At 39.6% G+C, this 126065-nt stretch overlaps 9 protein-coding genes across 15 annotated transcripts in view; 1 reads left to right on the forward strand and 8 right to left on the reverse strand.

Annotated features, from left to right (window-relative positions):
* The window catches only part of rev3l (REV3 like, DNA directed polymerase zeta catalytic subunit), a 24831-nt gene extending 22182 nt beyond the window's left edge, over positions 1-2649 (reverse strand). For both annotated transcript variants that reach the window (XM_063001762.1, XM_063001761.1), the window contains exons 1-4: positions 2475-2649; positions 339-528; positions 169-243; positions 1-61 (exon numbers count right to left, since the gene is read on the reverse strand). The exon at positions 1-61 is cut by the window's left edge and continues 97 nt beyond it. In XM_063001762.1, coding sequence (XP_062857832.1) covers positions 1-61; positions 169-243; positions 339-528; positions 2475-2613 — 465 coding nt within the window. In that variant the 5' untranslated portion in view covers positions 2614-2649. The remainder of the gene's footprint in view (positions 62-168; positions 244-338; positions 529-2474) is intronic.
* A 2241-nt stretch (positions 2650-4890) lies between these two features.
* traf3ip2a (TRAF3 interacting protein 2a) lies at positions 4891-9350 on the reverse strand. The gene is made up of 9 exons (XM_063001043.1): positions 9289-9350; positions 8753-9052; positions 8255-8363; positions 7681-7841; positions 6931-7019; positions 6743-6811; positions 6462-6566; positions 6272-6346; positions 4891-5918 (listed from the first exon to the last, which is right to left on the reverse strand). Exons 1-9 carry the CDS (start codon positions 9302-9304, stop codon positions 5772-5774), a joined length of 1071 nt encoding a protein of 356 aa, XP_062857113.1. The 5' UTR covers positions 9305-9350; the 3' UTR covers positions 4891-5771.
* Positions 9351-16912: 7562 nt separating this feature from the next.
* Positions 16913-35233, reverse strand: fynb (FYN proto-oncogene, Src family tyrosine kinase b). Of its 2 annotated transcripts, XM_063001764.1 has the most exons (13): positions 35126-35233; positions 28768-29017; positions 28166-28262; positions 26930-27028; positions 25601-25704; positions 25360-25509; positions 24083-24238; positions 22447-22626; positions 22159-22235; positions 21292-21445; positions 20976-21107; positions 17850-17893; positions 16913-16998 (listed from the first exon to the last, which is right to left on the reverse strand). In XM_063001764.1, the coding sequence occupies exons 2-13, from the start codon at positions 29009-29011 to the stop codon at positions 16993-16995; spliced, it is 1443 nt and encodes a 480-aa protein (XP_062857834.1). In that variant the 5' UTR covers positions 29012-29017; positions 35126-35233; the 3' UTR covers positions 16913-16992. The 2 variants fall into 2 exon arrangements, with proteins under 2 accessions (XP_062857834.1, XP_062857833.1); XM_063001763.1 differs by lacking the exons at positions 16913-16998; positions 17850-17893 and adding an exon at positions 19576-20532.
* Positions 35234-38808: 3575 nt separating this feature from the next.
* Positions 38809-40984, forward strand: si:ch211-57i17.5 (usherin). Its single transcript, XM_063001907.1, has 4 exons — positions 38809-38976; positions 39355-39426; positions 39626-39832; positions 40677-40984. Exons 1-4 carry the CDS (start codon positions 38809-38811, stop codon positions 40758-40760), a joined length of 531 nt encoding a protein of 176 aa, XP_062857977.1. The 3' UTR covers positions 40761-40984.
* A 554-nt stretch (positions 40985-41538) lies between these two features.
* On the reverse strand, positions 41539-50957 carry fez2b (fasciculation and elongation protein zeta 2b). 3 transcript variants are annotated; one of them, XR_010013694.1, is made up of 9 exons: positions 50560-50957; positions 48859-48967; positions 47368-47484; positions 47137-47275; positions 46697-46950; positions 45912-45987; positions 45164-45229; positions 44778-44861; positions 41539-43420 (listed from the first exon to the last, which is right to left on the reverse strand). XR_010013694.1 is itself a non-coding variant. In XM_063001767.1 (8 exons), exons 1-8 carry the CDS (start codon positions 50874-50876, stop codon positions 44845-44847), a joined length of 1092 nt encoding a protein of 363 aa, XP_062857837.1. In that variant the 5' UTR covers positions 50877-50957; the 3' UTR covers positions 41539-44844. The 3 variants fall into 3 exon arrangements, 2 of the variants coding, with proteins under 2 accessions (XP_062857837.1, XP_062857835.1); XM_063001767.1 differs by having other exon boundaries at positions 41539-44861; positions 47368-47481; XM_063001765.1 differs by having other exon boundaries at positions 41539-44861.
* Positions 50958-52487: 1530 nt separating this feature from the next.
* Positions 52488-71367, reverse strand: wdr26b (WD repeat domain 26b). 3 transcript variants are annotated; one of them, XM_063001769.1, is made up of 15 exons: positions 70878-71246; positions 66849-66948; positions 66071-66127; positions 65316-65452; positions 64067-64164; positions 61251-61407; positions 61015-61153; positions 60775-60915; positions 59744-59863; positions 59473-59618; positions 58369-58447; positions 58139-58268; positions 57080-57274; positions 56356-56424; positions 52488-55341 (listed from the first exon to the last, which is right to left on the reverse strand). In XM_063001769.1, the coding sequence occupies exons 1-14, from the start codon at positions 71147-71149 to the stop codon at positions 56399-56401; spliced, it is 1797 nt and encodes a 598-aa protein (XP_062857839.1). In that variant the 5' UTR covers positions 71150-71246; the 3' UTR covers positions 52488-55341; positions 56356-56398. The 3 variants fall into 3 exon arrangements, with proteins under 3 accessions (XP_062857839.1, XP_062857838.1, XP_062857840.1); XM_063001768.1 differs by having other exon boundaries at positions 52488-55344; XM_063001770.1 differs by lacking the exon at positions 52488-55341 and having other exon boundaries at positions 55636-56424; positions 70878-71367.
* A 1767-nt stretch (positions 71368-73134) lies between these two features.
* On the reverse strand, positions 73135-86881 carry LOC134319793 (adenylate cyclase type 3-like). The gene is made up of 20 exons (XM_063001044.1): positions 86474-86881; positions 85157-85306; positions 83102-83235; positions 82881-82992; positions 82337-82464; positions 81759-81917; positions 81505-81673; positions 80357-80473; positions 80035-80135; positions 79577-79738; positions 78571-78658; positions 78198-78314; positions 77827-78092; positions 77610-77691; positions 77265-77423; positions 76541-76687; positions 76254-76370; positions 75125-75251; positions 74849-74973; positions 73135-73576 (listed from the first exon to the last, which is right to left on the reverse strand). The coding sequence occupies exons 1-20, from the start codon at positions 86864-86866 to the stop codon at positions 73391-73393; spliced, it is 3039 nt and encodes a 1012-aa protein (XP_062857114.1). The 5' UTR covers positions 86867-86881; the 3' UTR covers positions 73135-73390.
* A 5255-nt stretch (positions 86882-92136) lies between these two features.
* On the reverse strand, positions 92137-101131 carry batf (basic leucine zipper transcription factor, ATF-like). Its single transcript, XM_063001045.1, has 3 exons — positions 101066-101131; positions 96980-97084; positions 92137-92589 (listed from the first exon to the last, which is right to left on the reverse strand). The coding sequence occupies exons 1-3, from the start codon at positions 101129-101131 to the stop codon at positions 92377-92379; spliced, it is 384 nt and encodes a 127-aa protein (XP_062857115.1). The 3' UTR covers positions 92137-92376.
* A 10248-nt stretch (positions 101132-111379) lies between these two features.
* Positions 111380-117870, reverse strand: jdp2b (Jun dimerization protein 2b). Its single transcript, XM_063001046.1, has 4 exons — positions 117830-117870; positions 115179-115333; positions 113821-113925; positions 111380-113448 (listed from the first exon to the last, which is right to left on the reverse strand). Exons 2-4 carry the CDS (start codon positions 115329-115331, stop codon positions 113263-113265), a joined length of 444 nt encoding a protein of 147 aa, XP_062857116.1. The 5' UTR covers positions 115332-115333; positions 117830-117870; the 3' UTR covers positions 111380-113262.
* Between the last annotated feature and the right edge of the window lie 8195 nt (positions 117871-126065).

Consider the following 126065-nt stretch of genomic DNA (forward strand, 5'->3'; position numbering starts at 1 on the left):
AGCTTCATGAGGCTGGAAACACTTATTCATCACAGCTCCACCCTGCAGCAGCTCACACACCCTACACACACACACACAGAATTCTAAATCATGTAGCTTTTTTATTATTTAGCTCTGTAGACATGAGGGCTCGGGTGGGACGGTGGTCCATGAACAACACACACAAACCTTTTAACCATCTGAGGGTTGTAGAGGTAAATCTTCATAAAGGCTTTTTCCTGAGCATGGAACCCGTAGAAAGGCCTGGAGACACAGAGGTACAGTATCACTGACAGCATTGTGTGTGTGTGTGTGGTGTGTGTGTGAGTGTATGTGTGTATGTGGGTGTGTGTACGTACATGCCAGAGACAAGGGTGACCTTGAAGATGTGCTGTGCATTTGAGGACGGGTTGCCCATGCTGACGTTGATGGCGCGGTCGATGCTGAAGGCTACCTGGCGCAGGTATCGCTCTGGCTGCTGCCCAAATCCGTCATAGGGCACATAGATGTAGGGAAACACGCCATGCAGGTGCAGACACGTCTTCTGACCTGCAGATGGACACACGTGCCCATGTAGTCAGTCATTAGTGACAGAACCTTCCTCCCCACGTGTGGCACCTTAATCCTTTTAAACTGGACCTTAATCCCTTTGACTTGGACCTTCCTCCCTGCAGTTAGCCCCCCACCTGTACCTTCTTTCCTACAAGCTCCAAACTGAGCGATGAGGAAGCTATAAAGAACAAACTGATACACAATATCAACAAAAGTATGTGGACAGTCAACACTTCAACATTTATCCACTTTCATTGAGCCACAGGAGCTTTACTGAGGCTGGCCACTGCTGACAAAAGCAATTTTTTTTGTAGTTAACAGAGTGCACAAAAGTATTGTCAGGCTAAAACAATACAGGTCCTTCCTCAAACTGTTACAACAAAGTTAAACTCTGACACTGTTCTGGCATTAGGATTTCCCTTCACTGGATCCCAATCCAAATTTATGAGCCATGATACTTAGTTGCCCCTTTTGGGTGTGACTGCAACAGTTTCCACTATTTTAGAAAAGCATTCCACAATTTTTTTAAATTTTGACTGTGGGGATTTGCACCCAATAAGTCAAGAGCATTTGTGAGGTCAGGCACTGATGTTGGTTGAGAAGCTCTGGCTCGTAATCAATGTCCCAATTTATCCAAAAATTGTTCGCTGAGGTTGAGGTCAGGGCACTGTGCATGCCACTGGAGTTCCTCCACATCAAACCCCACCAAACCCCACCAGGTCTTTATGGGACTCACTTTGTGCACAGGGGCACAGTCATGCTGGAACAATAAAAACTCTTTCCCATGCTGTTACCACAAAGTTCAAAGCATATAATTTCTTTTATTTATATAATTACTTTTATACAACTGTTGAAATAAGTGTCCACATACTTTTCTTTGCATAATTACTGGTGTAGTTCAAAGCAGGTTATGGATCAGTGAAGAAAAAAATGACAAAGCCACAGGAAACATTGAGTTTAAACAGCCAGGTCTAATCTACACAATCAGTGTGTGTGTGCAGGGCAACAAGGGGACACGACACAGACCAACTTCCGTTTTTAAAAGTGAATTCCAAAACATGCAGAAACACAGAGATACACAAGCGTGATGACTGGAGTCATAATCAGACCGGTGGTTAACCAGTTTGGCTAAAATCTCCCAGTATGTGCAAAAATGAACCCTAATGGAATCATTGGAGACAGTGGTAGCCTAGTGGGTAGAGCTTTGGGCTATCAACCGAAAGATTGGCGGTTCAAATCCAAGCTCTGCTATGCAGCCACTGTTGGGCCCTTGACCAAGGCCCTTAACCCTCTCTGCTCCAGGGGCGCCGTACGATGGCTGACCCTGCGCTCTGACCCCAGCTTCCAAACAAGCTGGGATATGCGAAGAAAGAATTTCATTGTACTGCACACGTGTATATGTATGTATGATAAATAAAGTATATCTTCTATCTTCTTCTATAATGGATGTGTAGTGCAGGACCTACACAGTGCACTAAGATAAAGAAGCATAAAATTGTGACAGTGCATTAAATATGACTGAAGATGGAAACCAGAAAACAAAAACGATAAATGGATTTTTATTACAATAAAAAAATCGACATGAGTGTGTCATGACGTTTCTTTTTAATCAAATCATTTCTTTTATGGAGATTCCTTGAATGCAGAACAAAGAGTTAGGAGGCTGTGACACCTATTTGAATGACACTGTACAATTCTACAACACCAAAATAATCACTAGTTTGCTGTCTGTTTTAGTCTGACAGAACAATCTTAATATACACTCACTAATGATTCTTAAATAAATCAGTGATGGATCATGTGTTACAAAGAAACCTGAAGATTCAGTCACAGAACAAACGTAGCTGCAGAAACATCACAATTCCAAAACAAGCCATGTCATCTGTGTGTGTGCGCATGTCCATGCATTGTGCAGAGAAGTGTACAAAGAAACAGGTACATACCTGCAGGCGTGGCTCCAAAAATCCTGACCACAGGCACTTTCTGCACCTCTGTCTCCCTGAAATGGGAGTAGCACACATCCAGGAGCTGCAGAGGCCTGGTCATGTAGTAATCAGCACTCACAATGCGTACTGAGAACATGCTGCACGGTGTCTAATTCCACTTATATGAATCAGATCTTCCTATGGAACCTGGTGCAGATGGTGGATTTGTGCAGCAGTGCAGGAGATCTGATCCACATCAGACTGCATGACTGTGATTATTAATAACCAACTGCTTTTAATGCTGGATTTAATCCAGAACTGCAGCAGCGGCACGTAAACATGCAATGCAAAGCCCAAACAGATCAGAATATCACATAATACTACAAGAAATTAGATTTAAGGACACAAATGTGAACATAAATATCAGCATCCACCCATAATGCTGCTCATTACTTAACAGATTAAGTAACAGTGAACAGCTTTCTCTAAAACCTCTTATTAAACCAAATGAGAAACCCTTCTTTGACTCAAACCTGAACAAAAGACAAATAAAAACATGCAGTGTGTGTTTTTAATCTTGGTTCAGTGTCGAATCAGCTCAAATCCATCAGATTTTCTCCTGTCTCTGTACTTGTGTTGTCCGATCACTGCACTATGTTTAATCAACGCCATTACAGTTCCCACCCCAATAATCCCGCCTCCTCATAACTGATTGGCTCGCACTACGCACAGACTATGCTCTGATTGGCTGGTGAGATATGGCTGCGTTCAAAATCACACTCCATTCCCTAAACGCGATTCCCTACACACTACAAAACAGTCCAATCTACTGCAGCGCATTGTATTAGTCACGTGATACGCTATATTAATATTTCAGGCATGATTTTATGTAATTACAGTAATGTGTACTAAATAACAAGGAGAGCGTGGTTTCGGACACGACCCGCTGAGCCTCTATCCTGCCTGCCTGTATTGTTAGGCACAAGCTAACGAGTCTTACTGATTCGAATCTGAATCGACACAATACGTTCCAAACGATTCATCCAAAGAAACGGCTCATCATTAGATAGATAGATGATAGATAGATAGATAGATAGACAGACAGACAGACAGACATACAGACAGACAGACAGACAGACAGATAGATAGATAGATAGACAGACAGACAGACAGACAGACAGATAGACAGATAGATAGATAGATAGATAGACAGACAGACAGACAGACAGACAGACAGACAGACAGACAGACAGACAGACAGACAGACAGACAGATAGATAGATAGATAGATAGATAGATAGATAGATAGATAGATAGATAGATAGATAGATAGAGTTTTACATATATTGAATAACCACAGAGCAGTTATTAATGAGGGGGATGAATTGAGTGTAAGTAAACAAATGGAATGAAATTATATAAACAAATGGAATCATTTATTTATATTTATTTATTAAATGAACATCATTAGACACAACACATCATAACAAACTCTTGCATATCGCAGCAACTATGATAATTAAGTATTTTATTTCATCATTCCTCTTCATTTGAATGTATGTGGGCGGCACGGTGGCTAAGTGGGTAGCACTGTCGCCTCACAGCAAGAAGGTCCTGGGTTCGATCCCCAGGCGGGGCGGTCCGAGTCCTTTCTGTGTGGAGTTTGCATGTTCTCCCCGTGTCTGCGTTGGTTTCCTGCGGGTGCTCCGGTTTTCTCCCACAGTCCAAAGACATGCAGTGAGGTGAATTGGAGACACTAAATTGTCCAATTGTTCGATATAACCTTGTGAACTGGTGAATCTTGTGTAATGAGTAACTACCGTTTCTGTCGTGGATGTAACCAAAGTGTAAAACATTTTATTATATATTTATATTACATATTAAAATCCTAATAAACAAACAAACAAAATTTGAATGTATGTACTATTTTTTACAGATGGATTACTGATCGTTAACAGTAATTTACACATTTAACATACGACATTTACAAAAACTAAATTGAGGTACTAAACTCACAGTAAAATTACATTTTCGCCTTTTAATGCTTCTGTAATTTGAACATATTAACAAATTAATTGTTTTTTTTTTTTCTCACAAAAGTGAATCAGACATATACAGTAAATGCATATACAGTAGATATCCACTTCGGTTGCTGGGCGGCTCTACGTCCTCATGTTCATCCAATCAGATTGAATCAGGGGGTGCAGTATGTATGGAGTGCAGTATGCGATATCACACGGGGTGCAAGATTTTAAGACAACGCTACTGTGGACATCCGTTTGTCCTTATGCAGTATCTAATATTAAATTTTAACAATGAGTAAATATTGTAAATAGTTTATTAAGCAAATCAGTAAAAGGCGCCAATTTTACAACTTTTAACAAGAGTTTGAAGTTAAAAGTTTACATACACTTGTAAAGACGTGTATTTAATGGCGATCTTGGGGTTTAATGTAAGTTAATGTAACTTAATGACTGGAACACAAATATTCTTGTTGTTAGTCGTTGTTTGTTACGGTTAATTACAGCTTGTGACTTCTAGGCTCATATAAATAGGGCTACATTGATTTCACACACAAGTACATAAAACAGTGGTTTCTAGCCAATGTCAAAAAGTTGGTTGTTAATTTACATTATAAATACATATTACAACTCTTCATCATCTGTTATAGAAGGTCATGTAGACCGGGTTAAGTAGAGGAAAGCACCCACTCCGCTTCTCAGGGTTATTTTATAGTTGAGAGGAAATGAGGTGTGTATCCTGTATGGAGGTTTTTTTCTTAATGTTTATTGTGTAAAGGGTCTTATCAGCAGAGATCACCGCCGAGGTTAACTGCCGTTAATCATTCACAGACACAACGTAAAGAAGTGGTTTCATTTAAATCACTATGATTTACACACTTTAACATCGACCTCCACACACACTTCCTCACTCAGTAGAACCACAGCATGTGTCATGACATTGCAAACTAGTATACTTTATACTTTACACCCAGTAATTAAATACAGCACAGGTGGGGGTGTAAAACATTATGGGTATTAGGGTTTAAACCGTGTCCTTGGATGTGTAGGTAAAATCAGTAGTAAATCACTGCTAAAACATCATGTCCAATAGTGAGGTATATTTTCATTTCAGTTTGACTATGCAGTGGGTCCACTAACTTATGATGGCCAATCTAACTGCTCTTTGCTGGTATACTGCAGTGTGTGTATATTGTGAATGTGTATAAACTGTACTGTGTGTGTGTATAGAATATGTATAGCGTGAGTACAGAGTATGTGTAGCATGGGTATATACAGTGTAGTATAGAATGTGTTAAATGGGTCTGATGCTGAGAGTGAGGTCTTGCACCACTGGTGGGGGAATGTATCTCTCCTCTCTCAGTAAACGAAGCAGTAGATCCCGAGCATCATTAGGCCACCGAAACACCCGGGTACTCAGTAACCACATCGGTACATGATTCTACAAACACACACAGACACAGTTTGTCACTTATGAAACAATCATACTGCAACCTAATTAAACTGCATTACACATGTAGGATAATTTCAGGTAAAGTGGAACTATTTACTGAAATAGATGTGAGTTCCACTTTACCCAATTGACCAGAAGTGCCTGAATATATCATGTATCATATCTTCTCTGCATATTTATGAACTTTCACGTTACAGGGTCAACGAAGGTCACCTAGTTTTGATACACCCTGGATTCTGGCATGGTCAATTGTTGCTGGCTGTGTGCTGGCTAACAGTCTATACCAGATATGTAAGTCTCTGGACAGTAATTCGTTAGTAGATTGGTGTGCTCATGCTCACCTGGCTGGCGTTGGGGAAGAGCACAGGGACAATTCTAAAATTCAAACAGCGCTGCTGGATGAATTCGTTCTGCAACTAAAAAGAAATTATCAGAAAAATGCTTTATTATACACCTACCATACAAAAATACATATGATGTTAGAATGATAGCCATGTTAGCATACTTTAACATTTAAACTCAACAGTTTACCTGTGAGTAAATATATTTGGTGTGCAATCCATGTTGGTCCATTCCATTACCCTCCACATCTAGTTTATACCTCGGGCTGATGACCACAATAATCAGAACTGATTTCTGGAAAATACGTAGATAAATAAAGTTGTATATTATGAAGGTAAACATTCAGGTGTTAAATACCACATGGTGTTTTGACAGCATATTTGGTCTTAATGTTTAAAACTTAAATGTGTTTATATATTAATATATGAATTTTGAACCACAGTATAATTTGAGGTCTGTTGGATCATTACGTTTTTCAGATAGCTGTCCATCCACTTGTTCACGTCCATCTGCTGCACAGCGCTGTCGAAAATATCAAGCTACACCAAACACATAAACACACAATTAGTGCTCAGAGATCTGATTTCTATCAACTTTTTAATACAATCAATAATTGAAACAATTATAAATGATAATAAAACAATATTGAAAGACTCACCACAGGCCTGAAGCCATGATTTAGCAGAAATCTCACAAACTTGAAGATCCATTTCTCTGTATCCACAGAATAGGTGATAAACACTGTTCCTGAAAAAAAAATCCCCACAATTCTTATTTATAAGCATGTCATTTGTATGATTACACTTGTGTGGCTATAGTTTGGAGAAGGTTCTTTCCTGTTCCAGCATGACTATGTGTCCATAAATACCAGGTTTAATTATTTTAGTGTAGAGAAACCTGGGTGACCTGTACAGTAAACACATTTGGGATGAATTGGAACAGTGATTGTGAGGCAGGACTTCTCGTCATAGTGTCTCAGTTCAAGGATGTGATCTGCATACTTACTTTAGATGAGCAAAAACTATTCACCCCCTTTCTGATTGGTTGTGGTAACACACACTTAAACAATAAATTATTTCAATTATTAAGCAAAGTGTGAGATTACACAAAGAGAACCTGAGTTAAAAAAACAAACAAACTCATTTTGGGATGAGACCAATGTGTAAAACTTAGTGACCCCTTTAGAAACTTCAATCAAACAGTTAATCACCAAATTTTGTACCCTAAATCAATAAAATCATGTTTTATAAAATGTGTTTTTACTCAAGTTACCTTTACGTAATATGTTGTTTAATCATCTAAAATGATTTAGTGTGACAAATATGCAGAAACAGAATCAGACAGAAGCACGGTGTCCACATTTTCAAATATTTTAAAGATAAATGCAGCAACACAATAAAAAACTCACGACATTCATCAGGGAGAGTGATGGTTCGCTTCAGCTCCTGAAACTGAGTTTGGCCTGTTCTGACTGGCTGAGAGGGGAAGACCGACGCCTCCGTCATTACATCTCTAACAGGGGCTGTGTCCTGGGGCGTCATCATGGGAACTGCAGGGTTTCTGTGAGGCCTAGACAGAACAGTACAGAGTTTTGTGTGTGCAAGTATACAACAGTAAACCGGGTGTGAAAACTTAATTTCAGGTTCTTCTGTACTTTTCATCCATCCGTTTTATTGGAACCAAACATTATTTTATTTATTATTTTTTAAATGCATTTTCTCCTCATTTTCCTCCCAATTTAGCACACTCAATTTTGTCTTCCGCTGCTGAGAGATACCAGATTGCATCTGAGGAGAGCACGTCACTGTACAAACCTCTTCCGACACGTGTACAGCCCTCCTCTTCTCGCCCCTACATTCTGTACAGGCGTCTCTTCCGCCAATCAGGGTCCTTACACAGCGCATGAAGACCCACCCACCCACACATAGTCCGGCCCCCACCCTGCAGATGATGAAAGTGTGTGTGTGTGTGTGTGTGTTTACCTGGCTTGGGGGTATCTCTGGTACTCAGGTGTGTGTGGTGTGTGTATATTTTGGTGAACAGGTGGAGGCATCCATGGGCATCCAAAACGCTGATTCCTCATGTAATGAGCTGCACACACACACACATTTAAAATAGAATTATTGTATATTTTCTATACTATATTAAAAAAGCATTTAATGGTATTAAAAACTTTACATTAACCCCGTCCACACAGACACACCCCTGGATGCATGTCATGGTATTCCCGAGTGCATTTTAGCTAAGGTCTCTCAAAATGTATGCTCAAGTTATACTGAACACGCCCACCTGTGTCTGCTGAGCGCTTGGTCAGACCGGTAGCACAGCTGAGATTAGAACTGGAGAGCTAGAGCATTCTGCAGTGGTGGACTAGTGTTTTAAGACTCCTGCGCCACTTGAGCGTTTTTATATATTCATTCCAATATATCACACTATATTAAAATGTGCAGAACATTTTCTTGAAATCTGGACTTGCGTACCAAGTTGTGCTGGTTCAGGAGGAATATTCTGGCACAGGTCCTCCCCCACATCTGATCGGAGAGGAAGTGGCGGGTCCAGACTTTCCTCGATATCCTCTTCATCCTCTCTGGGGGAGCTCAATAAGGGTTCGTCATGTTTAGAAAACGAAGTCGAGAAATTCCCACACGGCTGATTCGGTGTTGTGATGTTATTAACATGTGTTGAGCACTTCTCACATGCCGGCCAGGCCAAGTCCAGAGATGATGAGGTCATTGATTCGTCCATCTCTACCGGAATGCTGAGATGAGGACAGGATGCTTCTAAAGAGAGACGGGGAGAATGAATTTAAATTGATGATTTCATTGGTAAACATATGTATGTTTATTGCTTATTTAAAAATGCTAATGAATTATGCTATGACAGGAGCTGAGGTGCAAAAGCATTCAAATATTGAGATCAAGACGTGATGAACCAATTCTTTTTAATAAATCAGTTTAGTTGTGATTAGTTGGTTATAAATATTTGGGAGTAAAGTTCCAAGGTGATATTTTGTTACCTGGAAATGAAGCCATGATGTGGGTGTCCTCAGATTATTTCTTCTTTTCCGCTGATCATAAAAATATAGTAACAATAATAATAATAATAATAATAAATAATCATGCATTCATTGTCTGTTTTATCATTGCTGTATCCTGGTAAGGGTCGAAGTGCGTCTTATTTTGTTGGGAAAAAGGCAGAAAACACTCCGGACAGATTGCCAGTCGGACACAGGACACACACACACAGGACACACACACACACACACAGGACAGGACACACACACAGGACACACACACACACACACAGGACACACACACACACACACACACACACACACACACAGTGTCTGTGAGGCGACAGCACTTCCCACTGTGTCAATAATAAATATAATAATCCTAATAATAATAATAACAGTATTTTTTTTTTTTTTTTTTTTTTTTTTTTTACAAATAATAACAATAATAATAAAATGTAACTTACATAATAAATTGACTACTAAGTGATATGATAATAATGATAAAATTAATTTTATTTAATTATTATGGAAAAAGTGGTAGTTACAAAATAATAATGAAATAGCAAAAGCTCCATCAGCAGGTTTATATTAACTTTTTAACCTGATGTTGTTATTTACTTCTCACTGGAGATCTGAGACACCTGAGATCTTCCAGCTCACCGAAGGAACATTCATGTGTAAAACACTGTGTATTTCAGACAGTATTGGCCAGGTTCTTTTCTTTTTCTCCCAAATACAATTTCAATAAGTGAAGGTGAGAAACCATTTCTTTAGCAAAACAGTTGATTATAACGTGGTAAGAACTTTATGTGATTACTGTCACCACTGTGAGAACATTTCAGTAATGTTACTGTGTTTACACCCCTGTCCTCCTCAACTTAACATTAACCAAAACACCACAGTAACACAGTGGTATGGTTGTTAAATTCATGGTTTAAAACTACAGTAATTAATGTGACATGTAAATAAAAATCATGAACCTTAATCAGGTAACTCGCGCTCTTACCTGTTTCAGGTGTGTCGGTGCTTCCTGGTTTCACTTTTAACAGGAAGAAACTGTTATATGCAAATTAGGGACTTTCCTCCCCTTTTCTCCACATTACATAAAGCAAAGTGTGTGTGTGTGTGTGTGTGTGTGTGTGTGTGTGTGTGTGTGTCTGTGTCTGTGTGCGTCTGTACACAGGATTTTAAAGGAGTCGATTATTTTGTTTATTTCATTGGAAGTCAACTCTAAATGTAGGAGTCGATTCCACCCAGTCGAAATGATTCGGCTCTGACTCTTCATAAAGTGAGAGAGATGTGTTTGACATGACAAACTGCATATTACACCAGTACTTAATGTTACTCCTGGTATACTCCAGGTATTAGCATGTAGTATAGTACTCAGCATGTGACATTTACCTTTAGTACAAACATATGCTGTATGATGACAGGTGAGTTACCAAGTTTAGACGTTTGATGGCAAGGATTGAACCCAAGTCTTTGGAAACCATGTTGCTATACAGCATTCATTCTACCAGCTGTGTAATCAAGCCCTCAAACCGGCTTACAGGTTGGGCAAAACCCATGGAGATCATAACCAGGATGAAGCATTTAGTAAAAATGAATGATTGAACATTATGTGTAACAGTAATGGTTGTTTTGATAGTAAAAAATGAACAAAAAGGCCTGTATTTCAGTAACCATGTGGGCAGTAAAAATATTGTTCATGTATCTGTTTATGAAGTTGGCACAATAAGCCAATATTATTACGAGTTTTTGTGAACCCTGGGGTCACACTAGTGATCGGCAAGGTGACAGCCGATCCTTCAATGTCTTTGCAATGCTGATTTGAAATGTCTTAATTTTATATAAATGAGGTATGACATGGTTTAGCTGTGTGAAAAAAGCTGTGTGACAGGCTCCAGTAAATCAAATATACCAGTAGTATGGCAACAGAGTCCAACAACATTTACGCACAGTTTCAGTCTCTTAATGAGGTTTTAAATAATTTGATGAATTCAGATTGATTATAAAACAATAGCAATCCAGTGGTGTGTAAATATTACCCAGTAAACTGTTTACTTTTCAGTAAATACAGTATAATACAGTATGCTTTATAAATAATAATAATGGCTGAATGACTAATATGTATGGAAAACAAGATGACGAATATTAAGATATAGTTTCATGTCTGATTGTTTTATTGGTGTATCGTTAATATTTGTTAATTTAGACTTATGTAATATGTATTATGTTCTTCATTAATGATACAGTCTTGTTACATGGTGGTTGAAAATCCTAAGAGGAAACAAACATAAATATGCAATTTTGCTTTTAATGCACAATTTGAATGCACAGTTTTTATGTATTTGTTAAATTTAAATTTAATGTTTGGCACCGCCAAAAAAGAACACAATTCAGTTAATACGTTTTTCCCTGCTGATGATGGGGATTAAAACTTATACAGTATAAAATATAACAGAAGAATTAACTTCTGAAACTTCATTCATTTTTAGTAACCATATCATGATGAGCACCCTGCTGATTAAACAGCCTGTGCCAGCAGGTTGGTTTTAGCTGGTCACAAGTCTCAGACTAGTTAGACAGGTCTTTGATAGCTTTGATGGCTGCATTCTTCTGGTCATATTATGCAGCTATTTAGAAAAGCACATTGTTGTTTCAGAACTTGTTTGGACCCTGAAATGTGATGAAAATGTCAAGAGTCTCTGCTGACGGCCACTGCTGGACTATCAAAGCGTCTCAGTTTGGTGAGAACGATGGAGACTGGGTCTCGTCCTGTCGCTTCACTCCGCTCTGCTACAGAAAAGACCTTCATGGTGGTTTGGTTGAAGAAGGAACCGAGTTCGCTGGCTCTGGCCCGACACGCAAAGATGTTGACGATCTCCTGGCGGAACCTGCGACTCACCAGGCAGTAGAGCAGGAAGTTGGTGGTGGAGTTCAGGTTGTGCAGCATGTTTGCGATGTCACTAATTATGTTGATGGTGATGGAGTAATCATCACGGTTAAACTCTTTATGGTTGTGAGTAGTTCTTAGGATGCAGTAGGTAATAAAACGTGGCAAACCAAAAACCACAAACGCTACAGAGACGGTTCCGAGCAGCAGGAGGGTCCTGCTGGCAGAACCGCGGGTCCGAGAGGCACGGATGGTTCGGAGTTCCTCTTTAGTAAAGAGGCGGCTGGAGCAGAGCAGGTGGTATGCTATCAGAGAGTTAAAGACGATGATGAGCAGAATGGGGATGCCACAGGACAGGAAGGACGTGACCCAAACCACCACAGTGGAGTAGAGAGCATCTCGATAAAGACAACGAGGAACGACAACAGTCTGACCATACTGAGTCTGATTCACCTGGAACATACAGGAGGAAAGCTAAGCTAATTATAATAGCAACAACAACAAAAATTAATAATAATAATAATAATAATAATAAAGTAATAATAAATAATAAAACTAAAGTAACAATAATGATATAATAATATTAATAAAACATTGATAACAACAATAAAATAAACAAATTATGAACAGTATTTCCAATAATAAATAACAGTAGAAATAAATAAAAATTATAAAAAATAAATAATAAAACAAATATATACACAATAATAATAAATAAAAAAAAGACATAAAATAATTAAAACAAAAACCATAATAATAATAATAATAATAATAATAGAAGTGCTAAATAAAATAATAGAACCTTCTTTAAAGCTTATAAAATGTATTTAGATCAAAACAGAAATTCTGGTGAATAGCTGACAGCGACAGATCAGTTCTGAAGGGTTTTGTACCTGAAGCTCGGTGAGTTCAGAGGTGTGAATAAAGGCTAAAAAATAAAGTGTAGTTACTGTGTGTACCTGGACCACAACGTTAATCCATCCTAGTGGAACAGACACCAGGTGTGATAACACAAGGATGCTGGTGCAGGTGAGCAGGGCGTGTCCGCCATGTAGGTGGCGCTGTCTTACCGCTGTAACTCTAAACACCAGGTAGCGCTCAACAGTGAAGGCCACGACCAGCCAGGCTGAAGCATAGAACGTAGCGTACTGTAGAACATTTATAATCCCGCACCATGGGCGAGAGTGCCAGAACGGCTGCGGCTGCAGGAACACCAGGCACAGGTCGAGCAGGATCACCCATACCAGGTAATAGATGTCAACCAGTGCCAGGGTGCTCAGGTACACGCGTGCCGTAAATGACATGCCACATCCACGCCAACACAGCATGTAGAACGTAAACAGGTTCACTGGGAATCAAGAAGCAAGAATAAAAGCTCAACATGCAGAAAAAATGAGTTTATGTTTACAGTGAGACCAATACTGAGGGCTTTACAACTGCACTGATGAATTTAGAACCATCATACTGAACATTTTACTACAGTGATGAATCTAGAACCATCACACTGAACATTTTACTACAGTGATGAATCTAGAACTATCACACTGAATATTTTACTAGTGATGAATCTAGAACCATCACACTGAACATTTTACTACAGTGATGATTCTAGAACTATCACACTGAATATTTTACTACAGTGATGAATCTAGAACCATCACACTGAACATTTTACTACAGTGATGAATCTAGAACTATCACACTGAATATTTTACTACAGTGATGAATCTAGAAACATCACACTGAACATTTTACTACAGTGATGATTCTAGAACCATCACACTGAACATTTTACTACAGTGATGAATCTAGAACCATCACACTGAACATTTTACTACAGTGATGAATCTAGAACCATCACACTGAACATTTTACTACAGTGATGATTCTAGAACCATCACACTGAACATTTTACTACAGTGATGAATCTAGAACCATCACACTGAACATTTTACTACAGTGATGATTCTAGAACCATCACACTGAACATTTTACTACAGTGATGAATCTAGAACCATCACACTGAACCTTTTACTACAGTGATGAATCTAGAACCATCACACTGAACATTTTACTACAGTGATGAATCTAGAACCATCACACTGAACATTTTACTACAGTGATGAATCTAGAACCATCACACTGAACATTTTACTACAGTGATGAATCTAGAACCATCACACTGAACATTTTACTACAGTGATGAATCTAGAACCATCACACTGAACATTTTACTACAGTGATGATTCTAGAACCATCACACTGAACATTTTACTACAGTGATGAATCTAGAACCATCACACTGAACATTTTACTACAGTGATGAATCTAGAACCATCACACTGAACATTTTACTACAGTGATGAATCTAGAACCATCACACTGAACATTTTACTACAGTGATGAATCTAGAACCATCACACTGAATATTTTACTACAGTGATGAATCTAGAACAATATTTTACTACAGTGATGAATCTAGAACCATCACACTGAACATTTTACTACAGTGATGAATCTAGAACCATCACACTGAACATTTTACTACAGTGATGAATCTAGAACCCTCACACTGAACATTTTACTACAGTGATTAATCTAGAACCATCACACTGAACATTTTACTACAGTGATGATTCTAGAACCATCACACTGAACATTTTACTACAGTGATGAATCTAGAACCATCACACTGAACATTTTACTACAGTGATGAATCTAGAACCATCACACTGAACATTTTACTACAGTGATGATTCTAGAACCATCACACTGAACATTTTACTACAGTGATGAATCTAGAACCATCACACTGAACATTTTACTAGTGATGATTCTAGAACCATCACACTGAACATTTTACTACAGTGATGAATCTAGAACTATCACACTGAATATTTTACTAGTGATGAATCTAGAACCATCACACTGAACATTTTACTACAGTGATGATTCTAGAACTATCACACTGAATATTTTACTACAGTGATGAATCTAGAACCATCACACTGAACATTTTACTACAGTGATGAATCTAGAACTATCACACTGAATATTTTACTACAGTGATGAATCTAGAACCATCACACTGAATATTTTACTACAGTGATGAATCTAGAACCATCACACTGAACATTTTACTACAGTGATGATTCTAGAACCATCACACTGAACATTTTACTACAGTGATGAATCTAGAACCATCACACTGAACATTTTACTACAGTGATGAATTTAGAACCATCACACTGAACATTTTACTACAGTGATGATTCTAGAACCATCACACTAAACATTTTACTACAGTGATGAATCTAGAACCATCACACTGAACATTTTACTACAGTGATGATTCTAGAACCATCACACTGAACATTTTACTACAGTGATGAATCTAGAACCATCACACTGAACCTTTTACTACAGTGATGAATCTAGAACCATCACACTGAACATTTTACTACAGTGATGAATCTAGAACCATCACACTGAACATTTTACTACAGTGATGAATCTAGAACCATCACACTGAACATTTTACTACAGTGATGAATCTAGAACCATCACACTGAACATTTTACTACAGTGATGAATCTAGAACCATCACACTGAACATTTTACTACAGTGATGATTCTAGAACCATCACACTGAACATTTTACTACAGTGATGAATCTAGAACCATCACACTGAACATTTTACTACAGTGATGAATCTAGAACCATCACACTGAACATTTTACTACAGTGATGAATCTAGAACCATCACACTGAACATTTTACTACAGTGATGAATCTAGAACCATCACACTGAATATTTTACTACAGTGATGAATCTAGAACAATATTTTACTACAGTGATGAATCTAGAACCATCACACTGAACATTTTACTACAGTGATGAATCTAGAACCATCACACTGAACATTTTACTACAGTGATGAATCTAGAACCCTCACACTGAACATTTTACTACAGTGATGAATCTAGAACCATCACACTGAACATTTTACTACAGTGATGATTCTAGAACCATCACACTGAACATTTTACTACAGTGATGAATCTAGAACCATCACACTGAACATTTTACTACAGTGATGAATCTAGAACCATCACACTGAACATTTTACTACAGTGATGATTCTAGAACCATCACACTGAACATTTTACTACAGTGATGAATCTAGAACCATCACACTGAACATTTTACTAGTGATGATTCTAGAACCATCACACTGAACATTTTACTACAGTGATGAATCTAGAACCATCACACTGAACATTTTACTAGTGATGAATCTAGAACCATCACACTGAACATTTTACTACAGTGATGAATCTAGAACCATCACACTGAACATTTTATTACAGTGATGAATCTAGAACCATCACACTGAACATTTTACTACAGTGATGAATCTAGAACCATCACACTGAACATTTTACTACAGTGATGAATCTAGAACCATCACACTGAACATTTTACTACAGTGATGAATCTAGAACCATCACACTGAATCACACATCATTACTACAGTGATGAATCTGGATTATAGGTGTGTATGTATATTTCTAGAATTATAGAACATCATTCACTTAGTTATTTACTCACTCACTCACACAATCCCTCACTCACTCACTCACTCTTCCATGTTTGTGCAGTGTGTGAAGCTGAAAGATTTCTGATTCTCATTAAGTGAAATGTTGTTTAGTGACTTACACACCTGGAATACCCACAATGCACAGCAGCGGGTAGTATACCTTCTGAATGGCAATGAAAACACTTGGCCCATCCATTTCACCAACACTAATGCTGTAATAAAGTCATTACACACACACACACACACACACACTTTATTACTTCACTATTGTCATAACCTGGAACTGTAAAATGGGCCAAAAATAAAATCTCATTTACAAAGATTTTATTTATTTGGTCTTCTTATGTCATTCAGAATCTAGATTTCACACTGAAACACATATATACTTACAAATATAATTATAAATAAATATATTACGTTTCTATGTTTTAGATCAGCATTAAAATATCAGGTCAGAAGCAGACTGTCATCATGTGGAGATCATGTCATCATTTTGTGACAATTTAAAAAGTTTTTTCAACTGTTCCTTTCCTGTGACTGAATGATTGGAACTCTCGTCTTACAGCAGCATAAATAATATATAAATAAATAAACCGTGTTGGTTCAGTCTAATACGTGAGCCCACCACTGCGCAGAGAAACTACTGTAAGAATCCACCGCTGGCTGGTATAAAGAAACTGGTGCTAGTCTGTAGCTCTCCTCAGCCAGTGTGGGGATGGAATTGTAATTGGAAATGATTCAATTAAAATAATGAGGAGAAAATGCTAAAAAATGCAAAAAAGAGAACCTACCAAAAAACCTGCATATGTAACTACAACTTTTAATCTGTGCTGGAGTGATAGAAACACAAAACAAAACACAAAGTGCACAAACATATATATGTGTACGTATGTATCTATGTATATATACATATAAACATATGTATGTATATGTATATATACAGTATATATATATATATATATACACATTTGAGGAAAAAGTATCATTAACACTATCTATCTATCTACACATTTATGTATATACAGAAATTTAAAAATACAAGCATTTTGTTAGACGTACTCACCACTCTGATAGATGTTCCAGAGTGACTGCAGAGGTAGCACTCACCTGTAGCACACACACACACACACACACACACACACACACACACACACACTCACACAGCTGAAGCAGATGGACAGGGATTGGGCACATAAACACACAGTCGATTAGCAGAATGAAGGGAAATGTTCTAGCTTATTGATTTGTGTAAATGTCCTTCATGTATTGATTTACTAAAAATCAACAAGAAAAGCTGCAATACTGTCTGTACTACACAATCACATGTAAAACTTGGTACACCCCTGGTCAAATGTCAAGTTTTGTTGATTGTCCGAGTAGAAATAAGTGAAGAGTGGAGGTTATCCATCCTCCCAGTGTGCCTGATTCAGCTCATGGACAGCTTGTTTAGTAGCACACCAGCATCTAGATTAACATTTTAATTTCCAGCTAATTGTGATTGAAGACGGACCCAACAGTGAAAACTAGACAATGCTTGAAATGGAATTAGCTACATTTTGATCAATAGTCCAGTACCTTAATCACTGAGCAACCAATGCTAATAAAACTTTGAAGGCAGCTGGACATGAGTCCAGATACCTTGGTAAATAACACACTTTTGTTGGTCTCTGGTGCAGTGGAAACTTCATGTTTCACTATCTGGCAGTCAGAAAAGCCTGAATAGTGCCAATTTTAGTAAAGCGTGGATGTTCTTGTGCATTAGACTTCTGTGCCACATCAGCACCCCTTCAATATCACAGCAAAGCTGGAAAGCCAATCACAATCCTCTCTTTATACAATATATGAATAAAACAATACAAACTGTATTAACATTGTATATATATATATATATATATATATATATATACACACACATTATATAAATTGTATATAAATATACAAAAATACCAGCATGTGGTACAGAATGACATGTTTATCATGTATGTATGGGTGTAGATACTCTGTACTCTGCTTTTGGATATGTAGAGTAAGTGAAGCACAAAGGGGTTACTGAAGAATTTTGGGGCTCCCAGATCTCCTATAGAGATCAAGGCACTGCCCCACCTCTACCAGGTTCCAGGGGTCTGCATAATCTTCATCAAGTCTGGAATCATACCAACTGTTTTCATTTTACTGCACCTCTACAGTGAAGAAGGTCTGGCTTAAAACCAGGTCTGGTTTGGATGAGAAATTTACTACAGCGCCCCCTTTTATGTTCCTCCAAAACTTCACATCCAAAAAATTCACTCTCCGTAATGATGAGCTACATTATGACTGGAAGGGTGAGAGACGTTCGAAGCTGGTTCCACCTGAGAGAGAAAGTTCCTCACCACTGCTCAAACGTACACACTGAAGATTCACTGTCTACAACTATATACACTTCATAGCCAAAAGTATGTGAACACCATTCAGTTTGTTTGACATCTGATTTTAAGATTTTGGAGTGTATCTGTGGGAAAGTGTGCTCAATTGTGATCTCAGGCACTGATATTCAGACATCCAGAATGTTCTGTAGGGTTGAAGTCAGAGCTCTCTACAGGCCACTGTAGAAAGTTTGGTCCACACCAAACTCATCAAACCAAGCCAATAATTTATACCCCTGTTAGCAATAGGTGTGGCTGAAACACCAGAACCGAATCATTTGAAATATTCAGTGTGTGTCCACATACTGTTGGTCAGGAGATCTTTTTGTTTTAGTAACACTGTGGTGTCCAGTTTGGGCTCAATAGTAGTTTAATACTTTTGACTGATATAAAAATGCATTACAAAATATATTAACATGTTAGCATTAAGCTCTGTATAAAAGAGTACAATACATTAATGAAACACTCATTGGTCCTGATTTCTTTGGCTTGTTTGCTCATAAATAATACAAAATAAAAAACCTTTTTTTAAGTGATGGCTTTACAGAACATTTTCTGCTTTTACACAATAACCATAAAAATAAAACAAAACTAACTTTCTGGAGCAAAAAAAAATTAAGCATTCATCCATCAATTGTAATTCTTGCATTACCCACAATTCCCTGCACCAATGCCCATTCAGTTCTATATCAAATCTCTATCAGATCTGTTTGATCAGATCAAGTTCTACAGTCATTTAATCTTCTCTTGTTTCTCTGATAGAAGGAAATGTGGATTAGACAAACATTAATACCCCATTAATAACCCATAATTCCTCACATCTGCCCTCATTTTATCAAATCAATGAGGCCATTCCATCTCTGTTTAAATCATGATTTGTAAAAAATAAATGTTTTAAAGTCATTTTAAAAGTTCATAAAGGTCTAAAATAACCTCCAAAAAGGAGGCGCTAGAGAGTGCACAGATAATCCAACTCCACCTTGATCTAATGAGACGGAATCGTCACCTTGCAACCCTCAGTTTCAAGTACCCACAGTTTCCCTCCACTAAACTCCTCCACGATGAAGCCTAAAACAGTTCATGTGTTCCTCTATCTGTGACCCATCGTCCAGGCTGGAGGGAGCTGTAGAGCAGATCACAGGTTATCTCCAGGTTGGTACTGCGGCTCTGTGGCAGTGAAGTAATCCTCGAGGAAGGCCTGCAGGTACTCAAACGTGGGACGTTCCTCAGGGTTCTGCTTCCAGCAGTGCTGCATGAGGTCGTGCATGGAGACGGGACAGTCCTGAGGACACTGCATACGGTACCCACGTTCCACCTGCTCCAAAACTTCTCTGTTATTCATTCCTGTACATAAACATTATATTATATTCTTATTTATTCTGACACGTCATGCTTAACATCCGTGCTGGCCACAAAGAACCACAGACTAGCACACACCCTTTCTGACCAACGTTCTATTAACTGCCAGCGTATAGAGGATCACGCTATACTCCAGGAATTCCTCCACCACTTGTGCTGGTGCCATGACCAGACAGTAGGAGTCACTGTTTCAGCAGCAGAGAGAGACTCTCTACCCAACCTTCCCTCGCTCTTCAATGTCAAAAGTCTTAGCAGTGGATTTTTATGGACTTTCATTTGTGCACATTGGCCCTTCCCCAAGTAGTTCCAAAAAGTTGGAAGCACAACCGGCTAAACTAGCCTAAAATATCTATTTTTTTACATTTCAAATGATGGAATTTTGCCAGGGGTATACAAACTTCTATTAGACTGTAGTTTTCTGTACTCACCTGGATATGGAACTCGTCCTTTGGTCACCAGTTCTGTGAGAAGAATTCCATAGGACCAGACGTCGGATTTAATGGTGAATTTACCGTACAGAGCCGCTTCGGGAGCCGTCCATTTAATAGGGAATTTCGCTCCTACAAAACAGAGAGAGAAATCAGAAAGAGCTTCCACCTCATACTGGTATACTCCATTACTCTGCGTTCTGATTGGCTGAGAGCAGTTAATTAAGTGAGTTTCTACTGAATTCTACAACTTCTGACTGACAGAACTAGCCAGACACACCAAACCAGCCAAATTCTAACATCCCTCTCCACCGACCTTGCCGTGCGTTGTACTCGTTATCCTCGATCAGTCGTGCGAGACCAAAGTCGGCGATCTTGCACACCAGATTCTCTCCAACCAGAATGTTAGCTGAGCGCAGATCTCTGTGGATGTAGTTCATCTTCTCGATATACGCCATACCCGCTGCTACCTACATACGTACACGCACACGCCACAATTAAAAAAAAATTATATAAGCAATGAAATTAAATGAATTAAAGTACAGGTTACACTGAAACTACCATATTAAAAATCTATTTTATACAATAACAGGGCAGGGCAGGGTGGGTGGCCACTGAGGTGGCAGGTCTAGCCCCGAACCTGCAAGAATTAAAAATGAACCTAATATGCAGGAGGGTTAACCAAAGTAAAACAATACTTTGACTGAACAGCACAAACAAAAAGGGGTCAACTGCCAAAATATCAAAAACAAGCAAAGTAAAAAATGAAAGACACAAAAATTCACAGACCTGACAGAGAACAAGGTCAGAACAAGGAACGGGCAGAACTGGGTGTCACAACATGGCAAGTTGCTAAGTTCTTGGAAACAAAGGGGAAAAAATCAGCCAGGTACGGGAATGCATATGTGACACCCCACCACACCAAATGGCGCTTGGAAAGAGCCATCATGCCACCTTTGAGGTAAGGTTTTGTCGGTGCCGAGACGTCGGCTGAGATAAAGAGTGCCGGCATCTGTACCAGTGGAAAACTGGACTGAATCAAAACCAGCGTTATGGTTTCAAGAGAAAGTAGCTTGCCAACAATTAGTGGGGAAAAACAGATGTGCGTCTTCATGCACCCTCTACTGGCTATACATGGCAATGCAGAAGGGGATAATTCTGTAACCAACCCTGGTAACCATACCTGAGCTGCCATGTCCACGAGGTTGGGCAGTTTTAGAGTGCGACCTTCACTGTCCTTCAGGAAATCCAACAAACTTCCTGTAAATATTCAACACAATCAAACAATTAAACAGGTTAATAAACGTTAAAGTCCTGCATTACTGCGGCACTCGCAGCACAGTCAGCACCCACTGCCACGCCCTCTGTGCTCCTAAACAATCACTAACAGATCAATGTTATTTTGCACTCAGTTCAACTAAAATGTTATGCTTAACATGACCACATGTAAACCACAGCGATGCCCCCTGACCTTTGCTCATGTACTCAGTGACGATATAGATGGGTTCCTCAGAGACGACAGCGTAAAGCTGCACCAGTTTATCATGGTGCAGATTCTTCATGATCTGAGCTTCCTCTAAAAACGATTCAGGTGCCATGGTGCCAGACTTCAGGGTCTTCACTGCCACTTTAGTATTCCCTTTCCACGTTCCTGATACACACATAGATTCGGAGATGATCACGTGGGTTTCAGTGTCCACACACACATCACACACCAAACATTTGAAAAAAAATATTCAGAACTGAAGAGCTGCCAGATCAGATCTGATTACTTTTGAACTGCCTTATGTTTACTGCGTTTCCATTCAGCTTTGTTTGCATAAACATTAAAGATCAAATGAGATACTACGTTTCTACCAGTCCAGGTTATGATATAAATAAATTAAGAAAGTGTAAAATAAATTAAGTGGCCATTGCAATCTCAACATCTAATAATCAGGATTATTATCGTCCACATAGGCCATCTCAGCATTCAATTATCAGGATTACAAGTTGGTCCAGGACCATCTCAACTTCTAATAACCAGAAATAAAGTGTTCTAGGATCATGTCACTATCTAATGATCAGGATTAATATAATCTAGGCCCATCTCAATAACAAATTACCAGGAATAAAGAGGTCCAGGACTATCTCAACAACTAATAACAGGGGCTAAACTGGTCTATATCTGTCACAATAACATTCATGAAAAAATACAGTTAACTGGATCAGGGTTAAAGCTATAAAATCATCTTTTATAGAAACAATCTTGTAAAAGCAGAGGGACAATGAGCTCAAAGTGAAAGTAAAGAGAACATAAACCACTGCTGTAAGTGGTCTGGTGCAGACTGGTGATTAACACTGGTAAAAGTGGTCTGGGACCGTTCCAGTCTCTGGAATAAATGACGACATGGTAAGGGGTGTATGTGGGTTGGTGTGTTGGAGTTATTTTAAGAAGTTTGTTCCTCTTAAACATATTACAGAAAAGTAGTAACTACAAGCAGCAAATCTTTTTTCTTGTTAACATCTGGATGAAAGCACAAGTTGCAGAGCCAGATGTGTGTGTGTGTGTGTTTAAACCCACAATTAAACATCTCATCCCACTGCAGTCTGGACTCCAACACACTCTGTAATCTGATCTTTAAAACGGCTAAGATCCAAACATGTCAACTCTGCTAATTCAGAGAAGAATAAAAGTCCTGTAGAAGTTTATGCTCATGTTACCAATCAAGATTTATCTGGGTGCAGAAGAAAGAAAAAATCCCATCTCATATCCAGACTTCAGAAGCTTCACCTAAACCCACCTGATTAATGAATTAGTCCAGAAGATTCACATGCTTGTAAATGGAATTATTTTACTTCCTTAATTCTATAATTCTACACAAATATAACTGCATCATTAGACCTTATATGTTCCTATACTTATACATAAAAAATCCCATTATTATACCTGATATATTCCTATAATTTAATTGAAATCAGTATTAAATTAAATTAAATTGTAATTAAATTTAAAACTGTAAATATTACAGTTTCAAAATGAGAATTTTGTGTGGTAGTTTTGCATGAGCATGTTCTCCCATAACACCAAAACATTTAACATGTATTATTTATTATTTTGAACTTACCGCACCAGACTTCAGCGAAACATCCTGCCCCGAGCTTGAGGTGCAACTGCAGCGAATCTCGGGAGATTTCCCAGGAATCGTGGGCAAGACCCACCGTGTCTGGTGTGCAGTTCACACACACACTGGTTAACTGACAGCACAGACCATCCGCATGCACTACAGGGGGTGAGACAGGGGTGAGGGGAGGTGAGAGGGGGGTAAATGATCTCCACTGAGGGAAACGTGCAGCCAGAGAGACGGGATATTTACACCCAGATTAGACGAGTTTGTCCCTATACTGTTCAAAACACCATTTAATTAATACACTTAATATAATCCCACAATTCTACCTGATATAATCACACAATTCTATATTTTATAATCCCACAATTCTACCTGATATAATCCCACAATTCTATATTTTATAATCCCACAATTCTACCTGATATAATCCCACAATTCTATATTTTATAATCCCACAATTCAACCTGATATAATCCCACAATTATACACTTAATATAATCCCAAAATTATACCTGATATAATCTCACAATTCTACCTGATATAATCCCACAATACTACATTTTATAATCCCACAATTCAACTTGATATAATCCCACAATTCTACCTGATATAATCCCACAATTCTACCTGATATACTCTCACAATTCTACCTGATATACTCTCACAATTCTACCTGATATAATCCCACAATTATACATGATATAATCCCACAATTCTACTTGATATAGTCCCACAATTCTACCTGATATAATCCCACAATTCTACACGATATAATCCTACAATTATACCTGATATAATCCCACAATTCTACCTGATATAATCCCACAGTTCTACCTGATATAGTCCCACAATTCTACCTGATATAATCTCACAATTCTACTTGATATAATCCCACAATTCTACCTGATATAATCCCACAGTTCTACCTGATATAGTCCCACAATTCTACCTGATATAATCCCACAATTCTACACGATATAATCCTACAATTCTACCTGATATAATCTCACAATTCTACTTGATATAATCCCACAATTCTACCTGATATAATCCCACAATTCTACCTGATATAATCTCACAATTCTACTTGATATAATCCCACAATTCTACTTGATATAATCCCACAATTCTACCTGATATAATCCCACAATTCTACCTGATATAGTCCCACAATTCTACCTGATATAATCCCACAATTCTACACGATATAATCCTACAATTATACCTGATATAATCCCACAATTCAATCCTGTAACTTCAGGAGTTTTCCATACCTGAGTAATGCTGGATGAGTTCCTGCAGAAATTCAAACTGGGTACGGGTGGTGATGTAATAACCTCCACTGTCCAGTTTACGAATCTTATAATGTTTCACATGGTCACCTTTTTCTTCGTCCCAGTCTCGAATAGATATGGAGTACGCACCTGCACCCAAACATGCACACACACACTTACCAATTTATCTGACCCCTACAATTCTATTATGGTTACCAGTGGGGTGGTGATGTACCCGGACCTTTGGTGGTTTCACTCTCACGGATGAGGTAGCTTCCACGCTGGTTTCCTGAAGAAAGCAACATCCTCTCTGCTTCCTTCCTTCCCAGTTTACCAAAATACCACCTGCACACAGCAGAGGAGGACACTCCTCTAGTTAGCCGGGGAGTAACAGAATCTTAATCTGATTGGTTGATTGATACTTGATTGACTGAATACTAACTGACTGGCTGATAAAGACTGAATTGAATCATCAACACTTTATCATTTAATTAATATTGGACTGGATGATAAATATCATGTATATTAACTTTTTGGTAGGGCAGTTGTAGCCTAGTGGTTAAGGTACTGGACTAGTAATCGAAAGGTCGCTGGTTTAAGCCTCACTACTCAACTGCCTAGACAAAAAACTGTCACTGTACTGTAAGTTGCTTTGGATAATAGTGTCTGCTAAATGCCAAAAATGTAAATATCCAGTAGACTCTGAAAGTATTTATAGTGTTGTGGATCTGAATTTAAACTAAATGGATATTACCACTATTTTTATGTGACAAGGAAACATCAAAAACTGAAATCTCTTATTTACAAAAGCATTCAGACTTTTTATTCAACACTCTGTAGCAGTAGTAGTTACAGCTACAAGTGTTCTTGGTTGTGTCTAAATGAGATGCTGCCACCACCATGTTTCACTGTGCGGATGCTACAGAGATCTCTTACATGCATTTTACTCAACACTTGCTTCCATCCTGCCACTGTTTTATTAAGCCTGGTCTATGGAGTGTTGCAGAGATGGTTGTCTGTCAGAAAGGTGCTTCCATCTCTGCACAGAGTTTGTTTATTGTTTATAATAACAATAAATGGTTACCTCCCCAACCTAGGGGTTTTCTTGCCCGGATAGCCACTCTTGGAAGGTTCAAGGTTGTGCCAAGCGTCTTTCATGCTCAAAGTCTCAGGTATTGTTTTATGTACTTGTTTTGTTCCACAGTTTGATGGAGGAGATACACAGAAGTTCTTCGGATGGTTTGTTTGTTTTTTGACGGTGCAGTGTAAATTGGAGGGGGCTTACAGACCATGTACAGTCCTTACACAGACATGTCTCAAGGATCATTAAAACAAACAGGATGCTTCTTAACATACTTTGGTGCACCACAGCAAAGGGTCTGAATCCTGTTAGCACACCAATCATCAGCATGCTGACAAAACATGCTAATAAATGGTCCAAATCTATGATAGTAGGTCATATCTTAACAATGACCTCATATATAACCTCCACCCTGTCGCTATGGCAATAACATCAACACAGCTGGATTGTCCACACACACACACACACACACACACACACTGTACTTACTCCTCGGCCCGAATGGAGTCGACGGGAGCGACGTAATTACTGGGAATGTACCCAGATCCTCCTGTAGTGAGAGAACGAGCTTCCCACCAGTCACCCTCACTGAGACAGACACAATCACAGACAGAATTTAAACCAATACAATACACACCATATGGCCAAACATATGTGGACACATGACAGCGAGATAGTTGGATAATAATACAGATTCCTCCCAGCTTGTGTCTAGAACAGCTTTCACTCCTCTGTAAATGCACAAGAGTTTGGAGATCGGAAAAAATCATAATGTTGATGTTGGATAAGAACCCGGGGGGTTGAGGTCAGGTCGTTGTGCAGGCCAACCACCGCCAGTTCTGGGGTTTGAGTCTCAGTGGTGCAGACACATTAGGGTGTGTCTAAAGGAGGGTTTCTCCTCACTGCTTTTTTATTTTTGAATTAATGTGTTTCAGTCACAACAATTGCTAACAGGATGTAACGATACACTCTACCCACAATGAGATGCAATTCACAATACTGGGTTCACGATACGATTTTTTCCCCGATTTTTTAAACTGAAATTGAAGACAAATGACGACAATTATGATAATTATAAGTTTCCTTTTATTATTTCTCTAAAAAAAATAAAATAAAAGACTGTATTTGTGTTTATCTTTTATTTATCTAAATAATGAATGCCCTTTTATTTCTGAGGTAGGTACAAACTATGCAAAACAATTGAAAAACCTTGAATCTGGCAACCAGGCGTATCGCGCCAGTGATGTCAACCAGGCGAGGTGTATAGCGCCAGCACCCTCTGCTGTTTAAAGTGAATATCGATTCATTTTACATGTCAAATTGATTTGAATCGTGGAGTTTTTGAATCGGTTATTAACTGTCTTGTGGTGCATTGTTACATCCCATAACAGGTGTGATAACTCAATAATAAATAAAAAGTATATACTTCAAATTTTGTAGCAACAGTTCTGGGAAAGCCCCTTCCTGTTTAAATAAACTCCAGTGGCCTGCACAGAGCCCTGACCTCAGTCCCACTAACAACTGCAATGGAATGAAATGGAACATCAATTGAGGCTTTCTTGGCCAACATCAGTGACCAGCCATACTAATGCTCTTTTGACAAATTCCCACAGACATACTTCAAAGTCTTGTGAGTAGCCTTCACCAAAGAGTGGCTTGTTCTAGCTGAAAAGATCACATGGCGGTATGAATGCGACAAAAATCCCATTACACATTGTTACTCACGTGTTGTTGATGATCTGGAACCTGTCGCCTTTACTGAAAGTCAGATCATCTTCAGTCCGAGCGCTATAATCATACAGAGCCACGAACAAAGTCACACCTGATACACAGAGACAGAGAGTTTGGTTTGAGGAGGAAAGATGAATGGATGGTCACACACACACACAGGTGAACTTTGTGGGTATACAATTACTAAAAGTAGCCCATCTGTTGCTCTGTACACTCTGTCCGCCCATGTATCTTATTTATCAATTTGAAGGACACCCACTGACCAGATGATGTGGATCCTTCTAAGCAGTACTTGTTTTGGTATGTATGAGTATAGCAGGTACAGCAGCGTTGTTGGGATTTTTTAATTATTTAGAGACACAATGTGTGTTCATCATTCTCTAGTCTGTTATCAGTGGACACTTTCTGATCATAGGACGTTGGTGGGGTGGCTTAGTATTTGCAGTGACACTAAGGTGTTTAATAATCTTAACACTGTACCTACTACCTACTGTAAAGCATAGTAGTGGAAGTATTACGCTGTTCTGCTGACAGTAGTACTGAATTGAATTGGGTTGTGTGTGTACCAGAGTGTGTGTGCACATGAGTGTGCATACCTGTTGTAGCTGGTGTGAGTACATTTCCAGTGTGTATCTGTGAGTGTGTGTTGACTCCTCCGAACACACTGATCGATGGCGTTCCCACGGTGTGGAAGTTGTTGTAGTTTGGTATGCTGGTCACTTCAAAGTTGGAAGTGTGCTGAGGGGTGGAGTCATACTGGTAACCACCTCCATGGTACCCAGCAAGGTCACGACCTCTTGCTAGGTCCGACTCCTCATCCGTAGACTGCGCACAGCCCATCCTGCACTGTAATGCACAGAGATAGTTCTGAATACCTACCCAGTTATCACTGACATTTCTCTGTCCTACTCACACAACCAACAAACGCCAACAACGGCATGTTACGGTGATCTGCACATATCAGCTCTGAACTGTGGAAGATGTTTGTCAGGTAGCGGAGACCTCCTTTCAATAATAAAACTGATTATTAACAGCAAAAATAAAAAAATAAAAACATGCAAATATTTAAACAAACGATGAAATCAAATGAATTATAAGACTGAGAGAGCAGCATGTAAAAAACACAGAGACAGGACGACTCGTTTACATTCCATGTGTGTGTGAGTGTGTTCTAGATTCAAGACACTGTGGTTAACCTGCTGCTCCTTTTTTGCTAAAAGCAAAAGCGTATGTATGTGGGAAAGGACGGTGACAACTAGTGACACACACACACACACACTGGTGGAAAGTGTGACGGTGCAGAGGTGCTGCATGCAGATGAACATCCACACACAGGTTGAGATGCTAAAACTCTACTGACTCTTCTTTTAAGTCTCTCCTGAAGACTTAAACTTAATTATTATTACTGAGCCAGGATTTATACACACTGAGAATTAAAGTGTTGAGAAACTTGTAAATCATTTAAAGCCAAAATCTTTCGTAAGTTCCTCCAGACAATCATTTCATTAGACATGAAGCCTGGCTGGGTGGGAACAGTCTCATTAGGGCCAGAGCAGGATCATTTTTATAAGCTAGACTCTGCCTCTCGAGGACAGTAATATTACAGTGGTATAGTTACACTATACACCGATCAGGCATAACATTAAAACCACCTCCTTGTTTCTACACTCACTGTCCATTTTATCATTATTTGGGAACACTGTGGACGGAGTCACACTTGGTATCAGCGTGTTAATCGACACAGTCGCGGCTGGCCTCACTAAACCTCCTCCTCATTAACTACTAACGCCTGGTAGTAATGTGCACGCGCACACACACACGTGCACACACACTCCTTTGAAGTGCCTCACGCTGCAGATGTCTGCCACGTTGCTGAAACCCTGAGCGAGAACTTTTAGCAGCAAGCAGAAGAGACAGAGAGTGAAAGAGAAAGAAAAACAAGAATTAAATATTAATAGTGATTCTGCATTCACAGGAAGTTCTGATGCTGGTTGGTTGTTGGAACGTTTGTGTGAAGATTACTTTTTCTTTGGAAACTCCAGTCTGAAACCTCATAATAAACAAAATAGCCAAAAGTATGTAGACACCTAATAATGAGATTGGCCTATCCACAAAATTCTGGAGTGCGCCTGTGGAATTTTGCTCCTGGGTCAGGCACCAATGCTGAAAATCTTGCAACTGACATTCCAATTTATAGACTTTGCGTTGAGCTACGCTAACCCAAAAACCCCCACACTTCATCACACCACAGATGCACGCATCGGTGCAGAATTATGTATCATAAGAAAAGGTGTTGCAGGAGATCATGCTGATGATTTTCGGTTCTGTGAAGGTGGAGCTTGATCTGCAGGATGTGGTTTAGTTTAAAGCATTCAGAGAGATTACATACGTCTGTGTAGTGTGTATGTGTGTGTATTAAGCAGACTCAGCACTGCAGGAGTGTGTCGATCTAAAGATAGTGACACACTTTGCTTGCACACTAAGCTTCTGAAGATCGACAGTCAGAATTCAAGACAACAAAAATGTATAATCATGATATAAGAAATGAAATATCATGGTAACAGTATGTATCTGAATGATTATTTCTGCAGTAGTGGTAGAAGTGATTGGTGAGCTGGTGTGGCGTTAACAACAGTACCTGTGTTTCAGGGGTTTGAGTCTCGTGTCAGGAAAAGACGTTGCCGTGATGGCAGCATGTGTCTCTCTAAAATCTTCAATGTCAGTGGTACCTTTACACATATGCAAGTCACCAATGCGGTGGGAACTGATGCAGTAGATGGTGAAAGACTAAATGCATTGAAAAATGTTCTTTTTGATTGGCAGTTCTCCCTGTGGTCATCCACGCCCCATCATTACTTGTAAACACTGATCCTTTGGTGGATCTTCCTTTTATACACAATCATGATTCCCTCACCTGTTACAAATTCACCTGCTTATTGTGGAATGCCGATGAAGGATGGTGGTCATGTGAGCAGAATGCTTTGTACATGTAAGAACTCTGGATGCTGAATTTTGACATTAAAAAGAGAGTTTTGGTAATCCACGCAGAAAAAAATGAAAGCAGTTACGAGAATTTTGGCATCATCAACTCTGAGCAGAGGGCGGAGGAGTGTAAGATTGCGTAAGTAATAAAAGGCAGTCTCAGTCAGGAATGAAGCCGGAGAACAAGTAACTTTTGCAGGTTTTTTTTACTACAAATACAAAATAACGTCTTTACATCTGGGCATCACTAGATGGATTCCATTCTTTGGAAGAGCTCAATTTTCATTGTAAAGGTCTGGCCTAGAGCTGATTGTGGAACAGACCAAAACGTCTAATGTACAAACTTCAAATGAAGCAAAGAAAAGTCTATCCAACCATCAGGCTCCTAAAATAGAACCTGGAGAACATACTACCTGTCTTCATCAAACATCAACCAATTTTAAGACCAGTCTAAATACTGGAGATAAAAACAAACAATGTAAAACAAGAATTGTTTTCTGAAAAATACATGAGATCAGGAACAAATTTCAACCTCAAGTTGATGTGTTAAGTGATGTGCATCTTTAAAGGATAAATGATGCACACGTGCCTGTTCTGGATATCCAGTTTCAATGCCTGCATGCACATTGTAGGTCCTTTTGATGATGGACAAATTTATCATAAGCACTGTGGCTCATCCCTCCTCGTTCCACTGTCGGTGGGTACTCACCACGACTGCCTGTGACACCCCTTGCTGTTTGACAGATACTTCAACCCAGTCCTTTGTCCATAACAGTTTGGACCTTATCAAAGTCCCTCTGGTTTTTATGTTGATCAGACCAAGAAACTACCATCAGCCCAACATCTAACAGATCCTCACCCTCACATGGACATTTTAGGATGGGAAAGGGGTTTGGTGCTAATGTTTTTCTTATCTGTGTATAAGTTATCAAGGTATAGAAATTCAGACCAGAATTACATTCTGCTATAACCAAACTTCACTCCCCATACACTGCACTACTTTATACATGTATGTAAACAGCCTTCAGGCAGGTTGCAACCTCGCTGCTGGAAAGCTTTAATTATAGACTCTATCAGAGCTGGAAAATACATCACCATTACACTTCCTGTTCACGCCAACACACTTCCTTTATTACTGGTAAACGAGTTGCTGCTCGGTGCACCAAATGCCCTTTATTAAGGTTACTGTGTACCAGCTAGACCTATCTGCCACTTTATTAGTAACACATTTACACCTGCTTATATTCATTCATGTAGCAGCAGCACAAAGAATAAAATCAGGAGCTTCAGTTCACGCTGATGGATTTGCTGATCTGGTTGTGGGTACCTGACTTGGAGGCTGTTCTAGTAAAAAGGGGTGGAATTAACTCTCACATTAATGCTCATTGTTTTATAATAGGATTTCCAACAAGTTTATAGTCACTTGTCCACATGCTTTTGACGGCATAGAGTATGATTTGGAATGCCGATTTGTACTGGCAAGTGATCTAACACATCAACTTCAAGAACTGACTGTTCACTTGCTGTTTAATACCCACCCCATTACTGGTAATCAATTCCCTTCACCTGTCAGATTATAAACCAGACTAAATAGAGATACTTTAAAAAAAGAGTCTAACATGTCTGTAATCCAGACATCAAGGAATGAACTATTAACAGGAAACCTAGAAGCCTGCCATGCAGCTTCCTGTCAGCAAGTAGAAACACCTAAGAGCTTCATTTTTGTAGAAGGCAATTTAAATTACATTATTATACACACATTTTCCTCTTTTTGCCCAGACTGACCCCAAAACTAATCAGAGTGAGAGCAAATAAGGACCAGATTACTTCTGCTTTTATTATGTCTTTTTTTTCAGTGCAAATATTAACTTCAGACGTTGTGATGATTCCACACACAGCAAGTAGCAATTGTGGTGAAGGTGAAAGGCTTAATAATTCTGTCCTGACACTTGAAGAAATGAGGCCACAGACTTTGACAGACTGAGACGTTCTAGCATGTGGTTACGTGACGTGGCATCAGAGAGACATAAGAAAGTAATTATATAATGTCTAAATAATAAACACACACACACAACCTACTAAGCAGATTAATTTTTTTTAAATGGGACAGTAGACAGATGTAATAAATACAGAAAATGGTGATTTGTACTTTTACTCAGGTATGGCTTTAAGGTACTTGATCCACCACTGGTGATTTGTAAACTGGTTCTTAATTCAAAACAGCAGCTACATTAATTTTTATAATAAAAGCATTCCAAAAATGCTGTGACGGGTTAATTAAAACCAGGAAAACTGTGAAATGTAAAGTATGATGTTGCCATGATTTAATTTAAATGAAGCATTAGCGAAAGACTCAGATGTTTACGAGCAAGGATGTGTTGAGGTTCACCATGTGACTAAAAACTGTGTGACTGAATAGGTTGAGAACAACAGTTCACCATGCACAATTGCAAAAAAGGAATGTTACAATCTACAGTTCATAAAATTATTGAAAGGTTTTGCTGCTAAAATGTGAGGCTGAAAACCAGTACTTTATTTTTATATAGCGCTTTTTAAGAACCCGAAGACGCTACAATTTTTAGTGCACAAAGCATCACAGACTGCAAGTACAGTCAGCAAATACATACAAATAGACAATAAGGAGAAGACCTGATGGAGGGGCAGTCTAGGCTTAAGGCACGTTATATGCAAGTGTTAAGAGGTACGTTTTAAGAACCCCTAAGAATAATACTGAATCCATGTAACCTTTGATCACTCAGACAGTACTGCATTAGACCTCCTACTGTAATGAATGGAACCACACAAGATCTGGAATCCATCAGAAAACCCTGATCATTAAACACAGTTCATCACTGCATCTACAAAGAAAAGCTCAGACTAGAGTACATCAGACTCCACTTTATCAACAACATGCAGACCTGTCATGGTATGAGGGGGTAGTCCAAATATCAGGTTTAATCTGTGACATTTTCTTTAATGCTGAGGGGTACAAAAACATTTTAAAGAAACTAATGCTTCCATCTAGACGTCTTTTTCAGGGACGTCCCCGCTCATTTCAGTAAGACAATGCCAAGCCACCTTCTGCACGTATTACAACAGCATGGCTTTTTAGTAGGAGAGTACAACTGACAGTAGTGCAGACCTGTCTTAAACTAAAAATGTGAGGAGCATCATGAAACACAACATACAAGAACAACGATTCTGGATTGTTGAGCAGCTGAAGTGTTTTATTAAGTACAAATAAACAACACCTAGAGTTCTCAGTTCCCAAATCATCACAGAACGCTGTTCAAGGGAAAAGAGGTGTGACACAGTGGTAAACATGACCCTGTCCTAACTTTTTTGTAAACTACTGTAGCCATTAATTCATTTGTTTGTTTGTTTATTAGGAATTTAACGTCATGTTTTACACTTTGGTTACATTCATGACAGGAACGGTAGTTACTCATTACACGAGGTTCATCAGGTCACAAGGTTATATTGAACACAGTCTTGGACAATTTAGTCTCCAATTCACCTCACTTGCACGTCTTTGGACTGTGGGAGGAAACCGGAGCTCCCGGAGGAAACCCACACGGACACAGGGAGAACATGCAAACTCTACACAGAAAGGACCCAGACCGCCCCCACCTGGGGATCGAACTCAGGACCTTCTTGCTGTGAGGCAACAATGCTACCCAATTGAGGTTTTCTGTAACGTTTTATTATAAAATTATTTTTAATTTTTATGTTTAAAAGAACCCTAAAGAGTTTTTTGGAATTTCAGAAGTAAAATTTAGCAATGAGCTTTATGGGTTCAACTATTTATCCAACCATTTCAGATCTAATATGAGATTAGACATCAGCTCTCTGGCTCCAGCTGCACTGTTCAAATCCAGATGTGTTCACATACACACACACACTGTTTATCCATATTTAAACATTAAGACACACAAGCCTTACTATGTCATAATGCATTTTGTTTATTCTCACCTTTTACAGCGCTGCTATGTTCCTCATTCTCCTGCTGCATTCACTTATTCACTCATTCACCCAGTTTAACTCACAACCGCTCACTTATACACCAGCAGCACTGTGAGCTCTCTCTCCTCTCTCTCTCTCTGTATGTATGGGTTTGGTGGGACAGATGCTGTCCAATCACAACGCACATACACCTAATTGACTGTTCTTGGAACCAATAGGAAAGGCGTGTTCACTGAGAGGCGGGGCTTAAACGGAGCATCAATTGAACAGTGTGTAAACGTAAACTCACAGTATTCCGTACAGCGTGTTCACATATTTCTCTAATTTCATTGATTTGACGAGATATCTGCAGAACTGATGGTCTGGATCACATAAGTAATGTCTCACCTGTATTATAATTCCACAACCTCTTCAATTCTGACCCGCAAAATAAAAAAGGAAAGCCTGTAGTGGCTGTCTCGTTGTACGGAACACTGATAAAGACAACTGTAATCCGTACAGCAGCGGGTTTGTCGCGTCTGCCCCCTGCTGGTGTTCTGCCAGTACTACAGATTCTCATTCACCCCATACTGAGAAAACATGACTGATTAGAACAAGTTTTGCACTTTAATAAATAATAAATTGATAAATAATACATAAATAAATAAACCTCCAAAGGAAATGCTTTCATTTTAATTTACACTAGGTCTCAAATCATATTTGAGACCCATATGATAAGGTCTGCCACATCACCCCACCGCTGCGTTCTCTTCACTGGCTTCCTGTAGCTGCACACATTCAGTTTAAAACACTGATGCTCGCCTACAAAGCCAAAAATGGAGCAGCCCCAAGCTACCTTCGTGGTCTAATCAAACCCCGCTCTGTACCACGCAACCTCCGAGCCACTAGTCTCGCTCGACTTGATCCTCCACCCAGGACTAGAGGAAGACAAGCATCAAGGCTCTTCTCTGTACTGGCACCCAAGTGGTGGAACGAACTTCCCTTGTCTGTCCGAACATCTGAGTCTCTTGCTGTCTTTAAAAAATGATTAAAAACCCACCTTTTTACTAAGCACTTAAGCTGACTTACTCACTAACACTCTTACTAACATTCATTTCTTTAAAAAAAAAAAAAAAACTTTGGTTCTTACAGGTTTTAGCAGATTTGTGTTCTTGGACTGTTGTTTACTTAGTACTGTTGTTAACTAGAGTAATGAAATGTTTGCTCTGTAAGTCGCTTTGGATAAGAGCGTCTGCTAAATGCCGAAAATGTAAATGTAAATCACAAACAAGGCTTATCAGAATATCCAGATTATACAGTATATGTCAGACACTATATAAAATAGAACAGAATTTTTTATTTTAAAACCATGGGCAAAAATTCCAGAAAAGGCTTTCCTCAAGATTTTGGAGTGTATCTGTGAGAATTTGTGCCTATTTTGTACAAAGAGCATTTTTGTGGTCAGACACTCATGATGGACAAGAAGACCTGGCTTACAATTAACATTCCATTTCATCCCAAAGGCTGCACCATGTCTTTACGGTCCCTGCTTATTCTGGAACAGGAGTAGGCCTTCCCTAGTCTGTTGTCGCAAAGTTGGAAAATTTGTGTGTGTGTGTGTGATTGCTGGGTAGTTTATAATATGATGAGGTGGATGTACTCACCTGACAGGTAAACTGATATCCTTACCACCTCAGGTTACCACAGTGCCGTCTCTCTCTCTCTCTCTCTCTCTCTCTCTCTCTCTCTCTCTCTTTCTCTCACACACACACACACACACACACACACACACACATTTTTTTTACATACACTCGTCCATGTAACGATTAACTAGTTATTTTCAGTACCTCTTGAATCCTTTTATTCATACTCTAGAATGAATGATGCAATAACAGGAAGCTGTTGATCCGCCTCACTGTCTCTCATGCCGAACACTCACTGGGGGCTCTGGGTGCGCTGTTTACCTGTCAAACCACGGAAAATTCAAGCGGTAAGTATGACCTCCTTCACCTCTCACTTTAATTCCTTCAATAATTTCCTTCATTTATTTCTCTGTCTTGGCCACATCACTCCTCTAAATACAGTATATGGCCAAAAGTATGTGGACATCATTTTTAATATTTGCAATTAGTTGTTTCTGCACATCAATTGCTAACAGGTGTCCAAATGATATAAGGTAAATTATATGCTTTTTACATTGTGGCAAAAGGAATTCCTTTTTTTTCTTTTACCTTGATTAAGCCCCTGAGCACTAAGCAAGATCTTTTGCGCTTCACAATTACTATTTTAATAGTTATTTTCATTTTCATCATTGCAGCAGTGGTGGGCTGGTGTAAAAGGCTGCTGCTCCACCTGAACACCCTTAATACAATTACAATCATTTTTATTAGAAACAGAACAATGTGTGTTTTTAAGTTTATTTAGAAGATTGGACACATAGAAAGTCTAGCTTTAATCCAATCAAATAATTTTAACTGTATTTATGTTTAACTGAAGAGAATGTTTGTGTGTTAGTGCATTGAATCTGAAGAAACTGGACCCGCCATGACCCTGACCAGGATAAAGCAATGGTAAAAAAAAAAATAAAATAAATGAATCAATAAATAAAAAATGTAAAGCATTTTATAGAGTACTGAAGTCTCCAGTCACAGTGCATAAAGCTACAGTAGCAGGTTTTTGGTTGGATGTGAAGGGGATTAGGTTGAGAAGTCTTCACCTTCGTGGATGGACGTGGTGTCCATCAGAATCGATGGTGTGTGAACTCTGCACGAATGCTTCAGACTCAACGGGGTTGATAATTAAATATTTAAAATGTGTAATGAGTGTAATGAGAGAATGTCCAGTGACGCTGCTCTGTAGAGGTTGTGTGGATGTAGAACAACATGCAGCTATACAATAACAATCTATCTACTCTATATAACCAAAAGTATGTGGACACCTGACCGAGCTTGTTGGACGTCCTATTCCAAAACCATGAGCATTAATATGGTGTGTTGTTCTCTCCGCCATACCCCTTCTTGCATATATAACAGCCTCAACTCTTTTGTCAAGGCTTTATTTTATGCCATATACCTGTTAGTAGTGGGTATGGCTGGAACACCTGAACCTGATCATTAGAAAGAGCTTCCACATACCTTTGGCCATATAGTGTAGCTTTGTATAGTGTCGTGTGGACCTGGGTTCTGTGAAGCATGTTCTCACATATCCACACACATGTAATCTTGGTTCTCTGGTTCCATTTCATCTCCTAAAAACATGCAGTAGGTGGATAGGAACTGGAAGCTGATGATGGGTTTATTTTTACCACCAATAGACATGACCCTTACCAGAACAAAGTAGTTACTTAAGACTGAATAAAGTTCATGATAACTAATACGTGATTCACCAATATCTGATGTTCCTTTATTTTTAGTAATCAATTCAGCCTGATTTGGGTCATGGTGGGTCCAGTGCCACCTGACAACAACTTAAGGGCCGAAATACACTCTGGAAAGGACAGAACTTGATCACAGAGCACCACATACTCACCCATTCACTCACACCTTGAGACAATTTAGAGAGGCCAGTCCACCTTCTGCATGATCTGGAACATGGTAGCTAATAGAAGTAGCTTGAGCAATAATAATAGTATTTCCATTTTGTTTGTGTGTGTGTCAGTGTTGGTGTTGCCTCCTCCTGCAGGTCCCCCTGTACACCTGCAGCTATGGTTTATGATGGTGATGGCATCTGTGGCTCTGATTTTTTTTGCCATTATTTTGGGAGTCGGTCTTCACAAAGCCATCACTCGTCCACCTTACTCCAGAGAGCGCCCCCCACTCGTCCCCCTGCCCCTGCATCCCCGCAGCCCCCACAGCATCTACCCACCCAGCAACTCCTACCTGGTGAGCACCACAGGCTAACAAAAATATGATTTAACAGTACTCTGATCCAGGGGTTCTTAAACTTTATACAAATGTGAGTTTATAAGGTCATAAATATACAGACTGCAGCTTAATGATAAATTTGGGGGTATAGAAGATCTTTAATGTCAGTTAACTTTACGTTTAACATTTAACTGAGCCATAGTATCCTGATTCCTTGTAATTAGTAATTAGTAGTTAATAATTAGTGTTAGTCATTAGTGCTGAGTCATTAGAGATAAGACATTAGTAATTACAGATAAATGTTAGTAAATATGGATTAATGAAACAAAATTAGTGATTATGCATTGAGATTGATTAAAATATTAAAATATTAAAATATATTATTATGATGTACAGTTTGATACAGTACCAGATGCAACCAGCTCACCCAACAGCGTCACACTAAAAGGTTTCACCATGCGCCAGGAGGTGAGAGAACTTTATTATTCTATAATATTAAAATAATATTAATAATAGTTGTAGTGATAGTAATTATTCTTCTTATTGTTGTTGTTGTTATTGTTAACATTAATAAACATATTATTATTAATAAACCACTGAATGTATTCAGTCATCTGACTGGCATGACATGATTATGATTTAATGCATGTGTCTTCCTCTCATACAGGAAGTGATCGATGCCAAGATTGTGGAATTTGGTGACGATGCACTTGAGGGTCAGATGGGGGTGGTTACTGTTTCAACACCCTACATGATTTCCCATGACATTTCCCAGAATCCATTAAGGCGGAGCGTAAGCCAGCTGATAGACAGAAAGGTGGGAGAAGATGAAGTCTGGGACCCTCAAATCAGAGCACTACATGACAGTGGCATGGTAAGACATCTAGAACAAGTAAAACATCGATCAGGACAAGAATATAAATTTAAATGTATTTATTTATTAGGATTTTAACGTCATGTTTTACACTTTGGTTACATTCATGACAGAAACGGTAGTTACTGGTTACACAAGATTCATCAGTTCACAAGTCTTAATGTCAAACACAGTAATGGACAATTTTGTATCTTCAATTCACCTCACCTGCACGTCTTTGTACTGTGGGAGGAAACCGGAGCACCCAGAGGAAACCCATGCAGACACGGGGAGAACATGCAAACTCCACACAGAAAGGACCAGGACCGCCCCACCTGAGGATCGAATCCAGGACTTTCATGCTGTGAGGCAACAGTGCTACCCACCAAGCCACCCTATAAAACTAAATCTAAGGCCTTGAGTATTCCAGGACCACAGTGGCATTAAACATTTGAAATGGAAGAAGCTTGGCACAACCTTGAACATTTTTTGAATTGGCATTTGAGCAACAAAAACCTTGGTCAGGAAAGAACAAAAGAACCCAGTGGGGATTACAAAAGACCTAAAAAATTCCTGTGCAGAGATGGGAGAACCTGTCAGACAGACAACCATCGCTTCATCCTCTATAAATCAGGCCTGTATGGAAGAGTGGCAGGATAGAAGCTCTGAGTAAAAGGTGTATGAGAGACTGCTTGTGTTTAGCTAAACGACATGTAAAGGCATGGCAACATGAGGAAATGATTCTCTGGTGTTTGGGCAGAGCATCTAAACTGATGTTCATGTCTTTGTAACAGAATGTCCAACAAGCTCACGGTTATGTGTCCACATAGTTAGACATATATACTTTTTATTGTGTGTGTTTCAGTTTGACGAGGAGTTTGTGGACACTATTAAAGGTTTCAGCACCGTGAGGAAAGAACACACCATGTTCACAGATACCAACCTCTAACCCCTGTCCACTCGGCGGAGCAGGAAGGAACCTGGTCATGATCGTCCTTCAGGGCTTCAATTAATCACCATCCAGAGAGTGTAATTATTAACACGTCAACCAATCAGAGTGAGGAGACAAGGGTCACTGAGGGTCATTGCATCGAAGAACAGACTGTGATCACATGAGCAATAGTTTTATTGAAATAAATAATTATTGATATTAAAGAGGGGATGAAGTTCTTCATGGCTTTGTAATGACGTCTGAAATAAAGTCATGGTTGCAATCAATTCCTTTAACATTAATAAATCTCTCGTTTCCTTTCCTTGATTTTCAGCTCCTTCATATGAAAACATGAGAAAAAAGGAGCAAAGAAAGAAAGAGGGACCCAGGAATCAAATCATTTTTGATATAAAGGTTTTGTGACACTGGGTTTGACACCTTTTTGATTCCAGGCTCCTATGTCATTTAGCTTCTTATCCAGCAATCAATGAAAGTCAGCCATCTTCAATTAATCCTGCATTTTTAAAATAGATTTGGAGTATTCAGGAAGGTAGTTAGAAGGTAAGACACTTCTAGAGTGAGGAAACATTGGTGTATCCAACGTACCAAGTGAAACCAAGTCTTGACAAGTCACCTCCACCAGACTAAAATCACTGGAGAGATTCTTCAGATTGGAGTCTCATTAGAGTAAAATCTGGTCTTGCAATAGTAGGTTATAAAAACGTCATGAAATAAAAATAGTTTAAACAATGGCGCAGAAACGCAGGTCTATACAAATGGAAAGAAACACAACCCGTTTTTAGAAGGTTAGCATTTATTTTAAATGTGTTGCAATTTGCAAAAATATGTGCACAGTTGCAGATGATGAGATGCTAAAAAACAGTTAAAAATTAAAAATCATGTGATGAATGGTGCATTAAAATATCTTTACTTTATGTAGAATTGATCAGGTGTATAAAGGCAGCGTTTTGCTGTTGTTCAGTATAAATATAAATCTGTATTCATCAGCCAAATAAACAAACTAGCATCAGCGCTAATATACATTTAATTAAGCTAAAAATCACCCGTGTTAATGCATGAACGTTAAAATGTTCTTATTGCACCCTTGTTTACTTCCCCTCCCATCAACGACCTAACAGAATTGTTCACTTGCAGCAAAAGAAGAGCGGTGCATTTAGCATCATCCTAATTTATTGTGTTAAATGTTTCTAAGAGCTAATAAATTAGATTAACTGCAAACTTAATGTTATGACATTCATTTAAGAAAAGTCCCCCCCATTTCCTTTTATTTAGCTGAACACTCAGGTGGTGGAAAACAATTAAACATCTTACAAGTTGTCAGCAAGTATTAAACGTGAGCAAACAGCATCAGTAAAGTGGAACAGTGGGTGCAAGAGTAAGCTTACCAATGAGAACAGACACCACTTTACAGGGTCCTTAATAAAAACACCCCAAAAGTAGTTCCGCCCCCAAAATACCTATCCCAAAACTTAAAGAGCACCTCTATGACCCAATAAACTCTAGGTGGTGGAGCTGAGCTCACAAAGCTGCAAATCAAGGCAGCACCGCTGAGAAATGTGAAGATTAAAAAAAAAGGGTTCATAAATTCACTTATAATAAAACACTGGAACCACAGGTAAGCAACCCTCAATTACTATGCAAAACTACGCATCCCATGTTGCCTTGCTGCTGTCAACTTCTTGCTTGTGTGGTCATGTGACGATGAAGTGAATAAAAAGCTGGTAAAGCTAGCTAGCTTAGAATATTAAATCAGGCATTAAATCAAAGCAGAGTAAAGTATGAGCTGAGCTAAACATAAACAAACGCTGTACAAACAATTTTACAACAATTTTAGACTTAATGGTAAACATGCTACGATTACAATCCTGGTAGAACATGCTAAAGCTGTGTTAACACTTAAAAACACTCCTGCACCTAAATCATTAAAAAAAACTCCTACAATTACAATTAATGAATAAAATTAATAAAAAAACTAAAACCTAAAATCTAAACCGTCTGTAAAAATCCCTTCTTTGGTTCGGTGGTTATGATATTAAAACATTGCAGTTTATTTCATGTCTTTCAACAATCACGTCCCTTTTAAATTCCAAAAAATACACTATACAGCCAAAAGTATTTGGACACCTGATTATGAGCTTGCTGAACATCTCATTACAAAAATGGCATTAAAACAGAGAGACCTCTCTGTGATCTTTTCAGCTGGAACAGCCGCCACATGACTTAAGAAGTAACTCTGTGGCAATTTGTGCCCATTTAGTCAGAAGAGCATTTGTATGGTCGAACAATGATGCTGGTCAAGAAATTGATGTTCCAGATCATTTCAGAGCTGATGAGTGAGACTGAGGTCAGGGCTCTGTGCAGGTCACTGGAGTTTCATTAAACCAAGCCTTTCTTTATGTCTTTCTAGAGCTTGAAAGCAGTTGGAGGCATCTAATTTCCTTTATATAATTGATTTATTACACCTGTAAGCAACTGTTGTGGCTGAAACACATGAATCCAATAATTCGAAGGGGTGTCCCAATACTTTTGTCCATATGGTGTATCACTGTGCAACTTGCTTCATGTTCGCCGACTGACCCAGCATGAAATTCGTACCTATTTTTGTGTCCATCTTTTCACATTCATTTATCATCCGCTCTTCACGTCTAACACTCTCTCTATAAAGAAAAAATGCTTAAACGTTTGTGGTTCTTAAGGAAATAGTGTTATGAAAATATCTGACATTTTAATTTTTTTATTAGTTTTTTTTTTTTTAAAGAAAAAGATGCACAGGAACATTAGTAACATTATAGAAATTAATTCCTTTTAACTATTTAGGTTCCGGTGCATCTTTTCCTATTTGTTTGTATCAAAACTACAATTCTGTAACGTTTCTGTCAGTAAAAAAATACCCAGGAGCCTGTTGCACCAGTTCGATCGTAGCCGAGTATGAACGCTCATCTACAGGTTAAAAATTACAACGAAGGGGTTCCCGTTGCACCCATTTTTAAATATTCTCAGTGCCATTCTCTGTGCACTCTAGTGACCTCGGCCTCTGCATAATGTTCTGTCTGGCTGGGGTTGGCTGTGGACTGGTACACCTAATCACTACACCAGATTACTGAGAGATTCGGTAGGTATGGAGGACCCACTGATCTCTCTGTAATTTTCCACTGCTTGTGCTGACACCTCAACAAGACAGCAGGAGTCACTGTTGCAGGGGCAGGGGGGGTAAGAATCCACCCGGCCTTCTCTCCCTCAGACACACCCAGCTGTGTCTTGTTAGTGAACCCCATAAACACCGCAGATACTGGAGCTGGAGAGCCAACTCACGAGCTAGTGTTCTCACTAGCTGCTGCTCTACCCAAGGCTTCTTCTTTAGCTCACTATTTATGCTTGGCTAACAACTGTGTACCTAGATTAGCTAGTGTTACAAGCCATTTTTATTAAACAGTTTAAAGCATAACAGCTATAAAAGCTGTTATTTATTGAACCAACCCAGTTTAAGCATTGTCTAAAATGCAGTTTTGATCAAAATATTGCTTTATGTTCAACTGGTGCAACAGGCCGCTGATCTTCAGCTCAAACGGAATTTTAGAATTAGCAGCGTCTACATTTAAAAAAGAACACAAATGCATTCGAAAACATCAATTACACAGAAAGTTATGCTGACATAACGTAAATAGTTAGCGCTCTATTTGGAGTTCAGATTGTTTGAGGCTCCGTCCAAAACACTGGAACTCACAGAACCCGGTCTGATACAGGACTTTCTGATAGTCAAACTTACGTATGACAATACCATCAGTATTGTAGAGTTACAGGCTGATAGCTAGTTACTAAAAAACATAAAAATCATAAAAGCACTAGCGTTTGGGACAGAGCCACACTGATGTCACGCTGCTCTCAGTTCCTGATTGGTCAGACTATGAAGGGAATACTGATAATACTGAGCTACATGGCTGAAAAGTAGAAAAATATTTTTTTCTAGCACAATAAAACAGTTCCATATAGAAGTAAATGTTCAGGCTGGAGAACCTCTGAGTTTTGAGGAAGAACTTGAGGAAGTCCTGAATCATCTTCTGGAGAATTTTGCTCATCTGGTTTATGTGGGACAAAGCACTGCAGAGAGAAGATGAACCGTCAATCACAGCTCGGGAACCAAAACAACAACAACTCATTTAAATATACACTGATACACATTCCATATTACAAGATAAACATTACGCTGACACTTGACCATGAGCTTAACAGGGAGCAGATGATATGCTCAGATATTCACATACTTTGACACTTTTTGGACCTGCCTGGATGTCCAATAGTCTAATAAATCTAATTCCACACATCATCTAATCTAGTGGTTTTCAACCTGGTGGCCAGCAGCGGACAGAACGTGTCGCAGGATAGTAAAACATGGTTTTTACCTTTGAGGATGTATTCAGTGAGCAGGCTGGGAACTTTATCACTGTCTTCTCTCATAGCATGTAGAACTAAAACACACAAAATATAAACAAACACAAATGTTTACTTTAAAAAGCTGAAATAAAAATGTATAAATTCTACACAGACATAAATCAAAACATCAAATTATAAACAAAAAACCTCATAAGAACTCCTCAGACCCTCCTTTACACCACCCAGTAGAAAAATCTGACATAATAACAGCAGGTGTTTTGTTCAGAATCAGTAATCATAAAGCCCACAATATGCTTTACACTTGTGGTAACAGATTAGGGAAGGTCTTTTCCTGTTCAGGCACTGTTTCCTTATTAAAGGTGGTAAGTCTTTGCCATCTACAGACCCACAGAATTTGGATCCAGCCCCTGTAGCTGCAGTACTATTTCTAATTTGAAGATTTGAATCAAATAGATTTATTAGTTTGTCTAATGATGGAAATAAAATCCTGTTGACAGTAAAATATAAATGTTCTGATACTTTTTATGGCATTAAAAGAATGAGAATAGATTTATTTTTTTACAAGATTTATTTTTTAACAAGTTTAAAGGGAAGCAACATTTACCAGATTTTGCAGATTTGTTTTATTGATTACATTATTTAGTTTGTTATTTTAATAGTTTTTTTAATTTAAATTCGCATTAGATGCCTGCACCACCAGGAGACCACAGTGATCATGTTTAACTGAAGTAAAATTGCTGCGTATTAGAGACTCACTTTTGGTGAGGATCTGTAAGTCTTCTACTGACGGAGCTCCACTTCTCTTCTCATATGGAATCACTGTCGTTAAATACTGTCACACACAAATACCAAAATTAATAACTTCAATTATTTACACATAAAAAATATAAACAAATAAATCATCATGAAAACAAACAAAACAATAAACAAAAGGTGTTTTGAGTGAATGGTGTTGCTTTATCTCTATTCCTCATATGAATAAACCTGATTATTATCAATTATACAGCTCCCACTTTGCAGCAACAGTTTAGGGAAGGCCCTTTCCTGTTCTAGCATGACTGTGCACCTGTGCACAAAGTAAGCTCTATAAAGACATGAAGAAAAGCTCTAGTCTCTTGTGATCAGCCCCACTGACCAGCTTTGGAATGAACTGGAACACCAACTGAGGCTCGATTAACATCACTGACCAGACCAACAAATGCCCTGTTGACTGAACAGGCACAAATTGCCACAGACATACGTCAAAGGTTATTGAGAAGCCTTTTTTTTTAAAGTGTGACTGTTCTTATAGCTGAAATAAAATCACACCGAGGATTTTAAAATAAATAATATTGGCCACATAGTGTACCTATAGTGTACAGCCACCCCACCACCACACCCAAAAGAGCCATACATGTCTGTGTAGATGCCCAGACAGTTTTGAAGTCACCAGGTCTCAACCCATCTGAACATCTACGTGAGCTTTTGGGGTTAGACAGAATCTCCTTCAACGTTAAGAAAACACTGGTGGCTTAATCAGTGTTTGTGTGTGTTGGTCTTACAGTTCCAGGAGCATGTTCTCCTCTCAGTGTGCCCGCTGTGGTGTTCCTGCTCTTCCTCCTCTTCTTAATCGCCTCTTTCTGTCGGTTCTGTATGTCGATGAGCAGCGAGATGAAACTGTTCTTCACCTCCTTCTCAAAGTCCAGCTCATCACGCAGCGCCAACTGATCTATCAGCTCCTCAGAAAAGGTCCGGATCTTTTTCTCCACCTCGTCCAACCGAGCCTCCAACTCGGCCACACTCATGGCACGCAGACCTGAGAGACACAGAACAGAGACGTTCATGTAATCACAGTTAAAAATAAACTTGATTCAGGTTCACCCTAACTTCCTAGTCTTCTGGAATATCTACCACTAAATTCTGAAACATAACTGCAGGAATTTACTTCAATTTAGCCATAAGAACAAGGCAGGATAGTGAGGTTAGGTGATGAGGTACTGACGTTCTTCGAAGCTGCTGGTGGAGGTGGAGTGTGGGAGTGTGTGTAGCTCCTGAGAAAGTGTGGAAAGATCTGATGGTGAGTCCTCATTGTCCTCGACAGGAGACTCCTGCATCATCATCTCCTCAATCTCCGAGATCACCTACAACACACAGCACGTAAACAATCACACACACACACACATACTGTATATATATAGACCGTGCTTATTTACACTAGTGTGTATGTATGTACCTGCTCAGCTGTGAACAGTGGTTCCTCATTAACACAGGAGACGATGATGGAGTGCAGATCCATCTGCTCCCTCAGCTCTTCATCATCAGATAGATCCAGATTCACACTCTCCAGCTTCTAGAACACAGACATAATGACTAGCTGTTTGCACTTTTCGAATTTTGTCACAACTTCCTGCTCCTGTTGTTCATCAGGTGCTTGTTATCTTCATTAAATGGGCTCCCACCACCATACTTCACTGTGGATTCGGTGATTTGGGGATCAAATGCATACAGAACGCTTCAATCCTTCTATCCTATATAGTTGTAATTGTCATACTGCTGTATAATAGTAATTGAATTACATAGTCAATATTTTAAATTTCTATTTCTGTAAGAATTTCTACTTTATTTTATTTACTCTATTTACTTTACTTACACCGTGCTGGAGCTGATGTAACACTGTAATTTCCCCATGGGAATCAATAAAGGAATCTTATCTTATTTCCAAACATTAGCGGCTGCATATTACAAAGGGTTTCATCTGAGCATTGTTCTGATTGGTCTGCTATTTTTATATGTGGCTTAGCAAATTTACATGTTAGGATATCTGTGCTTTTTCTAAACAGAACCTCTGTGTGAGCTGTAGGACTGGAGGTAAGTCAGTCTTTCAACATTCACTGTGTAACTGTTGTTCCTGCTGCCTTTAGGTCATCCAGCAATTCGTTCAAAGTGACTGCTGGCTTCTGTTGTACCTCCGTTATCATTAGTCTGAGAGCACAGTGTGTTGCGCTGACTTTCCTGTGATGAGCATTTTGCGCTTCAGTCACCACGAGGCTGGGCACATATCGTAAGTTAACCCGCATTTACATCATCTGCAGCAAACCCGCTTCCTGCTGGCTGCACCACTGAGCGCCGAACTCATAATATTGACTTACAGTATTGACAGTTTATTCACAGGAACGCTCTGCAACAATAGACGGGGGTGCACATGTTCTGCGTAAGACCATACTCGTTATGGTGCAACACTGCTGGCTGAAACTGTGTCTGTTACGTATGCAAGTGTCTCTGTTTATGAATTTGTACATGAAACTGGAAAACTGTGCAGAAACAATACATCACATGATCGAGACTGCAGTGGAATGTCGACAGAATAATCAAACCCAAAAGCTAAAAGTAAAACTGAGGTTTTTAGTGTTTAATATTTGGGTATGTATCAGACATCACATGGAACAGAGCGGTGCTGCTTCAGCCAGTGTGCTAAATGGCTGTCTCTCAAACCACACACTATTTATTATGCAATGGGCTCAAAACAGTGACCTTACCACCGGTACTGAAATCATTTAGATAGTTTTAGGTATACAGAATGGTATTTAGGATACAGCACCTCTCTCTTTTCTCCATCTAAAGTTGAGGAAAATATTTCACACTGATGAATTACATAAACCCTGCGAGTCTTTTCTTGACCCTGACGGATGGATTAAAGCAATAAATGGACAGATGTGTTTGTTACCTGTTGCTGGTGTAGGTTGAGTGAAGGAAGATGGAGAGAACGAGTGTAAGACGTCTTCCAGTCTACAGGCATGACGTTCCCATAGTTCTCGGTCAAAGCATTCCAGATCCTGCAGAGGGATAAAAAGAAAATCAACTCTACAGTTTCAAATCAACAGTCCATAAACATTACTAATAACTACTGATAAACACCACATAGTTTTTTTTTTTAATATATACGTATATATTTATATATATCCCCCAGTCTAGTCGTGTCCAATTACCCTGATTGCGTCCTCTATACTGATTCAACCCATCACCGCTGACTGAGTCCCCTCCGGTACAGGTGCATTTTTCACCTGCACGAGTCGAGTTCATATACTTGACAGGCACTGTGTACGGAGGGCCACACCCCCATCAGCATTATTCCTCAGCCCTGTGCAGGCGCCATCAGTCAGCCAGCACGGGCCGCAGTCGCACCAGTTGTGAGGACCTATGATCCGACTTTCTTACCCTCTAACCCTGAACAACAGCCAATCGTTGTTCATGCAGCCGCCCAGCCCAGTCAGAAAGGCAGAGCTGAGCTTCGATACGATGTATTCGAAACCCCAACTCTGGTGAGCTAGCGTACTTTACCGTTGCGCCACCTGAGCGGCTAAACACCACATAGTTTAATTCTGACTTATTATATACATCAGCAGTTATTATACACGACAGCAGTTTGGGAAATGCCACGGTTCTGGGCATCAATCTGCAACTATAAAATGAGAAAAATGGTGACAGGAGAGAAAAGATAAGGACACACATCTGAGTCCTTGTGTAGATCATCATCTAACAAAACATCTGCACAGTTTAATCATCAGCGCAATTAATAAAACAAACAAGCGGCTCTTCATTTAATAATTTGTACCTGTAATCAGATTGTGAGATAACCCCTGCAGCTGTATACAGATGTGTAATGTACACTGATGAGCCAAAATATTAAAACCGCCCAAAAATGTTGGGCTGATGTAGTTCCTCATAGTTCACATGTTAAATGCAGCAGATCTGGTCAGCATAAAGCTTTAATAAGGACCAGATCATCATGACCTGATGACTGACCCACAGTGGTCAGAGGAAGGACAAGCCAGAGGACGTCTGGTACAGACCAACAGGAGAGATCTAAAGTGGATCCAACCACAGATGATTTTAAACATAGGTTACAGGGGGATCAAAGAGGCCATGCTAACTCCTGTCCACTATCGAAAACACCTATTATCGGAACTGGACATTGGCGCAACGGAAGAAGGTCGAATGGTCCGACTATCCTGTCTTCTCCAAGATCGAATGGAGGAAGAGATGGCATCGGGATTTATTTATTTGGATGTTTTACACACTCAATGTCAAACACAGTCATGGACTTTTTGTAATTTTGTATCTCCAGTTCACCTCACTTGCACGTCTTTGGACTGTGGGAGGAAACCGGAGTTCCTGGAGGAAACCCATGCAGACACGGGGAGAACATGCAAACTCCACACAGAAAGGACCCAGACCGCCCCACCTGGGGATCGAACCCAGGACCTTCTTGCTGTGAGGTGACGGTGCTACACACTGAATGTACAGGAGTTGAAGGAGCTGCTGGTAATGTCCTGGTACCAGATATTACAGGACTCAGGACAGATGTGTAGGATGTTTGCACAGTGCTGATTGTGAATGAGTGAATATAAATGAATGTGCTCATTACTCATCCTGCTGCAGAAGGTTCTCCTCAGTGATGGGCTCGACAGGCTCTGAGATCTTCTCTGTGCTGCTGCTGTGGTCTGTAAAACACACACCGAGTCTCTGGTGGAAGTTCTGCACCAGTTCCTCCACCGACACGAAGCTGCGGGTCTCCCCGCACACAGAGCTCTGCAACTCGGCCCACAAATCCTCCTCAGGCCCCGGCTTAGGCTCGAGCTCAGCCTGGTTACAGTTTAAACGGTCTAACGTCTCATCTGAGGCCGCTTTAAACTCGTTAAAGTCCTGCCAGTCCTCGTCGAACTCAGCTACAGGAGCCGCCATGGCTCTCCGCGGGAATCCTGGGTGAGGGTGACCGGGACAGGAGCTTCTCTGCCCGGCCTGAACTCTGGCAGAAACCCGGTGAAGAACATACAACAATATACAACAACCTTCCGCTTCTCTAGCACACGGCGGAAACGCGCGGTGACGTCACACAGACGTCAGTACAGGCAGACGTAATACAAAACGGTAGTGCGAAATAAATAAACACATAAAATAACTATTATATTTATTCTAAATCAAACATTTAAGTAATAATTTGTAATTATTTTAAGCTGTTTAAGCTACACACAAAGTAATACGTTTTATATAAACATATATTTTATATTCATTGATTATTATATTTATTCTAAATCAAACATTTAACGCCGTTTTAAACTGTATTAATTTTTTATTATTTGTTTTTATTTTAATTAAGTATTTGCATGACTACACACACAAATTAATACGTTTTAAATAAACATATATTGTAATTTTTTTTTTTTTCTAAAATATTTTGTATTAATTGATTATTATATTTATTCAAACATTTAATGCAGTTTTAAACTTTATTAATTTGTAATTATTTTAAATAGTTGCATGACTACACACACAAATTAATACGTTTTATATAAACATATATTGTATTTTTATTTTTTTTCTAAAATATTTTATATTGGTTGATTATTATCAATATAAATTAATTATTATTATATTATTATATTTATAAATCAAACGTTTAAGCAGTTTTTTTAAACATGACCACACACAAATTAATTTTTTTTCTAAAATTGTTTATATTTGTTTTATTGTTGTTGTTTTTTTAGAATGTTTCATACAGCATATAAGCACTCACCATGTACTGTATTTTAATGCATTAATATATGTACAGTATTTTAAAGTAAACACATTAGCATTGCACAGTGGCCCAGCTGTTAGGGTGGGTGAACAGTCTTAAAATCTGGGTTTCCTTATTACCTTTTTTAGCAGAGAGCATGAGTAACTTAATGAATAAATAAGTGAGTAAGGGGATCGAATCCTGCCACTGTGCCGCCCAGTTGAATTGAAGATACAAAATCGTACATGTAGCCACTGTTGGGTCCTTGAGCAAGGCCCTTAACCCTGTCTGCTCCAGGGGCGCCGTAAGTTGGCTGACCCTGCGCTCTGACCCCAGCTTCCAACACCAGCTGGGATATGCGAAGAAAGAATTTCATTGTACTGTACATCTGTATATGTATATATGACAAATAAAGGATATCTTTCTTTCTTTCTTGTGAGCTGATGACTCTTGTGTAATGAGTAACTACCGTTTCTGTCATGAATGTAACCAAAGTGTAAAACATGATGGTAAAGTCCTTATAAATAAATAAATTATTGGTTGATTATTCATTTAGTTATTGATGTTATATAGTGTGTAATACATTTAAATGTAATATTTTAACAAAATCATTTAATTTCCCTACTATTTAAATTTAATTCCACACGTATAATCATGTATTTATAATAAATTTTAAGAGAATTTGTCTGCTGTGTTGTTTAAGTCACTGTTTGATTAGATTCTCAAAGTTATTCTACTGTGAGAAGAAAATGCTGCTGTGTGTAAAATCTCATCACAAACACAATTCCTGCACCAAGTTTAACAAAACAAACTTTATTTGTTGGAATGATGCAGAGAAGAAAACAGCTGGACCAAGGTCAGTGCCCAAACCCCCAGTAAGCATCCGAAGCCTGCAGTGACCCTCAGAGCTTAGAGGAACCAAGGCTCAGTAAGGGGAGCCAATCCTCTACTGGCTAGCACTGAAAGATGAACAACAGCTGGCGCAACTAAGTGCTTGGTCTTGGCTTCAAAATTATATTTACATCCTCAGTTAGATCATTGTCTCCATTGTAACACCTTGGTGAGGAGCAGGCATGATTCTGTTTTGCCCCCTAGTAAAAATTATTAAATCCTCAAGCTCTACAAAAGTTCCACAGGTTAGAACAATGCTTACAAATGTAACAAAATAATGCAAATAAACAAAACCAAAAGAAATGCTGAGGTTAAATGATAATAACACTAAGGAGACGGTTTGGCTGGTTATAGTTTAATATGGTAATACAGGAGTATAGGTGCAGCCAAAAACAAAAAAGAGAAATAATATCATAAATCCAAAAAATAGTAACAAAAAAGAAATAAAAACAGAAAAAATATTTAGCAGTCCATAGCAAATAATGTTTGTTTTTCAAAGAACAAAAAGGGGAAATAGAAAGCTCTATAACTAATGAGTAAAAGTGTTTACTGCCTGCAAAATGTACCTTAAAAGTAAATAAACTGCACCAAGTGTTAAGTTTTCAAAAAACTTGTAACGGTTTTGAAATAATATGTTTACAACATTTTGCCATCTTTTACCAAAACAGCAAATTATAGCAGCTGGAAACCTGGAAATGTCTGAAATACGACTGAATATGTGGTTCAACATGAAGACCATTTCTATTCTACTCCACTTTAATTGCTGAGATTAGGGGCGTGGCTTCTTTGATAATTAATCAAAAATAAAGTAAACATATGCAATTTATGAGGCCTTAATTACGAAAAAAAAAACCTGGTGGACGGGGCTTTGGTCTGGCATCATATTCAGGGCGTAGGCTACAGTGAGATGAAATTTAGAGGTGGGGCTTCGCTGCATAGTTTATCAATGAGGACGCAAGGATTTACAACTGGTCACCTGATGTAAAGTGTGTGGGCCTAGGTTCAGGCAGTTTAGGGGTATAATTTTGGCCCGGGGGTGGGTGTCATTATTACTGTTAAACCTTCAAGGATTCAGACTATAGAGAATTTTTTCTAATGTGATGAAGCAACTGTTAATGGTGTTATTGTTTCCTAATTTTGTGCATGTGGCTTGTAAAGGGGCCTTGTTTTAGAAGTCAAACAGAAACACAGACTGAAGAGAAAAATAAAGTGATATGTGGGCGTGAAAATTAGGTTTGGGGCGTGGCCTTGCTGCATAACTTGGATCTCAGTGCATTAATGCAGAACTACGTTCCCTAATCTTTGGTACAGGAAGTGCACCAAACTTGTCATTTGGAAAACTTAAACCCTCATTTTCAGCCCCAATAGTGCAAATATTTTTCCACTGGCTGAAATCAGAGCAAATCATGTTTATGCAAATGTTGCATGGGATCATGTGACTTAAACTTGTGTATAAGATTGTGCTAAATCTAGCTAGCATTAGTTTGCTGACTAATGAGCTGTTTAGCATGACGAGTGGCTGTAACATGAGTATGTTAGTAAAACCTAAACAGATCACAGAATAAAAGTAGTTTACTATCAAGTTAGCTAGCTGTTTAGCGATATACATTTAGCTACATCTATGAACTCAGCTCTGTGTAACAGCAGCCCGGGTAAATGTGTGGAGTAATAGTGTTAACTCACAGCTACTATCTATTTGTACGATAATTCTTTCATACCGTCTCTCTTCACTATGGACAAACTATCCAAATCATCTCAGTGAAATTGGAAGTCTGAGAGCGGCTGTTCACTTTCATGTCTTCGGTTTCTGTCCCATCCAAAAAAATGTTGTTACAGTGAAACCACTTAATTTTTTTTATTCATTTGAATCAATTCTGATTTTTTTTTTAACTACAGAACATGAACAACCTGGCCTTAGACCTCCACCATAAGCAAGTTGCTGGATAAACTGGTTTCTTTTTCCCCTCTCAGTGCAGGTAAATTCTGAATAGATTCAGACCTGTCCACATCGATATTTAAAAAAAGCTTTTTCTTTCAATAGAAAATTGGATACATCAAAAACACTTCAGAAAATCGAGTCACTATCAGCATGAAAAAAAATGAATTTATCGAAATAAAAATTCTAAAAAGCTTTGAAACCCCGGACATGAACATGCCAGACTAAGAGGTGGCAGTGATTTGTTATTATATGCATGTAAAATGCCAGAGAACAAATATTAACATAAACACATGCTGTATAGACACACCTTAACGTAAACATGAATGAAGCGCAAAATTAGTGGCCATAAACATAAGAACCAGTTCATCTGTTGTTCTGTTTGAATGCATTCTCAGGGTGGCACAGCAGTCTAAAGTGCTGACCCACTGCCACTGAGATCTCATCAACCAATCAGGCGCCTTATACAGACATGACTGGCTGTGCAATTGTGGCCACTGCTGGACAGTCAAGGCAACTGCATGAGATGGATGAATCACGGATTGCAGTGGGTGTCTCATAAGTCTGTTATGATTTAATGTTTTTAATAAATCAAACAGCCTCATTGTACTGGTTTAGCACAGGCCAAAAAACTGGTGCTGCTGGGCAGAATTGATACTCTCCCCTACTGCTATAAGTAAACACGACTTGATATAAAAATTTCGACTAGGTCTTTTTCTTTCCGAGCGTTTCACAGTTGCAGAACATGAACAATGAAACTTTCCTTTATTTTGTAGACGGTTGATTAATTGCTGCACTGATTGTGATGAAGTCTGATCGTCCTCCTGCTGAAGAGCACAACAATTATAGCCATCTCACTAGCATTACGCTGAGATGTTGTCTGCAGTAGCTAAACGTAAACTGCTAAAGAGCTAGCTTCAGTCAATGCATAACATTTAGCAGTGCAGTAGATAAACATGACCTTTAAACTTTACACCGTAATGAGGATCCTCAGTTAGTGAAGATGACCTCAAGAAAAACAGCATTTGGCAGAAAGCGGCATTGCACAGCACACAGGGCGTGACTGACCGCCTGAGGGCCGCAGTGCTGCTGTGGATTAATCCTCCACTTCGTCTGTATTTACTTCAGGAACTTTTATTTTTCAAATCTTTAAGATGAAAAAATAATTTATTCAGCCCCATAGTTTTTTTTTTTTTTTTTAAAACAATTAAGATTACAAAAAAAGACTTTTAAGTCGCTCCACAGATCTCGATGGGGCTCTGAATCATTAAAATCATTCCTTTAACCACACACGCACACCGACACACACCACCCATCCAAACCTCCTCTCACTCGGCGACTCTGAACCCCTCAGTCAATTAAGAAATCTGATGATAAATGAAGAAGGGATGATAGTAAAAGTGGGTTGAACGATCCAAATACACTGCATTTATTGCTAATACTTTTGAAAAGGGTGTGTGAGAGAGAGATGAATAAGACCATGTTTCCTCCTCATCCCTTCATCCATGGTATACAACACAAACTCAGGTGAGGGTGTATTTACTGGGTCAACATGGATACAGGTCACCAGAGGGTCGCCCAAAAATCCACACATTCACTTCCACACACACACTCACGCACACACACTCACGCGCGCGCGCACACACACACACACACACACACACACACGCACACACGCACACACGCACACACACGCACACACGCACACACACGCACACGCACACACACGCACACACACACACGCAATGCTGGCGCAGCTCTATACACCACACTGTCTGCTGTTCCTCTTTTGATCGATTCTAAGGCGGATCAGGACGACGATGAAATTGGTTTCTCACTCTTTAGATACTTTTGATTGTTTCTTCGAGTAGGTCTTCACCATCAACTGTCCATACTGCTGCAGTTTTCTGTGCAGAGAGATGAGCAGAAACACAGAAAAAAACAAAACGTTAACCACGGGTGCACAAACTTTAGCATGAGACAAAAGTGATTTTTTTTCATTTTTAATATAAAGAACCCAAAATCTGCTTGTCAAATTCGTACTTATGTGGAAACATTTGGATGTAAAGAAAACAGATTTGGATGAAAGAATAATTGACACTGGTGGGTGGTGTGTTTAGGATGCCAGATGAAGTATAACCCCCATTGTGGAAATGAGTAATGAAAGAGTTAATGAATTGTTTGTTTATTCATTGGTTTAACGAATGTCAACACATTGGTTACAATTATGGAAGGATCATTGAAATTTTTTCTTTTTTCTTTCTTTTTCTTAAAGATAAAAATTAAGAAAATTTGTCTATCTTCACATGTGTGTCTTTAGTTTTATATTTGTAAAGAGTTTAAGTACTCTTCCAGCTTTAACTTTGTCAAAAAGTTCTCTCAGGGTTTGGGGAAAAGCAAGCCCGAGCAACTCCTGTGATACCAGGTCAGTTAAAGGAATAAATAATCAGTGCAGGTGTGGTGTAATATGTTTAGGTTTTTCATTTCTTGCACTAATATAGGGCTCCTGTTTTAACAGTGCAGGCGTCGTGTTTGGGGACGGAGTAATTATGTGCTTGTTACCATTGAAGGCATCCACTTCCTGTGCGTGGAGGAAAGGAGCAGGACCCCACACTCGGACTGTGCCGTCATCCGAAGCGCTGGCCATCAGACTGGGTATGCACGGGTTCCAGCTAACACAGTTCACGGTGCGAGTGTGTCCCGTCAGCTCGGCTATGGGCAGCTCACTGCGTTTGTGCCAGATATAAACCTTGTGATCTGATACAGAGAGAGAAAATCATTCATGGAAGTTCGTAGCGGAGGAGAACGTTTAATAGCACAGTCGCTAAAATGCTGAAAAACGTTAGACGGTAGGTAAGAATTCACCAGGCTGTTCATCCAGCAGACACACGTCTGCAGGAGTGAGGTGGGACAAGAGACTTTCCAGTCTAGTGGCACCGCTAGGATAAAAAAAATAAAAAAACCAGGTGTAGGCACCCAGGTAGCACAGTGGGATATTCCACTAGCACACCAGCGCTGAGATTCTGAGCACCCCGGTTCTAATCTCGGCTTCGCTACCGGTCGGCTGGGCGCCATCGGTAGCAGGAACAACTGACAGTGCCCAACAGTGCGCAGGAACAACTGACAGTGCCTGCGGCAGACAAAGTTTCCCATCGAGTCTACTGGGTGGGAAAAGACTGGACTAATGTAGTGTCTTTAAATGCTGTGCTTCAAACACTGTGCAAGGACCCTGTGGTTAGCAGCCTGAGGCGCCTGTGCAAAAGTAAAGGAGCCACATGAGCAAAACCACCAGACCACGGGCGAAAAAAAAGGGGTCGAGGGACTGCACGAGCATCCAGCGGGGTGTGGAGCAGGTGAATATACCCTCCTCAGATGCAATCAGGATTCTCAGCAGTCGAAGACTAATTGGCTATGCTAAATCAGGAGAAAATACATAAATAAATACAAAAAAAATCCAGGTCTCTGTGGTGCTGGGCTAGCATATTAGACTGCAAACATCATGTTTCTAAATACTCCCATACTGCAGAATAATCTGGTTTGGAAAAACATTTAGGGTTTGGCAGCTTGGCAGCTTTTAGCATTCAGCATTATTACACAACGCCGTCCTGTCCACACACGTACCTTCACTGCCGCTAGCGATGAAGTTCTCGTTATGGCCACCGAAGCAGGAGTGGATGGTGTAGAAGCCCTGCGTCACTCCCTGATACTTCCTCACCAACACTCGGTCCTGCAGGTCCCAGAGATGAACTCCCTATACCGAGTAGAGACACATGACAGTCAGGTCTGGTCCAAGCTTAACATTCACATTCTAAGTTTGGATCAGGTACAAACACCACCTCCAAGCATCTTACCTGAGTTGCTACATTTAACAAAGCTAATCGTCCGTTCTTGGAAACTGTGAAGGACATAATGGGTTGGTCCTCCTGAACTCTGCATGAAAGAAACAGGCGTCAGGTCGGACAGTGCACAGCTCACAAATGTTTGTTGCTTCAAACATCAAACATTAAAGCAAGATTTCAGTCAGCAGCATGATGCCTGGCTGAGACTACAGCAGGGCCTCCAGAACTAGGTGCCCTGATGCAGCTAGTAACTCCAAAATGTACATTTTTTTGATGATATACAATGTACAATTAACACAGTGCACTAAAGAGGACGTTCAAATTTGTTTCCAGCAGCTGATGCTTGATGCCCGGCCAAAACATTACTTACATCCACTCTCAACTGGCAACAATTTGGGAAAGGCTCTGTTCGTTCCTGGAGGAACTGCAGCGGCCTGCACAGAGCAATGACCTCAACCACACTGAACAGCTTTAAGATGAATCAGAACGTCAGCTGTGAGCCAGGCTTTGGCATCACACATTAGTGTTTGACCTTGCCAGTGCTCATCTGTCTGAATACGCTCAAATTCCCACATACTCAGTCCAAACGCTTGCAGAAAGCCTTCATCGAACAGTAAAGGCTGAATTGGGGATTCCATGTTAATGATCATGCGATTTCCACACTACACATTTGGTCTCGTGTCCAGATACTTTTGGTCATATAGTGTACTCAGATTGAGAGCAGATTTTTCACATATATCAGAGGCACTGAGAGACACATCCAGTGCTTGAAGACCCAACAATCAGTCAGGGTTCTGATTCATGAACAGAATCTGAAAGCATTGCACAACAACTGGAATTTCAATGAAGTTGGCCACAGGATTTTGGACTTAGTCAAAAGTGCTTTTGTGAGGTCAGGCACTGCTGCTGGACACCATGTCCTTATGGAGTAAGCGTTATGCAAAAACAGGAAAGAGCCTTCCCCAAACTGTTGCACCAACACTGGAAGAACAGTATTCTTTCTATTCTTTTTTTATTGTTGATTTTATGGTTCGGTTTGCAATGGGTGCAGCTGGAACACAAGAATTAGGTGGTACTGTGTATATATATATATATATATTCAATGAGATGTTTTACATGTTTCTGTCGGTCAGGTCCTCGAAGTTGTAGGCACGGATACGGTGGTGCGTGTCAGAGGCCAGAACGGTTCGACCGTCTTGTACACACCATAAACACTGAACACGCACTCCCTCCCATGAGTCCAACAGGTTCCCGTCCAAATCCTGATCACACCCACATGCACATACGGTCACAGACAAAAATCACACATCAAAACATTTACACTGGAAATCCACAATGTGACAAATAAAAATGTTGTTTTCAATAAAAATATGAAAAATAAAATTACACATTGGTAGAACTGTCCCCGCTGTCCTCCTGTAACAAATCGCTTCCCATCAGGGTTCCAGGCCACACTGGTCAGACTGTCCTCATGAGACTGACTCATCTTTGTACGCAGTTCACCTGTCTGCACACCAGGGGGCAAAAACACACTTTACACACCCTACCACACAACCAACACCAGTACAGCCGAACAGCTGTAAGTAGATACAGTACAAGGGGCATAAAGGTGGACAGGTGGGAACAAATCAACACTATTTGTTGGTTACACTTTTGAGTTTTATCGCCATTATAAGCTCTGTATTTAGAGCCATCTCTATGGCGTGCCATTTGTATGTTTTAAAACATTCTTATAAAAAAAAAAAAGGTACAGAGATATATAGCTGTTTACATGTGCATCAAAACTGTAGAAGTTAAAATTACAACAAATGTTTCAATTTTATCCTTTTCAGACATTTTAAAATCTTAAAATGAGCAGTTTTCCTAAAAATGTCATTTATGTCAGATCCCATCAGGTACAGATTTCTGTCCTGGGTAAAAACATGGCATTCACATAGAATATGTTTCATTGATAGGGTAGTTCAGCAATGAAGGCACTTTGGGGCCTGTTCTCCTTTTAGTAGATGTCCGTGTGTAAGTCTTGAATGTCCTATCTTGCATCGTGTAAGGGCTACTTGGTCTTCCCTCTTCTGGGTATAATCAACACTATGGATCACCTGAATCCTGTGTGGTTATCTAGATGACAGGTAAACGAATAAACCACCTTTAGGTGGAGATACCGAGATGATATACAAGCATTGATATAGAACATCTGTATGTGGGGGATAAATAGAGGACAGGTGAGTGTATAGACCACCTAAAGCCGAATTATTTTGAATAAAGGTAAACATATAGGTCAACAGGAGCAGGAAATACCTGAAGAAAGGTCATTTGTATAAACCAAATAAAAGACAGGTACCGCACCAGTAAAACCCACCTAAAGGGTAATGGTTACATTAAAGACAGGTAAGTATATAGATTACCCAGGAGCATCGTTACCTGTACATTCCAGAGCCAGAGTTCGGAGCAGTCATCGGGCCCGCAGGCAATAAGATACGTGTCATCCGGACTCCAGGCCAGGTAAGACACTCCGTACGCGTGACCTTCCAGCGTCCTCCACAACTTCAGCTGGTGTGTGTCCTGACACATGGGGTGAGATAGAGGAAGCTGTCGGTGAGAACATGCGTATTTGGATGTATATTAACGAACAGTGATTTATTGACACATCTGCGTACAGACCGGGTCCACCTGCCACACGATGACGGTGGTGTCTTTGGATCCGGTGGCGAGTTTGGTGCCGTTGTTGGAGAATTTGCAGAACCAAACCTCGTTACAGTGTTCGGTCAGAATCTGCTGAGTGTAACATGGGAACTGCTTCCTGAACAACAGAGAGAAACAACAGAGGGTGACCGTGTGTGTGAGAGTGAGAGTGAGAGAGAGTGTGTGTGTGTGGTTAAATAAAGTGTGCACCGTACCTGCTGCACACGTGGTCCAGCAGTAACGAAACAGATTCAAGGTTGTTGTCCGTCTTTGTGTTGTGATAGAGGCAGCGATCTCTCTGTAGCTCCACCGCCTGGCGCAGCAGCGTGTGTAGCCTCCGCGGTGGCAGCATCACCGACGGGGGGAGGTACGCTACACGCACATACACATAACACACTACATTTAGGCAGTCGCATAGATAATAAGTCTGACTGTATATAGATATAGTCTGCGCTGATCTACAGTGTATCACAAAAGTGAGTACACCCCTCACATTTCTGCAGATATTTAAGTATATCTTTTCATGGGACAACACTGACAAAATGACACTTTGACACAATGAAAAGTAGTCTGTGTGCAGCTTATATAACAGTGTAAATTTATTCTTCCCTCAAAATAACTCAATATACAGCCATTAATGTCTAAACCACCGGCAACAAAAGTGAGTACACCCCTAAGAGACTACACCCCTAAATGTCCAAATTGAGCACTGCTTGTCATTTTCCCTCCAAAATGTCATGTGATTTGTTAGTGTTACTAGGTCTCAGGTGTGCATAGGGAGCAGGTGTGTTCAATTTAGTAGTACAGCTCTCACACTCTCTCATACTGGTCACTGAAAATTCCAACATGGCACCTCATGGCAAAGAACTCTCTGAGGATCTTAAAAGACGAATTGTTGCACTACATGAAGATGGCCAAGGCTACAAGAAGATTGCCAACACCCTGAAACTGAGCTGCAGCACAGTGGCCAAGATCATCCAGCGTTTTAAAAGAGCAGGGTCCACTCAGAACAGACCGTTGGTCGTCCAAAGAAGCTGAGTGCACGTGCTCAGCGTCACATCCTGACAAACTGCTGTCTTTGAAAGATAGGCGCAGGAGTGCTGTCAGCATTGCTGCAGAGATTGAAAAGGTGGGGGGTCAGCCTGTCAGTGCTCAGACCATACGCCGCACACTACATCAAATTGGTCTGCATGGCTGTCACCCCAGAAGGAAGCCTCTTCTGAAGTCTCTACACAAGAAAGCCCGCAAACAGTTTGCTGAAGACATGTCAACAAAGGACATGGATTACTGGAACCATGTCCTATGGTCTGATGAGATCAAGATTAATTTGTTTGGTTCAGATGGTCTCAAGCATGTGTGGCGGCAATCAGGTGAGGAGTACAAAGATAAGTGTGTCATGCCTACAGTCAAGCATGGTGGTGGGAATGCCATGGTCTGGGGCTGCATGAGTGCAGCAGGTGTTGGGGAGTTACATTTCATTGAGGGACACATGAACTCCAATATGTACTGTGAAATACTGAAGCAGAGCATGATCCCCTCCCTCCGGAAACTGGGTCGCAGGGCAGTGTTCCAGCATGATAATGACCCCAAACACACCTCTAAGACGACCACTGCTTTATTGAAGAGGCTGAGGGTAAAGGTGATGGACTGGCCAAGCATGTCTCCAGACCTAAACCCAATAGAACATCTTTGGGGCATCCTCAAGCGGAAGGTGGAGGAGCGCAAAGTCTCGAATATCCGCCAGCTCCGTGATGTCGTCATGGAGGAGTGGAAAAGCATTCCAGTGGCAACCTGTGAAGCTCTGGTAAACTCCATGCCCAGGAGAGTTAAGGCAGTTCTGGGAAATAATGGTGGCCACACAAAATATTGACACTTCATGAACTTTCACTAAGGGGTGTACTCACTTTTGTTGCCGGTGGTTTAGACATTAATGGCTGTATATTGAGTTATTTTGAGGGAAGAATAAATTTACACTGTTATATAAGCTGCACACAGACTACTTTTCATTGTGTCAAAGTGTCATTTTGTCAGTGTTGTCCCATGAAAAGATATACTTAAATATCTGCAGAAATGTGAGGGGTGTACTCACTTTTGTGATACACTGTATGTCTGGAAGTCCACTCTCTTTAGCAGGAGGTTAGCTTCTCATATGTAAAACTTTGGTTTGGCAGCAGGACTGGCTGGTCGTGTTTTTAGCAGGGCAGAATAAGTGTAGCTTCTTAAAAGCCACTGTGACAGATCCAAGTGTATTAAATGACCTGATTTATCTATTTATCTTGAGTTCATCTTGATCAAATAAATTGCTTTTATAAAGCTAGCTAAAAATCATGGTCATGGCTAAATGCTAACTGAATCCCAATCAGGGAGAATTTTAGGGTTAGAAATGGCTAAAATAAAAAGCATTTTGGTGTGACGGGGTTTGAAGATCTTTGATCTGAATACTGTTTTTATGTCTGGGTGATTCGGTGCAGAGTGATGGTCAAAACATCCATTCAGTAAAAAGCAAAACATCATGGGAGGTGAATACGTTCTAAAACTATTGCATATAACACTAAATGGCCAAAAGTATTCGGACACCTGACCATGAGCTTGTTTGACATCCCGTTTCAAAAACAAAGGGGTTTGAAAATATTGTGGCATCTATGTGAACAGCCACTCATCTAAGAAGGCTTCTTGTCTGTGGGAATTTGTGTCCATTCAGTTAAAAGAGCATTTGTATGGCTGGGCATTGATGTTGATCATAAAAGTTTAAATTGATGTTCCAGTTCATTCCATAGCTGATCAGTGGGGCTGAGGTTTCTTTACACCGAGCTTTTATTCATGTCTTCATAGTTCTTGCTATGTGCACAGGAACACAGTCATGCTGGAACAGGAAAGGATCTTCCCTAAATTGTATATAACATTGCTATAACATTGGAAGCATGTAACTTCCTGTATAAAACTGATTGATTACACCTGTTACCCAATACTTCTGTCCATATAGTTTATCTGTGTGTGTGTGTGTGTGTGTGTGTGTGTGTGATGTTCTCACTCTGTAGTTTATCCAGCAATTTGGAGCGTGAACTCACTCCTTTTCCTTCCCACTCAGCTTTGGCTCTTAGATCTTCAGCATGACTGCACATCAGATACCTGCTCACAGAGAGAAGTACCAATCATCCACTCAACATTTTCAGAACATCAACTGACCATCAGCAACAAAACAACAATCAAAAGTGCAAATCATAAGGAGTGTGAATTTATTTGTTTATTAGGATTTTAACGTCATGTTTTACACTTTGGTTACATTCATGACAGAAACTGTAGTTACTCATTACACACGATTCATCAGTTCACAAGTTTAATGGCAAACACAGCCATGGACAATTTAGTGTCTCCAATTCACCTCACTTGCACGTCTTTGGACTGTGGGAGGAAACCGGAGCTTCTGGAGGAAACCCACGCAGACACGGGGAGAACATGCAAACTCCGCACAGAAAGGACCCGGACCTCCCCACTTGGGAATCAAACCCAGGACCTTCTTGCTGTGAGGCGACAGTGCTACCCACTGAGCCACCGTGTAACAAGTGTGAAAGCTGAGGACCTTTTTCATGCTGTTGATTTTACTTCAGTTGTTCATGAACTGAATAACTAACAAGGTTAGGGAAGGGCAGCTTGTTTGTTTATGCTGCTGTATCAACACTGTGATCGTGTACAATACAGTGGCTACATGCAAACGGTTCTAATTTCAACAAACCATTACATGTTTGTTTGTTTATTAGGATTTTAACGTCAGGATTTTACATTCATGACAGAAACGGTAGTTACTGTTTACACAAGATTCATCAGTTCACAAGGTTATATCAATCACAGTCTTGGACAATTTAGTATCACCAATTCACCTCACTTGCATGTTTTTGGACTGTGGGAGGAAACCGGAGCTCCTGGAGGAAACCCACGCAGACACGAGGAGAACATGCCACCTGGGGATCGAACCCAGGACCTTCTTGCAGTGAGGCAACAGTACTTACCCACTTAGCCACCGTGCCGTCCAACCATTACATGTAAACACACCAGAGAGACAATAAAACTCTTAGCATGTTCTACATTGCATCTGTCCTAATGTAACATTAGGACAACAAAATGAAACAATTTTATATACCGTTCAGGTATATATAAAAAAGATGTCCAACAAGCCATGCAGTGTACATTATTCATGTGGTCGTGCATTAAGACTATTATGCTGGATCAGCTGAATCCAGGCTGAGTGGAAGCAGTGTGAGGAGATATCTGGATGGAATTACCCGCTGAGGATGTGGATACGGTCTGTGTTGTATTTAAGGGGCGTCAGTTCTCCTCTCAGCACCTGTAATGCTTCCAGAACTTTCCCGTCCTCCAAATACTCCAAATACTTCTGCTGCAGGAGCAAAAACTTCATCCTCTACACACAGAAAAGACGAAGAGAAATTCAGAAGAGTAAACATGCCGTTTTTACATCCGCTCAGCACACGTGTTATTTATTAGAATCACATCTTGTCTACAATAAAACAAATCTATTTCAAGTCTGTGTCCCATTTTTATTTGTTTTGCTCCTCTATCCAAACCGAAGCAGTGATTTGGTGCTATCTAAAGCCAAGCAGCGCTGCATGAGAACTGCACTACAGGGTGCCAGTAAAAATTCAGTCTGAAATCTGCGGCTGTCTGAGGACAGAAAAGTGCCGTCTGTTCAGCTCGCTTTAGTCGACTTCAGCAAGATCACTTTCATCTCAGCTCAGTTACTGCTGAATTAAGAAGAATTAAGAACATTAGGTTCGCCCACTGTTATTTCACAAATGACAAAAAAACCCTGGTGTTGTTACAGCATGATCGTGTCGTTCTTTATCTGGTGGTCCTGCATTAAAAAAGTACATCTGCTTTTATTCATTCAACACTAAAATATCCGAGCATGAACACAGTTCCAGAAACCACTCAGTGTTCTAGTATGTGTGTGTGTGTGTGTGTGTGTGTGTGTGTTTCAGAGTGTGTATTATGGCTGTGTGTGTTGTAGTGCTCGTCATACCACAATAGCGTTGGGTGAAAGCATCAGGCCTTTCAGTTCGCTCAGGTCATTTTCCGCCTGCGCACGCACACGCACAAAGAGACAAAACAGTTTAACAAATAATCCTTAAATGTTAAACACAAGCTGAACACACTTTTATGTTTAAGAAAGCTGGCTAGCTCAGCACATGCTGCCACTCTCGTCGAGTTACGCTCACTCACTGAAAGCTCACACACAACATGAACATTTCAGAAAGCATCACGACTGCTTGTGATAATTATACAGATACTGCACTGTTTATTACAGGTGCTACAAGGTATTACTGACTACATTTCCCAGACTCCCTTGCACTGTTTTGTTTGGAGCCATATACTGTGCTTTGCAGTACGTTCTGAGCTTTTCGCCTAGGTGACGTAGCGATCTAATACACTAGTCCACACACTAAGGACACTTTGAGCTCTCCAGGTAATTTTTTAGCATTACTCCTGAAAAAAAGTCCAATTTGGCGTCTCCGAGAAAGGGAATGGCGTTTCTCCTCACTGCTGGTGGAATATACAATCACCAGAACTAATCTGGGCAAATGGGGGCTGAGTGACACGGTGCATAGTGTGACTCTTCGTATGTGGAAACCCCCCACCAGCAAATGATAGCAAGCAGCCAGTGACAGCATGTGATGCTCTTCAGCTCATGCTGGCCCAGATAAAAGTGCAAGTGGAGTGAAAGTACAGTGGGGAATTGGAAAGGACTAAAGAGGGTCAGGCTAGCACAGGCTTTTCTTGACATGAGTGATGATACACACCTTGTCCCATTCACCTTCCAAGATATGGTTTCTGAACTTGGTAGCAGAGGGATGTTCCAGTCTACAGCCAGACTCCTGCATTAACAGATCCACCGTCTGACTACACACACACACCGAAGAGAGAATTAGATGTTAACCATCATACATCAGCACTTTAAAAGGCTCTTTACCTTGTGGGTAAGAGATGATGAGTTAATAGATTCACAAATTATTTTTTTTAAATATTATTGCTAACATACCCCTACCGCACTGGTACCCACACAATATGAACATCAATCTACACATCACTAAGAGAACCAGTTTAAAAGAACACATCTGAAATCAGGGTTCATTTAAGCATCGTTTTTACTACCGTCTGGTGTCGCAGCTACACACTGCGCTAGCTTATCCCTGCCAAGAGTTTGAGTTTCTGAGGTCAAGACTCAGCCGAGCTACCGGCCTGTCCTATTGACACAACCGGGCGACAAAATTTACCAGTGATTTATTTTGGTCAGGGTTGCAGTGTGTCTGGCATCCACAGAATCACTGGGTGCAATGTATTAACACTCTCCGGACAGAACGTAATCCATCGCGGGGCCCCTTTAACCATTTCAGCCTTTTCAGACACACATTCAGACCACTGAGGTGGTAAAAGACGGGTTCAATGTTTTTCACTTCATTTACCACAAGTCTGGATGCATACTCTTTAGCACTTCTACGTCATAAGTGTCAACCTTACTCAGTCTATTGGCTTGCAGCTCTGTATAAAATGTATTCACACTGTATGCAGTGTGCGTATATTTATATTTGGCGCATTTAGAAGACACTTTTATCCAAAGCAGCTTACAGTTATGACTGATTGATAGATAGATAGATAGATAGATAGATAGATAGATAGATAGATAGATAGATAGATAGATAGATAGATAGATAGATAGATAGATAGATAGATAGATAGATAGATAGATAGATAGATAGATAGATAGATAGATAGATACTTTATTGATCCCGAAGGAAATTAGAGTCCCAGTAGCATTGTACATCAAATCAAATACACACTATAAAGAAAAAAATTACAATATAAATTAGAGAAAGTACAAACACTTTGACAGATTGAATGTAACCTGAGTTTTACTGCATAGCTACAGAGCAGTTATTAATGATGAGGATGGATTGAGTGTAAATAAACAAAATAGCCAAATGGAATGGAATAGTAAGTAAAAGTGCAGGAAGGTGTGGTTCCAAGTATACAGTACACGGTCCAGATTAAATATAGATTAAATATTAAATATAAAGTGATAAGTGACAAGTATTGCACATTGGATTGGGCCAATATAGCCATAACTATATATACATTAGCATACATATGATGTGAATACAATTGAATACTGAAGACTGAATACTATTCGAGCGATTGAGGGTTAAAGGCCTTGCTCAGAGGTTCTGGATGTGAAGATGCCAGCTTCGTACTGCCCCTGACCGGTTTCTGCACTTCTCATTTTATTAATTTATACTGCCCACCACCACCGGGCTCTCCAGCTCTCAAGTTTGAATCCCAATGGCAACCTGGCTTTGCCTAAAGAAGATCATTTATTGCCAGTGGTTTTCTGAAGTACTACTACCATCACGGTAGCATGACAGTTTCTCATGCAAAGCTGTCTAAGGGGTTTAAAGGTCACGCAAATTCAACAGTGGTTTCCAGCCTTACTCAACACAGACTGGATGAACATAAACACACATTGTTATATGAGCATCCCAAAACAGGACAAAAACATTATTTGGAAAGACATTAGCGGACAACTAATCGATAACTCTGCACACGAAGTACAGATAGCGAAAATGTAAACAAGCAAAGGGTTCCGTGACCAAAACAAAAATATTTAACAGATCTGGACCCATATTGATCAGTGCTGAGCAGTGGACAAAACAAAACCACCAAACCTGCTGTCTTGTGCAACGTTTTTAAAAAGTTTATTATTTTCTTCTCTTTGGTTGAAGCTCTAGAAACACCGAGCTCCTTGTGTACAACATACATTTAAAATCAGCTTTTACTGATCACACTGACCCTGCCAACAACAGAATCATCACACTGAGTTCATCATGACAGTAGAAAAAAAAAATTTCTGTATTTTTCTCCTTTATATCCCAATTTAATCATATCCAATTCCCGACTGCAAACCGAGACCCTGTCCGACCTTCCCTCACTCAAATTTGCATTTGTGGGATGCCTGGCCAGGTCGGTGGGCCTGCTTTCTGATTTAAATTCAAGAGTTTTAACACTCCACAATGGTGTGCTAGTGCTGCACCACCCAAGCACCCTTGCGCTGCGATTTCTAACATGAACAGCCAGACATAGAACATTCAGAAGAACTTACGCATTAATCACAGAATAAAATAGAAATGTCGTGATGAAACTGCTGGAGATCAGTGAAGCACGTGTGTGAGTATGTTCTGTGCTTCATTTCTGGATATACAGTAGATTATTGGTATAAATATTGGTAATAAATACAAAGACAAAGGCAAACAGGACATTAAACCCTCTGACACCTGCAGCGATCGAAATCTGTTTACCAGCCTGTGATACGTGCCCACATACAGAGGAACCCACTATACCCAAGCAGTCCTTCAGCACTCCTGCAGGTGCCTCCAACAGACAGTAGGCATCATTCAGCATGCAGAATGTAAACGTCCAAGACATGCAAATGTTTTTTTCTGAACTGCATTACATTAAAAACAGCACAAATACAATACCTAATGAACTGTGTGTATTAACCACGGTTTTGCTGAAGGACCCCAGAGTCAATAAGGTTTGCTCAAGTTTGTTGCACTGCAATGCACCTTGCTGTCTTTGTTTGTAAACAACAAAGCTTTTTGTTTATGCTCCTTTTATAGCCAATTACGACAGCATCACCAGTAAAGTCCTCCACTGCCCCGTCCCAACTTTAGCAGGCATCAAATTAGATTAGATAAATTAGATTAATTTCTCTTGTCTGTGTTGTTGTTAATTAAACGCGTGAACCACTTGCACATTACAGCTGTCTGTTCTTAGTACCATTTTAACAACTGTCCTAACTGGGTTTGTATAAATTCTGATGATTCAGGAAAGTAGATCAGTAAATTAGGATAATAAATCCGATTTAATGATCTGAATGAGTGTTTTCTTTTACTGCTTTTGCGTGGCTTACAATGCGATGCCGAGGAGGAATTGGGGGGCCGTTACACATTATGGGACAGTTGTAGCCTAGTGGTTAGAGCTCTGGACCAACAATTGGATAGTTGTCGGTTGGAATCATTGAGCAAGGCCCTCGACTCTAGGGCAGCGAGTTGATGGTTGACCCTGCACTCCTACCGTGGGTTCTATACAAGAATATGCAAAACAAGCTTTTTTACACTACTGAACACACGCAGATGTACACATAACAAATAAAAGCGTTCTGTTAGGCGTTCACTAGACGCCAGTACGACTATAATATGCTTTCGGTCTTTATCATCTAGTGCACCACCTGGGTTGTCAGGTACGATGATGTACTTGCGGTTCATCCCAGCAGATCTGGGGTAGCTCATCAGTCATGCCGATCATACCTATTTGCATTGGCTGTAAACATGATGTCATCAATTCTGGGCCTGTAAACGTACACATTTATGCTCTTCTAAATCCACATTTGAACGTATTTACTCACATACTGATTTTACATGCAAATTCTGATTTACATGCACACCCAGTTTCATCTTACTGTCTGATATTACTCTGTGTCACTCCTTCAGCTTTGTATCACTGCTGGATGACAGTCATGTTGATGAAGCTTAACAAAGCAGATGATAAAATGAAGCTGAAGTGAAATGAATCAGGTGATGTTTTGGGTGTCATTAAGCAGTGAGTGTAACAGGGGGTAAATACCAGACTGTATGTGGTGTATTGTGTAAGATGGACTCTCAGTGCTCCCCTCCCCCATGTTTGTGTCAGATTCAGACTCATTTCCAGCAGTTTTACTCCGAATTCCCCTCCAGATCCACACAAATAATCAGACCAACAATCCAGTTCATACTTACTTCAGCCCTAACCCGTGCAGATGCTGTCCTATGAGTCGGATCACATCCTCCTCGGATTGTGAGAGGTGTTTGAGTTTTTTCAGAGAGCCAGCGGAGCAGGCGGGTGATGAGGCAGGAGGGCCGGACTGAGGCGCTGTGCTGCCGGGGAGAAGCCCGTTAGAGTGCGCCTCTCCTCCGGCGGTTGAACTCTCTCCGTTCTGACTGTTCTGTGCACTGTTCTGGGTGCTGATAAGCCCCGGGTCGTGTCCCTGCTCGGCCCCGTTAGACTGCATATCCGAGCGGCTGAGGTGAGCAGCAGAGGTGGGGTAAGGAAGCGGGGCGGATCGAGGAGAAAGCAGCGCCGCCGCCGAAAGCGCTGAAGCCCCGGGCTCTCCTGCTCCCTCCACCGCCGAGGCTCGGCGCTTCTTCCGCGGGGGCGGCGACGCTCCGCCGGTGTCCGAGTCGGAGGAGGAGGAAGCGGAGGCCAGAGTTCCCTCACCGAGAGCGGCCGTGGTGAGAAGCCAGTGTAGCCCCACGCTGGAGACGGGGGCAAAAGACGCTCAGCTCACGGGGGTAAAGCAGCAGCGGGATGAACGGCGGATTCAGGATTATATGATACTTTATTTTATTGATATTTTTCTTTGAATCTCCGCCTCTACTGTTGTTGTTTCTCTTCGAACAGCTGCAGCTCTAATGGAGTCCTGCGTGCTGACGTCACCGGAAATTCCTTCACAGCGCCGAGGAGGAGCCATTAGAGTAAGGGCGGAAGTGAAATTTGACCTCACTCAACTGAATTTTATTCATTCATAAATTGCCTCTTTAGCCACCGATTTATCCTGGTCAGGGTCACAGTGGGTCTGATTAATTGGGCGAAAGGCAGGATACACGCCGCTTTTGTTCATTAACTTTGCATTTTGTTAACTGACACTTTTATTAAAACACTTGGGCAAGTGGGCAAGCTGTAGCCTAGTGGTTAAGATACTGGACTAGTAACCAGAAGGTCACTGGTTCAAGCCACACCACTGCCAGGTTGCTGCTGTTGGTCCCCTGAGCAAGGCCCTTAACCCTCAATTGCTCAGACTGTATACTGTAACTGTAATGTAAGTCGCTTCGGATAAATGCGTCTGCTAAATGCTGTAAATGAAATCATTCTTACTTTGCATCATTTTTCCCCACACATCTAAAACTTTTGCACAGTACTGTACAAAACACACACACACACATATACACCGATCAGCCATAACGTTAAAACCACCTTCTTGTTTCCACATTCACAGTCCATTTTATCAGCTCCACTTACCATATAGAAGCCAGTGATAGCTCAGTGGTTAAGGTACTGGACTAATAAACAGAAGGTTGCTGGTTCAAGCCCCGCCACCACCAAGTTGCCACTGTTGGGTTTCTGAGCAAGGCCCTAAACCCTCAATTGCTCATCGTGTTCTGCTCATTGTGTAAGTCGCTTTGGATAAAAGCGTCTGCTAAATCATAAAAATGTAAATGTGGAAGCACTTTGTAGTTCTACAGTTACTGACTGTAATCCATCTGTTTTTCTGCGTGCTTTGTTAGCCCTCTTTCACCCTGTTCTTCAATGATCAGGACCCCCACAGGACCACCACAGAGCAGGTATTATTTAGGTGGTGGATGATTCTCAGTACTGCAGTAACACTGACATGGTGGTGGTGTGTTAGTGTGTGTTGTGCTGGTATGAGTGGATCAGACACAGCAGCCCTGCTGGAGTTTTTAAACACCTCACTGTAACTGCTGGACTGAGAATAGTCCACCAACCAAAAATATCCAGCCAACAGCACCCCGTGCCGTGAAGGTCTAGAACATGACCGACTCAAACAGCAGCAGTAGATGAGCGATCGTCTCCGACTTTACATCTACAAGGTGGACCAACTAGGTAGGAGTGTCTAATAGAGTGGACAGTGAGTGGACATGGCATTTTAAAACTCCAGCAGCGCTGCTGTGTCTGATCCACTCATACCAGTCAGTTTCACTGCAGTACTGAGAATCATCCACCACCTAAATAATACCTGCTCTGTGGTGGTCCTGTGGGGGTCCTGACCATTGAAGAACAGAGTGAAAGCAGGTTAAAAAGGTATGTAGAGAAACAGATGGACTACAGTCAGTAATTGTAGAACTACAAAGTGCTTCTATATGGTAAGTGGAGCTGATAAAATGGACAGTGAGTGTAGAAACAAGGAGGTGGTTTTAATGTTATGGTTGATCTGTGTATATATAAAATCCAACAAAGGAAGTAAAACATCATGAGTCATGAGTTTAGTCTATTTTTATTTACAGTGTGTAATGTCAGAGCTTTGATTGCAGTGTATACTAGTATCCAGATGTATCCAGTCAGGCCCTTATTAAGATATCATGCAGGACACTGTATCACATTACAAGCAGTTAATGGTTTATTAAAGATGGTAGTGCTACATTTCTACAGCTGGTTAGTTATAGGCCTTTTGACTGTGGTTGAATTCACCATATTTCATATCAGGGGATTTCCTAAGCTGCTTGTGTACTTGTCCTCAGGTCCAGGCGGGTATCTGATGAGGCAGTGTGGGTAAAACAGTAGTGCCGTTATTACCAGGTGGTTTATCTTTCCCCTTCATGAAGAAGGTGAGCAGTTCTCCTTTACCCTTTACGTAGATGGGGCCCCTGCGTACAAATCGGAATCCATACTCTCTCAGAATCTTATAGCAGTCCTCCACCACCTGGGGGTAGCAGATATAATGTTAAAAACTTACATACTGTAGTTTACACAAAGTCATTGTAAGATAAAGATCAAGAAGGCCAGCTCCATAGTGGGGTCTGAACAGGACTCAGTTCAGCAGGTAGCAGAGTTAAGAATGCTCACAAAGCTTAACTCGATTATCAAAAACAATTCACACCCACTTCATACCCTGGAGGTGTTTCGACAGAGCACCTTCAGTCACAGACTGATTCCTCCTAAATGCAGGACTGAACGCTACAGAAAATCTTTTCTTATAACTGCTATCAGCCTGTTTAACAATTCATAATAATCCAAATAAATCATTTATAATAAATACCTACTTCTGTATGCTATGCATGCACCATTAAACCAATGTTTACATACCTCAATAAATACTAATTTTGTATGCTATGCATACACCATAAAAAGTTTACGTATATAGTACCATACTGTACATTTTTATTCGTATTGCTTGTTTTTACACTGTAAGTGAATGTTGTATGTATACAAGAAGTTGTTGTTGTCTGATGTGAGCTGCTGTAACAAAGAAATTTCCTGCAAAGGATCAATAAAGAATCTGTCTATCTATCTATCTATAAAGCTTTTTTTTTTATTTTTTTTTTATTTCTTTTCACGTGACCGGGTTTCATAAAGAGTGGTATTACATATATTACATATGGAGAGTCACACACTGCAATCCATGAATCAACCATTCTTGTGCAGACTCCTCAACCGGCCAGCAGCGGCCACAGTTGCAGCATTTATGAGGAAATAATTTGACCATTCCTTCCTCAAAACAAGGCAGTTGTGCCTGTTTGGGCACCCGGCTGGTCGATGGCACACCTGAGATTTGAACTTGAAAGCTTGAGATCTAACAGTTGGTCGGATAGCACATTACACCACTGCGCCAACTGTGCGTCCAGGATAAAGCACTGAACAATCCTGCTGGCCAATGCAAGTGAAGTCTCCGGCTGCTTCTTTACACCAGCCAGTGGTAGTTTCTCACAAAGTACCGTATTGCATACACAGTATTACGCTATGCTTTATGTGTTCTTCTACTACTTATCCCAGTGACTCCACCAGACAACAGGAGTCACTGTTGTAGCGACAATGAGGAGAAACTCCCTAATTCCCTCTGACATGATTAACTGTGTCTCTTGAGCGCTCAGTCAGGATGGTAGCACCTCCGAGACTCGAACTCAGAATATACAACAGGTGTGGTGTTAACTACTGGGGTTTACATACTCTACTAGTTTGTGTGTGTGTGTTTTACCTGGATATTACCCATAACTCCAGTGGACTCCATACGGCTAGCCACATTTACAGTGTTTCCCCAAATATCATAGTGAGGCTTCCGAGCTCCGATCACACCTGCCAACACACCCCCCATATTCAAACCTGAAAACACACACACACACACACAATAAATAGTTGTGATTTTTGTAAATATAAGATTTCTCTGGTTAATAACTGGAACACTTTTGTTGATGTGGCCTTTGGTGTAAATAAATTCCTGAAAGAGTTTTTGGTTCAGGATGTAAAGACTCACCGATACGCAGCATGAAGCTGTTGAAGCTCTGTTTGTTTAGGTTATTCAGTGTGACCTTCATCGCTAAAGCGAAATCAGCCAGATCTGCTAAGTGCTGCCATCTCTCCAAAATACACTGATCCTCCTCCTAACACACAGACACACACACACACACACACACACACACACACACACACACACACACACACACACTTTATTACATGTGAAGATTGTAAAATCATCTGACTGTGAGCTGTCATGTAATTATTTCATGTATATATACAGAAGATGCAGCATAGTAAAGTTCTGACTGGAACCCAATAGAGATGCTGTGATCTGATAAGCAGATCTGGCATCCTCCAAAGTGATGTAAAGTACTGTAAGTGTTCAGTTCCAGTCAGTGCTGGTAATGGTGTTGCAATCAGTTACAAATTAGAAGAAGAAGATATACTTTATTTGTCATATATACATATACACGTGTGCAGTACAATGAAATTCTTTCTTCGCATATCCCAGCTTGTTTGAAAGATGGGGTCAGAGCGCAGGGTCAGCCATCGTACAGCGCCCCTGGAGCAGACAGGGTTAAGGGCCTTGCTCAAGGACACAACAGTGGCTGCATAGCAGAGCCTGGATTTGAACCACCAATCTTCTGGTTGATAGCCCAAAGCTCTACCCACTAGGCTACCACTGTCCCTATTAAAGGGGGCAATGACTTTTTCACAAGCAAGATATGGTTGTTTCCTGAATAAATCTATTACATAAAAAATACATTTGTTTTATATATATATATATATATATATAGTATATACAGTATATGTTTCAGCCACACTCATTGCTCGGAGGTGTATAAAACTGTTTCCGTTTAAATGGGAACAGATTTCCACAAATCCACTCCAAAATCTTATAAAAAGTGTTCATAGGAGAGTGGAGGCTGGACACTCGAGTGGCGCAGTGGTCTAATGCACCAGCACACCACAATTCACAAATTCAAATTCCAGCAGAGCCACTGATCTGACCAGGGGTCCAAACAAACACAATTGACCATGTTTGATATTAATGGCCATGGTTTAGGTAAGGGATGCACAACAAACTCATGCCCTAGTGTCCACATATTTTGGCCATGTAGTGTAAACGCACATGCTTATCTTACCTTGCGGTTGCTGTATCCATTAGTGTTACTCTCTGGTGTCACACCCGAAGCAGCCATGTACGTGCTGCCAATCGTCTTTATTTTGGTGATACAGAGAAATTCCTGCCGGTCCAGCAGCTGAATGGGGTTCAAACAGCAAATAAATACAAGTTTTGCAAAAGTTCTTTTTATTTGACAGAAAAGCTTTATATGGACATCCATTATATGGATAGCTCAGAGGCTGTGAAAAAGAAGAAGTCTGAATGGAACCAGTTTAAGCTAAATGAACTGAGAATAGAGGAACTGACCGAGTCAAAGTCTGAGATGATCTCGTTGAGGATCCTCAGGCACTCAATGCCGCCATTGTTGATGCTCTCCTCCGTGTAGAAGTCCGAGAAGTTCGGGATTGATGCAAACATCACTCCGATCTCATCATACGACTGGCTGTACAACTCCTAACACACACGTGAAGATAAAAACACACAGTAGGCCCAGATAGTTTAAAGAAAACTACTTAGTTAAAAGCTAGTTTTCCTCAAACCATGTGTGAGAAAAAGCAAAAGAGAGCTTAACCAATGATATCACTGTGTCTGTGACATGCAGGGGGTCCAAACATCAATGTAAAGGCATAAGCTAGAGGGGACCATTAGTTATAAATAAAAGGGAGTCTAAGAATTATAGTTGAGGCCTTACATTGCTTGATACAGACACAGTGATGTCAGTAAATTAGTTTTGTATTTTTTTTGTTTATGAATAGTTAAAATACTGTCACTTTTGAAAGCTCTGCCAATAAACATACTTGTATTTTATTGCTTTGTACCATTTTGGAAATAATTAAATTTCCTGGGCACTCTGGCAACCTCTACATGACACAAACAATGGCTGCAAACTCTAGGAAATAATGTTGCAGCAGCAAGAAGTTCCTCATCTAGCCTTTTTTCACTAAAACATCCAGCCCAGCCAGACCAGTGGGACCATGGCAGTGGCAGTGATGGTAATGGGATTCATGGATTCTGTAAGCAGATCTCGTACCTCGTCTCGTTTTTTGGAGCCTAGAAAGTGTCTGGCGACGTGTTCAGGCAGCATGTTGGTGACCAGAGCCTCGTTATATGTCCTCATCTCATACACGCGTTCTTTTTGATCATGAACCTCAATCTTCCAGAGAAACAACTTACGTGACTGACGTTCCACCTGAGACAAAAGAGTTCCTTTACTATAAATAAATATAATTATTAATGACAATAATAACAATGATGATTAATGATGTATTCTCTTTTTGTACATTATAAAAATACTAAACACTATTTAAATAAGTATTGATTATTATTATGTTAGACAATATTCATTACAGTGTATGTTACTGTGTGTGAGACGCACATGCCGAGCAAAGTAGTAGAAGCTAATCATCATGATGACTATCATCACTGTCATCAGATATTTGGAAGGAACCAAGAAATACCTGCATATACACACACACACACAAACACACACATCAAAGTAATGATAAAGTGTAAAAAACATAACCTGAAGTTACTGACAACAGTATAAACACACCCTCACCTGTAGTTCAGGTAGAATATAAACACACCCTCACCTGTAGTTCTGAAAGCGGAAGAAGTCGTAAATTTCATAGATGTTTCTCCAGCTGTAGATGTCAACGGCGGTTGTTGCCACAGTGATCAGCATCATTAGAGCCAACTTTACGAGATGGCTGACCTGGACGAGCATTGTGGTTGCCACAAGCGAGAGCACGGCTATGAAGCTGTAGTGTTTGGGGTTATCGGCACAGCCACCAACACCCTTAAATGGTAAACTGGAGCTGATGTTCAGCAACTGGATGGGGGGTTCAACACAACTAAGCTACACACACACATAAGCACAAGGTTGGCGTTACTATAGATGAATATAAAAATGCAGAATTAATAAAAAGGAGAAAAAATGAAAACACAAACAAATTCTTCTCACCATGTCGGCCACCTCTGCCATCGCTAGAACAAAAATGGCCGCCATCGCCCAGGTGTTCCGAGCCCATCGTGTGTGATCGATCCACAATGAAAATGACACGAGTCTCTCTGGGAATAGCTACAACAAACAAAAATAAAACAAAAAGTGATTAACATCAAAGAATAAACAGATTATAAAGCCAAAAAAAATAAAGAAAAAGAACACGACACAAGACAAGAACACACAACTCCAACTCCACACAACTCCAACTCCACACAACTCCAACATCAACATTTAGAACCTCAGACAAAAACACAAAGGCAGAAACAATCAGAGGCTCCACTAATAGATTTAGCAATACATGAACTATTGTCTAATTTAGTATTTGCTTTACTCGTGGAAAAATGGCTGCCAGGGAGCAGATGGTCAGGATGATGAGCAGAACTTCAGCCACTGCCAGCGTTACATAGTTCACCGTCAGCCTATCAGAAACATCATAAAAACAACATTAATTTAAGGATTTCCATTTCACAACATAAGACGTTTAACTAACTCTGAGATGTTTAAATGCTGACTTAATGTTTTTCACAGGGTATCACCCACAGGTACAGCTCAGGGTAATTTAAATTAGCCAATACACCTTCAGCATGCCCCTTTTAGGTATGTGAAAGGAGAACCAAAAGGAACCCACACATAGGTATGGAAAGAACACAACATGGGGATGGAACAGGTCACACATTACTGTACCTTTAATTGGCAGTAATATGGGTGTGATTTGAGCAGGAATTTTGGGCCCTTCTGTGCTTTGCTAGAGACACTATATAGGCAAAAGTATGTGGACACCACTCCTTTTTACTAAAATAGGCATTTTATCCACACCCATTTCTAACAATGCCTACAAATTGTGGCAACGGTCTTTTCTGTTCCAGTATGACTGGGCTTGAGGTGACCTCAAGCCCACCAAACACCTTTGGGATGAATTGGAACACTGGTTGCAAGCCAGGCCTTGTCCAACATCAACGCCTCACCCCATAAATGCTCTTTTAATGAAAGGGTACAGATTTCCACATTTTAAAATGGAATGTTCAACAAGCTCATATGTCCATAGATGTCAAACTTTTGGACATATAGTGGTTTTGAGGGACACTGCAGGAAGGTGGGTACACAACATATTCTTAACTAGAAGAAAGATAATCAGTGTTGGCTCAGCAGTTAAGGTTAAAGCTCAGCCACTGATAATTTGCCACTGTTGGGCCTCCGAGCAAGGCCCTTTATCCTCAATAACTTGGAAGTGTTTTTGGCTACACACGTCAACATGCTGTGAATGTACTGAGGTTTTACAGATATATTAAAAGTTACAGTGATGTTGAGTACATGTTCTTCTTTGATTGTAGACTCACTGTGGGTCGATGAGAACTTCCATAGCCGAGGTGAAGAACAGAACCACACAGCTGCAGCTGAGCGCCACACCCGTCTGCCGTTCTTTTTCAGATAAAAATAGAGACTCGTGTTCCGAATCTATGAAGCGCAGAGAGAGTGCGGCGGTGCTCCTCTCCTTCATCCTGACAACAGAGGAAAGGAGAAAAAAAATGACTGGAGAATAGGGGAGAGGAAAAGAAATGACTGGAGAATAGGGGAGAGGAAAAGAGATGACTGGAGAATAGGGGAGAGGAAAAGAGATGACTGGAAGGGGGGTTAGAGTCTAGGAGCGAAGGAGAGGCCTGGAGAGGAGAAAAAAGGTCGAGAAGAGAGCAGAACAGATCCCACCCGATGTTCAATTCATGTTTAGTAAGGCCATGTTCAAGTTCAATACGACCTTGGCTTTGGCGTCTGTGTCTGCGATAGTTTGTGTGCTCACGTTTCTTCAGACTCTCTTTCGAGCAGTGCTTTGGTTAATAGTCTGTTCCGCTCCTGTTCGTTCTCCATCCCTCCATCGTCCTTGCTGCCCAGCTGCAGCTTCTAAAACACAACCAACATTGATGAAATAACCTTTAAACTGAAGCAACTTGGCTTGTGATGATACAATTCAAGCAACTCGGCCCTGTTCATAGGCCCAACAGAGCTGACGAGGCTTAAACCTATGACTTTTTAATTAATAATGTCAGTGATGTGTTTTAATGAAGTTCTGTTCTTTAATGTAATCATAAAACAATTCCAAAACAAGGAAATCTTCATCTGACCTTTGAATCGTCTCCGTCCATATCATTTGTGATGGCTCGGACCGAACTCACACTGCCCTTGGTCTCCATCGTAGCAATGAGTGGAGCAGCACTCCCATTGGTCATGGGTTCAGCCATCTAATAAAAGCAGTTAGAGAATATGGACAAGGGTGGGATTATAGAGAAAAAAACATATACAGTGATACCTTGTAACTGAACGTCCCCTAAACTCAAAATTTATGAAACTCAACGCCCTTCGTCAAGAAATTTGTACCCTTAAACTCAGCATTTCCTCAACTCAACGTGTGTAAGAAATAAACTCAACGTGTGTGCGACTGCTGCTTTGTTCAGCGCTCGGCTTGAGCGGTAAAACGTCATCAAAGTGCGAATACAAGACGAATCTGCATTTGTGTGGAATAACCATCAAATTCACTCTGAAAGCTCCACATGTATCTATCTGGATTTTTCTTCTGTTTCACTTTTAAACTTGTGTTACAGCTCGGGGTTCTGAGAAATTGTGAAAATCAGTTTTTCTGAGAGAATCTAAAACTCTTATCGTAAAAAAAGCCTAATGTGACTCAATGTATTAAAAGAATGACACAGAAACCTTAAACTCTTAATTATTACTGCTCATAAATTCTTGCCACAATAAAGAAGTAAGGCTAAAGTGCAGGTTTTACTGTATTCTTATATAAATTTTTAGTTTTTCAATTGTATTTCAGTGTTTTTTACATAATATTTGTGTTATTTAAAGTGTATAAGTGTCAAAAACAACCCCATTATTAGCCTAAAATATATGCAGTTCCACTGGACCATGAAACGCATTAACAGGTTTTCCATACATCCTTATTGAAGAAAATACCTTAAAACTCAACGCCACTCCCAGAACCAATTGACGTTGAGTTTCAAGGTACCGCTGTATATGGAATTTTAGTGCACAATTCAGCGAGGAGTCTTCAGCCACTGCTTAACACACACCAGACAGCAGTGGATTCTCACAGAGAGCTGTACGTGTTCGGAGTCTCATGTTATGCTTTATTTGTTCCTCCACTGCTCATGCCAGCATCCTAACCCTAACCCTAATCTAATATATTAAACCTGGTAGAGTTTCAGTCAGCAAAATTCATTGTGTGCATGATGAAACAGAGAGAGCTTTTACTGTTATTTACCCATCCGTTGCTGACTACGCCCTCTGTGGCCTTTTCCTTGGGAACGAGTACCAGGTAGGTGTCAATACCTTTCTCCATCAGGTAGTCACAACGGTCTCCTCCATTACCTGGCTCCAACTCAAACTCACCATGCAGACAATCCATCGTTGACTGGGAGATATGTACACGCCTTTACACACACACATATGTATAGTATAGTAGTATGGCATAATAGACTTTTATTTAATAATTTATTTGAAATGAAATATATTTACCCTGGGATTCCTCCGGACTCCATCTTGTTGGCGACTGTAACATCAGTGGACCAGACATCAAACTGCCAACGCTTTTGTCCCAAAACTCCACCCAGGACTGTACCTGTGTGCACCCCCACCCTCATGTCCACTTCTGTCTGAGTCTTCTCACGTACGTACCTGCGCACAGGTGAATATATGTCCTCATATACTAATCTAATCCTGTTTCCTGCATGTACCTGAGCACAAGTGAGTTCAGGTGAACACAGGTGAGTCTGTCACACAGTGGTAATCTAATTAAACCTGATCTAATCTTCTCTTTCTCTTGTCTTTGTGATCAGTTCTAATTTTATAGTATAGTCATAATTTGACAATCAACATTTAAACAGAAACAAATCTAAGCAAATAAATCCTTCATACCTGCCTAATAATTTGTGCTGTAATTTGAAGGGTTAGATTAAAGAAGCCTGCTGGTGGCAGTAGGAAGTAGAAGGGCTTTCTTGTTTAAGAAATAATTAATATTTTTTACTTTGAGAATAAAATCTGTTTGTGTGTTTATGTGTGTATGTTTATTTGTGTGTGTCTGTGTCTGTACTTACGAGATAGCTTTGACCATAGCGAGACCCATCATGATGGAACAGGCAGCGTGATCTTCACGATAATCTGGCAATCCACAAATACAGTAATAACAATCACCCAAAATCTTAATGCGCAGCTGATGGTGTTCCTGTACACACACAAACACACACACACAAACATAAATACACCCACACGCACACACAGAAGTATTTCATACACACAGGGAATGTACATTAAATCCTGTAAATAACTAACCCCAAACCTTAAATATAACCCTTAACCCTAACCATAACCCTAACCATAAACATAACACTAACCCTAATCCTAAATCTAACCCTAAACCTAAGCCTAAATCTAAACCTAACCTCAACCCTCACCATAACCCTAAACCTAACCCTAAGTCTAACCTTAAACCTAACCCTAAGTATTAAATGTATGCAGCAAACCCCCTGGACAGGTCACCAGTCTGTGCTGTAGTATAATTTGGTAGGAAGCTTAGCTTTGAATAGTATTTCAGTGGTGTGTGTGTGTGTGTGTGTGTGTGTGTGTGTGTGTGTGTCTTACAGCAGCTAGTTTGTCAAATCGGGCAAAAAGTTCGTTGAGCAGTTTGACGAGTTCCTGAGCGCTACAGGCCGATGAGAGCTGAGTAAACCCGACAATATCAGCAAACAGAATACTGAAATAAAGAGAGGCAGATATGAATGGTTTGTTACAGAGCAGTTTTATATTCCATATGTGTGTATATAGTATGTATATATATAAATATATACACTTGTGTGTGTTACCTGACGTTCTCGTGTCGGTACATGTACATCGTGTTGAACTGTTGAGCTTCCGATTTCTGATTGGCTTCATTCTTCATTCCTTGCAGCATCTCATCAGCAATGTGTTTTGGTAAAATAGATAACAACAACTCCTCCTACACACACACAAACACACACACACATCGATCAGTAAAACAGTAGGACCACCCTCTAAAAATGTGCATGTGAGCACCTATTTGGTAGCACTGGTGCATGTGAGGGTGAGGGATCTAACAGATGTTGGGCTGATGGTAGTTCCTTGTAGTTCACGTGTTGAATGTTAGGGCAGTGATGGCTCAGTGGTTAAGGTACTGGACTAGTAAACAAGCCACACCAAGCCCCGCCACCACCAAGTTGCCACTGTTAACCTTCGATTGCTCATCGTGTTCAGCTCATTGTGTAAGTCGCTTTGGATAAATGCATCTGCTAAATGCTGAAAATGTAAATGAATGTAACAGATCTGATCAGCATGAAGACCTGAGAGCCTTTAACAGAGACCAAATTGTTATGACTAGATTGAAGTATCTCCATAACAGCAAGGGGTGTCACAGGGAGACCCCACCAACAGTGGTATGAGCCAGAGGGATGAGCCAGAGCACATGAAGGTGACACATGATAACACAAGCAAGGAATACACTGGACTGCTCTTTGGTTCACCAAAAACACTACCTAATATCCTCAAATTCATCAAATGGGTGTCACACAAGTGGACTTTGGAAATGAACCTTTCCTGGTATGAACTCCATTAGGTGCACCACATCACCCAATGCACAGGCCAACAATGTTTATAGCACCGCACACAAATCTAGTGTTTAGACTAAAAGTTTTAAAAGCATAAGGATGTGAACAGATGGAAAGATTTGGGATTGTGGTCACACAGCATGCACATCTCCAGAGCATCGTAGCCATAGTGATATAAAACAGCTCGCCGCGCTCTGATTGGTCATCTGTTTTCCCCTGGCCCTGTCGTCTCCGCCAGTATTCTGGGAGTTTGACGCAAAGGAAAGAAGAAGCGGAAAAGACGAGCAAGGGGAAAGAAACGCTATAATGGGTTCTCCCGTCACTACACACACACACCCAGCTCTTACACACACATACGCACACAGCTCATTACTGTGATGTGTGCACCAAGCATGGCATTATTTGTTGCTGATTAGCCCATTACACAGTGTGAATGTTGCCAAACAGTGTGTGTGTGTGTGTTGTTCAGATTGTTGGATGCAAAATGTGATGCAGAGTTACAGTCATTTCACATCATGTGCAAACTTCCCATCAAATGTGATTCATAAAATAATCCAGGCAAAGATTTACACAGTTTAAAATAAATGTGATCTTTTTTTAACTGTTCTGCTTTGTTGTTCTATTTGTTGGCGAAACAACCATCAGACTTGATGATTTCCACCAGATGTTGCTTGTATCATTATGGTTCCTCCACTGCACATAACAGCTGCAGCAGAACCTTATGGCTTAAAAACATTGTTTGGTAAACATGAATTAATCCAAATGATGAAAATCAGGTGAAGGTTCATCCAGGTTTTATCCTTCGACCTTTGAATTGCAGTGCTGTGATCATTTTCAGTTTTTTTTAAGCTTCACCATGTCCAGTTGTTGTTGTTGTTGTTGTTGTTGAGACTGGGTCATAGAGGTGCTCATTGAGTTCTATTTGGGATATTTAGTAAAGACCCTGTTCCTGTCTACTGAGCTTCCAGTTCACCCACTGTTCCACTTTACTAATGCTTCAAGTGTGCACCCACAATTTGGTCTTTTAAAACTCATGTTTAAAATTTCAGATATGCAAATTATTAGAGCCTTTAATAGCTGATACACGCTGAGATATGTAGATTGCTCATTCTTGTTTTATAACGATTTTATATTGTTTTATTATTCATGATGTCATTTTTCTGACAGCCAGTATTAGTGATAAAATTCTTTCTGCATTACTCACACAGAATAAACCAAAGCTAATTACAGCACAGTATGGTGTGTGTGTGTGTGTGTGTGTGTGTGTGTGTGTGTGTGTGTGTGTGTAAATAGTACCTGTTGTTGGCTCTGCTCCTTCAGGGTGAGACTGACCTCCAGCGACTGTTTGGCCTCCAGAAACGCAGTTCGATATTTCCGATCAGACATGAAGTATGACATCACGCCCACGACCACAGAACCCAGGTACAACATCACATTAGCAAACAGCTAGACACACACACACACTTGGTTTGACCAATGCAGGTTTTGGGAAAAGTTTGTACACCTCTTAATTATATTCCATGTTTTGGTGTTTTTTGTATTTGAAAATAATTGAGCACGTTCTCCACAGCGAACAGACTCAGGTCTAATGCTTGCCAGCCCAGTGTAGTACACAAGTTCTGTTTACTGCCAGAATTTAACATAATATTTAATATAAAGAATAACAGCAATAAGGGTTTGGGTTTGATTACAGGGCTGTGCAGCCAGGGTCCTTTCTGTGTGGAGTTTGTTTTCCACACATGCTCTTCCTGTGCCCATGTGGGTTCCTCTGGGTTTCCTTTCCACAACACATGCAGTCAGGCTAATGTGAGTTACTTAAAATTGCCCTAAGTTTGTGTGTTTGTGTGTGTGAATGAAAAACTCAATTAGCTGGATCATACCATGAAGCATCAGTAGAATATTAATAAAGAATGAACTTCATACACGTATACTTGTATAAATATTAAAATCTTCTTTATTTTATTCATTTTCTTTGGTTGTTTATTTGATTTTATGACTCTGTACTGTGAGGTACTCGGGTGGCGCTGAGGTAAGGGTTTGAGGTGGATATGTCTGTGCTAATGCTAAACACTAACATTAGCCAAGACGTGTGTTTTGTCCCTTCTGATTCAGTCCCCACTGTTCTGTGGGACTCTGTGTCCTTGTCTGTCCTTGTTTACGCTTTACTTTCCTTACATGGTCCTAACTTCCTGTCCTTGTAAACAGACTGTGGCTGGTTCTTTCTCTAATCATTGCAGTTCTCAAAATTATTTATTCTACTGTGTTACGAGTGATGTTTCAGCAAACAAAATTGTGAATACGTTAGTGGTGACACTTCTTACCAATCATTTATTTACACGTCTGTCTGTCACATTTTGGTTGGTTGTAACAAAGCTTTGTGTTTTGTTGATATTATTGAGTAAAGATTTATCTCACACACACACACACACACACACACACACACACTTCTTGATTTCCAGTAGAGTATGTTGAGGTAAATAGGTTATAGCAAGGCTAGTTGTGATGTCATAACACAGTTGCTGGTTAGGTATTTGCTGATTGGTTGATTGGCTCTGCCCCTTTAACTCAAGACATTCATGGATATTCAGCTGCTTGTGTGTTTGTGCTTCTTACCTGTCGGACCAAAACAGAGCTCTGGAGGTCCCCAAGCATTCTCAGTGGCACAAGAACCGCCAGCATGGTCGTGTGAGCACCACACGCTATCACCACTAGCACCAGAATGTGTGCGAGCGGCAGTGGCATGGTCAGAAAAAATGAGAATGTGAAGAAGGTCTGCCATCCGACCGCATCATTTGCTTCATTAAACCCAGCAAAGTTAAATCCCACATAAAGAAGAATGTGAAGCGTGATTAGCAACCAGAGCGAGTACGGCACAGCGAGGTGCATCATGGCCTCTGGTAGCACGTGGAACCGACAGAGTGCATAGAGGACTGCGTCTGCTACCAGCCCGGCCACTGCAGCCGCCACCATCGCCATTTTGTCTGGCGTGAACACAACAGCACACATGATGATCACATAACAGTTAAACAGTGCAGCGAAGACCACCAGTACAAGCAGAGTGTCCTGTCTTTGCCGCAGGAAGTACGTCTGGTAGACCTGCTCAAGTGATGCTGGTGAGAAGGAGAGGCGCAAAAACTGTGGAAGGCAGGTGAACCCGCCGCATGTTCTCCTAGAATTCCGGCCAACTTCTGGTACAGCCACAGAGAAGTCGTTGCCTTCATTGAATGACATTGTGAGTGCCTACTAAGCTTTTTTACTAAATAAAATGGGAAGATCTCCGGCGATGTCACAGATTTGTGATTTTATGGTTCCCCAACTTCAGCTACCTTTACCTCAAATAAGGTAAAGACTTTAGGGAAAACCATGGAGAACTAGAATCCAGAACCTGGACTTCATCATGCAGCTAAAGTGATGTGTTCGTGATCATGTGTTGGTCTGATGTTCCACATCGTCCTCAAGGTGAATCTGTCAGAAGATCAGAAGAATTTCATGTCATTTCAAATTTACTCAGTTTACAGAAATCACCCCCTCCTCCTAATGAATGATCTCAGGTGTTCAGAAACACTGTATTTACATAAAATAAATCGTATGCTTGCAAACTTGTCAACAGTTTAGGGAAGGCTCTTTTCTGTGCCAGCATTACTGTGCCCATGTGCACAGACTGGTTTGGGAAACTACAGAGCCTGAACAGAGCCTGGACCCCCCCTGGATGCCCATGGTTTTAGAACTGAGTGTTCAACAAGCTCATGGTCAGGCGTCCAGATATTCAAAACAGCCAAATCACGGAAGCGGACATCTGTCCATGCACACTTTATAGCCAATAGAGTCAATAAAATAAGCTTTACAATGTATATCATTTATATAAAGCTAAAATGCTTTGATTTAAATTATAATAAATGCTGCTGGTGTTGGATGTGACTTTTTTAGCAGTCTAAAACATCTATTTATGTTGAATGAATTGCATTAAATATAACATGATATGATTGTTATAATAGAAGTGTGATTTATTTTTACTGCATTTAGCAGCCCATCTACAAATGTAACTGAATAAGGTACAAGTAATTAAGTGTTAAGGGCCTTGTTTAAGGGCCCAACAGTGGCAACTTGGTAGTGGTGGGGTTTAAACCCAATTAATTAATCCAATTAATAGTTCAGTACATCAATCTTTAAGCTACCACTGGCCTAAATGTGTATTTAAATCTAGAATATATACAATATATTCATATACATTTTATTAACTCAACGTTTCTGATTCAAAACTAAATAAAACAATAATACATTATAATAAAATATGGATATGAACCATCAATATAAAACATTAATATGAGCAAATACTGACAAGACTGAGTGAATAAGAACAGACTAAATACTCACCACTGTTCTGACTCCAACATCATCTTCCTCTTTTAATCCTTTAATAATCTATTAAGTTTTATAAATAAATCTGAATCTAAAAATATTTATATGAACATGAATCATGAGGATGCGCTGACGTGCTGCTCATTAGTTGATAATAAATGTGTGTTTGCTTTGAGGTGTTAGTGTTGATAAACTAAACGCCTGGTTGCTAGTGTGTGTTTCCCTCTGGAGATTTTGGAACGTCTCAAGGAACACCACTAATAATGTGCGCGCGCACACACACACACACACACACAGTATAAGGATGAATCTTTTTGAAAGGGGTTGGTATGGTGGGGGCATTTTTTTCCCTAATCTAATCATTGCCAGTTCCCCTATTGCAGTTCTCTTGCTGCCTGTATCACTCCTGTGCTGACTGAGGAGGGCTGCAGTCACCGGACAAGTATTTTCACCTGCCAGTGAGCAGCATGCCGAGAGTCACTCTATGAACTCCACAAATACCCCACTATGAGCGCAAGCGCTGGGGCCAAACAGCAGAGGTTGCAATTGTACAGAAGCAGTAAAGCCCTGTTGACCTTTCCTCCCACAGACATGGACAATTGTACCTGTTTGGGCACCCAGCCTGGTTTATAGCACCACATTGGATTCAAACTCCAGAGCTTGAGATTTCAGTGTCGTGGGCTAGCGAATTCGACAGCCACACCACCTGGGCAACAGTGTAAGGTAACGGTGAAAGTATCTGAAGACATAGATAAACAAATCTTCAAGCTATTTGATCAAAGTGATCAATTTCGATTTCTCCATTGCAGTTCCTTCAGCCACGCTGGCTGAGGAGAGCAGCACATGAGTATATGCTTCCTGAAATCTCTGGTTGCAATCATTATTGCTCACAAAACGTTTCTAGATAATGTCAGGCCCATCACACCTCTGACCAGGATGAAGTAGTTGGTAAAATAAAAGAAAGAAGCTACTATAAAATAAATCAAAATACATTCAACAAGTAATTTAACAAATGTATTTTTGTCTCACTCACTTGTACTTCACTTTGCTTCCACATGTGGGCGCCACAGTACAGAATACTCTAATTCAGTTCCGTTCGTTTGAATAAGGTTTTTTACCCTCTTTTTCCGAGGATGTGTCCAAATCCCAAGAGCAGTGTCCACTCAGCTTGACCATTTTTCAAGGTCATCATCTGTAGTCAATGTTTCTGAAATATACTTACCATTTGATTCTATTTTCATTAAGGTTTTTGGATGAACTTTTTGCATAATTTCTTCTTGTAAGTTCTTCCCTTTTCCCACCTGTCCAGAGATTTCTTCTAATCCTACATTAGTAGAGTCGCACTGTGTTTTTTACTACATTGTTCTGACTGTATAAAACCACATTGTTCTTCACTCACATCGTATTTGCTGATCCTTACTCATGTTTAAATTGTGTGTAACCAAACCATGTAAAGTCTGCTAATTAGACATACTATTTAGTACAGTATTAAGATGTTTGGGACACAGCCACAATTTTTGCACTCACTCACTTTCTTTTAACCAAATTCACCAGACAAATTCTTCAGACTTTAATCGTGTCAATTTGGTCCTGTGAGACTGGAAATGTTCCCAGTAAAATAATGGATCTTAGTGAGCTGTGGCCCCCTAGTGAGCCATGATGATACTGCAGATCTCAGTGACCACTAATGTGTTTTCTTGATGTTACTGACTTATGTTTATTAGCTATTTAGTGACAATGAAAAACAAAATCAGTGTTGCTTTATTCATTTGGTTTTTGTAGTTATATAAGTATGTTTGCGAACCTCTGTCCTGGAGCCACCGCTGTATTTTATAGCTGAGAATCTGAGAAAAAAAACATCCACACTGCTGATCCAATAACAGCCAAGTTTGAGTTTCTCTGGTGCTGGTTGAAGAAGAAGCTCCAGTTTGTTCCTCACAATGTCGTAAATAAGTTGTTGGTTGGTTATGTTGATAAACCCACATAATAACAGAACTCTACCGTTAAGCAATTCCATCACCAACACTGGGAAGAAGCTACGCCTGATACAGCTGATCAACACCAAACATTTATTTGTATTTAATCATCTCCTCATCATAACTGAGGAACCCAGTTTTGCCTCCATACAACATATAAGCTCTTACTCAAAAGAAAGACTGGTGAAATACAGTATATCCGACAGTAAATCAGTGTGATTTGAACCTAGAACAGTAAGCTGGTTTGTATTGTACAAGTAAACACATGAACACAATAAACATTCAGTACGTCATTGATATGCACCATTACACTTCAACATAAACAATATAAAACCCTTCTTTCACCAACGGAAATATGTTTCATTATTTTCTTCAGGGCAAAAATAACACCATACCTCCTGATCTGTGAGATGTTCCTAACGACTGCAAACGACATTCACATTCTGTTATTAAACATAATTAACTGTGGTTACATCCCAAATAGCATCATACACCCTACTGAGTGCACTACATACAATGCACAAAACAGTCCTACACTCTAGTGCAAAAGTCACTGTGAAATATTGTGAATGTAAAAAAACTTGATCAGGGGTGTAAAAACTTACATTTGATCAGGGGTATAAAAAGTTACATTAGCAACCAGTGGTGTAAAGACTTACAAACTTACAAAAAGTTGCATCAAGGCTAATGCTAACTCCCTCAAAGCTTTATCTAGTACTGAAGTACTGATGGAAGTGGCATTATTAGCTCTACACTTTGTCGATGCCAGTTCCTTAAATGCCTTCATATTAACATTCTGACCCTTTACAGTGAAGCTCAAAAGTTTACTACACCCATATTTTCATTTCTGCAACTGTTCTTTCTGTGACTGAATGTTTGGAACACATCATTTATAGTGTATTGTGAGTTTTCTAAAAAAAAAAAAGTCTGCTTGGTCAAAAATATATCAACAACAGAGCTTAGAAGATTAATGTGATGGCGTAGAAAGTTCTTTAACGTCATTTAACTTCGTAATGTCACCTTCTAACTCTTCATTAGTGATTATGATTGGGTGATTTATCTGTGTCCATATGAACAGACCTAATTTGACAATTTTTTAAAAAGCGTAATTGGAGCTATTTCTAATCAACTTTCAAGTCACAAAATCTTTAAAAACAATTGTCTCTAAGTATAAAGTACACTGATCAGTAGTCAAGAAGAGAAGGAAATAACGTCACCTCAAGCTGATGAAAAATTTGACTGGAGAATGACCAATAAACATTGAATTAGAACATGAATTAGGATCTGCTGGAACATGTGTCACTATCCAAGTGTCAAGCAGGCTCTAATTCAGCATTAATTTAGGTTACAGTACAAGAAAAAAGCTTCAGTATGTTTGAGGGAGACTGTAAAGCATAGTGGTGGTAGTTTTGCACTCTGGTGCTGTTTTGCTGCAGGTGGACGGACCTCAAAATTCTTTAATTTTCATACAGACGTAACTGGCTGTGTCTGAGGGAGTAAAGTCGACAGGTTTCCTTATTGCTGCTGTAAATGTGGCCTCCACTGGTTGGTCCAGGCACCTGCTTGAGTGGTAGTGAACTCACAGAGCAGCATAGAGTGACTCGTTTACAATACGGCTCTCCAAAGCTGTTGGTCCAAAAACTTTTGGCCTATAGCGTTATGTGTTCCAACAGAAACAGTTCAGTTACTCACAAGAATAAAACATGTACATTTTTAACTGTATCAGATATTATAGTACTAATACACATTTTTTCGCATGGTGCAAAGCGCATTAAAAGGTAAAATACTTGGTATTGCTCATTTTATGGTATTAAAAAATATGCATGTGAGCATTTAAATGTTCTATTTCCAGTTTTTAAAACAAACAAAAATTCCATAATGATTTTTACAACATATGAGAATGTCACTAGGTGAAATGTAACTGATCACACCTGACCAGGTCAAAATCACTAGCTGATCTTAAATAACGGACGTTTAGTTCATTCATGACTGTAGAAGATGATCAGAGTGCACTTTTTCGGGAACAGCCTTGGCAGTGCCCTCCACCCCCAAGTTATTTCACTGGTTTTGCTGGTTCTCTTCAGCTGTGTAATTTGGCATCCAGTATGTTGTGTGTGACCTGAGCCCTAACACCACCGCCCTCACCACCGCCCGGCTCCCCCCGACAGTATTGCCTGCAGGTCAGAGAGGGTAGTGTGATGCGTTAATGTGCTGGTGGAAGGGTGTGTGTGCATGTGTGTGTGTGCTGTACAGCAGGTCGGCGGGCGTGACACTCAGGGTGGTGCACAGCGGCTCGTGGTTGCTTAGTACCGTGGACAGATACTTCACTTCCTCTGTCAATCGCTTCACTTCCTTTCGCAGAGCTGCATTCTCTTTTTCCAGATTTTCACTCTCCTGTGCAAACACAAACACACACACACACACATTATTATCAGTAATTCATTATTGCCATTTATGGAGCATTGCTCTACATGTTCTCCCTACGTTCTCGTCAGGGGGAAGCAGCTTCCTGATCTGTGTAGAAGTGGTTGATTTTCCAGCGAAGGTCAAAAGTTTACATACAGATCACATACGAGGGGTCTTCAGATAGATAGATCGATAGATACTTTATTGATCCCGAGGGAAATTAAAGAAAAAAGTTTTCTCACTTATATATTTTCGTTTGAAGCGGTGAGGGTGGGAGGAGTAGTAACTGGTCGTGTCTGAAAGACTGAAAGATGCTTATAGTCCAGATTTAGCTCCATCTGATTTCCACCTTTTTGGACACTCAGAGAAGCTTTAAGGGAAAGAAGATTTTCATGTGATGATGTGAAAAGCAGCGGTGTATCAGTGGCTACACGCTCAACTAAAACCATTTTTTGCTGAAGTTGGTACGATGCTGGAAAAATGCATCGGTAGGTGACTGAATGCTCGTACATTCACTTAGTCCATGTGGCTACCAAAAGCTTTACCAAAAAAAAGTAGAAGCGGCTCCTTTTTTGCACAGCAGCCCCAAAGTTTCCATGTAACGCTTACTTTGACTGTGGACAGCAGATGTAAATTCTAGACAGACCTGATGTTATGCCATTCTTAAAATACATCTGAACATCCAGAGAAATTTCCTCCCAGCATAAAAAAGACAAATCTGGGTTTTCCATACAATTTTAGCAACAGAAAGCTGTTCTATTTCTTCATTATGGTAAAATTAGAAATCAGGGGAAAAGAAAAAACAACCAAGATTAAGTGACAAAGTTAACCGACAGACATTTGCCGGTAAGTTTAGGGAGGTGGGTTGCGCTGCTGTGAGAAACAGACAAAAAGAGAAAGTAACAGACACTTAACGCTCCCACAAGCTTTATCAGGCTGTGGCCTAGCCTTCCAGTTAGCGTTAGCGTTTTGGCGTTTGGGGCTTACCCTCAGCTTAGTGACGCACTTATCCACCTTTACGAGAAATGACAGTAGACCGTCCCCCCTACGACCCACACTGAGTGTGCTCACAAGTATACTACAGGAAACATGCCATATCAAGGAAAATTAAGGCTTCCTGTTTATCATGCATCAGCCGTGAAGAGAAACTACACACACACGCACACACACATTTACAAAAATACACACCTTCCTCATTTGCAATTCAGATACATGCAAATCCATCATGCTCAAGCAGCGCTGACCATTAATAAATACAATCTGTACTAAATAATACAGAGCTTTTCCTCACGATAAGTAGATGAATGATCTGGTTTATCTGATGGTAAATATTCATGTTGACGTCTTAATTCTTGCTAATCTGATTAGCCCACATGCGTGGTTATAGCACTCCCACCGCGTCTGGTTCAGAGGAAACCAGACTGACTGAAACTGTCGTGTTATGGTGATGATGAAATGATACACTACTGAGAAGTGACCATGGGGAACTTACTCCTCCTATCAATGATCAGCGATTCTACATACCTGTTAGCAATAGGTGTGTCTGAGCGCTTAGGTGGTGCAGGAGTCTCACACACTTGCACACCGCTGCAGAGCATTAAAATCTCAAGGTTTCAAAACTCAGCAGAGCCGCCGCCCTGGTCGGGTGTCCACAAGTGGGTAGGGGGCGTTACATGGAGCTTAGCATGGCTCATCTTACATGATACGGTTTTGTGTGGGATCCCACCTTTGGCAGCTGATAAGTAACAAGCGCATATTGGACACATGTACGAGGTAATTTATAATGACTAAACTGGTAGATAAAGGAGGAAAAATCTACAATTAAAAAGAGGGGCATCCACATACTTTCGGCTGTATAGCATAATTAGAGAGCATGGAATGCTTGTAATCCAAAATGCATTGATTAAAAATGAGAAAAAATTGTCAGAAAGAGCCACTTGGAAAGATCTGAACTGTCCTGACTGCAAGCACTCTGCTGGTAAACTGATTCTTTTTTTTTTTATTAAGCACTTCATCTTGATCAGGGTTGTAGTGGGTCCTGTGCCACCCATAAACATCGGGCGCAAGGCAGGAGGAGCGTACCCCAGACAGGATGCTAATCTTTTGTAGGGCAACAAATGCATACACATTTATTAACGCACTTACTCACACCCAGAGGCAATTTAAAGCAGCCAATCCATCTTCTGCATTTTTCTGTGTTTATCGTGCATGCTGCTACGTCCAGGATCTAATAACACATGCACTTTGCAGAACTGTGAGTGTGAACTTAAGAAAAAAATGCGGAAATGAAATTCACTTTATAAAGAAAAAGCGCATTATTTTTATTATCACTATGCAGAAGACAGCGCAACATTACTGTGAAAAAGTATTTGCCCCCTGGAGAAAAGTCTTTCAGAACACTGTGGTGGATTTTTGGCCCATACTGCTTTAACACTGGAGCGCTTTTGAGCATAAACTGCCTGTTCAGGGTTCTGCTGCAGCGTCTCAGTGGGGTTCGAGTCAGGACTTTGGCTAGGACATTCCAAAACCATGATTGTGATTCTTTTGAGCAAAAGAACCAATGATCTTCAGATTACTAGCCAACACTCTAACTGCTAAGCTACCACTGCTTTAGATTGGTTACCTGTTGTACAACCCAACTGACTTCAGTTTCATATCACAGACATTCTTCTTCAGAAGAATCACCCAGGCGTTATATTTTACACTATATTTTAAGGCACTTATCTTACACTTTGTTTGAGGACACTATTAAACATGCACTATATGACCAGTGCTACATAGACAGCTGCCTAAAAGCTTGCTGCACATCCAGTTCCAAAACCATGCACATTAATATAAAGCTGTTGCCCCTTTGTGGTCTCTATTCTTTTAAAAAGGCTTTTCACATTTACATTTTCAGCAGACGCCTTTATCCAAAGCGACTTACAGTACTGTGACAGTATACAGTCTGAGCAATTGAGGGTTAAGGGCCTTGCTCAAGGGCCCATTAGCAGCAACCTGGCAGTGGTGGGGCTTGAACCAGCGATCTTCTGATTACTAGTCCAGTACCCTAACCACTAGGCTACGGCTTGCCCTTGCCCTTTTCACAATTAGTTTTTTGTTAATAGAGCATCAAAAGGGGTCAGTCACTGATGAGAAGGTCTCAGTGATGAGAAGCAGCACTGATGAGAAGGCCTGGTTCACAATTAACATTCCACTGCATCCTAAAGGTGCTCATAAAGGTCAAAAGCTGTGCCCCAAACTTCTGCTACAAATATAGAAGGATATATTTTAGTAGATATTAATAATTTTTATTTTAATGATTTTAGCAATAGTGTGGCTGAAGCACCTGACCTCAATAAGCAGAATGGGTGTCCAGATACTTTTTGCCATGTGTTGTATAAATCCTAAATCAGAATCTATTCAAATAAAAGACGATTGTAAATTCATATCAGAATAATTTGAGTAAGGAGTGATTATTTTTTGTTCCTGAGTAAAGAAAAACAGAGCGAGTTGGAGAAGTGGACCAGGTTTATACTGAGACGCCCATAATGCGATTAGTCACGCGATGTTTCCCCTCCCACGCTGTCTCATTAATGCCAGAAACAGAGGCAAAAACACGAACAAGTGTGAAATTCGACAAAAGCCATGACGCATCGCCACATGCTCAACACAGATCCATGTAAATATACTTGCAGGTCCAGAGCTCATGCCACCTTAATTAGGACTAGCTTCTTTACTTCAGGTCCTTGATAGTGCAGGTGCAGGTGAAAACAAGTATTCAGCCGCTTCACATTTACACATATCATGTATTTTAACTTAGTTCTTTTGCCAGTTTGTTTTAATTACAAAAGACATTTACATTAGTGCACACAGAGGGACACAGCAAGTACTGGTCGTGGTGAAGATGATGGAGGTTCCTAAACACCTTCAGCATCACTGTGAGTACAATTGGTTCCATCACCACCAGGTGGAAAGTACATGGAGTCAGAAATTGTCAGGAGTAGCACACAAGTTCTCACAACCTGCTTTCAGACTAATGCTAAAGAAGCTTAAAAAGAAACCAGGAGCCACTGTTGCAGGATGACCTGAAAGCAGCAGGAACAGTTACCCACAGAGCAATGGCATTTGCTCCGACACCCTACTAAACCTCATTTGATAAGCGAAGCAATGTTAACACATCTTAAACTTTTGCATTTGAAATTCTTCTCTGCAAATTCAGTTAAAGCGTCACATGACATTAATGAAGCAAAAGTACAGACAACCACAGTGCTGCAAAAAGTGAATTATCACTAAAACTTCTTTAGAGGAAAGAACTGTTATTTGTTTGTGGTGTTTTTTAAAATGCATGATGTGTTCTTAGTTTCTCTTAGTGCAAACAGTATTTTAGAAGTCTTACCAGGTGAAGACTGTCGGCTTTTTGTGTTTGTCTCATCCGGCTCTTCTGGGCCGCAATGCGATTCTTCTCCCTCCTCATTACCTTCCTCATGTCGTCTGTTGAACCCTGGAAAAAAGACAACAAGTGAGTACCTCAAATTTAAAAAATACTTAACAATATCCCTAGTGCTGGTATGCAGTAATATGCAGGGGGAAAAGAAATTAATATGGGTGAAGGAGTGGATTGGGATACCCGGCCAACAGGAATTCAGCAGAGATTCGAAAGTAAATAAAAATGTTTGCAATGAAAACATAGATAATATGGTTTGGAATGAACAACATGGTTACAAATACTGTGAACCTGTCTGTCAATGTATTCTGATAGGAACTATATTATGCATAACAGACAGAAAAAAGACAAACCAAATTCTGGGTAAAAAATTTTTTTTACCATTTGTACCATTTTCCATACTAGCCACTAATGCAGCTCATGCAATGTCGTTGTGCAGATTACATGCCCACATGGGGCACTAACTGCCCCCTTTCCCATCAGATGGGACACTCACAGACACTCTTAATTGATTCACATGATTAACAAAAGGTAAAAGCTGTTTAAAGCTGGAAAATAATTTTAAGATTTGAACTTTTTGTTTAAGGTAAGTTATAACCTTTTACCAGTGGTTCTGACTGTGTGTGTGTGTGTGTGGGGGGGGGGGGGGGGGGGGGGTGCGTGTGTGTGTGTGTGTGTGACGTTGATCTGATAAACCCATAACAACATCAGAAGACCTTTTCCATCAAGAATTCCCCACAGGTACATTCTCAAACCCTCAGCATATAAAGGTGTGTGTGGGTGCAGATATGTCTAGTGAACAGTTTTGTGGTTTCAGGTGAACAATGACATTTTCATTTCACAGACAAATCTTTACATACACTTGTACAGGACCTGTATGAGCCTATTTATTTGATTCTCGATTACTGATTATTTATGAATCTAGCTGGTGACTTCTCTGTGCCCGTACAGGGATTGTTTGACTGCACTGATTAAAGGTACATTGAACAGTGTTGTTGCCAAGGTAGGAAAGAATGTGGACAGTGTCACAGCGGGACTGAATGTGGACTGTTCCAGCAGAGTTCAAGTCATCACTTTTTCTAGCTCTTCTTGGATTTGTGTTTACGGTATTTAGCAGATGGTTTTATCCAAAGCAACTTACAATTGTGTAAATTCACAAGGTTAAGGGTCTTGCTCAGGGGCCCGACAGTGGCAACCTAGTGGTGGTGAGGCTTGAACCTGAAACCTTCTGATTTTTAGACGAGTACAATACACGTTGAGTTACCACTACCCTTATGGAGACAATTTTTTTGCCGACCTTGGTAAGAGACCACTGTTTCATGTACATTGTAATAGGTGCAGTCAAACCAGCATTATTTGAATGGGAACAGAGAAGTTGCCAGCTGTTATCAATCATTATCACATGCATGTCATTTAACAAGGAATTAGGAGGGCAGAACAAATTGAAATGACAATCTTAAACTTCCTTCACCACAGAAGATATAAAGACAATCCACAATAACCTTATTTTAAAAACAATTCATTTTAGTAGACACTGTTTTCTAATCATTTACTGAAAAAGAGCAGCTAAATAATAATAAATCAAAACACAATTTAATTTACCTGCTTAAAAGTGGTCTAAGTGGATTTTTTGCTGCCACCTACTGATACTTTGCTGGCAAGTTTAGGCATTATGCTAAATTAGTTAATGAGTTAGCATATATGCAGCTTAGTTCTGTCTTAAAACACTACAAACGTGTAGCTGCTCTGTACTGATTTGTGTTTCTGCAGGCTAAAGAACAACCCGATGCACAAAGAACACATAACGTGCATAAACGAGTGGTATGTTTTATATGAACTTAGCTAAAAAGTTAGCTGAGTAGCAATAGCTTAGTGTTGCATTTGTAAGTTTGCTGAGCATGTTCACAAAGTGAAAGTAGCTAGTAAACGTAAAAATCTATGGTCTGTAGTCAGACCACTGAGCATTTTCATGAAATATTGAAAGTAGCACGTCGGTCAAAGCTCTTACAATTATAACACGATTTGAAATGTGAGACATGCGACATTAGCAAGAGAGAGAGACAGAGAGAGAGAGAGAGAGAGAGAGAGAGAGAGAGTATTGATGAATGAGTGCTGGTAGCACCAGTTTCCTCCAAAAATACAATTAAAAAAGGAAGCAACCACAGAGCTGCACTAGCTGGTTGCATGTCTAAGCTAAGCTAAGCTAAGTTTTTGTCGCTAAATCCAGATCCATATCTGGATTCATCTGGTCAGTGCTTCTGTATTTAAGACCCAACAAAGCTTGGTCAGTCACAACATGTACCTGCTGGTTTTTGCTGTTACTGTGTTTTATCATGATAATTACAACCAATTAATATAGCACTGCTCAGCCTTTACCATCAGTAGATCAATCTGTAGAAACCAGTTAGCATTACTAACATAATGTAAGAGTGACTTTGTGTGGTAATAAATGAGGTGTAAAAGCAGATGTAATGAAATGATCACATAAAAACACTGTGAACACACTACTGAATACACCATTACATAAGATTCCTGTTCAAATCTCTCTGGAATAAACATTACAGATTTTTTTTAAAACCCCTTTAACAGGAGGGTTCCAAGACGAACCCTTTTAGATGTTTCACTATTCCTGTTTTGGATTCTGACCTTCTTCTGCTAGAATCTTTACAGATTGGGATCTAAATAGATCAGCTTAACTAGTTTACAGATTAGTAAAGGTCTTTGCAAATGTTGGCATCAAACTGAGCTGAGCATCCACCACGACCTCCAAACCTTAACCAGTTTGACACTAAACGACATTTAATCCAAAACAGCATCTCCAACTCTATTTACACAACCTAAATCTACAAACTGAAAGTTTTAGAAATTGGTTTATCATTTGCTTCAGTTCTCTCAGAGCTGTTCAAGTGCTGCTGTACTGTTTGTAGGGTTTCTGATGGGTAAGAGCTGAGCTCCAATCCAAATCCTGATCTGCATATAGTTGATGATTGTAGCTGTTATATATTACGAGGATTCTTCAAAAAGTTTCCACACTTTTTAAAATCTATTTATTAAGAATTTCCTGTAGCCACTGATGCAGCGCTGCTTTCACATCATCACATGAAAATCTTCTTCCCCTTAAAGCTTCTTTGAGCTCCAAAAAGGTGGAAATCAGATGGAGCTAAATCCGGACTATAAGCGTCCTTAACGCTCATAACCAAAATATAAAAGCGTGCAAACTTTTTGAAGGTCCCTCGTATAATCAGACTTTTGGCGACTGTATAATCTATAATTATTGATCATACTCATAGCAGCATTGTTCACTTTGACCTCCTGTACAGATATGACACGTAGCAGCCCGACCATGTGTAAATGTGTGTTGTCATTAACGACACTTTCATTATCACTAACTACACGTTACCCATAATTCCTCTCTCTGTCTTACAGTCTCAAATATATCTCTTACATTTTTGCACAACACAAACTTATAACTTATACAATCTGAGGTCTGAATTCCCGCTAAAGTGTTGAAGTCTACATGTGTGTGTGTGAATAAACAAACTGACATGAAGGAACAGAAAGATAAAGAGAAAAATCAAAAAGACGTGCAGAGAAGATGAATGGATAGAGTCGAAGCAATAAAGAATTTAAATGAACATCTCAATGAACTGCACACAGACTCACATGCATGATAAAGTGACACAAGAGAAGTTGAAGTTGGATAAAGGAGAAGGTTAAAGAGATAGATGGAGAGAAGATGGAGAAGAATAAAGAGATGGAGGACCATGGAAGAGTAAAGTTTAAAGAGAAAAATAAATAGAAGGATGAAAACTGATGGAGAAAAGGGTGGATAAGAGACAAAAAACTGAAAAGAATAATTGAGAAATGCACAGAGGAAAGAAATAAGGCTGGAAAGATGAAAGGAGACAAGTTTAGAGTTAATGATAAAAAGAAGAATGAGAGAACGAAATGATTGATAGAGAGCTGAATAGAGAGGAGCATAAACAGAGAAGAAAGGATGGGAAGAAGAATGAGATGGATGGTGGGGTGCAGTTGTACCTGTTTGTTTCCTGGTGATGGAGATTTGGTGTAGCTGGTATCATTACTGTCTGAGCCCTGAGCCATACCACCGCTCTCTCTACTGCTCTCTCGCTTGCCCTCTCTCCCTGCTGATGATCGTGTGAGCGTATGAATGTGTAAGAGTGTTAGAGGAGTGTGTTAAACCACTTCCTCCTCTCTCTCTCTCTCTCTCTCTCTCTCTCTCTCTCTCTCTCTCTCTCTCTCTCTCTCTCTGTTGTTTGAATCAATGGTGTGTGATGTGGTCTGTGTTAGAATTTCACTACAGACTGGAAGTCACATGACACCTGGAAACTTTACATTCAGAAAAAAACAAAAACCCCAAAATAATCAAAAATTCTCAAAAAACAAAAGCTTTTATTTATTATTACACTCTGCATTGTTCTGCACATTCTGATAGTTTAATTTGCAGATCATTATACGCTGTATGGATAAAAGTATGTGGACCCCTGACCATGAGCTTGTTTGATCTTATTTCAAAACCATGGGCAACACAGCATCCACTTTTCTGTGCCTGGACCTTGTTGTGTGCACAATGGTTCAGCCATGTTCAGTGAGAAAAATGCCTTTCTTTCTTCCCTGAATCTATTCTCTGACCGCAGCTTCAAAATAAGCCTCCAAATTTTGTTGTAATTAGTTTATGTAGATATGACAATATTTATGTATTTATTTAGTAGAATTTTAACATCATGTTTTACACTTTGGGTTACATTCATGACAGGACAGGTAGTTACTTATTACACAAGATTCATCAGTGTTTAACGTCAAACACAGTCGTGGACAATTTTGTATCTCCAATTCACCTCACTTGGCTGTCTTTGGACTGTGAAAGGAAACCAGAGCTCCCGGAGGAAACCCACGCAGACACGGGTAGAACATGCAAACTCCACACAGAAAGGACTTGGACCGCCCCACCTGAGGATCGAACCCAGGACCCTCTTGCTGTGAGGCGAAAGTGCTACACACTGAGCCAGGTATGACAATAAAGGCTAAACAGTTCTAAAAGACATGAAGTTAATAATTAGTAGCTGTGACCACATACTTTTGGCCATATAGTGAACTTGTACGGACTTCAATGCATGCAGTAAATAGATTGTTGGTCTGTAGTAAAAGAAAAACACCATAAGCAGATTTTAAAAAATGTTTTTCAATAAGCATAAGCATTTTATGTATTTTAGACTCTACAGTGCTTAATATGATTAAAAGATTCAAAGATACAAAAAGGGCAAGGCCTTACAAATCATTATGGAATACTTGTGACATTTAATAATTAGAAGACACTGCATTAAAAAGTGCTGTAAATCTGCTGTGAATGGTACCTCACGTACCACTTACTCAGTACCATGTACTTGTCGCTAGTCTTGTCTCCTTTAATTACTTTGTAGATTAGAAATGTCTTTTTGTATTTATTGTACTGTTTTTATCTGCACTGTGTGTATTGTATTGTCTTGCACTTTTCGTTCTGTGTTGCACCCTGGTCCTGGAAGTACGTTGTTTCGTTTCAATATGTACTTGTATATAGCTGAAATGACAATAAAGCCCCTCTTGACTTGATTAATACAGTATTTAAGCCACTTTAATACATGAAGTTGGTCATTGCAAAGACTTCTCTAATGGTTTCCCTCCAGCTGACTTTGAAACAGTTAGGCAGAGCAGTCGTGATGGAAAGTGAAAGAGTGGAAAACATGCAAAGTGACTGCTTTTGGTTTTTCTACATGGATATTAAACATCGACTACAGCAAAAAAAAAAAAAAAAAAGACTGTTTAGGGATTTCCTCAGTCACTGTCCGAACATTCAAGATGAATCTGGTATCTGGCAGCCTTTAAAAAAACGTGATGTCATTAATCTTGTAATTATTATCCATTAATATTTGCATAACCAGAATCAGCTTACAGATTATTTAAAGAATGGGACTGTGCTCAGTAAAAAGTGGTATGATATGGTAAACACACTAAGAGAAAGTACACCAACCAAAAGGTCATGTGTGTGTGTGTGTGTGTGTGTTTTGCGGGTGTTTCCCCGGTGGGCTCAGTGTGTGTATCAGCAGCTGTAGCTCTCCATGCTTCAGTTAATAAGAGTAGAAACTTTATCTTTCTGTGTGTGTGAGTGTGTGTGTGTGCGTGTGTTTGTAGGCCGATACAGGAGTTTCTGTGGCCTCCTGGTTACTGAAAGTGATGCTCCTGATGCCACTTACTACCAATTTTCCCTTTTCCTCACCCAGTACATCTGGTAATAACAAATTTTTTGTGATGTCATTACATGAACTGCTGTAACGTAAAGTTTTGAATGATTTTAATATCTGAAGGTGTCGTTTAACATCTGGTACCAGCAGATCTGTATGTCGCGAGGTGGATCCAGATCACCTTAGCCTTTATGTCCAGTGAGTTTTGGTGGGGTCAAATATTAACAACAGGACTGTTATGACATGATTCTAATAGACTATAGAAAGCTTGGTCCACCCCTTGTTTTTTGCATTTTCCCCAATTTTCCTCACAATCTAGTTATATCCAATTACCCGATTGCATTAAGCTTCCCCTCTACTGATGTTGACCTCCACCTTGACCGAAGAGAGCCGCAACTAACACATGGCCCCTCTGACACGTGTGCAGTAGCCGACTGCATCTTTTCATTTGCACGAGGCGAGTTCATATGTGGATCAGCTTTGTGTACGGAGACACACACCCTGATCACACATTATTCCTCGTCTCTGAATCAGCTAGCAGAGGTCGTAATTGCATCAGTTATGATGCAAACAACCAGGAGATTCGAACCGACAGGTTTGAGATGTCAGGTCTGGTGTGCTAGCATGTTTTTACCTCAGCGCCACCTGAGCACCCCACCTTTATGCATTTTTACATGTATTTTATTTTTACAGGTTATAGAACTTCCTTTTTAAACGATTCACAGACTAATGTACCACATAAATGTAAATAATTTTTACAACAAATCATTTAAACCGGTTGAAATGATTTGGTCCTGTGTATTTAAATACACTGCCTTTTTAGTTAATTCATCAATCAGTTCTCTTAGGAGTAGTGCCAGGTTTACATTTCACTGCAGGTTGTACTTTGTATTTAAGTGTTTATGTGACAAATAAATCAAGCTTGAATCTTGAATGGTGAAATATAATGCTATGGGGATGTTTTGCTCCTGCAGAGCCTGGGATTCCATCAGGGCCGGCGCTAGGGGGGGGCTGAGGGGGGCATTGCCCCCCCAAATTGTGTCTTTGCCCCCCCAAGCACAATGCTACGGCTATTTTTAAAATGATCTCTGAACCAATCACAAAAATGCATTTTGTTTTACAGTGTGAAGATATTTCCTTGCTTATTCCTGATTGGCTCTTTGAGTCATATAAAAATCGGCAGACTGCCCCAAACAGTTCAGTTCGGCAGTATATGTTCTGTTAGTGTGAGCGAGAGGCAGGTATACTGGTAAACACTTTTGTTTTACAGAATTAGTATTCTTTTGTTTTCTTTATATTTTAATTTCCCAATAATATAAATATTCTCACTCATTCCTATTTCCACGTTTGAATATTCTCAGTCTGTGTGTAGGTACATTTGTCAGCTTTGACTTAAATTTGTATTAAAGCCTTTCAAAAAATAGAGTTGTTCTATTAGTAATGGCAATTTAATTAAGGGGGCGTATTAAAATGAAATACAATTAGATAATCTTTTTTCTCCATTTACATAATCAACATGTATTTTTTAATCATTGGGTTTTAAGTTTAAGTTCGAAAACATGCATTTTTATTTCTTAACCTCATACATCACTTTAAGCCAGTATCAATAGCTTGGCTGTCATCATTCATGCACAAATCAAGCCTTGAATATATTTCTGGCTTCAAAAACATGACTATCAACATGCCCCCTCATTAGGTTTTACTGCCCCCCCAAGCAAAGCAGTCCAGAACCGGGGCTGGATTCCATACAGACCAGCATGTGGAGTTTCCTGTGCTGACTGTTACATTTTGAAATTTTATTTTACATCTGAAATAAATGTGAAGCAATGAATGTGTAGAATTTAGACGCTGCAGAAAACCCATAATAAACTTTAAAAAAAACCCTGAACGTCATAAAGGTTTTTTGGATAAAGAAGTTTGACTTCCAACCATTCAGTCATAAATAAAGAACAGTTGCAGACATCATCGACATTGACGATACAGAACTGTCGAGAAACTGACAAGCGTTTGTCAACTTTTGGCCTTGACTGTAAATAACATCTTTCCTGTTTTCCTGTGCTTTCATATTCACGTAAAGTGCTTTAAGAAATTTGGTCATAGTTTATGGAAACAGGTCAGGCAATACGGGCACCCCATAAATTGTGTGTGTGTTTGTGTGTATATGTCTATGTGTGTAGGTGGAGATCCAGTAATTGAAGTACAGCAGAATTGCCATTCACCTCTAGGTGGTTTCTCATATTTGCTCATAATAACATTAATGCACCAGAGAAACCAAACACTTTCTATTTCAGAGGAAACAGAGCTGTACGTTTAATTCGTTATTCAATAAACAACTTTTAATAGTTCAACTGAAACAAGATGGCACAGCTTTAATTAATAATCAGATAATGAATATATTGTTATCAGTCACAAGCCCACAGGCTCTTCTTACAGGTTCTAGAACATTTTGCTTTATATATTGATTGGTTCTGCCTGCATATATATACAGTATATATATACAGTGTATCACAAAAGTGAGTACACCCCTCACATTTCTGCAAATATTTCATTATATCTTTTCATGGGACAACACTATAGACATGAAACTTGGATATAACTTAGAGTAGTCAGTGTACAGCTTGTATAGCAGTGTAGATTTACTGTCTTCTGAAAATAACTCAACACACAGCCATTAATGTCTAAATAGCTGGCAACATAAGTGAGTACACCCCACAGTGAACATGTCCAAATTGTGCCTAAATGTGTCGTTGTCCCTCCCTGGTGTCATGTGTCAAGGTCCCAGGTGTAAATGGGGAGCAGGACTGTTAAATTTGGTGTTTTGGGTACAATTCTCTCATACTGGCCACTGGATATTCAACATGGCACCTCATGGCAAAGAACTCTCTGAGGATGTGAGAAATAGAATTGTTGCTCTCCACAAAGATGGCCTGGGCTATAAGAAGATTGCTAACACCCTGAAACTGAGCTACAGCATGGTGGCCAAGGTCATACAGCGGTTTTCCAGGACAGGTTCCACTCGGAACAGGCTTCGCCAGGGTCGACCAAAGAAGTCGAGTCCACGTGTTCGGCGTCATATCCAGAGGTTGGCTTTAAAAAATAGACACATGAGTGCTGCCAGCATTGCTGCAGAGGTTGAAGACATGGGAGGTCAGCCTGTCAGTGCTCAGACCATACGCCGCACACTGCATCAACTCTGTCTGCATGGTCGTCATCCCAGAAGGAAGCTGACGCACAAGAAAGCCAGCAAACAGTTTGCTGAAGACAAGCAGTCCAAGAACATGGATTACTGGAATGCCCTGTGGTCTGACGAGACCAAGATAAACTTGTTTGGCTCAGATGGTGTCCAGCATGTGTGGCGGCGCCCTGGTGAGAAGTACCAAGACAACTGTATCTTGCCTACAGTCAAGCATGGTGGTGGTAGTATCATGGTCTTGGGCTGCATGAGTGTTGCTGGCACTGGGGAGCTGCAGTTCATTGAGGGAAACATGAATTCCAACATGTACTGTGACATTCTGAAACAGAGCATGATCCCCTCCCTTCGAAAACTGGGCCTCATGGCAGTTTTCCAACAGGATAACGACCCCAAACACAACCTCCAAGATGACAACTGCCTTGCTGAGGAAGCTGAAGGTAAAGGTGATGTACTAAACCCAATTGAGCACCTGTGGCGCATCCTCAAGTGGAAGGTGGAGGAGTTCAAGGTGTCTAACATCCACCAGCTCCGTGATGTCATCATGGAGGAGTGGAAGAGGATTCCAGTAGCAACCTGTGCAGCTCTGGTGAATTCCATGCCCAGGAGGGTTAAGGCAGTGCTGGATAATAATGGTGGTCACACAAAATATTGACACTTTGGGCACAATTTGGACATGTTCACTGTGTGGTGTACTCACTTATGTTGCCAGCCATTTAGACATTAATGGCTGTGTGTTGAGTTATTTTCAGAAGACAGTAAATCTACACTGCTATACAAGTTGTACACTGACTACTCTAAGTTATATCCAAGTTTTATTTCTATAGTGTTGTCCCATGAAAAGATATAATAAAATATTTGCAGAAATGTGAGGGGTGTACTCACTTTTGTGATACACTGTATGTATATATATATATTAGGGCTGTCGAAGTTAACGCGATAATAACGCATTAACGCAATCTCAATTTAACGCGATTAAAAAAAATAGTGCCGTTAACGCAGATTCTAATTCATGTTGAGACTTGACTTGTAGAACCAACGTTTTAATGTCGGACTTGCCACCGTTGTTCATTTGCGGTTTGTTAAAATAATATAACTGAGCGTCGTAGGGATGCACTTGCATAATAAAGAAATAAATACACGGTATATTCACAAGTTGTCGGGAGCAAAACACTTTATTAACTTAATCTGTTACGGCACTGAATACCGGAGTCAAGCACGCTAGTCCATGAACTATGGAAGCCCCAAAAGGGTCAAAACACACTCACTTCGTGTAGAAACGTCCACTTTTCACATTTCACTTAAAAAACCTTGTTTTCTATAACATTTACACAGATTTTATTTAATGCGATTAATCGCGATTAACTATATGAAATTCTGAGATTAATCGCGATTAAATTTTTTAATCGTTTGACAGCCCTAATATATATATATATATATATATTTTTTTTTTTTTTTTTTTTTTTTTTGTTTGTTAATGCATTTTCTCCCCTTTTTCTCCCTTTTTTGCGTGTTCAATTGCCTGATTGCGTCATGCTTCCTCTCCACCAATGCCGATCTCTGCTCTGATTGAGGAGAACGAAGCTAACCCACGCCCCCTCCGACACGTGGGCAGCAGCCGTATGCATTTTGTCACCTACACTTTGACGAGTGCAGTGCAGCTCAGCGTTGTGTACGGAAAGACACACCCTGAGACACACACCTCTTTTCTCATCTCTGTGCAGGCGCCATCAATCAGCCAGCAGAGGTCGTAATTGCACCAGTCATGGGAGAGAGACCCCATCCGGCTTAGTCCCGCCCATATCTGAACAACAGGCCAATCGTTGTTCATGTGGCTGCTCAGCCTTAGCCGACAGGCAGAGCTGAGATTCGATACGATGTATTCGAGATCCCAGCTCTGGTTCCAGCGCTGAGCCACCTGAGCGGCCGTAGATCTTTTAGCTTGATATATTAATTGGTTCTGCCTACAGGCACTCTTCTTACAGGTTCTAGAACTTTAGGCTTGATAAATTGATTGGTTCTGCCTGCAGGTTTTAGAACTTTTTCCTTTATAAATTGAACTGGCTTTGTTCATGGGCACTCTTCTTTAAGATTTTAAAACTTTTTTAGAATTATGAAATATTTAAGCATCTAAAAGCACATGATAGTCTAAAGCTTGTTTGACTGTGAACAGTGACACCATCAATTCATGGCAGACCTGTCTTTTGGTATTTACTGGACTGCATTCCACTATATGGAAAAACTTTCTCATAGCATAAGGTGACCGTTTGAGTTTGAGTTGAGTGTCCTTGGCAAAAAGACCACCGTTTCATATACCTTGCACTTGCAGGAAATTGTTTGTATTGATGATCTTGGGAATTAAAGATGGTTAAAATGCTCTTGTGAAAATGTATGATCTGCTTTCTGAGATGTGTGCAGAGCTGCTTAGACCTTACATTGTAATGCGTGTGGCCCAGTCTAAAGGTGTAAGGCAAGGCAAGGCAAGGCAAGTTTATTTGTATAGCACCTTTCATACACAGTGGCAATTCAAAGTGCTTTACGTAAGGAAAAAAAAATCATTAAAAGCATTAAAACATTCCTGAGATCTAGAACCTCAGGAAGACTTCTTGCAAACATTTAGTTACAATTAAGACAACATGAAATTCAAACAAGAGAGATAAAAAAAATTAAGGACATGAAAAATTAAAAGAAAATATTGTAAAGTATAACCTACAATTTAGGGAATATGAAATTAAAACAAGAGAGATAAAAATTTAAGAACATGAAAACTAAAAGAAAATATAGTCAAATATACACTACAATTTAGAAGAGCATGAAAAACTAAAAGAAATATGGTAAAATGAGGGTAATAGCAAAAATTTCGAGCTCAATCATAGGCACAAGAAAAAAGAAAAGTTTTTAACCTGGATTTAAAGATTTCTACTTTTAAGGAACATCTAATATCTCCTGGCAGTCTGTTCCAGTTATATGCAGCCCAACAGCTAAATGCTGCTTCACCATGTTTAGTTTGGACTCTGGGCTCAACTAGCTGACCTGAGTCCATGGATCTAAGAGATCTACTGGGTTTATATTCTCTAAACATTTCTGAGATGTATTCTGGGCCGAACCCATTCAGTGATTTATAGACCAGTAGCAGCACTTTAAATTCTATTCTGTACTCAAACTAGCCCCATTTATATGGACACAGGAAAGTCATCAGCTGCAATCATTATCAGTAATGAGGAATTAGAAGACTTTGCTATCAAGTTACATTACATTAGAGAACTTTCTACACCTCATGGAAGACGTGCTGGCTGAAGAGGACAGCAGACTAGCACAAACTCTCTGCAGTATGGGTGAAGCTATCTGATAACTACATTCTTACACACAGTCATAACACACCCACAGGAACCTGCTACACTGAAGTATTATTATACCACTTGTGCAAACACCTTGACTCAGAATAGCACCCAACCAGGCCAGTGGACTAGAGTAAGAGCCAGCCAAGCAGTATTTTATGTTTATTTTCAGACAGAAAATTCATTTACAGGACATTAATTACATTTCCCCTATAAGTGTATGTAAACTTTTGCCCTTAACTATAGATACTTGGTGATTACTGGTACTACAACCTCCAATGTTTCTATGAGCTGTAATTTTGTCCAACTTTTTCTCCCTCTAATAACATTTTATGTAATAATGTTATGATAACGAATTTGAATTGATCAGCTTTATTCACCATTTGGATAACACATCTGACCTTCTGTTCATCAGCTCCGCTTCTCAGAATTTATCACTTTTGGCTGAACAAGTGTGTGTCGTGGGCGGCTGGCATGAGCGTGTGTGTGCCACCTTGAGAACACTCTGGTTTTGACAAACAAACAGAAACAGAAGGATAAATTATGAGCCTAGGGACAAGTGGAGGATCATCAAAATATTCCAGGAACAAACAGAAACAGAAGGATAAATGATGAGCCTAAGAACAAGCGGAGAATCATCAAAATATTCCAGGTACTGATTAACCAAAAAAGGTTTAACCCACAATTCCTCTAATTGCAACTGCAATCCATCATTCAAAACATGTCGGCTTTGCACAGGGTCTGCAGGATTGATGTAGTTAACAAGTAATGGAAATGTGCTGAGTTTAAATTACCTTACAAATTGACTCTATACTTGAATGTGAAGCCGATTTTACAAAAACCCAGACTGGGACACCACATCTGGGTGACATGTAAAGCTTTCATTAGTAATGGCACGACTTTGTGTCTTCCACGCATGTAGCTTCACACGGTTCAGCTCTTCCACAGCAGCTGTGGGGTTTCCCCATCGCTTACTACCACTGGGTGTTCTCCTCCAGGGTTTAAGCAGTCCCACCCAGAGGACTGTGGTGAGCTTTAGTCACCAAAGTTGGGCTGTTGCTCTCCCAACTATAGGCCGATGTGATCACGGTGTTCTTGCCATCCAGTGTGACTCTTGCTGGCGGAAAATATTTAACAGACCAGACACGATCAGCTCATTTCTGTCTCAGGACTGCCTACTTGGATTAACAGTGAGGACGATTTGAGGAACCCCAACGGCTTGGACAGATCCAGGATCCAACTCCATTTAACACCTATAGGCTAAATTGGATTGTTGATTGTAAGCCAGTCATTCTCATCAAGCATCACTGCCTGACCTTATAAATGCTCTTTTAACTGAATGGCCGAGAGTGGAGGCTGTGATAGCTGCAAATAGAAGACCAACTCCGTATGAATGCCCATAGTTTCAGAAAATAAGCATGTGCAGCAAGCTCATAGTCAGGTGTCCACAAACGTTAAACCATGAAGTGAAACACAAAGGCCTCAGTTATTTATGTGAAATTTCCTAATATGGGAGGATCATAGTGAAACAGTTGATCAATTGTGATGATTAAAAACCAGGTGATTCTCACTAGCTGATTTAGATTTCATTTTATTTCCAACGTACAAAAAACATCATTTAGAAGCACAGAGACCCGTGAGACTCCGCACAGCAGGTCTCAGCAGATCAATAATAATAGAGTATAAAATAACACAGGAAATACATTTAATTGCATCAAGTGAGAACAATATTACATTTCATCTTATTATATTCCATAAGTGCAGGAAACATACAGTACAGAATCAGAATCACTCCAGTGATTCGATTGGAGGATTTTAATGCTTCATAGCAGCTGTTTAAATCTTCTACAGGAAAACTGCATTAGTGAATCCAATCAGAATCCCATCAAACAGCACTGATCAACTAAAACCTCTGGTAATAGTTTCATCTGACCAGGTTAAATTTTACATCGGATTGTTTGCATTCAGTATCGTCGTAGGAAATGGGTCGTGTCTTGAACAATCCTCATAATATCAATGCCGCCATCTAGTGGCTGCACAGAGAACTGTACAGTACGATTAAGTGGTTTTGTTTCCATCTAGTGCTTTTCGCTTCAATAATGGCAAAAAAGAGCAATGTTGGCATTATTACAATGTGCCAGTTATAATCAAAAAATAAAAAAAAAAGCTAAAGAAATACGATCAAACAAATGGACAAATTAGAAAAATGAGCAGCAGGGCTATCAGCCGTCTGGAACCTACACAGACACAATTAGCTATGTCTGAGGGAAGATGGATAGCCAAAGCCCCAATCTGAAGGATTGGTACCCTGTTCAGGGTATTCCTGCCCGGCGTCCAGAACCAAACCCTCTGCAACCCTGAGTAAGAATTAAATTAAATTGCTGAGTCTGAAGCTTTGTTTATTGGTGTTTATCTACAAAGTGAAATTAAAGTAAACGTCATTGAATTAGACAAAGAATTGTAGGTTTTTATTGTGCCATAATAATGACCCTAATCTCTCACGATTTTCCTGTTCTTGTTTGCAGTGGCTTGTTCCCTGTTTAGTTCATTTATTTAAACCCTCTGTGTTTGGAAGTTGGCGCACATGAAATATTGCATCGTTTTGGATTCAGCTGTTGTGCTATTTTCCTATTAAAAACAAAGTATTTACCTTTTCTTGTTGTTAATCTATTTTACTGCTGCATATAAGGTAACACAGTAGAATCAGCTATTTTACTGATCACATAAAGAGTTTTTTGGTAAGTAAACGGAACATTAACAGTTATAAACCTTATAACTGATTCACTAAAAAAGTAACGAGCTGTAATTAGTTCATCTGATTGCTTTAAGTGCACTGTACCTGCACCACTATTCTTCTCCATCATAGTAAATAGTACAACACCATGTATTAATCAAACACACTAATCCCTCAGTCCAATCCACCAGAAATCATAGGATTGGCCTCTCAGAGAAGGACACTTGTGATGCTCGTTTCTCTTCGTCCAAAATGAGGACTCTTGGAAGACATTGTAAATACTATAGACTTGGCAACTTCCACATAAACCGAAGACAGATGGGGTAAATACTTAAGTGTCCACAGTAACAGTATTGTACCGGCTGTATCTTATGTGCAATCCAGGGAGACTCACGGAAGCCTGATTAAGATGACTCAGATTCCTCATACGTATCATATCTCCATCCTGCTTCTCCTCCTGCTTCTCTTCCTGCTTCTCCTACACGAAACTTTCTTGTACTTTGGTAACAGAACATGATCTTTGTGGTTCCCAAGTAAGTTTGCATGGTAAAAGTGAAGCAGCATCTGATCATCCAAGCAGCTGCATCTTAATCCCTCAGGCCGTGTCTCAATCTCTTCATCTCATGAGTCTTGCTGGAAAATGAACTCAGAATGTAAAGCAGAAATTCAGCTCCTGGTCTGGGCTCAGAACCAATTCAAGCTCCGTTCATCTCTACACGCGTCTTTGTAGGACCTCACTTTGTCGAGACATGCTCCAGCAGAGGGTTCTTCTCGCTCTCGGGGGTTTGGACACTGTCTCTGCGGACGATACAGGTAGGTCTGTGCAGGTTGAGCATGTGGACAAGACGCTGGCGTTCTTGCTTCAGGAGCTCGATCTGAGATTTCAGCTCGCCGTTCAGCACCTCCAGCCTCTCCGACTCCTTGAGAAACACAAACGAACATGAGGAATCAGTTTTTTTGCTTTAACTAAAACATCTAATGTTTAATGGGTTTCTATATTCTTCTCTGCTCTCAATGATCTAAACATTTTCACTGGAATTGAAGACTCACACAACTGTGTGTAGAGTGCCTAATGCATTACACCACTGTGCAACACACAGAACTAGAATTCTGCCTCTGGAGGTCACAAACTAAACTACAGCAGATCATGCTTTCCTTAGCAGAAGCACTAAGATTGCGTGTTTGTTGATTCTGATCTTGGTTGTTTTTGATCAAACACTCCTGATGTAGAACTAACACTACAAGCACTCTAATGTGTAACTGAGGAAGTGGTTTGTTTTGCTGAATCGTACTTTATGTAGGAAGTCGGTCCGCTCTTTTTTCTTGTTTCGACAGCGAGCTGCAGCCACTTTGTTCTTCTCTCTCCTCCTCTTCCTCCTTTCATTCTCATCAGCAACCTGATACAAAAAGAAACAGACATTTAGAATGACAGTCGCTTAGAGAAGAAAATGTTATCTAAATTTTTAAAGATTTTAATTAAATTGAAGAAATACTCCTAAACAAATATACAAAATAAAAATGGTATTAACATATGTACACTTTTAAATAAATAGAATATATTACAAACACACGTGGTTTCATTTGACGTTTATAAATTAATTATGGTATTAAATTTAAGGTGTTGAGTGTATTTTTTAAATAAACTCTTGTTACAACTACACTTTTTCATCATTATGAAGACAAAGAATAGAAGAACAGAAAATTATAAATATTAAAATAATAGATTTAATGGAATATTACATTTCTGTCTGAAAATATTGGATTTTGATACCACTAGCGTTCAGTGTCTTTCGCTTTAAGGCAAGGCAAGGCCAGGCAAGTTTATTTGTATAGCACCTTTCATACACAGTGGCAATTCGAAGTGCTTTACATAAGGAAATCTAGGATCTAGAAACTCAGAAAGACTTCTTGCAAACATTTAGTTACAATTAAGAGAACATGAAATTAAAACAAGAGAGATAAAAAATTAAGAACATGAAAAACTAAAAGAAACTATAGTAAAATGAAGACCACACAGACCCAGAGCCACACAGACTCTCAGTAAATAATAATAAAAATAGGCCACACAGACCTTGGGCCACACAGACCCTGGAGCCACACAGACTACCCTTAAATAATAGCAAAAAACTTGTATGTAGTACATAGCTGTTGTTAAGCTGCATAAAACAGGCCAAAATATTATTTTTTAACAGCTGGTGACACTATTACCTGAAATTATCAGTCACGCCCTAACCTCTGTCACAAGGGTGCAATGTCATTGATGCATAGCACCCAAAAGCAGTGCATTTGTAATGCTGGGTTCATGAGGTGGATCACATATAAAAAAAAGTCTGTATGCAATTTGATTTCTGAGCCAGACGGGGGCGCCATGAGCTAAATAAAGAGTGGAGTCACTCTGACTGGTTTAATGGGTGTGATTATTAACCGCAGTGTGCACAAAGTGAAAAGCATCAAGTATGAAGAGCATAAAGATCAAGTATAACGAGTTTTGTGCAGAAACTCCAGTAACCTGCACTAAGCCATGACCTCAACACCAATAAACACATTTAGTATGAATTGGAACATTGGTGTGTGTGTGTGTGTGTGTGTGTGTGTGTGTGTGTGTGTGTGTGTGTGTGTGTGTGTGTGTGTGTGTGTGTGTGTGTGTTACCTCACTCTGTAGAAGGCTCAGAGGTCTCTTGTTGGTGTGCATGAGCTCGGTAGATGTGATGGTGGTCTGCAGGTTGAACATTTCACCAAGTTTGAGCTGCTCGCTCAGTGTGGAGGCAGGAAAACCCGAGAATGGTGACAGAGTCGGCATCATCACTGCAACACAAACAGAAACATGGACTTAACAAAATTCTACAGAAAACATCTTCACACTTATGATAAAAATTTCATTCGGAACAGAAATAAAACATCCTGACACATTTGTAAACAATAACTGACTATAATAAATTGACAGGGGTTTACATCAACAGGACTTTTTTTCCACTGCACAGCACCCTGTGATACAATACAGTCTTAGATCTGTGATGCCACATTTAGTGGTTGTTCCTATTACAAGGTGGCCTGTACTGTGCCAGAGTACCTGTACTAAATTTGGTTACCCTCCTTGATCAGGGACCAAGTGTACTGAAGTGGGCCATACAGATGAAGAGAGGAACAGCGCAGACTGGTTATGATAGGCCAAACTATCATCACTAAAGATTCCAAGAACCATATTTACAACCAGATTTGATTAACAGAATGATTAAAGTGGCGCAGTGACAAATTAAAAGTTTATTCAGCGCTACAGGGAATTAAACATCACAACACCTACTCAGGGTTGCGGTGGAAGCACATGGAGGAAACCCATCTAGACACAGGAAGAACATGCAAACTCCACATTGAAAACAAAGAACATAGTCTGGATATTCTGATCTTTTGTTTGGAGAGACACATCATTACATTTGAAGACTACTTTTCCAGTTCCTTTACTCTTGTTCTGCTGAGGGCCTGTACAGTTTTTACTAACTGCTAGATCCTTTGCCATTAATAACTAATCCAAATAGGCAAAATGTGTTCACCAATTTGACCTGTTCTCCATTAACTGTGAAGTTAGTGGTCTTTTTACTCTTCTATTAGTTTATTACACATATATAAATACAGCAAACAAGGTTATTAACTTTCAATTAGAATTGGTAAAAGTTTTATATTCTACTTTGTCAAAACATTTGAGTCCTTTCATAAGTTTATTTTGTGTTTTCTAAATATTTATGAGGTTAAAAATATACACATCAACTTTAAGTATTAAATTAGTGGTGTAGTAAGTTCTATAATTGTCATTTACCTTTCTATCATGGCCTTATATGCCCTCGTATTACTAATTATGATTTACTACATCTGCTGCCTTCTCTGTGTCTATTTCAATAAAACCACTCACTACACCCATTACAAAAACATGCAACTGCAGGATTTGTCAAGGTTAAAAAAGAAAATGCAAACTGTCACCTTATTATAAGAGGAAAAATATCAAATTAATCAGATATAGTCTAAAAAGAGTAAAAACAGTCTGCCATGAATTCGAAGCTGTGGGATCATGGAACAATATCCACAGCCAAGCAGGCTTTACATCGACATGGCCTTGGTGGCTGCCACACATGAAATCTACTTCAGAAAGCTCAAGTGAAGTTTGTTCCTGATTACATAAAAAAGCAGAACTATGGGCATCGTGTTTACATATAACTTCTAAGATTATGCCAACGTGAAGCTTTCCTGACTGGCATTCAGGTTTTGCATTAAGAATTTTACGTTTCAATTGTTCATTCACAGACAAGAAGCGGTTGTAGAAAATCATTGAAATCCCAGGACGGTCATGACATGCTTCATTTTATTTAGCTGTGTACAATCATCAGTCCATGTGTGAAAACTGAAACTAAAAATCCTTCCGAGAACAAAAATAAAAAGTAAAACTATAGATGCACGTGTAAAACTGTTAAACAACAAATAATATGTGAATTTATTTATACATTTATTAGGATTTTAATGTCGTTTGGTTACATTAATGACAGAACAGGTAGTTACTGGTTACACAAGATTAATCAGTCAAACACAGTCATGGACAATTTTGTATCTCCAATTTACCTCACTTGCACGTCTTTGTACTGTGGGAGGAAACCGGAGGTACCGGGGGAAACCCACACAGACACGGGGAGAACATGCAAACTCCACACAGAAAGGACCAGGTCCGCTCCATCTGGGGAACGAACCCAGGACCTTCTTGCTGTGAGGCGACAGTGCTACCCACCTAATATGTGAATATAAACTTAAATAGAAAATACATTTTCATTACAAACTATGTTCATTGTGTTGATGCATGGTCTTTAGAGATGCAGTTTGTGTTGAACTGCATGAAGCATTGAATTTGCATTGATGCACCAACATGTGGACTGTGAATGAACTAAAATGTATTTAAAAATCTATAGATTTGGAAAACAAAACTATACACATTATTATTCTAATACAAAACGTGCAGCTTCCAATAAAAACACAACCTGATCATTACATACAGCACTGCATTTACATCCAAAGCGACTTACAGTACTGTGACAGTATACAGTCTGAGCAATTGAGGGTTAAGGGCCTTGCTCAAGGGCACAAGAGTGGCAACCTGGCAGTGGTGGGGCTTGAACCAGCAACCTTTCGATTACTAGTCCAGCACCTAGGCTACAACTACCCTTTGCGATTCACTTTCTGTTCATGTATTAGCCTTACTGTGCACCATGTTTTACAAAAACAACTCTAAATAGTATTTTAAAGATGAATAAAGCAGTGACTCACCTGCGTTAGAGTTAATATTCCAGACCCGGCGTGTTAACTGATCAGTGATGTTGCTCTAAATGTGCTCAGCAACGTTGCATCAGCGCCTTTATATAGTCTCCTTTTGGAACGCGGAAGACTACAATCCGTGACGTTGGTCATTAAAATAGACCAAAACAAGCCGAAAGTAGATCGACAACGGCAGTTAGCTCCGCCCCCTAGCAACCAAACATACAGATCATAGGAGAAGCTCCGCCCCTGAAAACCCAGACACGGCACAGACAGAGCACATAGGCCCCGCCCCTAGCAACCAAACACCGGAGCCAGAAGAGCTGTAAGCTCCTCCCCTTAGCAACACACAGACACACACAAACACACAAACACACAGCGTGTAGAGTTTCTGTTTGGTGAGGAAAGCCCTCGCGCCCACGCGGGTTTCCCGCCATTCAGACTGAGGAGATTCTCACAGAGAGAAAATAAACAATAAAATAAAATATCAACAACAAAAACGTTTCTATTCAGTCAGCGTTTACCAGAAATGTCCTTCCAAATGTGCAGTGGATTCAAAAAGTATTCAATTTATTTATTAGGATCATGTTTTACACACTTTGGTTACATTCATGACAGAAACGGTAGTTACTCATTACCCATGATTCATCAGTTCACAAGTTTAATGTCAAACACAGTCAAGGACAATTTAGTGTCTCCAATTCACCTCACTTGCACGTCTTTGGACTGTGGGAGGAAACCGGAGCTCCCGGAGGAAACCCACGCAGACACGGGGAGAACATGCAAACTCCACACAGAAAGGACCCGGTCCGCTCCATCTGGGGATCGAACCCAGGACCTTCTTGTGGTAAGGCTGAGCTACCGTGCCACTGAAGTGTCTTTTTTGATGAGGTATAGACGAGGAATGACGACTTCGTTGACACGTCTTATTTGTAATTAATTAATAATTACAGAATAAAACCCAAAAAGTATTCAAACCTTATGACTTTTTGCACACACATTGTAAAAACCTTAATATTTGTTTTTAATTTGGTCTTGCAGTGTTCTGCCATTTTTCACTAAAGTTAGGAACATTAATAAAAGTACATTTTTGCATTTAGATGTAATTACATGTCTACCAATGTTGTAATACTTTTTGTGTACACTTTCTTTTAAAAAGCTCATTAAATAAATCTAATAAAGAGTTTGTAGCATGTCATGACCCACCTTTGATTACTTACCCATTTAATGACGTAGCTATCACCATCTCTAGTTACCTATAACCTAATATGTCAACATGTAGTTTAACTTTTAACAGAAGCCATATGTTAACTAATTACATTAGAAGTTTTAGTTTAGTATTTAGTAATGAAGTTTCGAAACTACTTAATTAAACTACCTAATCTTAGACAGGGTGGTAGCGGGTCCAGTTTTACTTGGAAAACCATAGTGAAGCAAACATGTTTTCATTAAAACAAGGACCATTTTCTCTGAATAAGACCGTGGTTGTCACCCCTGTGGACAGAGATTTTGACAAAAGTTGAATTCTAATGAGGCTATAATTTTGAGATCTTAAAATGGGGTCATTTGCCAAAAAAGGGTTAAAAAGCGCTGGATTCAAACAGCTGAGCTTGTTATTGATACTGTACCTTCACTGTATGTGCAAGCCAAGTTCTGCATTGTCAGCAATGGTATTAACTATTTTTAAATAATATTATGATGGTAGTTTAATTTATTCTTATTCTTCTTTTTCTTTTACTTCTTCTTTTCTTCTCCTCCCTCTTTTTCTTTTTCTTCTTCTTTTTTATGCTTTTAATGTTTGTAAGTAAAAATACTCCTGCTTACTATTGGAAGCATTTACTAATTATAGTCATATTCTTTGCCAAATAGAAAGAACTGTCTAGTGAAAATAAAGAATTATGTAATAAACCCTGTGGAGTTGCGTAAACACTGGTGTGACGACTTGGTGTGAGATAAGAGGCCACAATGTAGGAAGCATTAGGAAGTACAAAGTTCCTAGTGGTGTTCCTGGAGCTTGTTTTATGCTGGTTTAAACTGATCAGTGCTGGTCTCTTGCTAGATTAAACTGGCCAGTTATTGTTTTACAGCAAATTAAAGTAACTATTTCTATTTTAAATGAAACTGGTCAAAGCAAATAATAATAATAATATTAATAATAAGACTGTTGGTCTAATGCCATCAGCGTGCTTATCTGTTGCTGAGAGAACAGCTTGGCCACCAGCAAAAAGCATTAGAATCATGATGGCCACCACCATCAGTTGCTCTGACCAGTTTAACAGTTTAAAATCGATTTGTTTTACAATAAATCAGGCAACTGAAACTGTTGGTTCCTGAGCTAAGTGTCTAATATTTGTGTGAATTATATAAGTATAGCCACCTAGCAGAATCCATTGCTCATTTACTTGTTAATGACTGTAAAATTAAATAAATGAACAAATGGAATTATACTTTAGCTTTCAGTTCACATGTAACAATTGGTTTTATCTTTAATTTCAGAGATGGATATTTATTGCACTGTGCCTTAATCCATGCTAACACACATGGCATGCACATGCAGACAACTTCCTCTATTTTCATCTCCAAAATAACCTGAGCAGACATTATTCACAGTGGGTACTGCTACAGTCACCACACTTCATACAATTTTCCTTTTAACCTAAATATAAATACATATATAGTTATATAATTATTACTGATTCAACATTATTAAACAGGAACATCTACAAATACCAATGTTACTACACAGTGGGTGCAGTGGGTAGATTTTTGCTTTAGTGGTTAAAAGGGAAATTGAAGTAGAAGATCATGCAAAGTAACAATGTAGCTTGCAACATCTGTGAGTAGAAGATTATCGTGGAGTAAAATGTCTATATAATATTACTATAATGTCAGTAGTAGACAAGCCAGCACTTTGCTATCTTATAATAAACATACTTCAATCACATTGTTTTAACAGTTATGTTTTATCATGTTTAACAGGTATTTACAGCTTATCTTTAATTGTAAGACTACTGACCATTGCAAGTTTTAAAAATTAACCGTTATACGTATAATGATAAGAAAAGATGTTTAGGGATGCACCAGCCTAGTTCTGCATTTTCAACCTTGTGTATTAGCCAAAACCCAACACAGATACAATGTTCTCCCAAATCTGTTGCACAAACATGTTAACATTTACAATTATTCATGATATAAACCCCATAGAAATATAATATTCACTTTACTTTTCCTATTAAAGAATTTTGTGAAAGAAATAGCTATAATTAAAATTAGAACATCATAGTAAAGAGTTCATAAAGTTCATAATCTTTTCTTTTTCCAAATTTCATAAACATCTTACAAATCCTGATGTTTTTAATTGAACTAATGTAAAACACAATTGATATAAATTATTTAGAAAATGTTATAGAGAGAAATTACCAAAAAAAATCGTTTAAGATCTTTTAAAATTGGCATTGTTTAAACAGATAAAGAAAAATAGACTGCTGCACCACCAGTTAATTAATTCATAATTCACAGCTCTGTGTAGATAAATAAGTTCTGCTTGGAGATCGGGCCTTGTTGTAGGGTTGTGTGTAGAATCTTTATGGTGCTGAATGATGTCTGTCCATCTGTACTTTAGCAATGGAGAGCCTCTGCAGTGATACACATGCTCACAGACAGATGAATAATGCTGAGTTCCTCAAACTTCAACTCTATGTATTATTATTAGAAGCCTTTAGATTTTAATAAAAATGTTTCCATACATCATTGTGGAACTTGTTATTTCTGATCTCAGACACGGATGAGGAGTAATGAGTGATGGTTTGGCATGGATAACAGTTTTAAGTGTTCCCATTCCGTCATGGCTGCTAGATAAAAATAATAATTAAAAAATTAGGGAGCAACCTGATCTAATTTGTGTGTATGTGTGTTACAGTGTGATAAACAGTCACTATTTTTGGTGTGTATTAGAACGTGTATGTACCTATGCCCATCTTTTCCGGATTAGGCTCCAAACTGCAGCAAGCCTGACCAGAATAAAAATTGTACTTAAGATTTTTGTTAACAGTACTTAATAGCTGAAAAACATTAATCCTGAGTTCAGCTGTCTACAAGGCAAATCAATCACTTTATTACTTTAGGGGCAGAGGTAGCTCAGCGATAAAATACTGGATCAGTAAGTAAAGTAATCAGAAAGTAATCAAAAAATCACAGGTTTCGAACTGTATTCATCACGATTGTAGGAGCTTCTGATAAAAGCGTTTCCTGAATGTTGTAAATGTACTCTAGCCTTTAGCAGTTTCATGGCATTATGTCCAGTGTGTATATACCAGTGATAGAAAAAAGCTCAGTAGTTAAGGTTCTGGACTAGTTATCAAAATGTTGCTGGTTCAAGCCCCACCATCAGGTTTCCAATGTCTGGGCCCTCGGATTGCATTTAAACACAATAATTTTTTTCATTTTCGGCATTTAGCAGACGCTTCCATAGTGAACATTACCATAGTCTAGTTTAAGTCCAAGAACAAATCTGCTAAAACCCTGTTAGAAACCAAGTTTTTTTTTGCAAGAAATAAATAAGAGCATTAAAAAATACACGTCAGCTTAAGTGCTTATGAGTTGCTTTAGATTATATTGGATAATAGGTGTTTGCTAAATGCTGTACATGTCAATATTTCTGCATTGCACTCATTTATTCTGTGGGTCCTGGACCAACCTTGACCCAGACCACAAATAAGCGTCTAGTAGAAATAAATGAATGGGTGTGCTTTTAGACATTTGCAGTAATTTGTAGTTATGAACTGGCGAAATTAGCACATGAAACCAGTTTGACATGAAAAAACAGTAAAACATTTGTGATAGAGTGCAGCATGCAAAGTGTAAAATGTGAGTTTTAGAGAGTTGGTCTAGTTCACTCATGGTTTGTTAGATGATTTATAGTTTTAATACCAGTAAAGTGGTATTAATTGTGCAATGTTTACAATATAAACAGAGAGTTACAGAGTTCCAGTAAGCCTGCACTCTCCGCTCCCTTCACCTCTAATGCTGGATTTCCGGAAACACCTGCCACTCAAACGCATCACCATAGCACCATAACACTCGGTTCTTTCCAAATATGGGCACGGAAATGAAAAAAAAACTGGAGCGCACGTAAATACGTCCTGACGCAATGCTCTTGACACGTGACACGCTGCTTGGAGAGAGACGGAGGTGGAGAAATGGCGTTCTTGTTCCGAGCTGCACAAAACAAACACAGAGCGTTTAATAGGAAAATAACTCATTTTCATAAACAAATATCGGATTATCGGAATCTACAACACATGAAATCTACATTAACTCTGCAAATAAAGTAAAAACTGAGCTCAAAGCACATGTTAATCTAGATGTGGTGCAGCACACAGCAATGACTCATTCCAAATCTCTGCTTTGATTATAATTATCTTATCAAACATAGTCTCTTTTAACAGTCAATTACTAATATAAATAAATAAAAACAACTTACAGGATAACAACTTTGGTGCAATTTTGCTACAGTTAAAGATCTCGTACACTTAAACTGCCATGTTTGGTCTGTTCAATATGTTACATGTCATACATGTCTATTATGTGTACTATTATGTGTATCACATTTACATTTTCGGCATTCAGAGCGACTTGCAAAAGGTCTTCCATAGTGAACATTAGTTTACTCTACTTTAAGTAGACAACAGTCCAAGAATACGAATCTGCTAAAAACCCTGTAGGAACCAAAGGTGTTTCTCTTTTTTCAAGAAATAAATAAGAGCATTAGTAAGTGCATGTCAGTTCCACCACTTGGGAACAAGTACAGAGAAGAGCCTTGATGCTTGTCTTCCTTGAGTTCTGGGTGGTACAAAGCGGGGTTTTTTTAGACCTCGAAGATAGCTTGGGGCTGGTCCATTTCTGGCTTTGTAGGGGAGCATCAGGGTTTTAAATTAAATGCGGGCAGCTACAGGAAGCCAGTGAAGAGAACGCTGCAGTGGGGTGATAAGGCAGTGTTTAGGTTGGTTAAAGACCAGGTGACAAGCTGTATATCACCAAAACACATTTTTGTATGTGTAACATATTTGGTGAAATAAAGTGATTCTGATTTATGAGAGTCTCAGGTTTTTAATGATTTGTTGAATCATGTTTCTATTGTGAGTAGAAAAGTAAAACACACACTTTGTCCAAAACCCTTTACAATGTTTCTCAAAAGCTTTGGTTCAATATACACAGATGGCAACTTGAATGATGAAAAGTTAATTACGGTCATTTAACTGTGCCTTCACTTTGTGCTGACTACAGCCAGTGGCTTCTTTGTGCCCATGTAAATAGGGCTAGTTTGACTGCACCCATTAAAATAAGCAACAACCATTACATCATGGGAGATCTGCAAAGATTTTACAGAAATATCTTCGCTGAAGAATTTCGCTTGGAGCTCTTTTTATGTACTCTCTGGTCCACAAATGAACAAATTTTAGTAAGTTAACAGTGCTAGTGTTACACAACTAATACTAGAATAGTTTATTTATAAGTTACACTTATTATGGTTTAGTTTTGAAATTGCAAAAACTGTCTATACACATTAATACAGTTGTAGGTTTTGGTTTGTATTGATCTTGGTCTTGTCTTTGTCTCAGTTGTTTTTTGTCTTTTCTTGTGTTGGTGTCAGGTGTTACGCCACATGGTCTCGGCTGATGTGGGGCTTGGTCTTTTCTTGATCTCAGATGGTTTAGTTAATGACCTTTTATTAATCTGAGTTTATATGGTTTTTTTTTTGTCTTGATCTAAATTGGGGTATGGGGCTTATTAGTTTCTCAATCCTTATTGGTATGGTGGTCATAATCTTGGTTGGTATGAGGCTTGACAACACTGTCACATAGTCACTTACAATCTTTATTATTACACTTATTATTTTTGCACATCTGAAAACATGGAATATGTTTTTTAGGTAATAAAATATTACATAACAAAAGTATAATATGTAATTATGGCACAATTCCTGTCACAGGAAAACAATTATTACCATAACATTATTAGCAACAACACGTCCAGGTATACAGCAACAAAATTATATCTTAGCAATTGAAATATATGATATTTTGAGATTGTTAATTTAAGTTAACTGAGCATACATGTTGACATACAGATATATTTATCTATATTCATAATAATTTCATTTGCTAAGGAATTATTTTGCAGTGCTAAGCTGTCTTTTTTAACACAGTGAATCACTGTAACGCATGACCTGAACATTATATTACATAATACTGTATCTGATTTAGACAATAACAATATTCATCACAATATTATAATACTGTGAAAATAACACACTTTCAGTACAGATGTTAATTTAAAAGTAATTTTAAATATTTCTGTGGTCTTTATTCTCCAACAAACCTATCATGTTTCCAATACACTAATGGTGATGGAATATTAGCGCATTATCATGCAGTGGGATATCACAATATTCCTGTCAATACCTAATTATATATTGCAATGCAAATATTAACGAGTCCTGGTGAGAGACTGTACAGTAAAGCACAAGATCAACACGACATGGAAAGTGATGGAGTTAAGTCCACATGATACAAAAGTGCATAAACAAGCCTATCAAAAACATCATACGTCATCACCATCTGGAAGAAATCACTTCAGTACAATATTTTTTTATCTTTGTTCAGGAAACATCTGTAAATTAGTCTCCGAGTGCTACACCATCAGAGAGATCTTTTTTTCTGAAGGTCTTCAGACCAACAAACCTTTCACAAACAAATCCTCCACTGTTAGGTTTTAAAAAATGCATCATATCAAGACATGCAGCTTTCTTTTGAACTCTGTCATTTCTATGTTTTCTTTAAATAATATTGTATTATTGTATGTATTATTGTATGTTTTATTTAAGTATTCCAGTATTATTGTATGGTTAAAGGGATTTAAGTTTTGGTATCAGCATACCAGATGAAATGATGAATATTACATTTAAGTAGACATTAGGGCAGCATTGTGGGCATTGATCTATTTAGTTTTGGATATAGGGGATTTGGGATGGGAATTGGGCCATTAGACTAATTTTGGACTAATTATGGAAGATTTTGCATTTGCTTTAGATATTAATACAATTATAGTGGATATTGGGAAGGTTTAAATCAATGATTTGAATATTTTGGTTGAAAATTTGAAGTTTAATTGGAGCAAATTAGGTTGCAGAGTAGATTAATTGGTTGGAGAACTTGTTGAATATTAGGGCACTTGAAATAGATTTTGA

Source organism: Trichomycterus rosablanca, chromosome 9, assembly GCF_030014385.1.
Source record: "Trichomycterus rosablanca isolate fTriRos1 chromosome 9, fTriRos1.hap1, whole genome shotgun sequence".
Taxonomy (NCBI): Eukaryota; Metazoa; Chordata; class Actinopteri; order Siluriformes; family Trichomycteridae; genus Trichomycterus; species Trichomycterus rosablanca.

Bases quoted from the DNA above. Each gene is read 5' to 3' on its own strand.
- wdr26b (XM_063001769.1), bottom strand. From the start codon at position 71,149: ATGCAGTCTAACGGGGCCGAGCAGGGACACGACCCGGGGCTTATCAGC. The intron at 66,949-70,877 runs GTAAGTATGAAC...GTGTGTGTGTAG, and splicing joins CTGCACGGGTTAGGGCTGAA to TCAGACGGTGGATCTGTTAA. The intron at 58,448-59,472 runs GTAAAACATCTC...TCTTTCATGCAG, and splicing joins GACCTGACCGACAGAAACAT to AGTTCAGGAGGACCAACCCA.
- fez2b (XM_063001765.1), bottom strand. From the start codon at position 50,876: ATGGCGGCTCCTGTAGCTGAGTTCGACGAGGACTGGCAGGACTTTAAC. The intron at 48,968-50,559 runs GTAATGAGCACA...ATCCCTCTGCAG, and splicing joins AACCTTCTGCAGCAGGATGA to GATCTGGAATGCTTTGACCG. The intron at 46,951-47,136 runs GTCAGTACCTCA...TGTGTCTCTCAG, and splicing joins CACCAGCAGCTTCGAAGAAC to GTCTGCGTGCCATGAGTGTG.
- si:ch211-57i17.5 (XM_063001907.1), top strand. From the start codon at position 38,809: ATGGTGATGGCATCTGTGGCTCTGATTTTTTTTGCCATTATTTTGGGA. The intron at 38,977-39,354 runs GTGAGCACCACA...TATGATGTACAG, and splicing joins CACCCAGCAACTCCTACCTG to TTTGATACAGTACCAGATGC. The intron at 39,427-39,625 runs GTGAGAGAACTT...CCTCTCATACAG, and splicing joins GTTTCACCATGCGCCAGGAG to GAAGTGATCGATGCCAAGAT.
- traf3ip2a (XM_063001043.1), bottom strand. The intron at 6,567-6,742 runs GTAATGATCCAA...CGTATTTTCCAG, and splicing joins TGGACAGCTATCTGAAAAAC to AAATCAGTTCTGATTATTGT. The intron at 6,347-6,461 runs GTAAACTGTTGA...ATTTCTTTTTAG, and splicing joins CCAAATATATTTACTCACAG to TTGCAGAACGAATTCATCCA.
- fynb (XM_063001763.1), bottom strand. From the start codon at position 29,011: ATGGGCTGTGCGCAGTCTACGGATGAGGAGTCGGACCTAGCAAGAGGT. The intron at 27,029-28,165 runs GTGAGTAACAAT...TGTCTGTCTCAG, and splicing joins TTCCAGATCATCAACAACAC to TGAGGGTGACTGGTGGGAAG. The intron at 21,446-22,158 runs GTATGGTTACCA...GTACGTATGTAG, and splicing joins TCGTGGACATGGCAGCTCAG to GTAGCAGCGGGTATGGCGTA.
- LOC134319793 (XM_063001044.1), bottom strand. From the start codon at position 86,866: ATGTGTGCTGTTGTGTTCACGCCAGACAAAATGGCGATGGTGGCGGCT. The intron at 80,136-80,356 runs GTCAGATGAAGA...GTTGTGTTTTAG, and splicing joins TGGACGGAGACGATTCAAAG to AAGCTGCAGCTGGGCAGCAA. The intron at 76,688-77,264 runs GTACGAGATCTG...CGTGTGTGTTAG, and splicing joins GCTCCAAAAAACGAGACGAG to GAGTTGTACAGCCAGTCGTA.
- batf (XM_063001045.1), bottom strand. From the start codon at position 101,131: ATGGCTCAGGGCTCAGACAGTAATGATACCAGCTACACCAAATCTCCA. The intron at 97,085-101,065 runs GTACAACTGCAC...TCTTTTTTCCAG, and splicing joins CATCACCAGGAAACAAACAG to GGTTCAACAGACGACATGAG. The intron at 92,590-96,979 runs GTAAGACTTCTA...GTGTTTGCACAG, and splicing joins AAGCCGACAGTCTTCACCTG to GAGAGTGAAAATCTGGAAAA.
- jdp2b (XM_063001046.1), bottom strand. From the start codon at position 115,331: ATGATGCCGACTCTGTCACCATTCTCGGGTTTTCCTGCCTCCACACTG. The intron at 113,926-115,178 runs GTAACACACACA...TTTTTGTATCAG, and splicing joins TGAGCCTTCTACAGAGTGAG to GTTGCTGATGAGAATGAAAG. The intron at 113,449-113,820 runs GTACGATTCAGC...GTGTTTCTCAAG, and splicing joins GGACCGACTTCCTACATAAA to GAGTCGGAGAGGCTGGAGGT.